General features: G+C 41.3%; 5 protein-coding genes across 8 annotated transcripts; 3 read left to right on the top strand and 2 right to left on the bottom strand.

Annotated features, from left to right (window-relative positions):
- Nucleotides 1–3,558: 3,558 nt before the first annotated feature.
- LOC117250682 (tubulin alpha-1A chain-like) lies at nt 3,559–6,288 on the top strand. Its single transcript, XM_033616683.2, has 4 exons — nt 3,559–3,696; nt 3,849–4,071; nt 4,158–4,306; nt 4,746–6,288. The coding sequence occupies exons 1-4, from the start codon at nt 3,694–3,696 to the stop codon at nt 5,724–5,726; spliced, it is 1,356 nt and encodes a 451-aa protein (XP_033472574.2). The 5' UTR covers nt 3,559–3,693; the 3' UTR covers nt 5,727–6,288.
- A 3,814-nt stretch (nt 6,289–10,102) lies between these two features.
- Nucleotides 10,103–14,888, top strand: LOC117249888 (tubulin alpha-1A chain-like). The gene is made up of 4 exons (XM_078165903.1): nt 10,103–10,255; nt 11,761–11,983; nt 12,087–12,235; nt 12,925–14,888. The coding sequence occupies exons 1-4, from the start codon at nt 10,253–10,255 to the stop codon at nt 13,903–13,905; spliced, it is 1,356 nt and encodes a 451-aa protein (XP_078022029.1). The 5' UTR covers nt 10,103–10,252; the 3' UTR covers nt 13,906–14,888.
- Nucleotides 14,889–17,300: 2,412 nt separating this feature from the next.
- Nucleotides 17,301–21,736, top strand: LOC117249889 (tubulin alpha chain). Its single transcript, XM_078165902.1, has 4 exons — nt 17,301–17,399; nt 20,142–20,364; nt 20,451–20,599; nt 20,686–21,736. The coding sequence occupies exons 1-4, from the start codon at nt 17,397–17,399 to the stop codon at nt 21,658–21,660; spliced, it is 1,350 nt and encodes a 449-aa protein (XP_078022028.1). The 5' UTR covers nt 17,301–17,396; the 3' UTR covers nt 21,661–21,736.
- A 2,196-nt stretch (nt 21,737–23,932) lies between these two features.
- On the bottom strand, nt 23,933–86,880 carry ptprnb (protein tyrosine phosphatase receptor type Nb). Of its 3 annotated transcripts, none has more exons than XM_078165900.1 (23): nt 86,667–86,880; nt 60,607–60,657; nt 54,194–54,304; nt 53,987–54,092; nt 53,749–53,911; nt 53,199–53,652; nt 51,731–51,874; nt 50,007–50,041; nt 49,675–49,844; nt 47,595–47,681; nt 45,741–45,820; nt 45,556–45,620; nt 42,735–42,947; nt 40,190–40,495; nt 39,924–40,071; nt 39,703–39,776; nt 36,199–36,276; nt 29,177–29,296; nt 28,884–29,050; nt 27,151–27,204; nt 26,929–26,993; nt 25,480–25,553; nt 23,933–25,382 (listed from the first exon to the last, which is right to left on the bottom strand). In XM_078165900.1, exons 1-23 carry the CDS (start codon nt 86,743–86,745, stop codon nt 25,311–25,313), a joined length of 2,916 nt encoding a protein of 971 aa, XP_078022026.1. In that variant the 5' UTR covers nt 86,746–86,880; the 3' UTR covers nt 23,933–25,310. The 3 variants fall into 3 exon arrangements, with proteins under 3 accessions (XP_078022026.1, XP_078022027.1, XP_033471580.2); XM_078165901.1 differs by having other exon boundaries at nt 53,199–53,649; XM_033615689.2 differs by lacking the exon at nt 47,595–47,681.
- Nucleotides 86,881–88,970: 2,090 nt separating this feature from the next.
- On the bottom strand, nt 88,971–103,111 carry dnpep (aspartyl aminopeptidase). Of its 2 annotated transcripts, none has more exons than XM_078165962.1 (15): nt 103,001–103,111; nt 102,500–102,590; nt 97,464–97,552; nt 97,261–97,374; nt 96,849–96,974; nt 96,403–96,527; nt 96,168–96,252; nt 94,915–95,022; nt 93,493–93,570; nt 93,222–93,302; nt 92,954–93,114; nt 92,809–92,848; nt 92,630–92,731; nt 91,973–92,140; nt 88,971–89,291 (listed from the first exon to the last, which is right to left on the bottom strand). In XM_078165962.1, exons 1-15 carry the CDS (start codon nt 103,004–103,006, stop codon nt 89,241–89,243), a joined length of 1,425 nt encoding a protein of 474 aa, XP_078022088.1. In that variant the 5' UTR covers nt 103,007–103,111; the 3' UTR covers nt 88,971–89,240. The 2 variants fall into 2 exon arrangements, with proteins under 2 accessions (XP_078022088.1, XP_078022087.1); XM_078165961.1 differs by lacking the exon at nt 103,001–103,111 and adding an exon at nt 102,864–102,994.
- Nucleotides 103,112–105,384: the final 2,273 nt, after the last annotated feature.

The raw sequence follows: 105,384 nt of genomic DNA, 5'->3' as shown, positions 1-105,384 counted from the left end.
TAAAAACAACCACTTTTCGTGGCAGTATCCCAACAAGAACTGCACCAATGTCTCTGTAAAAAACAACTGCTTTTTGTGACACTATCCTGGCAGGAAACACAGCGATGTCTTGGTAAAACATACCTACTTTTTGTGGCAGTATCCCAACAACCAACGCAACGATGTCTCGGTAAAAAACAACAGTTTTTCATGCCACTATCCTGGCAAGAAACGTAGTGATGTCTTGGTAAAAAACAACTGTTTTTTGCGACACTAGCCTGGCAGGAAATGCAGCGATGTCTCGGTAAAAAGAAAAAACATTTTTCGTGGCATAATCCCAACAGGAAAGGCAGGGATGTCTCGTTATAAAAACAACCACTTTCCATGGCAGTATCCCAACAAGAAATGCAGCGATTTCTTGGTAAAAAACAACCCAACAAACCCAGTAATGTCTCTGTAAAAAAACAACTGGTTTTCATAGCTCTATTTCTGCAGGAAATGCAACAATGTCTCTGTAAAAAACAATTGCTTTTTGTGGCACTATCCAAACAAGAAATGCAGCGATGTCTCTGTAAAAACAACTGTTTTTCATGCCACTATCCTGGCAGGAAATGTAGTGATGTCTCATTGAAGAAAAAAACATTCTTCCTGTCACTATTTCTGCAGGAACTGCAGCGATGTCTTGGTAAAAAAGCAACAGTTTTTCAAGGCATTATCGTGACATGAAACGAAGCAATGTCTCGGTACAAAACAACCATTTTCCATGGCACCATCTCGGCAGGAAACGCAGTGATGTCTTCGTGAATCCCAGTAGTCTTAAACAGTGGTCTGTAGCTTGGCAGGCGTCTCGTCAAGGTGACACTACATCACCCCCTCCTCCTCCCTGTGATAAAATCAGCTCATATTACACCACTTCAGAACTGTTTACGATTCGTATGAAACATGCAAATGCAGCATATTTGTGGTTTGCAGAAACTTCCAATACCAACATTATCTGTCCTCATCCTTTCAAACCCTGCTGTTGGTCCCTTGTACAACACCAGGTGGCGTGTTGGACTCAGTTTCTCACCTCTGCATGTCTGTTGTATCTCCAGGAAAAGTACAGTACAGAACATTTCTAATAAATACTCTGAGAAATCTGCAACAGCAAACTTTAAGAGGCTCCCAGCTTTACGAAGTTGAAGTGTTTTATGTAACCCAGTTTTAGTGGCCTTCATATTACATAATCTTTGCTGAAGTTTATGTTATTTTCGTATCAGTTATCAAGCCATGCTGACAAACTGCACATCAGGCCATGGCTGTTGTGCTGATCTGCATTACTGCTGACATTTCCAGCCTCAAACCAGCAACAGCAGCGTGACCTTCGATGTTTCTATAACAACAGGACATCCAATCATGTGGAAAACACAACAGAGCAGCCCGGCCGGGCCTCATGGAGCAGGCAGCGAGGGGGGAGGCGGTGAGAGGCTTCCCCTACTACAACAATAGATCAAACAGCAGCGAGGGAGCTGGCCTGCAGAATCTGAGAGATCATATTTCACTCAGTCGTCTATCTATTGAAGTTCATAGAGATGCTACATACTAATAAGGCCCGTTGCTGCAAATCACATAGACTTGACAGAACTATTTTGCTACCCAGGCTGCTGTGATTTAGAAATATGCACTTCGTTCCGCAAATGACTTCCATTCAGTTTTGCACAGACTTTAAAAACTTGAAAAGAAACAGTTACAAGTATCGTGAGACTGAGGTGTTCCCTGTGGTAGCTAACACAACTCAAGCAAGTTTTAAGGGTAGGCTAAGTTGTTAAAAGGGAAGTTCAGAACAGACGGGAACAAGTGAAAGGTTTAATTTGTTTATGTCCCTTCTATAATGTTGTCAGACACTCATCTTGTTTCCACTTACGTATGTGCACAGAGATCCGGAGGTCCATTTATTCCTATGGGAATCTCCGTGACATCCGATGTGCCTACGAAACTCTTCCCCTCTGTAATATTTCGGTCCAGAATTTGCCTTGAGTACGTTAAAAAAGTGTAACTTTTGCAGTGTAATTTAGAGAGACTGTATGACAGTGTGCTAGCTTAGCTAACAGGCTATTTCCTTCGGTTCAGTTGCTTGTTGATCGTCACGTGAGTCTGTCTGATTAAGAAGAACTCGTTTATCTCGATTTAACAAACTGTGAATCTGAGTAATGTTATTCTGCTAAAATATGGTTACACATTATGATTCGTTCAGCCGTTCATACGTCTTTTTGATTTCTATTTCACAAAACATGTCACGCACCTGGCAGGCCAACATATTCATGTATTTGTTGGATCTGGAAAGAAATGTACTTCCTTGCACTGAACACTCGATGCATTATCCGTATATTTATGGATCTACGAAATGAGGCGTCATGATAATAATCTGAGCCCGTCAGTGGCAAAAACAAGAACTTTTAGTAGACGTACATTGGCGGGGCTAACATGTCCCGAGTTGTTACATTGCAGCCTGTTTCCTGTAGCGGATTCTCTGAATACTGGACCAGTTTTAAAAGACTGGTATTTCCATTATCACTTTAGCCCTGTTTCCACTGAGCAGGACGGTTCAGTTCAGTTCGGTACACTTTTTTTTTGGCGCCTCCACAGTGTAAAGTTGTGGATGGTACCAACAGAAGCGTTCCTTAGCGTCTCCATGTTTGGTCCCCCCTCTGTTGGGGTACCTAGCACACAGATCTGGTACTAAAAGGTGGAGCTGTGAACACTGCAGTCTGATTGGTCAGTAGAGGACGGTCACTCTGCTCAGGGCTGAGTTGTGTCTGGTTTTGAGGCTCATGTAACCACTGTTCATACTGTGGAGAGTTTTATTAGTAAACTGTAACTATAAAATGAAAGGATGTTTTGATAAAACATGATGATGTCACAGTCAAGATGACCTTTGACCTTTTGGATATAAAATGTCATCACTTCATTCTTTTATCCTGGTAAAAAAAAAAAAAAAACTATCCCTGCAGGTAAACGATAACTTTTTCCGTGAGTTTTGCTTGTTAAGGTCCGTATTGTACAGTGGCCCAACATTTGTGGTTTGTGGAAATGTTGTTGTGTTTTGCCTCTCAGGGCCACCGTAGTTTTGTATCCTAGTCTCGCTAATGAAATATCTCATTCGAAACAAGAGGTGACTTGTTGCAGGAAGACAAGTGTAAGTTGGAGTGAGGAGTTTTCATAACAGTTTGTGTTGAAGTGCAGACATGTGACTGTTATCTGAAAGATTACGCAAAAACAAAATGATTCTTGTTTCTGAACTGGACTTGTGACTTCTCCAAATGGCCACACAGGCTCATCAGCTATGAGAGGGATTTAGGCTCGTCCTGAATCTCCATGGAGTCGCCCCCACAGAGTCTTGAGTTATTTCATCTCAGAGTTCTCCACAAATACTGAAACAATGCACTGTTTGATCTGTGACCAAAATGAGCTCTACGTGCCTGACATATGTGGGAGTCAGGGTTATCCATTATCTCGGTGCAGGACGAAGGGTTATTGATGTGTGGCGGAGCATGTTTGCATAATGTGCTCCACAGATGAATTATTGACTCAACCCAGTCAACCCCGCCATTTATGGACAACAAAGCTTGTTACCATAGAGTCTGGAGGAGCTATAAGTACCAGACAAGTCTTAACATTAACAGATAGTAGATTTTCCCTGCAGATCCTCAACGTCAGCAGCAGGAATTTACGATCATGGTAAGCGTCTGCAGCCTCACACCTTTCAAACTCTGTCTTCTGTCCTGCCTGAGTAAATAAAAGACGTGTTGCAGCTCATTCTGCAACAGCAGATTTTATCCTGGCAATTCAAGACCTTCCTACCTTGACCTCTCCTTGTTGTGCACCTGTAGCGTGAATGCCTTTCAATCCATGTCGGCCAGGCCGGCGTCCAAATGGGCAATGCATGCTGGGAGCTGTACTGCCTGGAGCATGGCATCCAGCCGGATGGTCAGATGCCCAGCGACAAGACCATCGGAGGAGGAGACGACTCCTTCAACACCTTCTTCAGTGAGACCGGAGCTGGCAAACATGTTCCCAGGGCCGTCTTTGTGGACCTGGAGCCAACAGTCATCGGTGAGGTTGTTATTTCCTGAAGCAAACTTGGACGGTAGGTTGTTCTAGGAACTTTGACTAATATTCTTACTATATTCTGATTTCAGATGAGGTCCGCACAGGAACCTATCGCCAGCTCTTCCATCCCGAGCAGCTGATCACCGGAAAGGAAGATGCAGCAAACAACTACGCCCGCGGTCACTACACCATCGGCAAGGAGCTCATCGACTTGGTTCTTGACAGGATTCGGAAACTGGTGAGTTAGCCTGCAGTTACTTCATATTCCAGTTAGCCCTTTTTAGGTCCCGCACCTTCTCTTTCCGGGGTGGCAGTAGCTCAGTCCATAGAAACTAGTAGCTGGAGAGGTATCAATTCCCCTCTAGACCTCCTCTAGACTTTCCAAATGTCATTGGACTGAATGGATCAAGTCCTGGTAGTGGAGTGGGGGTTGTGACGCTCAAAGAAGTGTTTCGACTGATTTAAGTCTCAGGGAAAAAGTCTTTTTGGGCCCAATGGCATCACATGACAGGTTCAGAAGTTGTAATCCCACTGTTTGCCACTTTCTGAGGGCCTGGTTTGTGATTCTGCCCCTTCCGATATGTAGGCAACATGGTGACCATTAAGGGTAAGATTGAGGGTATCTAACTTTCCATGCTCTACTTCTTCACCGTTAAAGACTGTTTGTGTTCCTGCAGGCCGACCAGTGCACGGGGCTCCAGGGTTTCCTCATCTTCCATTCCTTTGGAGGAGGAACCGGCTCTGGCTTCACCTCTCTGCTGATGGAGCGTCTCTCTGTCGACTATGGCAAAAAGTCCAAGCTGGAGTTTGCGGTTTACCCCGCCCCCCAGGTGTCCACCGCTGTGGTAGAGCCGTACAACTCCATCCTGACCACGCACACCACCCTGGAGCACTCCGACTGCGCCTTCATGGTGGACAACGAGGCCATCTACGACATCTGCCGCAGGAACCTGGACATCGAGCGCCCCACCTACACCAACCTCAACAGGCTGATCGGACAGATCGTCTCCTCCATCACCGCCTCCCTGCGCTTCGACGGTGCCTTGAACGTTGACCTGACGGAGTTCCAGACCAACCTGGTGCCCTACCCTCGTATCCACTTCCCTCTGGCCACCTACGCCCCAGTGATCTCCGCAGAGAAGGCCTATCATGAGCAGCTGTCAGTAGCTGAGATCACCAACACCTGCTTTGAACCAGCCAATCAGATGGTGAAATGCGACCCCCGCCACGGCAAGTACATGGCCTGCTGTCTGTTATTTCGTGGCGACGTGGTGCCCAAAGACGTGAACTCCGCCATCGCCACCATCAAAACCAAACGCACCATCCAGTTTGTGGACTGGTGTCCCACAGGCTTCAAGGTGGGCATCAACTACCAGCCTCCCACTGTGGTTCCTGGAGGAGACCTGGCCAAGGTGCAGAGAGCCGTGTGCATGCTGAGCAACACCACCGCCATCGCCGAGGCCTGGGCGCGACTCAACCACAAGTTCGACCTGATGTACGCCAAGAGGGCCTTCGTCCACTGGTACGTCGGAGAGGGGATGGAGGAGGGAGAGTTCTCAGAGGCCAGAGAGGACATGGCCGCCCTGGAGAAGGATTACGAGGAGGTGGGCACCGACAGCGTCGGGGACGAAGGAGAGGAAGAAGGAGAGGAATACTAAGAGCTTAACGCAAGGTGTTAACTGGGGGGCTTCCCCTTGTTTTGACGGCCCAAATTCTGAAGCCCCATTAGTCCACAAAATATCCCAATGAATTGAAGCCAACCCGATCTCACTCTGAAGTCGTCAAAATCCAGCGCTTGGGCAGTGACTTGCAGCGTCAGATACTGACGAAAAAAGACGTTTTAATGTTGGCATGATATATAATTTAACAGCGCTCGGCAGCATCGGGGAAAACATGACTGGACAAGAACGAAAGTGCAAAAGTCGTCGGGTGGGTGGGATGGGTGGTGTATGGGTCCAAAAAACGCAGACTTTCACGTCCCATAAGATTCTTAAGCCAAAACCTGTCAAGCCCTGTTCTTTTTTCCTAAACCTAACCACATGTTTTTGTTGTTGAAGGACATTTTTTGGACTAATGGGGCTTTGGATTTTTGGGTTGCAGGAACAATGGTGTGGAACTGTTAAATGTATTCCAGTTGTGACAAAATTACAACAATATTATGTTCTGATGTTACACTTCAAAACAAGGATACTACATATAAAATAAATCAAAACTGTTAAGCGTTAGTGTTTTTTATTTCACTAAAAGCTGTTAGAAAAGGTCCCTAAATTCTGTCTTGTCACAGTGCGAGGCCGAGCAGGAGTGTTGCAGTCATCACCTCCTAGTAAGTTTCTCCCACTATCTGAGATCAAACAAAACCTGAGAAAAGAGTAACTAGGGAAACTAAACGGGAGCGTGTTCTGGCACTCCTGACTTGGCAGTTGGAAGCAGTTTGTTGTTGCGTCTCTTGGGTTACCTTCAGGCGCAGAGCTGAAGCAGCCATTTGAGCTCAAACAATAGAGTACATTGATACACACAGTAGTTTTTGTCTCTAAGTAGGATTTCCGAACAAGAGTTTTTAGTTTGAGTTTCTGTCTTGATAGGAAGGAAACAGCATCAAGATTGGACACCAAATGTTCCCAGTAAAGGTTCCAAAAATCCTTTTTATTAGGGACCCCTCTGGACCATCAGCCAAAACAGTGACAAACAGATAGAATGTTGGAGCACTTTAAGTGGACAGGAGTACTCGCCTTGACAGACACTCCTTCAGCCTATCAGTGTAACAGAACACCGGGGAACATCTTCTCCGACCTCGTCACATGTCCACGTTTGGTCATGGACTTTCCACGTCCACATATGACGTCCAAGGTACCCTGGGTGTGTTGGTTGTTGACGTTCTGGGACGCCGTGTCAACTTCAGCCTGTTACATGCATTGTCTGTTTTCAAAATACACTTCTGTTTTCACAGGAAATGTACAGTTTGCATACAATCTCTTTCAAAATAAAAACACTACATCGGTACAACATCGCAAATTGGCGTTTTTTTCCTTCAACAACACACACACATGGTTGGGTTTAGGAAAGAAGGACAGGGTTTGGCTTTACAGTCTTACAGGGAGAGACGGTGGTTGTTAAACGTTACTTCATGTGGTTGTTAGAACATTTTGAAAATGTTACGCTGAACAAAAACATTTGCATAACATTTTTAGAATGTTGTAGGAGGGTTACCGAAAAGGCTATTGACAGGGCACCTCAGGGGAACGCAAAAAATGTGACTTCCTGTGCTTATTAGAACATTTCGGGGATGTTATGTTGAACAAAAATATTTGAGCAATGTTCTCATGACATTGTTGGAGGGTTTTCTAAAAGGCCAGCAGGGAACGTTACAAAAATTAGCCCCAAACATGCTACTTGATGTGGTTATTACAATATTTTTTTTTTACCATTGGCAAAAAAAGAGATCTATACTGGAAATTATTCTAGCGTTAGCAGCGTTCTAAAGCACTTTGATCAACCAATACCCATTTAGTATTAGGAAAAGGACTGTCAGTATCAATACTAGTCTCAATCTCTTGGAGGAAATTCTTCTTGGAAACAATCATGATCCTTTTTTAATCTCTATCTTCACTTTTTTATGTATCTATCTTATTTCCTCTCCATCTGATGTGATAAAACTCAGCTGAAGTACTTATCAGAACTCACATCGATGTCCTGTAACAAGCTGCAGAATAAACACAGATCTCACATGTCTCCTGCCTTTGAGAGAAGTGTGCTCTCATGCTTGTCCCCAGGCACTCTGCTACCTTTGCATTGCAAATGAATCTCAACCAAAGTGGTGATGCAACGGTGATCTGTAACAGAAGCCTATTCAGGTCACTCTGGGGACGTATCTGATTTCTTCCCTCTGCAAGATAAGAAAACTCCAAATGAGCCGTGAGCAGGAGTTTTTAAGTTTTAAAACAAACAGTGCTACATTAGAACACTGTCGTTTTCCATGTGCACAAACTATTACACAAGTTAAATCTAACAGCAGGCAAAGTTCTTAAAATGTTGTGGGAGGGTTAAATAAAAGGCTACCAGCAGGGAGCATGTGGGGAACGTCACAAATTACCCACACAAATGTTACCTGATGTGGTTATTAGAACGTTTTGAAATGCTACATTGAAAAAAAAACATTTGCATAACATTCTTTGACAGTTGTGCGTAGGTTACCTACAAGGCTACCAGCATGAAACCTCAGGGGAACGTTTCAAAAAATGTCCCTAAAAAAAATGTTATTAGAACATTTTGGGAATGCTACATTGAACAAAAACATTTGCATGACGTTCTTGGAATGTTGTTGGAGGGTTAAATAAAAGGCTACCACCAGGGAACATATTTGGAACGTTACGAGAATGACTCCAAAAAAACGTGACTTCATGTGGTTATTAGAACGTTTTTGGAATGTTATGATAAAAGCTGAACATTTGTACAATATTCTCATAACGTTGTGGGAGGATTACCAAAAAAACGCTACCTGCAGGGAACATAAGGAGAACGTTACAAAAATTACCCCCAAAAATGTTACTTCATATAGTTATTAGAGTATTTTGGTTACACTTAACAAAACCATTTGCACTATGTTCTCAGAACGTTGTGGGAGGATTACCAAAAAAACGCTACCTGCAGGGAACCACAGGGGAACGTAACCAAAATTACTCCCCAAAAAACGTGACTTAATGTGGTTATTAGAACATTTTCGGAATGTTATAATAAAAAGTAAACATTTTCACAACATTCTTTGAATATTGTGAAAGGGTTACCTAAAAACCCTACCATCAGGGAACAAAAGGAGGACATTACAAAAATGATCCCCATACCTCCTACCTTCCTAAAAGGCCACCAGCAGGGAACCTTTAGGGAATGTAACAAAAATGACCCCCCAAAAAACGTAACTTCATGTGGTTATGAGAACATTAACATTATATTGCATAACATTCTTAGAACATTTTGGGAATGTTATCTTGAACAAAAACATTTGCGTAACATTTTTAGAATGTTGTGGGAGGGTTATCTAAAAGGCTACAGAAATTACCTCTAAAAAATGCGACTTTATATGGTTATTAGAACGTTTATGATATGTTCCTTTTAACATAACCATTTGCTCAATGTTCTCAGAACGTTGTGGGAAGGTTTCCCAAAAGGCAGGGAACCTCAGGGGAACATAACAAAAATGTTATTTAATGTGGTTATTAGAACCTTTTGGGAATGTTATGGTAAAAACAAAACATTTGCACAACTTTCTTAGAATATTTTTGGAAGGTTACCTAAAAACGAGGTGTTTTTTTGTGGGAAGGTTACCTACAAGCCTACCAGCAGGGAACCTCAGGGGAACATTACAAAAACTACCCCCAAACGATGTGACTTCATGTGGTTATTAGAACATTTTGAGAATGCTACGTTCAATAAAACCATTTGCACAATGTTCTCAGAATGTTGTGGGAATGTTACCCAAAAAACATTATTTCATATGGCTATTGGAAATTTTTGGGGATGTTCTGATAAAACTTAACATTAGCACAACATAATTAGAACATTGTGGGAGGGTTATCAGAAAGGTTTCCAGCAGGGAACATCAGGCAAACGTCACAAAAATTAACCCCAGAAATTGTTGGTGGTTAATAGAACATTTTGGGAATGTTACGTTTAACAAAACCATTTGCAGAACGTTGTTAGAATGTTGTGGGAGCGTTACCAAGATAGAAACCTGGAAGAAATGTTCCAGGAGGGTTATCAGAACGTTCTGTTTTAGCTGGGGAATAACTGTTACAGCAAGTTTGAACACCCACCTGTTCACTGCTCAACAACAACTAACATGCCTTAAATCTAAAATGTGAAATCTGAGGAGAGGGCGGACAGTTATGGGTCATATTTCACCGCCACTCTGGTCATTGTTGTAGGTTACTCATCTATGTAACAATAGTCATTGTTCCTTCGATCTGAGCGCAGGAGCGTAGCAGTTGATTTTCTTTTTTGTGCTCTTCCTTCTCATCTTTCATCAGAGGAGATGGTGTTTGCTCGTCCAGCTCCTCTAGTTACCACAACATGCCAGGCTGTTGCCTAGCGATGCTGTGTTTATAAAGCGGCTCCACTGCACTTGTAACTCACACAACATCCCCAGCCACTCATCTCAGGTGAACGAGGGACCGCTGCGAGCAAAGAAAACATGGTGAGGACCTCTTTATTCTATGTTTAAGGCTTCCTGCAACCAGTTGTGAGCATGCTGCTTTATGTTGAATGGTGGGATCACTGTTCTTTGGTTACAAGGTGTCAAAAGCCCTGTTTCCACACAGCAGTATGGTTCACTTCAGTTCGCTTTCTTTTCTGTTTCCACTGTAAAAAGTTGTGGATGGTACCAACAGAACCGTTCCTTAGGGTCCCCATGTTTGGTCCCCCCTCTGTTGGGGTACCTAGCACACAGATCTGGTACTAAAAGGTGGAGCTGTGAACACTGCAGTCTGATTGGTCAGTAGAGGACGGTCACTCTGCTCAGGGCTGAGTTGTGTCTGGTTTTGAGGCTCATGTAACCACTGTTCATACTGTGGAGAGTTTTATTAGTAAACTGTAACTATAAAATGAAAGGATGTTTCGTTAAAACATGATGATGTCACAGTCAAGCTGACCTTTGACCTTTTGGATATAAAATGTCATCACTTCATTCTTTTATCCTGGTAGACATTTGTGTGAAATTTTGACATAATTAGCTTAAGATTTCCCAAGTTATCGCCAAAAACATGTTTTTTGAGGTCACAGTGACCTTAACTTTTGACTTTTGCCCACCAAATTCTAATCAGTTCATATTTGACATTTGTGCCAAATTTGATGAAATTCCCCTTAAGGCCTTCTTGAGATCTTGACTTTTGAACACCAAATTCTAATCAGGTCATCCTTGCGTTAAAGTTGATGTTTGTGCCAAATTTGAAGAAATTATTCAGATATCGTATTCATAAGATTATTCAACAGATGCAAGGTCACAGTGACCTTGGCTTTGACCACCAAACTCTTATCAGTTTATCTTTGACTCCAAGTGAAAGTTTGTGCCAAATTTGCAAAAAATTCCCCCAAAGCATTCTTGAGATACCACATTCACAAGAATGAGACTTCTGTAAGGTCAAAATGAGCTTGACCTTGAACACCAAATTCTAATCAGTTCATCTTTGAGTCCAAGTGAACGTTTGTGCCAAATTTGGAAAAATTCCCTCAAGGTGTTCTAGAGATAAAGTGTTCACGAGAATGCAATTTATGTCAGGTCAAAGTGACCTAAACGTTTGAACCAAAATCTGATGAGTTCATCCTTGAGTCCAAAAAACGTTTGTGCCAAATTTGAAAAAAAAAATAAAATCCCTCAAGATGTTTTTTATATATGATGTTCATGTCTCAACTGGTTACTGTACAAGCGGTGAATATGTTCCAAATATAGTGTACACTTAAAACGGACACTGATTTTTATAAGTGGCTAAAATATGCTTTGGTGTGGCTCCTGTCCTCAGCAGTACATTGCTTAGCTTCCATGCTGGTAGATTTGGTTTATTAGATTTGTTGGTAGCTCGATGTCAGGGTTATCTGGTCTATAGCTGGTTATTGGTTGCTTTAATTTTAAGGGTGCTAGGTAAATTTGTTCTTTAAAAAATGTATTTGAGAAGTTCTTGACATGTGGATTACTTGTTCCAACAGCGTGAATGTATCTCTGTCCACGTTGGCCAAGCTGGAGCTCAGATAGGCAATGCATGCTGGGAGCTCTACTGCCTTGAGCACGGCATCCAGCCCGACGGTCAGATGCCCAGCGACAAGACCATCGGAGGAGGAGACGACTCCTTCAACACCTTCTTCAGTGAGACTGGAGCTGGCAAACATGTTCCCAGAGCCGTCTTTGTGGACCTGGAGCCGACAGTCATCGGTGAGGTCATAAGAGACTTTTTGGAAAGAATTGGAATGGATCTTTCAACAATGAATAAGATTTGTGAATGTTTGATTTTATTGTCAGCATTTTCCAATTTCAGATGAGGTCCGCACAGGAACCTACCGCCAGCTCTTCCATCCTGAGCAGCTGATCACTGGAAAGGAAGATGCAGCCAACAACTACGCCCGCGGTCACTACACCATCGGCAAGGAGATTATCGACCTGGTTCTTGACAGGATTCGAAAACTGGTGAGTATTTGACTAAGTCCTTCCTAAGTCCCGCCCCTTACCCCCTCTTCCCTTTCTGGGGTGGCAGTAGCTCAGTCCATAGGTACTTGGGTGGGGAACCGGAGGGTCGCTGGTTCAGGTTCACATCCAGACCAAGTATGGAGCATAGACTGGTAGCTGGAGAATTGCGGGTTCGCCTCCTGGGCACTGCCAAGTCACTCTTGAGCAAGATACTGAACCCCCAACTGCTCGGGCACCTGTCCAAAGCAGGCTGCAGGGACGACGTGCTGTCGTAGGCCATCCTGGAAGTTAGCGTCACCCTGGTTGCCTCGACAAAAAGCCAATGGGATTTAAGTTAGTGCTCCACTAACTTAAATATGGGTAGAAAGATTTAATGTTGCGGCTCCTCTCAATTTTCCAAATGTTATTGGACTGAACGGATCAAGTCCTGGTAGTGGAGCAAATCATTCTGTGGGGGTTGTGATGTTAAAGTGTAAGTCTAAGGGAAAAAAGTATTTTTGGGCCAATGGCATCACATGACAGGTTCAGTAGTTTTTAATCCCACTGTTTGGCACCTCCTGGGGGCTGGGTTTGTGATTCTGCCTCTTTCACTATGTAGGCAACATGGTGACCATTAAGGGTAAGATTGAGGGTATCTAACTTTCCATGCTCTACTTCTTGACCGTTAAAGACTGTTTGTGTTCCTGCAGGCCGACCAGTGCACGGGGCTCCAGGGTTTCCTCATCTTCCATTCCTTTGGAGGAGGAACCGGCTCTGGCTTCACCTCCCTGCTGATGGAGCGTCTCTCTGTCGACTATGGCAAGAAGTCCAAGCTGGAGTTTGCCATCTACCCAGCTCCGCAAGTGTCCACCGCTGTGGTGGAGCCGTACAACTCCATCCTGACCACCCACACCACCCTGGAGCACTCCGACTGCGCCTTCATGGTGGACAACGAGGCCATCTACGACATCTGCCGCAGGAACCTGGACATCGAGCGCCCCACCTACACCAACCTCAACAGGCTGATCGGACAGATCGTCTCCTCCATCACCGCCTCCCTGCGCTTCGACGGCGCCTTGAACGTGGACTTGACGGAGTTCCAGACCAACCTGGTGCCCTACCCTCGTATCCACTTCCCTCTGGCCACCTACGCCCCAGTGATCTCCGCAGAGAAGGCCTATCATGAGCAGCTGTCAGTAGCTGAGATCACCAACGCCTGCTTTGAACCAGCCAATCAGATGGTGAAATGCGACCCCCGCCACGGCAAGTACATGGCCTGCTGTCTGTTATTCCGTGGCGACGTGGTGCCCAAAGACGTGAACTCCGCCATCGCCACCATCAAAACCAAACGCACCATCCAGTTTGTGGACTGGTGTCCCACAGGCTTCAAGGTGGGCATCAACTACCAGCCTCCCACTGTGGTTCCTGGAGGAGACCTGGCCAAGGTGCAGAGAGCCGTGTGCATGCTGAGCAACACCACCGCCATCGCCGAGGCCTGGGCGCGACTCGACCACAAGTTCGACCTGATGTACGCCAAGAGGGCCTTCGTCCACTGGTATGTCGGAGAGGGGATGGAGGAGGGAGAGTTCTCAGAGGCCAGAGAGGACATGGCCGCCCTGGAGAAGGATTACGAGGAGGTGGGCACCGACAGCATCGGGGACGAAGGAGAGGAAGAGGGGGAGGAATACTAAGTTAAAAATGATCAAACAAAACCAACAATGCTTCAGGTTATTTTTAGGTGTCGGTATGCTTTGAACAATCATTTTCTAATGCCATTCAGTTAGTGAAAAAGTACATATTCTGAACTTTTAAAGGTTATCTAACATATAGAAATCACAAATGTTGGCATTGTATGTTTCTGCAGACCACAGATATGTTACATTTACACCATCATCGTTTGGCGGATATGTTTAAACTTAACATTTCAAAAACACTGGTTAAGATGTGGTTACGTTAAGACACGAAATCCTACATAGTTATGGTTAGGAACAGATAATATTTTGGCTTAAGAAAAACGGTTTTGATGTCACAATACCCACAGGAAACGCAGTGATGTCTTGGTGAAAAACAACTATTTTGGGGGGCTAAAAGGTGCTGGAAACACAGCCACGACTTGCTCGTCACAATCAGCTATCCGATACAAAATGCAACTTTTTTGTGGCAGCATCTTGGCAGGAAACACAGCAATGTCTTGGTAAAAAACAACCGTTTGTCGAGGCCCTAAAAATGTAACGTATTCTTGATTTGTCAGAAACGTGCAATGCCAAATTTTCTCCTGGCAACTTTGCTGAAGTAACTGTGACATTTAGCTACAAATTCATGGCTGGGTGCTAAAATTCCTCTGAATCTGCTTCTTTCTAACAACAGATCTGTGATTTACCTTCGTATGGCCACTGTAGAACAAAACAAGTGCCTCATCTATTGAATAGTATGGAAAAACCCTACTGTTTACAAATTCCTCACCTCCAGGGGAAGGAAGTAAGAACTATAGAGTTTTGTTGAGGATGTTTATTGTTCACATAAGACTTGTCATCTGTTTAACAGACGGTTTCACCAGGCCCTGAATGATCTGCAAAGTTCATGTATCTATAGAGCGATTACGAGGAATTGAGTGTCAAGATGTTGTCCTTCCTTTGTGTCTTTTTCTTTAAACAATAAACTGAGACGTGTTTCCCTTGGTGTTCTTCGTTGTCAGTGTCTAACACAACACAGCCCTGGATCACACGCTGCATTAAACCGCCTTGATAAGCCTAATTCCTCCACACAGCATGTGCATCGCCTTACATAACACAAATACCTCAGGATTTAAACAGGATTCTTTAGAGGAGCTCAGATTCAGCGTCAGAGTCCATATTCTCTACAGCTTTTCATTATTTCATGTGGAAGTCAAACATTATGGATGACAAAAGCATTACTATTCTTCTTTATTCATAGCTTTTGGCACAAACATGTCAGTGATATACTTAATTCAACAATAAATGAATGTGCAAGTTGAAGTGAAAGCCTGTACTTCCTTATTTCAGTCATGCTACCTTCAGGTGCAACTCCTACATTCTCACTTCAAGTAAAGAGATCTCGAATAACACTGAATTTTAGTGCCTTTCAGGGTGAAATTACAATAAATATATATATATATATATATATATATATATATATATATATATATATATGCAGACCAACTGATGATTCTGTGGTGTTATTTAGAATTGTTTTTAAAAGACAATTTTTCGGACAAAGTTTTCAAGTCTTAATTTGTCATATGTTGTTGCGTGTTTGCGTCGAGTCTCAGAAGATTCTGTTTTCAGGAGTTAGATAGAGGTCTGACATATGTAGAATAATTTCCTCTAGTTGAACAACAATCAAAACAATACAGATGTCTCAAATGTGAAAATTATGTTTATATAGAGGCACAAATTGGGACTAAGAACCTCCAATAAAATATATATCTCGTTCTTTTTGATATAAACATCAAATACAGAAGACATATGAGAATGCCAGGGGACAGTACACACCGAGGAAATTATTTTTTATTATAAATACATTTAAGGATGTGGGCAAATTTATTGCCTTTAAGGCTCTTTTGAGCTCTTTTGAGGAGAAAATAGTTTTTATGTATTGCTTGGTTTTATTTTCAAATATAACAAACAAGGGTTTGGGGTTACTAAATTTGGATTTATGACATTTTGCTGAAAAAGAAAAAGGATTTGGTTAGTAATGTAATATTATTTTATTTTAATACAACATTACATTATCAATATTACTACTACTGCTACTACTACTACTACTAATAATAATAATAACATTATTTATTTATTTTTACCGTGCAATAATTATTGCAATAATTCTTTCAATTTCTACATTATTTATCTCTGATTTTATGAATGATTACTTAGCCTGTTTTTTTGTTTGTTTGCAAAAAAAATCCAAACACTTTTATCTTTTTTAATACTGTTATTCAATTTATATAAACATATTTATATCTTTATAATTAAGTTACTGTTTCTTTCTTACGTACGCTGTTATTTAATTTATATGAATATATTTATTGTTATATAGTTAAGTTATCTTTTTTATTTGATGTGCTTTGTATGTTAAGACGTGTTTTAAAACACTGTTATTTAATTTATATAAATATATTTATAGAATTAACTTATATTTCTTGCTTGATTTTTTTTGTATGTTATTTGATTTATATAAATATATTTTTATCTTTATAATTAAGTTACCTTTTTTATTTGATGTGCCTTGTATGTTAAGACATGTTTTTTAACACTGACATTTCATTAATATAAATATATTTATAGAATTAAGTTATCTTTCTTATTTGATTCTTTTGTATGCTGTTATTTAATTAATATAAATATATTTATTGTTACATAATTAAGTTATCTTTCTTATTTGATTCTTTTGTATGCTGTTATTTAATTTATATAAATATATTTATTGTTACATAATTAAGTTATCTTTCTTATTTGATGTGCTCTGTATGTTAAGCCATGTTTATTTTGTACACTGTCATTTAATTTCTATAAATATTATTATATAATGAAGTTATCGTTTTGCTGGATATTAAGATGTGTCCTGTTTTTGTATGCTGTTATTTAATTTCTATAAATATATTTATATAGTTAATTTAGCTTTGTGCCCTGTATGTTAAGACATTTTTTTTTATTATTATTATTATTTTGTGGTGATGTATTTTATGTCTTGTGTTGTTTGTGATTGAAAAATCTTCAATTAAACAATTGGTTCTATTCTAGGTGCATTTATGGAGACGTGTTTTTTCTAACAGCTTGCATAAACCTGCGGGACCGGCCTCAACCACATATCTAAATTCTCTGAAAGTCACAGGAGGAACTTTCTACTTTAAAAAGCTTCATGGCTCAATAACTGTCCACATATATCAAATATATCAAGATTATATTCTTTAGAATCCAATAAAACATAAACTATTCACATTTCCTTCAGGCGACGCCGCTGAGATTTAGGACACGGAATATTTCGAGCCGCACCTGAACGCAGCCTAACGTTCGCTCCCGCCGAGAGGAGATTCAAACTGACGCTTTGGCCCCGCCCCCTCGGAAGCGTATATATAGCAGCGGCGCCGCTTCCGCTCGTCAGTTCTGCCTTCAGCAACCGATTCTTCACCGTCGGCGAGAAGGAGCAAAAAACAGTCAGAAAAATGGTGAGTAACGACACGAATACATTTAAATAAACATACTCGGATTTTATAACGCTAGCGTGACGCGGAGTGTCGCTTTGGTTAGAAGTAAATCACAAGTTAACCGCTGTTTTTATTTAAAACAAAACAAAAAACTTTTTTTCGTGTGGTTTAACATTTTAAATTCACTGGTTGTAACAGCGGAAACGCAGCCGCGACATTAAAAATGTAGCTTTTAAATTACCGTAAATGTGATTGTTCACGGTGATAATCCCGCGTGCGTGCGCTCTTCTGTGACGTGGATTGAGGCCAAACTCCTGGCGCAGTTTCAGCTGCAGTGATCGAGGTGTTGCCTCTAAATGTGTCCGCTTTGATTACAGTTGCTTAATAAATCATATTAAAACAGAAAGTAGAAACCGGTGTGGCCATGTGACTCATTGTCGTGTTGATCTGAGTGCACGCGCCGAGGCAGAAACCCCATAGCGGCGTTTTTTACATCCTCCAAAGGCGCCATCGATAACGCCCTGTCCGTGAATGCAACACAAAGGTAGGCCTCTGCAGCAGCGTGGGGGCGGGTGGGGAGCCGCTTCCGGCCTCTATGGATTTTTTGTGCCCCCCCCTCCTCTCTCTGCTGGGTGGTGATTGTCTCGATGCACCAGTCTGATGCTGCTGGTCTCAGTCAGGGAGGGGCCCGCCACAGTCTGCAGTCAGCCGCCATGTGACTCATCAGTCTACACAAAGTATCACCTGAGGGCACGGACTGTGGAGGGATCCCACCTAAATGCCGGGCTATAAGTTCACTACAAAACACTGGGTACGCACTGATGTCACAATACAACATTACAGTGAGTTTAAATGTTTTGCAGTGACGCACATTGTGACTTATTCCCTTAATTCAGCTGCAAATGTTATATCATTAGGGACTGTTCACTATTTATGGGGCATGTCGAATAGAGTCTGAAACTGAAAATAAAAATCTGACTCTCGGACACGTTAAATGGGACCAGTGTTTCTATCAGAAAAGGATTAAAAGATTGTATTTTATACTTATTAATTATACTGTCGACTTTCTAAGATAATATATGAAATTAGCTACATTGGGCATCGTTTTCGGTATATGACATAAGAAAAAGACACAGAATGTGTCAGAATAGTTGTGTAAGGGACTGTTCTGTATTTGTCAGGGCAGAGGGGTGGCTGGGCGGCTTAATTTATCTACACGTTTTTCCCAAATGTTTTTCCTCAAGTAATGGAGGAAAATACTTCCCGACCCTCCCATCTTAAATTTATTTTTTTTAACTTACCGTTTTGATCTGCGGAAGTTAAAAGTTGAAGATAAAATTCTGGTGTTGAAAAAAATACTATATTTTCGTCCGATTTTGAAATAAGACGCAGAATAAAGTGATTTTTGATTAAACATACTCGGGTTTTAAAACACTAGCGTGAGGCGGAGTGACACTTTGTTTTGAAGTGAATCACAAGTTAACTTTATTTATATATATATATATATATATATATATATATATATATATATATATATATATATATATATATATATATATATATATATATATACACACAAATTTTGAAAGAATACATATTTCATTATACAAATACAAAATAAATTCATAAATAAAACAAAATTAAGCTAAAGCTAATATATAGCTAATATATATATATATATAAATAAAAAAAAATAAATAAATAAATAATAAAAATTTTTTTTTTCTCCCCCTCTCGTGTGGCTAAACTTTGATGGCTGTAACAGTAGAAACTTGGCCGCGACATTCAAAACATAGTTTTTAAATTAACGTAAATGTGATTGTTCACGGTGATGATTCCGCATGTCGGAATAATTTTTAGGGACTGTTTATGTATCACGGCAGGGGCGTGTCTGGGCAACTTGATTTATACATATAAACTTTATATACCGATTTTGAAATAAGCCGCAGAATAAAGTGCTTTTTGATGGAATGGGTCTGTTTTAAGTTTAAGATGATTTTTAGCTTAATTTTGTTTTATTTATGAATTTATTTTGTATTTGTATAATGAAATATGTATTCTTTCAAAATTTGTGGTTAAATAAACACAAAATAGGCCTATTTAAATTTGAACGCCCCTTAAGTCCCTCTCAAGTCCTTATAATATTATTTGGCACGCCTCCTACCTTTTTGCACCTCCCTCTCCCCCCTCATCATAAATAATGAACGGTCCCTTAGTGTAAGTGATCGCCATAGATATTCAAATGCTGTTAAATGTAAATCAGTTTCCACAGTGTGACTTGTTGTGTGACCTCTTAGAGCGACAAAATAAAAATTATTTGAGAGTAAACAGTTGTTTTATTCAGGAGTAAAATTGCTTTAAAGTTTATTAACGAATTAGTGGTGTCAGTTCACAGATGTGTGTACTCACTGATATTGATGAGTCATTTCAGGCAGCGTGGGAGCATTTCTCTTAAATCTGTGCTAAATCCCTGTGCTTACCTGTCGCCAAAATGTAGATTAACCTAACTCGCCTATGTCTGCACGGGACTACATACAAATAAATGTCTTAAATTTAGTTAAAATTCACCTTTTTAAAAAGCATTAAATGTAAGTGTGTGATACCTGCAGACGCTCTGGTGCTGTGTCTTCTAATAAAACTAAAACCAGGTCACATGGTGACGTGTGATCTGGGCCACTGAGCTCTGCAGACGAGCTCCAAAGGATATTTTATTCACACATGATGGATAAGTTACCAACTGATCTTTGTCTCCTCTCTCCGCAGCGTGAGTGTATTTCTATGCATGTCGGCCAGGCCGGAGCCCAGATGGGCAATGCATGCTGGGAGCTGTACTGCCTGGAGCATGGCATCCAGCCGGACGGGCAGATGCCCAGCGACAAGACCATCGGAGGAGGAGACGACTCCTTCAACACCTTCTTCAGTGAGACCGGAGCCGGCAAACATGTTCCCAGAGCCGTGTTCGTGGATCTGGAGCCGACAGTCATCGGTGAGAGAAACAGATTTTAATATCCAGAGAACAAACTTCTGCAGATCATTAGTTTTATTCAACCTGTGGTGCTTGTTGCTCCTCAGATGAGGTCCGCACAGGAACCTACCGCCAGCTCTTCCACCCCGAGCAGCTGATCACAGGCAAGGAGGACGCAGCCAACAACTACGCCCGCGGTCACTACACAGTCGGCAAGGAGATCATCGACCTGGTCCTGGACCGAACCCGCAAACTGGTGAGCTCTGACCCTCGACGCATTTTATATTTAGATTCTTTGTTGATCCGTGACGCCATTTTGAACACGTGTTTGTGTTCCTGCAGGCCGACCAGTGCACGGGGCTCCAGGGTTTCCTCATCTTCCATTCCTTCGGAGGAGGAACCGGCTCTGGTTTCACCTCCTTGCTGATGGAGCGTCTCTCTGTCGACTACGGCAAGAAGTCCAAGCTGGAGTTTGCGGTTTACCCCGCCCCCCAGGTGTCCACCGCTGTGGTGGAGCCGTACAACTCCATCCTGACCACCCACACCACCCTGGAGCACTCCGACTGCGCCTTCATGGTGGACAACGAGGCCATCTACGACATCTGCCGCAGGAACCTGGACATCGAGCGCCCCACCTACACCAACCTCAACAGGCTGATCGGACAGATCGTCTCCTCCATCACCGCCTCCCTGCGCTTCGACGGCGCCTTGAATGTTGACCTGACGGAGTTCCAGACCAACCTGGTGCCCTACCCTCGTATCCACTTCCCTCTGGCCACCTACGCCCCAGTGATCTCCGCAGAGAAGGCCTATCATGAGCAGCTGTCCGTCGCCGACATCACCAACGCCTGCTTCGAGCCAGCCAATCAGATGGTGAAATGCGACCCCCGCCACGGCAAGTACATGGCCTGCTGCCTGCTGTACCGTGGTGACGTGGTGCCCAAAGACGTGAACTCTGCGATCGCCACCATCAAAACCAAACGCACCATCCAGTTTGTGGACTGGTGTCCCACAGGCTTCAAGGTGGGCATCAACTACCAGCCTCCCACTGTGGTTCCTGGAGGAGACCTGGCCAAGGTGCAGAGAGCCGTGTGCATGCTGAGCAACACCACCGCCATCGCCGAGGCCTGGGCGCGACTTGACCACAAGTTCGACCTGATGTACGCCAAGAGGGCCTTCGTCCACTGGTACGTCGGAGAGGGGATGGAGGAGGGAGAGTTCTCAGAGGCCAGAGAGGACATGGCTGCCCTGGAGAAGGATTACGAGGAGGTGGGCACCGACAGCGTCGGGGAGGAGGACGAAGGCGAGGAGTATTAGGTCATCTGTCACTTCCTGTGTCGTCCAAATGAGAATCATTTTAAAACAAGCAAACCAATAAAGAAACTTAAACTTATTGATTTGTCCTGTGGTTGATTCAAACAGCAGCAGCAGAGTTCATGAATGATTTGGGTCCTCAGAGTGAAACTCACATCCTGACATGTCTTAAACCGCCAAGTACGAACACCTCTGACCTCTGAGAATTGTCGATCAATTATCCTCAAAACATGCAGTCAGTTAAACGGTAACTTGCGTGAATCAAACGTAAAGACGAGGTTAGACACACTCACAAAATCAAATTTAAAACCAGCAATGACTCAAATTATTTCACGTAGTCCGATCTGAATTCAAAATGGCCGCCTGGTCTGTGTGTTAGCATCTCGTCAGTGTGAGCAGACTCAGCCTCGTGTGTTTGGGATTAACAGTCTTAATCTGCTGTGAGGAGCCGATTTATCGTTTCTGAGGTGATAGTGAGTTAATCCTGGAGCAGCAGCAGCAGCAGCTCAGGCGGTGAGATGTTTCTGGGGGTGAATCCACTGAGAGCAGAGTGTTGTGCCTCTGGGTTAGGACGATTCACACAGAATGAGACGGCACAAAGATCAGTTCTGTCCGTGTGGGGAGAACTATGGCAAGCCATTTAAGTCAATTTTAAATAAATGAGGCAAATACATTATCATACATAAACAAGTCAATATAGTGCAATAAATATGGCTGTAAAAACAAAGATTTTGAAAAGTAAAAGTTGATTTGAACAAATGAGGCAATGAAGGTGTAAATATTTATGGCTATGGAATTAATATTGAAATAAAAATAAATTTTGAGATGTAAATATAAACATTAGTTGATATACTTCAATAAATAAATATGGCTGTAAAAAACTTGATTTGAACAAATGAGGCAAAAAAATACGTAAATATTTATGTCTATGGAATTAATATTGAAATAAATATTTGATAAATACATAAATTGGCTGTAAATTTAACCCTGGAATAAATAAATGAGGCAATAAATATATAAATAAGTCTAGATATACTTATAAAAAATAGTCAGTGTAGATCAATAATTAAATTAATAAATATGGCTAAAAATAAACTGAAATAAATATATATTAATATAGAAATTAAAATGAGTAAGTATAGTTCAATAAATATATTAATAAATATGGCTATGAAATCAATATTGAAATAAATGAGGCGATAAATTTATTTAAAAAAGTATATATTATATAGGCATATAGTCCAAAAATGAGATGAATATGACTACAAACAAACCCTGAAAGAAAATAATGAGGCAATAAATATAGATAAATAAAAATAGAGTCAGTGTAGTGCAACAAATCAATAAAAACTATGGCTAAAAAAATAAACCCTGAAATAAATATAAAAAGAAATGTAAACATAGATATAACACTGAGTCAGTATAGAGCAGTAAATAAATAAAACACATTTCTATTTAACAAAAGGACGACTTTTATTAATTTCAGGGGACTTTTTAGATTATAATTTATTATTTATATTGTTTTATTTATTTATATATTTATTGCCTCATTTATCTATTTCAGGATTTATTTCACGGCTGTATTTATTTTGTATTGACTTAAATGGTCTTCCATAGACGCATCACCACTTAAGATCCACTTATCCCAGTGGTGGAGTTTATAAATATAAATATAAATAAAGAATAAAACCAGAAGCTGACGTGACATGTTGGATGTCAAAGGACAGAAAGTCACAGAAGTCATGAGCGATTGCAGCACTTGAACACGAAAAGATTTATTTAGGTCTCACAGATACAAAATAGCTTTTCTTGATATCAGCGTTTCTTTTTTTATTTCTTTTTCTGACTTGCATGAGGTAAACAACGATACATCCAGTGATCTGATGGCACACACAGAGAGGAGGACGCCATGTTGGTATGTTGTGCGTGAGGAGAGGAGGGGGAGCTACAGACCGAGCAGGCAAACATCCACAGCTCATCTTCATCATCATCAGGGGTCATCTTCTTCTTCAGATCTGCTCTGATCAGTGAAGCTTCTTGGAGCCTTGTGGTGCCTTCAAATACACTTTTTAAAATAATTCAGCAGCACGAGCTCAACAAACTTCACCACATGTGAAATAAAATTAAAGTTTTTGCTTCAGTTTAAATCAGAGCTTCAGATCTGATGTTTAAAGATGCTTCAGAGGATGCGTTCAGGGCAACAGTTTAATATATGAATTAAAATAAACCCTCTGCAGTCTCTCTGTTCATCTGCAACTCCACTGAACATCTTTTATTTATAGTGACGTAACTTTATTTGTATGTCCTGTAGTGACAAAGTTTAACATTCAGAAATTAGCTTGGATGTTATGGAGGTAGATTAGTGTTAATATTATTCGTGCAAACACAACAACAATCTACGTGGAGATGTGTAATCTTCAAATGTAAAACAATATTTGTAAACTGACATAATATTTAAGGAAATATAAAACCAACCTGCAAATACACAAATTCTGCAAAAAAAAAAAAAAACTGCCGATACATTACCAAAAAAAAGAGATGATAATATTGGAGAAAAGAAAAATATTTTGCAAATATATATTAGATCTGCAAATACACAAATTCTGCTCAAATAAAATAAAATAAAACAGAAAAATATGTAAAACGTGGAATTGTGTAATTTGCAAATTTGAAACTGATCTGCAAAAAGTTTGGGAAAAAATAGAATAAAATAAAAATGAAATAAAATAAAAAAAATCTGTTCATACATTACCAAAAAAACAATAACTATTGGAGAAAAAAAGAGTTGCAAATATGAAAGCGCCACAAAAAAATAAAATAATAATAATGAAAAAAAATATCTGCAAATTGCACAACATAAAAATCTGTGAATACATTGTGAAAAAAAGATAAAACAATATTAAAAAAAGAAAAAATAGTTTGCAAATTATAAACCAATCTGCAAATACACAAATTCATCAGATAAAATTTCTTGAAAAAATCTGTGACTACATTAAATTAATGACCAAACAAATGAAATTTTCTAAAAGAAAAATTTTAATAAAATTTAGAAATATCTTTCTAATGTTTTGAACATTCCAACAGATATTTGTGAATCTTAATTCTACGCTTGCAGATTTGCATTTTACTCACACTCAGGTTTTTGTTTGTTTGTTTGTGTATTTGCATCTCCTCACACAAACAACACTGGCACAGATCGACCTCCATTTTTGTGTATTTGCAGCTCGGTTTCATGTCTGTAAAATATTTTTGTGACTTTACAAATCTTTTTTTTAATTACAGATACACATTAACACACGGATTATCAGTACTGACACAAATCAGCCTCCATATAAACTGCAAACCTTCCTGGTTTAATTCTAAATCAGATGAGCTGTGAATGCAACACTTGGTACCGTCTGAACGTCCCTGGACGCATCACACCTGTGGCACAAACACTTAAACATCAGACCCCAGCCTGACCTTACAGTTGTCTGTTGTTTTTCAATTCTGTGACGTCTTTTATGTTTTAAGGACTCAGCCGAGAAGCACAGCGTCATTCTTCATCATCATCATCATCAGAGAGAGAGAAAAGGCAAAAGGTAAGACAGGAGGGAGGGGGAGGGGGAGGGGGAAGTCCGTCAGACAGGAGGCCGGTCCGGGTCGTACTGGTTTCACTGGGGCAGAGCTTTGAGGATGGCGTTGACCTCCTCGGCGACGGCGGTCAGGGCGAACTCAAACTGGTCCTGGAACAGAAACACGTGTGTTTGTCATGACGCCACTAACTGCTGTTTGTTATTCCCTCAGGGACGTTTCATGACCTTCACGCTCAGAGGGACTGACCTTGGTGCGGACCATCCCGGGCCTCTGGTCTCGGACGTGCTCCAGCGTCGCAGCGATGTCAATCTCTTTCACACCTGCAGGAGAACAGGTAACACACACGCACACACACAGTCACTGCACCTGTGACATCCACAGCATCCATCGCTGCGTTTCCTGCCGGGATAGTGGCGCAAAAAACATTTTTTACCAAGATGTCACTGCGTTTCATGTCAGGAAAGTGGGGCGCAAAAAGCGGTGTTTTTTTACTGATCCAACATTTCTTGCAGGGATGGTGGTGCAAAAAGTGGTCGCCTTGTAACCATGACGTCACGTAATTTCCTGCCAGGATAATAGCGCAAAAAGCGGTTGTTTTTTACTGAGACATCGCTACGTTTCTTGCCAGGCTAGTGGTGCAAAATTCAGTTGTTGTTTTTTACCAAGACATTGCTGCACTTTCTGCCTGGATGGTGGCGCAAAAGTGGTTGTTTTTTTTACTGAAACATCGCTACATTTCCTGGCAGGATAGTGGCGCAAAAAGCAGTTGTTTTTTACCAAGATGTCGTTGCGTTTTCTGCTGGGATAATGGTGCAAAAAGCATTGTTTTTTTGCCCAGATCCACTGCACTTTCTGCCTGGATAGTGGTGCAAAAAGCAGTTGCTTTTCATCAAGACATCGCTGCATTTGGCGCAAAACCAGGTGTTTTTACCAAGACATTGCTACGTTTTCTACCGGGACAGTGGCCCAATAAATGTTTCTTCTGACCAGGATAATGGTGCAAAAGTGGTTGCCTTGTAACCATGACATCACCTAATTTCCTGCCAGGATAATGGCGCAAAAAGCAGTTGTTTTTTACCAAGATGTCGTTGCCTTTTCTGCTGGGATAATGGTGCAAAAAGCATTGTTTTTTTGCCCAGATCCACTGCACTTTCTGCCTGGATCGTGGTGCAAAAAGCGGTTGCTTTTCATCAAGACATCGCTGCATTTGGCCCAAAACCAGCTGTTTTTACCAAGACATTGCTACGTTTTCTACCGGGACAGTGGCCCAATAAATGTTTCTTCCGACCAGGATAATGGTGCAAAAAGTGGTCGTTTTCCCCCGAAGTATTGCTTTGTATTCTGCTGGAACAGTGGCGCAAAAAGCTGTTGTTCTTTACAGTGACATCACTGCGTTTGCTGCTGGGATAGAGGCACAAAAAGCCGTTGATTTTAGTGGTTGTTTTTATGCCTCTGGCCGCAGCTATCACCGGTGCAGAGGCTTAAAAACCTGGAAAATTGGGGTCCAGGTTAAAAAATATCGGAGTTCCCCTTTAACGCAGCGTCGTGGGGCGTCTTTAACACATAATCATCCCAAATCCAGATTCTGCAGACCAACATGTGACCCCTCACTGATGGTTCACGTCTGTGTCGATAACAGCAGCTGTGTTTAAACTTAGAAACACACACACACACTCACACACAGGTGAGCCTCACCTTTAGCCATACGGTTGAGAACCATGTCGATGAGGATGTAAGTCCCAGTCCGGCCCGTCCCGTCACTATGGAAACACAGATGAACTTGAGTGAAAGGAATCAACAGCTCCTGCTGCTCTCTGTGCGCTGCCACAATGTTGCTGCCACCAGGTGGATCCATGCGGTACTACAACATGTTGGTCTAAATCAAACGTCTTTAAAAGTTTGTGTATTTGATTGTACCTGCAGTGCACGATGATGGGGCAGGACCGTCCTCTGTAGCACTTATTCACCTTCCTGAAGACAAAACAGACCAGAAGCAATATTAAACATATTATCTGCAGTGTGGATGTCAGAGACAGATTGATAGGGTATTGATAGACTGATAGATGAGGGGGGGTGAGGGGGGGTGAGGAGGGGTATCGGCGATGGACCTCCTGCTGCAGCCACATCAGTCCATGATCATTTTTGTGACTATGCAACTGGACCCAGACCACTAGCTGCAAACCACAAGAATGACACAGACAGATATGTTCAAAATTAAATCAAGGGCCCCGCTGACCTCCATCGCACAGGGAGGAGAGGAGGAGGAGAGAGAAGAGGAGGAGGAGGAGTCACAATATTATTTCTTCATCGTGTTACAGCTCGGGAAATTTAAAAAATGTTCTCAACACCAGTGTCAACATAATGATTTCCTCCTCTGGCCCTAGTTTAAAAAATATAATATTTTTTTTAATTTCGAATTTATTATTATTATTATTATTATTATTATTATTAGTTATTATTATTATTATTATTATGAACAACCAAACAAAAAAAAAAAACGCTTCATTTTTCTCGCCCTCTGTCTGATGCTGACATTTAAAAGTGTTTAACATTTTATCAACATTTCTTTGCCCTGTAAACTTCACTTATATTTATTGAACATTTTATTAATATTTTTCAGGCACTTGATTAACAGTTTTCTCAAAAACTTTAATTATAAGTTTTAGGACATTTTCTTAAAATACATACATATTTAAGACATATTTCAACATTTTTCAGACACTTTATTCACATTTTTGAAGATTTTAGCAACATTTTTTTGGACATTTTATCAAAAAAAGTTTGGACACCTAAATTATATTTTTCAGACACTTTATATATTTTTAAAAAATTTAATAATTTTTTTTTGACATTTTATCAACATTTCTTTGAAAGTTTTATTAATATTTTTTGGGCAATTATTAATATAATTATCCGATATAATAATTATTGATATTTTTCGGACATTTTTAAAATATTTTTCAGGTACTTTATTAACTTTTTTCCAAAAACTGTAATTCTATGTTTTCAGACATTTTCTTAATTTTTTTTTTTTGGTGGGGGGGGGGGGGACTTTTATCAACATTTTTTGGACATTTTATCAAAAAAAGTTTGGACACCTAATTTATATTTTTCAGACACTTTACATATATTTCTGAAAACTTAATTAATATTTTTCGTTCATTTGATCAACTTTTTCTCTGACATTTTATTCATAGTTTTTGGATGAATTGTCAACATTTTTTTCGGACACTTTAACAACTTTTTTTTTCTTAGAAAAATGTATTAATATTTCTCAGACATTTTATAAATAGTTTTAAGTCTAACGTGAGGGGCCTCTCGATCATGTGTGTGACTACGAGCTTTCCTGTTCAAACCAAAACTTCCTGGGGACAAGTTAATACACAGATACAGTTTATGTTATGGATTATACTGATGCTGAATTAACAAGAACACTGTCGACATGTGACGCCTTTAATCTGGTGTTTCTGGAGTTATGGAAAAGTTATAATATCATATGTCTTAAAGGGAGTTTGGTTTAATATTTTCCACCAGGAGCAGGATGGGAAATCGTCTCAGAGGGACTCTGGATGTAGTGTTGAAAGATCTCCAGTCCTCTAAAGTCCTCTGCTGTGTGTCTTTGTGTGTGTTCACTCAGGTAGCAGCGGTACCTGCGGAAGTCCAGCAGGGGGCGCGTGGAGGTGGGGATGCCCTGAGCCGGCCAGCTGAGGAAGTGGAACTGAGTGAGCGTCCTGGTCTCCTGCGTCTGCACGTTCTTCAGGTAGAAGCTTCGCACCAGGAAGTCGTTGCACCAGATGTGCTCTGACACCAGGTTCACCTGGCGAGCACAACACAGCTGGATCAGACATGTGCTCCCTCTCTGGGCCTCACACACACACACACACACTCACACACACACACACACACACACACACACACACACACACACTCACTGTGCCCTCACCTCATAGATGTGGTAGAGGGACGAGCCTTCATCAGGCCAGTAGCGGTCACACTGTTTCTCTCCATCCTCCACCAGAGCGCTCATCATCACGATCACAGTGCAGCCGTTCTCCCAAACCATCTGACAACACACACACACACACACACACACACAAGTTCAGCTAAGCTCTTTGGAATTTTGCAGAGTACAAGTAGAAATACTCGAGTAAAACACTGTAAAATCCTCCAAATTTAAATGAAAGCAGTTGCAACGCATTCTGTTTCTACTCAGTACAAATCACTGACATGTTTCTGACGTCACAATTCATAATTTATCTAGAAAATAAAATGTAAAAACAAAGATTTATAAAAGCGTCAAATAGAGCTTGTTCATAAAAAATGTCCCACGTGAGGACCCCCCCCCCCCCCCCCCCCCTTCAGAGGTCCAGGCTTTATATGATATTTTATAATTATTTTATCCGGACACTTTATTAATATTTATTTTATCAACATTTTTTCGGATATTTTATTAATATTTTTTTCTGACATTTTACCAACATTTTTTCATACATTATATTAACATTTTTTTCTGACATTTTATTAATATTTTTTCGTGAATTTTATCCACATTTTGTCAGACATTTTGTCAAAATTTTTCGGACATTATATTAATATTTTTTCAGTCATTTTATCAACATTTTTCGGGCATTTTATTAATATTTTTTGAACATTTTATTAACATTTTTTCTAACATTTTATCCACATTTTTTCATACATTGTATTAACATTTTTTCAGACATTTTATCAACATTTTTTCGGGCATTTTATTAATATTTTTCGGATGTTTTATTAATATTTTTCAGACATTTTATTAACATTTTTTTCTAACATTTTATCCACATTTTTTCATACATCATATTAACATTTTTTCGGACATTTTATCAACATTTTTTCATACATTATGTTAACTTTTTTTTTCCTGACCTTTTGTTAATATTTTTTCGTGAATTGTATCCACATTTTGTCAGACATTTTGTCAACATTTTTCGGACATTATATTAACATATTTAAAACATTTTATTAATATTTTTCAGACATTTTGATAATATTTTTTGGATATTACCAACATTTTTTTCAGGCACTTTATTAAAATGTTTTCCAAAAAAAGTCATTAATATTTTTCACACATTTCATAAACATTAATTTATGCGGAGCCCCCGGTGTCCTCAAATCCTAGAAGCACCCCTGACTTCTTTCGCCCATGGTGCCCTATTAAAACTTCGCTCGGGTCGGCGAACTGACCGGAAGACGCGTCTGCTCGCTATAGCGGAGCAGCTTCATGAGGAGGACAGACAGTCTGGGGACAGGAGGGGACAAAAGAGACACTGGAGCAGGACAGGGGGAGCAGGAGTCTCCATGAGGTCAGTCACAGGCTCAACGGAACAAACAAACAAACAAACAAACAAACAAACACCGAGTCCGCCGCTAGTTCGCTCAGCTAAGCTAACATCGGTGCAGTTGGTACATTAGCAGCGACACGCCAAAGTCCGCCGGAAATACAAAGATTTGTAACATGAAGCTGCATTATTCGGTATTTTACCACTTTAAATGCCGGGTCTGTTTGTTTTGGGGAGGAAGACACCTTTGTGAATATTTCGGCTTTAGGTGAAAACCTTCTGAACGTCTCGATCTCATGTTATTAGAGAAATAATGTGACTACACATAATCATGTGTGCAATAGCCGACTGCAGCGAAACCCCAAAGTCCGTCGGAAATACGCAGATTTATAACATTTAACTATTTTCTTCGGTGTTTTACCAGCTCAAACCACGGGGTCTATTTGTTTTGTGAAGCTAGAGACCTCTGTGGATAATTCGGCTAATGTTAGAAACCTCCTGAACATCTGAATCAGAAAAGACGAGCACACATAAGCTCATGAGAGAAAACGGGTGAGCCGCAGCAGCGTGTTGTGGGTGAGCCCCGAGCTGCCGAATAGCGCCGGAGAAACACTGATTTTAAGCGTGAACCTGATTTATTCAGTGTTTTAGTGATTCTTACCGCCTGGTCTGTTAACTTCAGAGAAGAAGAGACCTCTGTGGATAATTCGGCTCCCGATAAAAACTTCCTGAACAATAAACACTTAAGGAATTCAGCAGTTTTTAGCTGGTTGCAATCTGTAATTCAACCGCTAGACGGCACTAAATTCCGCTAACGTCACCTTCAGCAACACAATTACTGTTTCCTAAAAACACGTTCATACAAGCTGAAGTGTATTAAATATGTCTTCTTCTTCTTCACTTGGTTGTGCAGCAGCATCAGTTGTTTTGTTGGCTGGAAATTCTTAAAATTATTAATCATAGGTTTGATATAAAATGTCACTGTTCCTGTATTTTATTTTTTACAATTTAAAAATGTAATATTAATCCTAGATCAGTCAGATACTTTGATTACTCAGGTTAGTTCAGATTAAAAAATAATAATATTGACAAATAAAACATAAAACAAATGAAAAGTAAAGACAAGTAAAAATTGTTTTTTTTAATCATGATAAAATGGTTGACCTATCATGTAAAAAACAATATGTCAGAATATGAGGAAATAAAGTTAAATTTTTGTGCAAATAATCATTTTTTTCCTGTATATAATCCAGTTTATTTTCTTTAAATGTTTAAGTAACATTTCCTCTCTGAATGCCTTCAGTCTTTGAGTGTTTGTTGGTGGCTGGAATTGGATTGAGTTGGATGTTTGAAATGGACCAGCGGCTTCTTGAAGTTAATTTTAAAGCTCATTAAATATTAATAACATATATGAATATTTAATCATGCATTTATTTGTGACTGACTTTGTGTCAGCTGGAGCGCTGCAGCTGCAGGGTGAGCGCTCACTTTAGATACTCATCTTTATGAGAAAATGGGAATAAATAAATAAATAAATACAAAGATAAACAAATGTATGTTTAAATATACATGACGAGATAATTAAACACATAAATAAATACATAAAGGTTGGTAATGAACCAGATCTTAAATGAATATATGTCGGTGAACAGAAGCGCAGAAATAGATTTTGTTATCAGTTTATGTCCTGTTTAGTTAACAACCTTTATATATTTATGCATTTATTTATTTTTCGTATTTATTCTTCATAAGGAATTAATTTATTAATTCATAAATACAGAAATAAATAAATAACTAGGTAAATACAAAAATAAACAATTAATAAAATAGTGAAAAAAATGAATAAAGTGATTAAATATACAGATACATGTTGAAATAAATAAAACACATATAATATCAAAAACAATAATATATAAAAAATATAATACATAATGATTATTTATTTTTGTATTTATTTAATTCATGTATTTCTTAATGTATTGAAAGTTAAATCTTTCTTTAACGTCGCTGCCAACAAAACGCCGCTCAGCTCTCAGCACACGTTGCTTTACTTTCTCTCTGTGCTTTTTATTTTCCTTAGAAAAATAAAAGTCAACGTGTTTTAATTAAATCAGAATGAACCAATCAGCTCTAATCTCTCTCTTCTTCTCTCCCCAGATGAGAGCAGAGTTTATGGACTGAAACTGAGACCTTCTTCACTTCATCCACATCTTCATTCTTTCTGCTTTCTTACATGTCTCTTAGTGGTTCTGTGTCCTTTGATGTATTTATTCTTTTAGTTCCTTTGTTTGGTTTCTTTTTTTTATCTCTTATTTAGTTTATCTAAATTTAGTAATCTAGTAAGTAAGTAATTTACGCAATTATTTCTGTATGCATTTGCACATCAATTTCTGTATTTAAAAGAAACACAGAAAAAAAGAGTGTAAATAAATGCAGGAGTAAACAAAAAAAGGTTAACAAAATTTTTGAAATTGTAAAAATAAATAAATAAATAAATAAATTATAGAAGAACAAAATTGACCTTACAGTCAAAAATGTACCCCCCCGTTAAAAAAAAAAAAAAAAAAAAAATTCACCCTACGGTCAAAAATGTGGCTCCCCCCCTCTTAAAAAAAACCCAAAATTTGTCTTATGGTCAAAAATGTGCCCCCCCCCCCCCCTTAAAAAAACAAAACAAAATTACGGTCAAAAATGTGGCCCCCCCCCCTTAAAAAAAAAAAAAATTCACCTTACAGTCCCCCAAGAAAAAAACAACCAAAATTTGTCTTATGGTCAAAAATGTGCCCCCCCCCTAAAAAAAAAACAACCAAAATTTGTCTTACGGTCAAAAATGTGCCCCCCCCCCCCCCCCCCCCCTTAAAAGAAAAAACAAACAAAATTTGTCTCAAAATTTTTTTTCCTGATCTAGAAAATTTTTTTTCATTTAGTTGAAGCAACTATTTTGTTTGCTGTATGGTGTTGACTTGTCTTTGTTCATTGGTGTCTCTGTCTTAGTTCAGCTCTGTATTGGCCCTTCCTCTATTTATCTGTGTGCTACTTTGTATTTGTCCACCTATTTATCTGTGTCTTTAGCAATGCACTGCTGTGGCTGTTTATTCACACATCTATGTATTTGTCAGACTATGTTTGTATTTATTCCAGCCTTACTTTATCTATTTATACTAATTCTTTTGTTTACGCAACTACTTATTTCCGCAGCTATTTATCGGTTTGTCTATTTTAGGATTTGGTTTTTAACTACTGTTGTTTGTGCATCCCCTGGTAGCGAGCAGGTCTTGAACCCGACACGGGCGCCTTTCGTGTCGAGAACAAACCTGCCGCGCCATCAGTGCAAGCACACTGAGAGTTGCTCTCTTTTTCTTTTTGACTAAGTTATTTTGGGTGTTCGACTAAAAGACTAACAGCAACTTGTGAGATTTGAACCCAAAACCTTTGGTTTCCGAAACAGTCTTTTATCTCACTGAGCTATCTGATCTGACACAGTACTTGTTTCTTCGTTTATTTGACTTCTTCATTTTGAATACTGGAACTTAAAATTATGTCTCGTAAGTTTTGAACCCACAACCCTCTGGTCTGCTGTGTAGCATCTTAACACACTGAGCTATCTGACCTGAGATAACAAAATGTTCTTCGTGTATTTGTGGGTGTTGGACCTAAATACTAAGGTAAACATATGTGATGCAAAATGCACCAATACATCCACAACTAAAGGTATAATTATATATACAGGAGTAAATGAATAAATCTAAGTTAACTGCACCACATAAGATTTGAACCCTCAACCTTCGGTATTCTGGAAAAGTTTTTATCTCCCTGAGCTATTTGATCTGTTGAACCTCACACTGGTTTCTTCACGTGTTTGACTCTCATTTTGTGGCAGTTGAAGACATACATGTAGAAGTTGTAAGAGTTGCAGCTGTATGTGATGCAAACATTGAGACATGCATGTCACACACAGAAATAAATGAGTAGAGACGTAAATAAATCTAAATTAATTGTATCTATTAAGATTTGAACCATCACTGTCTGGTTATCAGGTCAGACACTTAACTCCTTGAGCTACTTGACCTGACAGACTAAACATAGTTTCTTGGCATATTTGACTTCTTCATTTTGGGTGTCATACTTCAAAACTAACTTCCCTTCATGAGATTTGAACCTACAACCTTCAGTTCCCCAAACAGTCAGCCATCACACTGAGCTATGTGACATTCATTTGTTTTTTCTTCTGTCCTCCCAAGATGAGTGCAGAGTCTCTGGACCAACAGAGAACCACTGACTTTCTTAACCTTGCCCACATCTTCTTCTTCTACTACTGTATGAATGTACTTTCAGAAGTCAGACGGCTGCTGCGTTTTTAAGCAAGAGCCATTAAGACATTTGTATTTGCTGCTCATTGTCTCCTGTTTCCAAGCCCCCTGCGTGCAGGAGGAGTAACTGCTGTCATTCATACAGGGAGCAAACCTCACCATGCCGCCAATCCCACCAGAATAAAGAGCTATTCTCCTAATGTATCTGACTTCCTCAATTCTGGGTGTTAGAACTTTTAAATTCAATGCACCCTACAAGGTTCGAACCCACGACCTTCAGCCTTCTAAGCAACCTTTTATCTCATTGATCTATCTGAGCTGATACAGTTTGTCTTTCGTAGCATCTTTGACTTCTTCTTTTGCCGTGTTAGACCATAAAATTCTCTGCACCTTTCCAGTCGTCGATCACCCTGAGCTATCTGATCTAACACTTTAAAATTCATTGAGTTGTCCAAGCATTGAACCCACATTCTCTGAACACCTGATGAGCAGCTTAACACCTTGAGCTAATGGACCAGAGACATAGAGTCAATAGATTTTACAGCTTTTCCGTCTATTATCTGGGTGGTGGACATCAAAACTCATGACACCAAAGGATCGAACCTGGAACCACAAAACTTCTAATCTGTCGTCTAACCCCCTGAGCTATTTAGCCTGAGACACAAGTCGATAGTGTCTTAGAGCCTCTGACTGATCACTTTGGGTGTTGGACTTTTGAAATTCATGGTCAATCAAGACTCGAACACAACCTGGAACGTTCTGATTAGTCCTCTATCAACCAGAGCTACCTGGTCTGACGAACTCAATGTCTCAGTGTTTCATGTTTTTCCTTTGGGTACCCAAATATCTGAGCAAGTCAATGAATTTTGCAGCCCAACACCCAAAAGTGAAGATTCGAAAGGGTGAAAGAAGACTGTTCTGAAAACAACAGGCTCAATCCTTAGAAAAGGTGCGGTGAATTTTAAGGTCTAACGTCCAAAGTACAAAGTCAAATATGCTAGTTAGATCAGAGAGCTTAGGGCGATCGAAGGCTTGAGATAGAGGCAGGGTGTTACGGAGGAGGAAACCACAAGCAGCTGAAATTTGAATGTCTTTATTGAAACTGCAGCAAACGACAAAATCATTAGACCTCCTAAGAAGGTACAGTATGTGTGGATGAAGGTAAAAAACTGATCCCCTGTTTTGGTCCGACAACTCAGCACTCATCTGGGGAGAGAAGAAGTTTTTGCATCTATAACACACAATATCACACTTCTACATCCCAGTAGTAGCGTAATATGGACAGAAACCTAAAACGTAACCTAAAAAACTGTGGTTTTATTTTGCGTCTCACTGACCTGCCAGAAGTCAGAGATGGTGTGCGACAGGGGGCCTTGGGTGGCGATGTAAGCCGGCATCCGGGGGTCGTGCTCAATCTAGAGAAAGGTGAGAGAAAAGGGTTATACAGGGGCAAAGGTCACCTTGGAGCTCAGGACAAAGCCTCAGTTACCATGGAGACCAGCTGTGATGATAAGAGCTTGACTAGAGTGACTGCATTCCTCCAGGAAACTTTCTTTGACTCACAGGTCTCAAAATGTTGTGGTCAGTTTGTTGACCAGCAGCGAAAGATTGTTTGTGGAGATTCTCATCTATAACTGATTGTTGGGAACTCATTAAAGTGGATTAATTACAAGACACTTTTGTTGTACAGAGCTGAAGGTGTTAATATTCCTCCCACCTATACCCAGAAAATGTATTCAACATTATACTATGACATTTTTGGGAACATGTTATGTCATGGTACACCAAAACTTCTGAATGACAATATTGTGAAATACCATACTATGACTTTTTCTCATTAAAAAATGAATTTGTATTATATTATGACTTTTTTGATGACAAATTGATGACATACTATACTATGACTTTTTTTTTCATGATTTTGGACCACATGCTATACTATGACTTTTTTTTTCATGATTTTGGACCACATGCTAAACTATGACTTTTTTTCATGATTTTGGACGACATGCTATACTATGACTTTTTTTTTCATGATTTTGGACCACATGCTATACTATGACTTTTTTTTTCATGATTTTGGACCACATGCTAAACTATGACTTTTTTTCATGATTTTGGACCACATGCTATACTATGACTTTTTTTCATGATTTTGGACCACATGCTATACTATGACTTTTTTTCATGATTTTGGACCACATGCTATACTATGACTTTTTTTCATGATTTTGGACCATATACTATACTGTGACTTTTTTTTTCATGATTTTGGACCACATGCTAAACTATGACTTTTTTTCATGATTTTGGACCACATGCTAAACTATGACTTTTTTTCATGATTTTGGACCACATGCTATACTATGACTTTTTTTCATGATTTTGGACCACATGCTAAACTATGACTTTTTTTCATGATTTTGGACCACATGCTATACTATGACTTTTTTTTTCATGATTTTGGACCACATGCTAAACTATGACTTTTTTTCATGATTTTGGACCACATGCTATACTGTGACTTTTTTTCATGGTTTTGGACCACATACTATACTATGACTTTTTTTTTCATGATTTTGGACCACATGCTATACTATGACTTTTTTTCATGATTTTGGACCACATGCTATACTATGACTTTTTTTCATGATTTTGGACCACATACTATACTATGACTTTTTTTTCATGATTTTGGACCACATGCTAAACTATGACTATTTTTCATGATTTTGGACCACATGCTATACTATGACTTTTTTTCATGATTTTGGACCACATACTATACTATGACTTTTTTTCATGATTTTGGACCACATGCTATACTATGACTTTTTTTCATGATTTTGGACCACATGCTATACTATGACTTTTTTTTCATGATTTTGGACCACATGCTAAACTATGACTATTTTTCATGATTTTGGACGACATGCTATACTATGACTTTTTTTCATGATTTTGGACCACATGCTAAACTATGACTTTTTTTCATGATTTTGGACCACATGCTAAACTATGACTTTTTTTCATGATTTTGGACCACATGCTATACTATGACTTTTTTTCATGATTTTGGACCACATGCTATACTATGACTTTTTTTTCATAGTTTTGGACCACATGCTATACTATGACCTTTTTTTCATTAATTTTGACGACATACTAAACTGTGACTTTTTTTCATGATTTTGGACCACATGCTATACTATGACCTTTTTTTCATTAATTTTGACGACATACTAAACTGTGACTTTTTTTCATGATTTTGGACCACATGCTATACTATGACTTTTTTTTCATGATTTTGGACCACATGCTATACTGTGACTTTTTTTTTCATAATTTTGGACGACATGCTATACTATGACGTTTTTTTCATTAATTTTGACGACATACTAAACTGTGACTTTTTTTTCATGATTTTGGACCACATGCTATACTATGACTTTTTTTCATGATTTTGGACCACATACTATACTATGACCTTTTTTTCATGGTTTTGGATGACATGCTATACTATGACTTTTTTTTCATGGTTTTGGACCACATACTATACTATGACTTTTTTTCATGGTTTTGGACCACATACTATACTATGACGTTTTTTTCATTAATTTTGACGACATGCTATACTATGACGTTTTTTTCATTAATTTTGACGACATACTAAACTATGACTATTTTTCATGATTTTGGACCACATGCTAAACTATGACTTTTTTTCATGATTTTCGACGACATACTATCCTATGACTTTTTGATGAAAAAATGACGACATACTACACTATGACTTTTTTTCATTATTTTTGGACCACATGCTAAACTATGACTATTTTTCATGATTTTGGACGACATACTATACTATGACTTTTTTGATGAAAAAATGACGACATGCTATACTATGACTTTTTTTCATAATTTTGGACCACATACTATATGATGACTTTTTGATGAAAAAATGACGACATACTACACTATGACTTTTTTTCATTATTTTTGGACGACATACTATACTATGACTTTTTTGATGAAAAAATGACGACATGCTATACTATGACTTTTTTTCATGATTTTGGACGACATACTATACTATGACTTTTTTGATGAAAAAATGACGACATGCTATACTATGACTTTTTTTCATAATTTTGGACCACATACTATATGATGACTTTTTGATGAAAAAATGACGACATACTACACTATGACTTTTTTTCATTATTTTTGGACGACATACTATACTATGACTTTTTTGATGAAAAAATGACGACATGCTATACTATGACTTTTTTTCATGATTTTGGACGACATACTATACTATGACTTTTTTGATGAAAAAATGACGACATGCTATACTATGACTTTTTTTCATGATTTTCGACGACATACTATACTATGACTTTTTTTCATGATTTTCGACGACATACTATACTATGACTTTTTTGATGAAAAAATGACGACATACTATACTATGACTTTTTTTCATGATTTTGGACCACATACTACACTATGACTTTTTTTCATGATTTTGGACCACATGCTATACTGTGACTTTTTTTCATGATTTTGGACCACATGCTAAACTATGACTTTTTTTCATGATTTTGGACCACATACTATACAATGACTTTTTGTCATGATTTTGGACGACATGCTAAACTATGACTGTTTTGATGAAAAAATGACGATATACTATACGATGACTTTTTTTAATGACATAATGATTGCATATGATACTGTGTCTTTTGTTTGAGAACATTATGGCATGCTATACTATGGCTTTTTTAAAATTAGTTTTTCATGTTTCCATGTCGACCATTGGTGAGTTGCATACTTACTATAGTGCTGGCGTTGATGTAGTCCGAACGTGAAGGGTTGATCTCCGCTTTCAGCTTCACCCTGGAGTGGTCATCTGAGGGAGAGCAGTGTCAATTAACGTCTCAACATCTACGTTTCCCCATTTATCCACTGATACTAATATTCCATAGCTGTCTTTTGAATCATTTCAGAGACATTTCTTCCCAGTTCAGGCTGACATGTTAGGTATCTTTACACTCACAGGGCACAGAGTCGGGGCAGCGGTTCTTCTTGGTGTTGGCGTCGCTCTGAGCCACAGAGACAGCGCTGGGCTCGGCCTGGTAGGAACACAGAGCCTCCCACTCTTTCATCAGACGGTCCTTGTTCCTCAGGTGGTCCTCCATGTAGGCCTGAGGGACGTTAGCAACACAGTCAATCTTTGAGTAAATCATTACATGCAAAGTAAATGTCTATATTTGTTGCCTGATTCATTTGACATCAATGTAAATGCTTGTGGAGGCAGCTGACCAGGATCATGTGACCAGTGGAGATGTCCATGTTGGCCTGGGCTGGCTCCTCGCACCATGACGGCGTGCTGCTGTGGGAGCTTGGACTGGGCTGGGCTCCGTCGCTGAACTGAGACGACACGCTGCTCACCCTGGAGTCGGCGCCTCCGCCTCCTGCTGCTCCTGCTCCACCACCTCCGACACCAGCACCGCCTGCTCCTCCCCCTCCAGCACCTACTCCTCCGCTTGCTCCTCCCACGGCACCGAGGGCAGCAGCTTCCAGGCGTCCGAAGGGGCCTTTAGAGGCCATGTGCTGGCGACACAGGTCCTGGTGAGCCAGTTATGCTTGCATCACTGCTTTATCACCTTTATACTGTTATTTTAATAAATATTTTAAATCTATTAAATGAGCTTTTGTTGAGTTTATTTGGTAACTGTGTGCTGCACAATGTGCAGATATGCCAATATACAGCAGCTCATTTGGCTAATAAGCTTTACCAGTATTGATATATCCACTTTTATCCCAGCCTGATTTTAGTGACCATAATTCTCTTCTGCAGTGGATAAATCATCATGTTGTGCAGTGTTAATTCCATTGAGAAAAACTATGATGAAAATCTAACAACCTTTATTCCATGACAAATACGAGAGGATGATGAGCTAAAACACATCTTGATCATAAAAACTGATACAAAATCTATGGTTAATTTTCGTTGATGAGACAAACAATATTTTGAATTTTCATTGACAAAAATATTTTGAAATTTTGTTGACATAACTTTGTGAATTTTCATCAACTTAAACTTTCTGAATTTTGCAGACTAAAATGTTTTGAATTTTCATCAAGTAAAACTTTTTGAATTTTCATCTATCAAAATGTTTTGAATTTTTGTTGACTAAAATGTTTTAAATGTTTGTCAACTACAAGTTCTGAATATTTGTCAACCTAACCATTTTGAAGTTTTGTTGAATAAATGTTTTGATATTTAATCAACTAAAACATTTTAAATTCTTGTCAACAAATTTTTTTTAAATTTTCTTTGAATAAAACGTTTTGAGTTCTTGTCGACTGAAATACTTTGAATTTTTGTTGACATAACTTTTTGAATTTTCATCAACTTAAACTTTTTGAATTTTGCTGACTAAAATGTTTTGAATTTTCGTCGACAAACATTTGAATTTTCATCTACCAAAATGTTTTGAATTTTTGTTGACTAAAATGTTTTAAATTTTTGTCGCATAAACATTCTGAATATTTGTCAACCTAAAAGTTTTGAATTTTTGTTGAATAAAAAGTTTTGAATTTTCATCAACTGTAATGTTTTGAATTTTTGTTGACTAAAACATTTTGATTTTTCGTCAATTAAAATGTTATGAATTTTCGTAGACTAAAAATGTTTTGGAATTTTCGTGGACTAAGATGTTTTGAATTGTCATTGACTAAAATATTTTGCATTTTTGATGACTAAAACATTTTGAATTCTTTTCAACAATTTTTAAATTTTCTTTGAATAAAACATTTTGAGTTTTTGTCGACTAAAATACTTTGAATTTTTGTTGATGTAAATTTTTGAATTTTGCTGACTAAAATGTTTTGAATTTTCGTCGACAAACATTTGAATTTTCATCTACCAAAATGTTTTGAATTTTCGTTGACTAAAATGTTTTAAATTTTTGTCGCATAAATGTTCTGAATATTTGTCAACCTAAAAGTTTTGAATTTTTGTTGAATAAAAAGTTTTGAATTTTCATCAACTGTAATGTTTTGAATTTTCGTTGTCTAAAACATTTTGAATTCTTTTCAACAATTTTTTAAATTTTCTTTGAATAAAACATTTCTGAGGTTTTGCTGACTAAAATGTTTTAAATTTTCATTGACTAAAATGTTTTAATTTTTTGTTGCATAAATGTTCTGAATATTTGTCAACCTAAAAGTTCTGAATTTTTGTTGAATAAAAAGTTTTGAATTTTCATCAACTGTAATGTTTTGAATTTTTGTTGACTAAAAATATTTTGAATTTTCGCTGACATAACTGTGAATTTTCATCGACTTAAACTTTTTGAATTTTGCTGATTAAAACATTTTGAGTGTTCGGCAACTAAAAGGTTTTGAATTTATGTTGAACACATCTCGAATTTTCATTGAAAAAATATTTTGAATTTTTGTCAACCAAAATGTTTTAACTTTCAGAAACTAAAATGTGTTGAATCTTCTTCTAATAAAATGTTTTGAGTTTCTGTCAGCTAAACCTCGCCTAAAAATGTGAAGGATCAAAATGACTTTAACGTGACCAAAACAAATAACCATTTTCATCTCAAGACGCTAAATCTGAAAAAGTTGTCATAATTAATACTGCATGCTCGTTATCGTGTCGGCCCACCAGCAGATGGAGACATGAAATAGAAAACTTGTCAATATGCAAAATAAGACAGAACATGTTCCATTTTAAAGCCGATACCGATGACGTGCTGATATTATCGTGCATCCCTAGTTTATAGGACATATTTGTAGTTTATAGGCCATATTTGTAGTTTATAGGACATATTTGTAGTCTTTCTCTCCTCACCTGATACTCCTGGTGGGTGAAGGTGCCCCCCTCTGGTCCCAGACCCAGCTTCTTTGCTGCCAGTCGGTGGGCGTGGTGACGCAGGCAGGCGATGGTCATGGCCGCCACCAGGATGCTGCCGATGCAGGCCATGGCCACCAGCGTGGCGAACACCCAGCGGGAGCCACTGGGCTGGACTCGGGTTGCCAGGGGCAACGCCTTCCCATCATTCCTCTGTGGGAGGAAGAACAAGAACAAACAGAAAGGATAAATAATCAGACATTAGCTAACGAGGTGGGGGAGGCGTCTCTGACCCAGCGGCACAAAAACATCCCTCAGTCCTGCTACATGTCCTCTCTGCATCGTGTCCTTTGTCCCCCTCTGCTCCTCGTCACCCCCAACTCTCCCCCCTCCACTTCATCCCTCCTCTCCTTGGATGAATTGTCTCTGCTGACCTCTCTGACCTCCTCCTTCCTCTCCGTGGGCCTCAGGAATGTGAGGCGCTCTCTGAAACACATTAAGTCGGAGCTGGGGGGCTGAAAGGCGACTTCACCTGCTATTATAAAGGGGCCACGGTGGGGCTCAGAGCGCAGCAGAGACACTCCAGGCTGCACGTGGCTGAAGGTGCTTCACTGCTCCACGTTTATACAACAACCTAAAACATGATTCAGTCACCACAAAGTCAAGATGTCCTCTCTTATCTTTAATCTGTGGAGCTAAGAGACAGTTCATTCATCACTGCTCACATTACAAGAAATAAATCCTTAAGAAAGCCTTTAAAAACTCTCCTTAAATATGTGACAGAGTCAGAGCTGCAGAAACACTGTGTCAGTGCTCAGATAATAAAACACCTGCAGTTAAACTCACCAACAAAAGCTCCACATACATTACAAACATCATAAATATGATGATGCAGATGTCACTAAATGACCTCGACAGTGTCACAACATTTTTAATATATGAACATAACTGTCACTATAAAATGATTGAGTCATCTTCATGAGCATCAACGATCAGAATTAACTGATTAATAATTAAACTCTGTGTTAACAATAACAATAACGTGTTAATGAGCTGGTTTTTCATGTGTTCACTCACCAAACACACGATGCAGAGAAACTTTCCTGCCGTCCTGCTGCACTCACACGGACCAGAAACTCCCACAGTGTCAAGTTAGACTGAAAATAAAGTAACTGCTCCCAGGACTGACTTTCACAATAAAAGTGTTACTTTTTTTTATATATATATATAAAATTATTATTATCATCATTTTGGTACAAGTTTGAATGAAGGATGTGTTTCCAGATCATGATCTTGTTGCATTTAAACATTTAACAATGATGGAAGTAGATTGACTCAAGTCCTGCATTTATTTTGAAGCAGTCTACTTCTACTTTAAACTAAAATAAATAAATTAAAAAAAATAAAAAATTAAACTCCCAAACAGTTTATGCAGCTGAAACCATTAGATTATTACTAAAATAAAATAAATAATAAAATCTGATGTTTTGTTATAAATTGAAATCCCCAACATTTTATACAACTAAATACATTATTATTATTAGATTACTACTTAAATAAAATCCGGTGTTTTGTTAAAAATTTAAATACCTCAGAAATCTATACTGCTGGAACCATTAGATTACTATCAAAATAAAATAAAATTAAATAAAATTAAATTAAATTAAATTTGATGTTTAATTATAAATTAAACTCCCGAACAGTTTATGGAGCTGAAACCATTAGATTATTACTAAAATAAAATAAAATAGCATAAAGTGAAATAGAATAAAATAACATAAAATAAAATAAAACAAAATACAATAAAATACAATAAAATAAGATGAAATACACTAAAATAAAATAGAATGAAATAAAATGAAATAAAATAGAAAAAATGAAATAGAATAAAATTAAATAATATAGAATAAAATAAAATAAGATGAAATACAATAAAATAAAATAAAATAGAATGAAATAAAATATAATAAAATATAATAAAATAAGATGAAATACAATGAAATAAGATGAAATAAAATGAAATAGAATAAAATAAAATCAAATGAAATAAAATAGAATAAAATGAAATAGAATAAAATTAAATAATATAGAATAAAATAAAATAAGATGAAATACAATAAAATCAAATGAAATAAAATGAAATACAATAAAATAAAATAAAATGAAATAAAATAGAATAAAATGAAATAGAATAAAATTAAATAATATAGAATAAAATAAAATAAAATAAAATAAAATAAAATTTGATGATTAATTATAAATTAAGCTCCTGAACAGTTTATGCAGCTGAAACCATTAAAATTATTACTAAAATAAAATAAAATAGGATAAAAAATAAATAAAATAAAATAAAATAAAATAAAATCTGAAGTAACATTTTCAACTCAGCTATTTATCAAAACAGTTGTCAAGTCATTTTCTGTCAGTCAACTAGTTGATTTACTGCTTCAGTTGTATCAACTGTTGGGGAGTTGAATTCATAACGAAACATCAGATTTTATAAACTTTTCTGATATTTTATGCAAAATGAACTAAAAGTAAAGTTGACAGATAAATGATGATGAATGTCCTGCACTGTGCTCTGAGCAGCTCAGCAGCATCAAGAGAAAAATACTAAAGTTGTACTGATGTACTTGAGTCAATGTTTAGTTATGCTGCACCACTGCATATGTTCATATGACTGTGTCATACGTATGGACTTTTACTGAAGTAAAGATTTGGATGCATCTAATCTGGTCTTCCTCCAGCTGTCACGTGCAACCCTCTGTGCTGCCTCTTCTTCTTCTTCTTCTTCTCTGAACACTTGTCAGGTGTCACTCACCTCTCCGACGCCGCTCTGCAGCACCTTCAGACCCGTCTCTGCCTCCAGGAAGTTCTTCTCTGCAACTGCAGCGAGCAGACAATGAAACAATCACTATGTGAGGAGCTGTTCACAGCAGCACTGTAGAGTACGACACCGCAGCTCTCAGCCATCACTGGTAGAGTAATCTGTACTCAGTAACGTACCAGCTTTCTCCGCCACCTCTCCAGCCGTCAGGTTCTTGCTGTTGGGTCTGATCCTGAAGGTGATGGAAGGTCCCACGACGCTGCAGGAAACACACAACAGCACATACACACACCAGTTACACACACATGTGCTTTACTGGAGCATTGTCTCAACATGCTACTTCACACTGTTCCTCCACTGATGTCAGAGCTGTAGCTGCTGCACACATGAGAGTTCCAGCACAGGAAGGCTTCAGTAATCACGTAAAATATTTGACACAGTTAATGGAATTATTCACATTACTTAAAGTGTATTTTCATAACTCTCACGTTACTCTTACTGAAATGAACAACTGTGTTTAAATGATGTTTTATTCTTATTTCTTCTTTTCTTCAAACCTAAAAACAAATATTGAGTTCATCTTGATTCAGGTGCAGCGACTTGCTGTTTCTGTTCTCGTGTCACGTTACAGGATTTCACCTGCATGTTGTTTGCTTTCAACTCTTTAGGACCTCGTCAGCTTTTATTTTATTTTCATTGTATTTTCTTTCTGCTGTAAATGTTTTTATTTTTTACCTTCACTTTTGCGTCTTTTTTTTTCTTGTATTATTGATAAGCTTTTAAAATTGTGAGTAAACAGTTTGTGTTTCTGATGCATTTTATTTATTTATTTATTTCAGTGTTTTTATACTGTTTTGTTTTTCTCATTGCATTCTACTATTACTGCTAAAACTAATAATAATAATAATTATTATTATCATTAGTAATAATAATAATAATTATTATTATTATTATTATTACTAATAATAATACTAACTAACTAAATAAATATTTTAAAAAAATAACCCATGATATAACAATAATAATAATAATTATAATAATAATAATTAGTAATAATAATAATTATTATTATAATATCATGGGTTATTTTTTTAATTATTTATTTATTTAGTTAGTATTATTATTATTATTATTATTACTAATAATAATTATTATTAGTAATGATAATAATTATTAGTAATAATAATAATTATTATTACAATATCATGGATTATTTTTTTAATTATTTATTTAGTTAGTTAGTATTATTATTATTATTATTATTATTATTATTATTATTATATCATGGATTATTTTTTTTAATTATTTATTTATTTAGTTAGTATTATTATTATTATTATAATATCATGGATTATTTTTTTTAATTATTTATTTAGTTAGTTAGTATTATTATTATTATTACTAATAATAATTATTATTATTAGTAATGATAATAATTATTAGTAATAATAATAATTATTATTATAATATCATGGATTATTTTTTTAATTATTTATTTAGTTAGTTAGTATTATTATTATTATTATTATTATAATATCATGGATTTTTTTAAATTATTTATTTATTTAGTTAGTATTCAGTTATTTAATATTTTTGTTTTGTTGTGTTGTTGTTGTTCTTTGTAAAACGTCTTTGAGTATCCACAAAAGTGCTTTATAAATCTAATCTATTATTATTTATTTATTTATTTATTTAATCATTTATTTTTACCAGCAAAATTCTTTTACTTTTTTCTGATTTTTATTTTGGTTTGATTATTTTCTTTCAATACTTGTGCAAAGTCATTTTTTATTTTTAGATTTTTAGATTTTTTATTTTTATTTATGTTTGTGAATGAATTATTTGTGTCATTTTTCAGTTTGCGACCAGCTCAATAAAATCTTTTTAAATTAACTGCAGGTTATTTTTCATCATCATAATATGAGTTTTTATTATTTCATGTCGACTCCAGGAAGTCACTGAGACCTGAATATAGATCTGCAGCGGTAAGTTCTGGCTGTAAGGTCAAAGGTCAAAGGTGCTCTGGCTCCTACCTGATGTTGATGATGGAGGCGGTGGAGAGGCCCGCCCTCTCTGACAGCAGCTCCAACAGACGCACCCCGTCGTTCAGACTGAGGGGGCTGCAGCGACAAAACGCACACATTCATACACACAGACACACACTGATACACACACACACACACACACTGATACACACACATTCATACACACAGACACACACTGATACACACACACACACTGATACACACACACACACACACACTGATACACACACATTCATACACACAGACACACACTGATACACACACACACACTGATACACACACACACACACACACTGATACACACACATTCATACACACAGACACACACAGACACACACTGATACACACACACACACACACACTGATACACACACATTCATACACACAGACACACACTGATACACACACACACTGATACACACACATTCATACACACAGACACACACTGATACACACACATTCATACACACAGACACACACTGATACACACACATTCATACACACACACACATACACACACACACACACACACACACACACTGATACACACACATTCATACACACACACACACACACACACACACACATACACACACACACACACACACACACACACACACTGATACACACACATTCATACACACACACACACACACACACACACACACACACACACACACTGATGCACACACACACACTGATACACACACACACACTGATACACACACATTCATACACACAGACACACACTGATACACACACATTCATACACACAGACACACACTGATACACACACTGCTCTCCACCAGCATCCTCTATCCTTCCTTCCTTCCTTCCTTCCTTCCTTCCTTCATTTCTGTCCTCATGTCCTTTCCTTGCTCTCACCCTTCCCTCCTTCCCTTCCCTCTGCTTTCTTTCTTTCCTCCTCTCCCTCCTTTTGCTCTCATTCTTGTCACCTTCCAGATTTTCCTTCCTTTTGCTCTCTTCCTCCCTTCCCCTCTTTCCTGTCTTCCTTCCCTTCGTCCTGTCTTTCTTTCTTTCTTTCTTTCTTTCTTTCCTTTTCCTTCCTTCCTTTCCTTCTTTCTTCCCACCTTTTTCCTTCATTCCTTTCTTTCTTCCTTCCTCCCCTTCTTTACTTCCTTCCATTCTTCCTATTTTCCTTCCTTTCTTTATCCTTCCTTGATTTCTTTCTTTCTTTCTTTCTTTTTCTTTTCTTTTCTTTATTCCCTCCTTCCTCCCTTCCTTCCTCCCTTTCTTCCTTTCTTTCTTTCTTTTTCTTTTCTTTATTCCCTCCTTCCTTCCTTCCTGTCTTTCTTCCTTTCTTCCTTTCCCCTTCTTTCCTCTCCTTCCTTCCTTTCTTCCCTTTGTCCTTTCTGTCTTTCTTTCTTTCTTTCTTTCTTTCTTTCTTCTGTCCTTCCTTTCTTTGTCTTCCTGTCTTTCTTCCTTTATTCCTTTCCTCTTTCTTTCTTTCTTTCTTTCTTTCTTTCCTTTTCCTTCCTTCCTTCCTTCCTTTTGTCCTTTCTTTCTTTCTTTCTTTCTTTCTTCTGCCCTTCCTTTCTTTGTCTTCCTTTCTTTCTTTCCTTTTCCTTCCTTCTTTCCTTCCTTTCTTCCTTCCCTACTTCCATTCTTCCTTTCTTTCTTTCTTTCTTTCTTCCTTCCTTCCTTCCTTCCTTCTTTTTAATTTTATGCCTTCTTCGCAACTTTCCCTTCCTCTTTTCCTTTCCTCTGCTTTCTTCCTTTCCTTCTTTCCTTCTATCCTTTCACCTCGCTCTCTTTCTTTAATCGTCCCCCTACTTTCCCTCCTTTTGGTCTCAATCTTTCCTCCTTCCCTTTTTTTAATTTCTTTCCTTCTTCACAAATTTGTCTTCATCATTTCCTGTAACTCTTTTCTTCTCCTCCTTCGCTTCCCTTTACTTGATTTTCTTTTTCTTTTTTCTTTTTTTTGAGGCCTCCTCCCACCTCCACGTCTCCTCCACTCACACAAACAAACTCAACAACATGAAGACGCCACGCTCACTCACATGCGTTACATCACTTCCTGGTTGGTGGAGGAGGCGAGCGTTCGTACCTCTGATTGGTGACGATGTAGCCGAACTCCTCAGCTTTGGTCGCTGGTTCATCTTTGGCTGCCGCAGCGGGAGTCAGATCCTTCTGAGCTGCTTCTAGTTTGGGTGGTTTGTTGGTGGAGGGCGGAGCCTCAATGGCGGCCATCTTGTACGCCATTGAACCCTCTGAGATCTGATGATACAGAGAATAAAACACTCACGTTTTCACATCGTTGAGTACGGCCATTTTCTGCTGCTTCAAACTTTTATATTGTACTTTTTCTACAGCTGTTACTTTGAAAATGTTTTTATGAATGTATTTTAACACCAAAATAAAACAAAGACACGTGCTCACCTTCTTTCCTGCCGCAGCGTCGTTCCCATATTTATCTAAATAGGAAACAAAAATAATCATCAATAATGCAGCACAAGTTATATTTAGACGTACTGAGACTATTTTAACCCACTTCCTGGTTATATAAGATGAGCATCCATCCATCTTAAGATCCAGATATCACTGTGACAACAGTTTCATCAGGACTGCATCCAATTTAGAGGCGAAAACTAAACACATCTTACATTTTAACCACGTTTGTGCCTCAGTAGAATCTGATCAGATAATAAACTGTTTCCTTTCAGGAGAGACCAGGATGATGACTGTGTCTAAGTTCATTCTTCAGAATGAGATGGATGCAAGCTCACAGTGACCTTTAGCCTTCAACCACCAAATATTCAGTTCATTCCTGAGTCCAACTGGATGTTTGTGCCAAATTTGTGGAAATTCTCTGAAGGCCTTCTTGAGATATTGCGTTCAAGAGAATGACACGGACGCAAGATCACAGTGACCTTTAGCCTTCAACCACCAAATTCTACTCAGTTCATTCTTGAGTCCAAGTGGATGTTTGTGTCAAATCTGGAGAAATTCCTTTAAGGCGTTCTTGACATATTGTGTTTATGAGAATGAGAAAGACGCAAGATCACAGTGACCTTTGGTCTTCAACCACCGAATTGTAATCAGTTCATTCCTGAGTCCAACTGGATGTTTGTGCCAAATTTGTGAAAATTCTCTGAAGGCCTTCTTGAGATATTGCGTTCAAGAGAATGCCATGGACACAAGATCACAGTGACCTTTAGCCTTCAACCATCAAATTCTATTCAGTTCATTCTTGAGTCCAAGAGGATGTTTGTGTCAAATCTGGAGAAATTCCTTTAAGGCGTTCTTGACATATCGTGTTTACGAGAATGAGAAAGATGCTAGGTCACAGTGACTTTTGGTCGTCAACCACCGAATTGTAATCAGTTCATTCCTGAGTCCAAGTGGACGTTTGTGCCAAATTTGTGGAAATTCCCCTGAAGAACTTATTGAGATATTTCGCTCAAGAGAATGCCACGGACACAAGATCACAGTGACCTTTGGTCATCAACCAACGAATTCTACTCAGTTCATTCTTGAGTCCAAGTGGATGTTTGTGCCAAATCTAGAGAAATTCCCTTAAGGTGTTCTTGACATATCGTGTTTATTAGAATGAGAAAGATGCTAGGTCACAGTGACTTTTGGTCGTCAACCACCGAATTGTAATCAGTTCATTCCTGAGTCCAAGTGGACATTTGTGCCAAATTTGTGGAAATTCCCCTGAAGAACTTATTGAGATATTGCGCTCAAGAGAATGACACGGACACAAGATCACAGTGACCTTTAGCCTTCAACCACCAAATTCTAATCAGTTCATCCTTTAGTCCAAGTGGACTGAAGGACATAATGCCTGTTGTCCTGCCTATTGCCAGCGCGAAGGTGAAAAAAACACATGAAAGTAGCACTTTTATTTTGACAATTAAAGACATTTACACCAAAAATTAATGCAGAAAATGCAGAGGATCCCAAACCCCTCATTTCAGTCGTCCCCAGCGTTGAAACAAACCCTACAGTCCTGGCCTTAACACAACTTTTGTCCCATTCTCAGAACCATCAGACAGAAACGACAGCAGTTTTTAAGCCCTTGTATTCCCTTCAGTTATCTCCTCTTTATGAATGAGTGTGTGCAGCTTTAACAGCAGCAGTTAAATGAAGAGCAGATGGACCTTTGGTTTGTTTGTGGGCGTAAGAGCTCTCCATCTGCAGCTGCTTCAGAGCCGCCGGCAGGTTGTCTCTCTGCTCGGGGGACAAATCCTTCACGTCGAGGCCGTAGTGGTCGAGCAGCAGAGCCAGCCTCTGCAGAGAGCGCTCTGGAAAACACAGCGAAACACACACATGGTAGAGCTCAGACATACTGAGTGTACTTTACTGTACTTTATAAAACAACAGTCAATATTTTGGGAGATTTGATGGAGCAAACAAATATTTAGGCCAAGACTAATCGACTAATGAATATCCATCCATCATTTTCTTCCGCTTATCCAGGGTCAGGTCTCAGGGGCAGCAGGCCAAGCAAAGCACCCCAGACGTCCCTCTCCCCAACGACACTTTCCAGCTCCTCCTGGAGGACCCGAGGTGTTCCCAGACCAGATGAGATATATAATCCCTCCAGCGTCTTCTGGGTCTGCCCCGGGGCCTCCTACCAGTGGGACGTGCCCAGAACACCTCTAACAGGAGGCGCCCAGGAGGATCCTGATCAGATGTTGAACCACCTCAACTGACCCCTTTGGACGTAAAGGAGCAGCAGCTCTACTCTGAGCTCCTCCCCCTATCTCTAAGCCTGAGCCCAGACACCCTACAGAGGAAACTCATTTCGGCCGCTTGGATCCGCGATCTCATTTTTTCAGTCACTACCCAGAGCTCATGACCATAGGTGAGGGTTGGGACATAGATGGACCAGGAAATCAAAAACTTTGCCTTCCATCTCACGCTCCATTCTACTCTCACTCCTGAACAAGACCCTGAGATACTTGAACTCCCACGCTTGTGGCAGTAACTCTCCCCCAACCTGTAGGGGGAAATCCACCAGTTCTCGACACCCCCCTTGGTGCTGACTCTCATCCCAGCAGCTTCACACAAATGCATGCTGGAGGTCATGGAGTGACGAAGCCAACAGAACCACATCATCTGCAAAAAGCAGAGATGCAATTTTGAGGTCACCAAACCGGACCCCTTCCTCCCCCCAGCTGCACCTCCAGATCCTGTCCATGAATATCACAATCAGGATTGGTAACAAGGCACAACCCTGGCGGAGGCCAACACCCACTGAGAACGCGTTTGACTGTACGCCGAGTATGCAGACGCAGCTTTCACTTTGGTCATACAGGGACTGGATGACTCGTAGCAGCGAGCCCGGTATCCCCTAGTCCTGCAGTAAGTCTCACCCTTCAAGAGACGTGGTCGTAAGCCTTCTTCAAGTCCACAAAGCACATGTAGACTGGATGGGCAAACTCCCACGACCCCTCCAACTGCCTCGCAAGGGTAAAGAGCCTAAAACATATGGCTGTGAATTGTAGTGAAGTAGAAGTTACATAAAAAGGAAATACTTAATTACAAGTACCTCAAAATCGTAATAAACTTCCTGTTTGAAAAATATCAACTTTGACGACATCTTTATATCCTCGCCTGTCTCACCGTCCAGTCCTGACAGGGCGTCGTACTCCTCCTGCGCCTTCTTCTCCGCCTGCTCCTGCTGCTGCTCCTGCTGCTGCTGCTGCTGCTGCTGCTTGCTGAGCTGAGCCACCTGGGAAACGTAGTCCTCACCGTAATCCAGCGGGAAGTCCAGCTCTGGGAAAAAGGAGGAGGACGAGGAGGAAGATGACGAGGAGGGAAATCCTGCTGCTGCTGCTGCTACTGCCCCTCTGTGGTGTGAGAGGGACTGCACAGGAGAGGAAGAGGAGGAAGAGGAAGAAGAGGAAGAAGGAGAGGTGAGGTAAAAGGACACCAGGTCCTGGAGGAGCTGCCGGTCTCTGTCCAGAGGGGTTCCTCGGGATCCGGAGCGAGAGGGGGAGCCGAGGAGCGGGAAGGCTTGGTTATCGTCCAGAGAGTTGAGGGAACGCTCTTCTTCCTCCTGGTAGCCATACTGCTGCTGCAACGACACATCAGCAACACACAGGTGGGTTTGATGGCCACTAGGGGGCAGAGTAACTCTACAACACAATCTGTGCCTGGGTATTTTCCCCACCTGGTGGTAGGTGTAAGGGTCCAGCAGGGGCGTCTGCATGTGGACGGAGGACCTGGAGGGGTCGAGGATCATGTAGTCTACGTACTGCTGCATCATCTCGGGGTCAGCTGGATCCTCGGGCCCCGGAACCCTCCGCTGACTGGGGCCCGACAGTCTCGACAACCTGGGAGACAAATCTTCATTCAGATTTTTCTTCCCTGGTTTATCAACATTTTCCTTCCTTCTGTTAGTTTCTTACTGTTTCGGCGACTTCTCACGAAGGTTCGAGGCCAAGCTGACCGTGGGGATGTGACTCAACTCTCGGCCGATGATCGCCTGGGTCATGTCGTCCTTCCAGGTCAGACCTGCACAGCCACGAGACGACATAAATGTCAGCTATACTGTCTTTTCTGTCTGACCTTAACTCCAACTTCCTGCTTCGAATATTAGTGTGACAGAGACTCACCTTGCACCATGAGGTCTTTGAGGACTTCCTGCAGTTTGTGCAGGACGGGGACAGACACCTGGTACTGGACGGGCTCCTGGTGGGGGGCCTGGCACTGACCGAACAAACCGTCTGCATGGGAAGAGAACAAGTCAGTTTTTCAGTCTCCATTTTCACAAACTCTCTGTTTCTGAAAATCATCTGAGGCGAGAAATAAGTAATAAACTAACATAATCTTGGTTTATATTTGATCAGCTCTGCCCGGTTTTACCTTCTGACTTCAGTTTTTCAGCCTCCGTTTTCACGAAATCTCTTATTACAGCTAAACAGTGCACTTAAACATGTTTCTAAAAATAAAAAAAAATGTAATTTGCGGGGCGCAACTTTGTAGGATATTGTATGAACTGTTGTGCGTGCATTTTTTGTAGGATATCATACAAACTGTTCTACAAGAAAAGGTTGTGTTATGATACAGAGCTGGTTGAAAATTGCCCAAATATCCCTTTAAACCTCCAGTTTACATGGACGCAAGACAAAATGATGTGGACGCATCGCACTAGAGGTGAGGTTTGCGTAAACTGACCCTTTAACTTCGATTAAAACTCAAAACAGCTACGAGCAGCAGGAGAAAACAAGCTGACATCAGTCCACCTACGTCTGAAACCGCCGCACAAATGTGATGTAGACCCACATGTAAACAAAAGCAAACAAATAAACCAACCGATATTTATATATAAACATACATATATACAAATAATCGACCAAAAAAGCAACTCGATTATTTAACTCGACACAGAGCTGACGTTCATACGGAGAGAGTAAAGCTAGAAAAACACAATAGATATGGACACAATGTACAGATGTGCACGTGCACACACCACATACACAAAGGCACAAATATACACAACGCAAAGGATATGAACGTGCAAAACCACATGTACTCACATGTACATAAACATATACACAGATATGTACAAGCCTGCAACTACACACACACACACACACACACACACACACAGAAGCACAATGTGTGTGTTTGTGTGCATGTGGGCCGTGGTGAGTCATCACCTCTGCCTCCCTCCATCTCTCATCAAACTAACACACACACACACACACACACACACACGAGGGAGACACACGGTCGTCAGGCAAGTGATGTCACTGTTGTCATAGAGACGGCCGGGCCGAGCAGGGATTGGCAGAGAGCGGCTGCGGAGGAAGACCTTGTTTACGTTGCACTCGGGCTCTTTTTTTTTCTTCCTCTCTTTTGTGTCGTTCACTCCGTTTCCTTCTCTTCACGTCGCTCTTTCCACCTTTCTGACAATGTGATGAACCTCATAGAGAAGCTCACACACTTCACACACTCACATTTCAGTGCCGGTGCACTCGACGTCACCGTCACACACACACACACACACACACACACACACCAGAGCTCAAGTGATGACTCAGAGTTAACACACACTGAAATGCAGCCGTTGTCTCTGCTGAGTTTAAATTCCCTCTGAACCAACAGATCACAGATCACACAAGTTAGAAGAAACAAAACGAGCTGTTGTTTGAGTTGTTGAGTATATTTTACTCAAATATTCCAGGTTCAACACTGATTAAAGACGTTTTCATGCACGAACGACATCATCCTGAACAAAATGTACTCAAATATTCTGAAAGGTTTCACCCGGGGACGTCAGTGTTACAGCGTTTGAGCACAGTTGTTGCAGATGTTGCAGACTGTAAAATGTCATGTTTTAAAAACACAGTCTGGAACTAAGTTTATCCTTCTTTAACACTCCAGGGGTTGGACACAGATTACAGATGTTCAAGGACACAAAATGGGCTGCCTTTGAATGCAGTCTTGAATTTAACAGACTTTTCTACAATTTTCAAGCAGCAAATGTTTCAGGACAAAAACTGGGCATTTTCTTAACCTCTCTAACTCCGCCAGGACGTCCTCGCTCCCCTCCTCCTCTGTTAAATGGTATCTCCCAGGCGCACTACGTCATCAAACCATGTGATGTTTGGTATTGACAGATTCAGGAAGCTCTCGACTTTTCAAAAATAACATCGTTTTTCTTTTATTTATTATGTATTTCGCACCAGAGCAGCCTAAACACACAAAGTCCAAAATCATGATGAGTGGTGACAAGTCATGTCATGCTGTTTTTCGACGGGAAAAGTTAAAGGATTACTCGTGATCTTATGTGCAGCTGTTAGCGGGGACTTAGCTGGTTTATAAAAGGTAAGAGTCTCACTCCTACCACTGTTTTTGGCTGAGATACACCGTCTAGAAAGTGGGATCATAACTTTCACGTTTCATATGGCTTTATTTGGTGATATTTTATGGTGTTTCTGTGTCATAAACAACATCAGCTATCATAATCACACCTGATTTCAATAAGGTACAATGTTTGAAGCTGGCTGAGTGTTGTTTGATCACTGATAGGACTGTTTTGAAGCCGAATGAGCGCTCTTGTCATTTGGAGCTCCGCCTGGATCTTTTCATGGATAAAACACTGTAGAATGGTCATACTTTGAGCAATCTTCTTCAAATTTGAAACAAGTGTTCATTGATAGTGTGCCTACAGCCCCACAGTGTCATTTACCTGCTCAGATGAAGCCACAGACAGTTATTCATCCTGAAACCATTTTTTATTTTTTTTAGGCAAAATCTTCAATTTGTTACTGACTTCATAGGCCCATTACTCTGTCTCTGTATCACCTAGAGTGTTTCTGACACTTTCACAAGAAACTTCAGGGAGTTTTCTTTCTGGCAAGACCTCATGCATGCATGTAGTCAGAGCGGTTCAGAAGCTACAGTCATTTTAATTTGGGTATGTCATTTTAGGCATTTTTGCTACAAAATGGGGTGGAGTGCAAGATTAATACAGTCTGGAATTAAAAACATTTTACTAGAATATATAAGGTTAGAGACAACTGATGTTTACAAACACAAAATGGTCTGGCTTTTTATGCAGACGGGCTTTAAAGAGTTTTTATTAAAATACAAGATTACTGGTGTTTAAGGGATAAAAAATGGGCAGATTTTTTAATACAGCCTCGAATTGAATAGATTTTACTCAAAATAAATATATTTTAACAAAAATATATTCAAGATTACTGATGTTTAAGGGGGAAAAAGGACATTTTTTCATGCAGTCTGGAATTACTGAGACAAGATTATAGATGTTTAAGGACACAAAACTGGCTGCTTTTTAATGCAGTCTGGAATTCAAGTTATTTTGCCAAAATATTAAAGATTATATATCTTTAAGGACACAAAAGAGTCAGGTTTTTTCTGTAGACGAGTTTTTATTAAAATACAATATTACAGGTGTTTAAGGGAAAAAAATGGGCAGATTTTTTTAATACAGTCTGGAATTGAATAGATTTTACTCAAATATTTGAAATTACAGATGTTAAAGGACACAAAATGGGCTGTTTTTTTAAAATTCAGTTTTGAATTAAAAATATTTTTACTAAAATATTTAAGATCACAGATGTTCCAGGACACAAAATGAGCAGTTTTTTTTTTTTAATTCAGTCTGGAATTAAGTTTATTTTATTAAAAAAGGACACAAAATGGGCCATTTATTTGAATGCTACAGACTTTACTAAAATTTTCAAGTAGCAAATGTAGGAAACAAAATGGGCAAATGTTTTAAATTCATTTTGGAAATGAACTGATTTTACTAAACTATTCAAAATTACAGATGTTTACGGACAAAGAAATAGGCAGTTTATTATTGTGGTCTGGAATTAAACCGATTTAACTCAAATATTTGAAATTACAGATGTTCAAGGTCACAAAATGGGCTGTTTTTTTAATTAAGTTTGGAATTAAAAATAGTTTTACTAAAATATTTAAGATCGCAGGTGTTTCGGGACACAAGATTAAATTTAATTAAAAGATGGGCAGTTTTTTTTAATTCAGTCTGGAATTAAGTTTATTTTACTAAAATATTCAAGATTACTGATGTTTAAGGGGGGAAAAAGGGACGTTTTTCACACAGTCTAGAATGATTCAGACTTCGCTAAAATAGTTTATAGTATAGATAGTTTATAGATGCTTAAGGACACAAAATTGGCTGCTTTTTAATGCAGTCTGGAATTCAAGTTATTTTGCCAAAATATTAAAGATTATATCTTTAAGGACACAAAATGGGCAGTTTTTTGAATGTGGTTTCGAATGCTATAGACTTTACTAAAATTTACAAGTAGCAAATGTAGGAAACAAAATGGGCAGGTTTTTTCTGTAGACAACTTTTTAATAAAATACAAGATTAAAGTTGTTTAAGGGGAAAAAAATGGGCATTTTTTAATGCAGTCTAGAATTAAATACATTTTACTAGAATATTCAAGGTTACAGATAACCGATGTTTAAGGACAGAAAATGGTCAGGCTTTTTCTGTAGACGAGTTTTTACGAAAATACAAGATTACAGGTGTTTAAGGGTTAAAAAATGGGCAGTTATTTTTTAATGCCGTCTTGAATGCTATAGACTTTACTAACATTTTCAAGCAGCAGATGTCAGACACAAATTGGGCAGTTTGGAAATGAACTATTCAAAATTACAGATGTTTAACGACACAAAAGGCAGTTCATTATTGTAGTCTGGAATTACACAGATGACTACAATACTCAAAGTTATACATGTTAAAGGGCACAAATGGGCAGTTTTTTCCATTCAGTTTGGTATTAAATATAAACTAAAATAAAAGCTGTTTGGTAGATTATTTCGTTGTTGTAACAATACTTCTTGGCAATACATCCCATTCTGTTGGAAAGCCTGTTTATTTCCCTTTTAAATGGTGCCACATTTGTAAGGAACATATGTTTGTGGGATGAGCAGCAGAGCTGAGCATGAAGGGTTGCGACCATTTATTTTTACTAAGATATTCAAGATAATGGTTGTTAAAGGACAAACAATAGACAGTTTTTAATGCAGCCTGGAATGAAGCAGATTTTACTAAAATATTTGAGCATACAGATGTTTCAGAATAAAAAATGGGCTGTTTTTCAAATGCAGTCGGAAATTGGTATTAATTGGATTTTACTGAAATATACAAGCTAACAGATGTTAAAGGACACAAACATGGCAGATTTTCAATGCAGTCTGGTATTAAATGTATTCTACACCGTCATTCCAGAGGTCCATCACAGATTCCAGATGTTTGTTTGCAGTGCAGTCTGTAATGCAACCTGTTACTCTCTCTATCACACACTCTCATTCTTACATTTCAGCACATGCTCTTCCTCCGAGCATCATCCAACTCTCACATCAGGACACTGAACAATGAACGCTGCTCATGTTCCCTAAATGTTCCCGTCTCTGCAAACACAGAACATCTTCAAGACGCAGAAACACACCGCCATCAATAATTCAGCTGCCTCTGAAGGCTGAGACACACAGGTGCACGCTCACGCACGTGCACGCTCCTGTAATGACATCCTAACCACGTTTGAACAGGCAGGAAGGAAGCAGGAAACCCACTGAGGGATTATAGACGGCCCCGTTAACGGCAGGCTGAGCCGTGACGGCTCGTCGGCTCCTGACTGTGTTGATGGACAGAAGACACGTCACGGCTTTCTGAAGCGTGTCGCTGCGACTGGAGCCCGCTGGGAACGCTCACTATTGGCTGGCTTACTATTCTCGTCACGCTGCATTCAGGGTACCGTAAATACAAGCTTCCCACTGGGGAAGAAAGTGTTCACATCAGCCTCCCAGAGGAGGACATCTAAGTTTTACTTTGGCTGCATGAATGTGCTGCAAGAGTGAATAAATTATAACAGATAGAAAAGACATTTTTAAAGGGTCAGTCCGTCTAAATCACACAAAATCTTATTTCTTAGACAGTCAACTGCTGGACTGTAATGATGATGACTACAATTTTGCAACCTGCAACACTTTGTGTGTGATCGGGGCCAAAGTTACTTTCATTCCTAATTAAGCATTCAGCTCAAGGCTCCGCTGCACCTCATGCTGTGTTGTTTCTGACATCTATCAAAGCTTTGTGTTTAATTAGCAGAATCCTTGTAAACAGCAGCGTCTCAGCTGTGAGGACTCATTTAAAATGTTGATGAAGATGCTCCATCAAAGCTGAGCGCTAATGTGGAAGAAACAAACACCCCCCAGCCAATCTAAATGGCTGATGTGCAACACTGTCACGCTTTTCATTTCTCCTGGACTATTATTGTAAGGCAGCAATACTTGAGTCCAAAATGAATTTCGCTACGTGGACAATTAAGTATATTGCATCGTATCACATCGTACCGCATTGCATCATGTCGTATCGTATCATGAAATAGAATTTAGTATCACCATAACGTCATAAATATGAGCCTGTGTGTGACGGCTCCAATGAACCCAACATGTGAACGTGACTTCATGTTCACATGCTGGAATAAAACTGGCAAAGTAAAAGTGGAAGACTCACCATTGTTGCACAGCTGATCTCTCAGACAGAGCTTCTTTTCAAACAAACAACCTGCGGACACAAAAACAACAACAGTCAGTTAGAAAGAAGCTGCAAACTCAACAAAGAAACAACCAGTGTTCTTAGAAATGTGTTGATCTGTCCAAACTCCTTTAACATCAAACTCCTGCAGGTGTTCCGCCTGAATTTAACCCTAAATGTCTCATTATTGGACTGGAAACAAAAACTATTTGTCAGATTATGAGCAGAAACAGATGTGAATCATATGGCTGCTAGTGGCGATGCCAGAATGGACCTTTAAAACTCTGTCACTTCCTATTGGTCGGTTGCAGAAACATTGCTTTTGAAAGAAAACGTAGTGCTTTTTTTTTTTTGCAGTTGTGGTGCTACCTAGTGGTCGATTTAAATGAAACTTTTAGAATATGTTCCAGGTACTTGTTTGGACATTTCCTGCAAGTTTTGTGATGATTGGCTCAATGATTGTCAAGTTAGGTCCATTTTTGTGCTAAGCCACGCCCCCTCTAAAGTTCATTGGTCAATATCTTCAAAACGGAAAGTTATGATGAGCTTGGACTAGTGATGACCGCAAGTTTTGTGATGATTGGTTCAATGGCAACGGCATAAGGTCCATTTTTTGTGCTAAGCCCTCCCCCTCCAAAGTTCATTGGTGAATATCTTCCAAACGCAATGAGATATCAAAAACCTTTTGATAAGTTTTGATGAGGTTTATCAAGTGATGATCCACAGAAAATTTGGTACAAATCAGACCTAAGGTTTAGGAGGAGATGTTGAAAATGTGCTTTTCACAAAACTCAAAATGGCATCGTGGCATTATGTTGTGCCAAATTCTTTTTTTTTCTTTCTTTCTTTTTTGCAATTTTTTTGATTTCAAAGAAAATGTTAGGGTACATTGCTGGTAACTCTTACACATTCCCTGCAAGTTTTGTGATGACTGGTTCAATGGCAATGGAGTAAGGTTCATTTTTTGTGCTAAGCCACGCCCCCTCTAAAGTTCATTGGTCATTATCTTCAAAACGCAATGAGATATCAAAAACTTTTTCATAAGTTTTGATGAGGTTTATCAAGTGGTGATCCACAGAAAATTTGGTAAAAATCAGACATAAGGTTCAGAAGGCGATGTTGAAAATGTGCTTTTAATCGTGTCGTGCCAAATTCTTTTTTTTTTTTTTCTTCTTTTTTTTTGCAATTTTTTTGCAATTTTGGCGCTACCTAGTGGTCGATTTGAATGGAACTTTCAGGTTGATTTCAATGAAAATTTTAGGGTACGTTGCTGGTACCTCTGTAGACATTCCCTGCAGGTTATGTGATGATTGGCTCAACAGTAGTGGAGTTAGGCCTATTTTGTAAGCCACGCCCCCTCTAAAGTTCATTGGTCATTATCTTCAAAACGCAATGAGATGTCAAAAACCTTTTGATAAGTGTTGATGAGGTTTATCCAGTGATGAACCACATAAAATTTGGTAAAAATTGGACCTAAGATTTAGGAGGAAATGTGCTTTCCATAAAAATCTAAATGGCATTGCGGCATTGTGTTGTGCCAAATTATTTCTTTGTGTGTGTTGTGTGTGTGCAATGTTTTTGTTGTTGCAATTTTGGTGCTACCTAGTGGTCGAGTTGAATGAAACTTTCAGGATATGTTCCTGGTCCCTCTTTAGATATTTCCTGCAGGTTTTGTGATGACTGGCTCAATGATTGTGAAGTTAGGTCCATTTTTGTGCTAAGCCACGCCCCCTCTAAAGTTCATTGGTCAATATCTTCAAAACGGAAAGTTATGATGAGCTTGGTCTAGTGATGATCCACAGAAAATTTGGTATGAATCAAACCTACCATTTAGGACGAATTGTCAAAAATGTGTTTCTCAAACTATTCAAAATGGCGGACATTTTTACAGTGGTCCTTTCACAGTTGTGTATGTGTTTTTGTAGAGCACACTGAGCAGCACTCGTGTGTCAAATTTCAAGTCAATAGGACTTTAGGTATGAGGGGAATGGCCTTTCAGAACTGTTTTCCTGGGCCTTGATTATAGCGCCCCCATCTAGCTGATTGGTGTCATATTTCTTGAGCAGTATTTGCACACAACTTCCAATCACTGGTGAAAATTTCATGTGTCTATAATGCACCATCTCACGGGAATTTGGGAAAACATTTCTAAGGAAGAAAAAGAAGCCAAAGCAAAAACAACAGGGTTTCAGCCCTTTGGAAAATTTAACCCTTTAATGCTGTAAAACTCTGTAACGTCAGTCGTTAAAGTTAAGTTTACAACAGGACACAGGAATAAAGCCCAGCAGCCACACAGCATGTCAGTGTTGTGTTGCTTAGTGATGAGAATATGATCGTGTGTGTGTGTGTTACAGTCGACCTTTTCCCAGCACTGGTCCTAATCTGTTACAAGGCCGTAAACAGCAGCAGATGTGAAGCCGCTCGCTCCGTTCTGTGTATTTGCGCCTGTTTGCATTGCGTTTTCATTAAAGATTTATGTCATCCCTGTGTGAAATTCATCTGTCCTGTGATAACTTCAGAGCGTACGCCTCGGCCTGCACAAACACACTGTTTAAACACACTTTGTTTCCCATTTTAAGCATCGTTTCCACTCTGTCCTGAGGTAAAGAGCATCACTGATGCTCAGAGCCCTCTACAGACGCACTGTGACATCACTGATATGGGGGGGACAAAGGGAGCACTGGAACCAACAAGTCCATTATTGATCAAAGAAAAAAACACTAAAATTTCAAGATTTGATTGCTAATAAAACTATTCAAATCAGGGGTTGTTCCAGCTGAGAGGAAACAAAACCACCAACAAGAACAAAAGCAAAACTTGAATAGTTATGAGCTGGACCAGTGATTTTCTATTCAGAAACATCCACCTGCAGAGCCAGAGAGCCGAGTACCAGGACGGAGATTGCTTAATATATAGTTAAGAAGGTACCTCAGTTTTATCACTGCTCAACTTGAGGAAATTGAAGGAGGACCAGGATGAAGGTAGTCAGAGAGGGTGGAGGTAGGTTTGGTGGACAGATAGAGCTGAGTGTCATCTGCATAGCAATGGAAGTGGATGTTAAATTTACGGAAGATGTAGCTCAGAGGAGGTGAGTAGATGATAAACAGAAGGGGACCCAAGACAGAACCTTGAGGAACACCGTCAGTAACTGGAAATGGCCGGGATTCAAATGTTTTGAGCTGGATAACTTGAGTACAGAGAGTTAGGATTTAAACCAGTCAAGGGGTATGCCTGGGATTCCAATGGAGACTTTTCCACCAGCTAGCGCACCAGCTCACTAGCTAACGCGGTCTGCTCATCAGCTCTTCAATCATGGATCATTACAGAATACAGCAACTTTCACCACTGTTCATTTTAGGAGGACCACTGCAAGGAGACGTGCTCTTTATTTAGATTATCAAACAAACAATGGGTCACAGATTCGTGTTTCTGGCTGCCAGTGTTAGCTAGCTGAAAGGTTGTCTATTTCCACTTTAAAATGTTGATTAAAAATGTTGCTGTCTGTTTATACTTTGAATTGAATCAGTGCTAAAATGGATGGTCCAGAGGAATAAGCGCACCCGTCCAGAGGTCGGGGGGGGCAGCAAACCACACTGACCCAGGCTGCTACTCCACTAGAAGAACCAGACGGAGGGCTGGACGTCCACACACCCCTGGATGAAGAGCCATGGACTTTGTCATTTTTTTTTCCCTGGGGGTTTCCTACCCCTACCCTCCGGACCAACCATTCTAGCACTATCCATCCATCCATCCATCCATTTTCATCCACTCATCCAGGGCCAGGTCACGGGGAGAGCAGGCTTTCCAGCTCCTCCTGGAGGACCCCGAGGTGTTTTCCCAGGCAAGAGAGATTTATAATCCCGCCAGTGTGTTCTGGGTCTGCCCCGGGGCCTCCTTTGAAGCAAATTTTACAGAGTGGCCAAATCTGGAATTAAGATTTCAGGGTCTGTCACATGATGAGGCCCAAAGATACTTTTCACACTGAACCTCCACAGAGAGCTGTGGTCACGCGGACACGGATGTTCTATTCATAGTACAATAAAAATAGAGATAAAAGAAAAAGGACAAGAAAAAACAGAAGATCAGTTTTTGTTGGTGGGATTTGTCTCTACGACAGCTCCGCCTGCGCCCAGTGTTATTTCCCCTGTCACCTGAAATCTATAAAACACCAGGAGGAGTATCGGCTACATGACGACACAAACAAACTGCCTGAGCAGCAGCTCTCACAGAGGGAATCTCCATTAAAGGAGGGAAGAGAAGACGCTGCTAAACATAGAACCCAAGAGATTCTCCATCCATCCATCCATCCGTCGCCCCCTCCGTCCAAACTCCACTGGATGACTAATCTCTGCTCCGTCCGCTCTTCTCCTCCGCCCACACATCCTTCCCATCTTATCTGTCCGTCCCTGTCCTCCCTCCTCCTCCTCCTCCTCCTCCTCTCCTCTGTCTTCGGTTGTTTCATCATCTTGTTAGACTCTTCCTGCAGTCTGCCCGTCACTGTCGCTCAGTCACCTCTTTAATACACAACATTACCGACTAATTACAACTCTAATGAGCAGACTAATGGATGCACTGTGGAAAAATAGATGAATCCTCAACCGTTAGTTCAACTATCAACCCAAAAATTGCTGCAACAACTTCTGAGACATCATTTAAAACAGGAAGTTTATCACGTATCTATGACTAAAACACAGCGCTGAGCTGCATCTTAAATTCATCTCCAAGTTCTCAGCTTTCAAACAATGAAACCAAAAGAGGTGATAAACCTCCTGTGTGTGGCACATTACTGTTCTCGTCAACAGAGTCTGGTGGCTTTAAAGAGAGCAATATAACGGCTCCAGCTCCCCGTCCAAAGGGCTGTCTGAGGGTTAGGTAATGCAGTGAAAATACGACACTGACTGTGGATAAGTACCTCATGAAACCCCGCTTCACAAAGCAAACAAACATGGGAGGTTTTCAGCAAACTGGATAGTGCCACAAAAAGCGGATGCTTTTACCAAAGTGTGGACGGTGTCTCCAGTCTTAGTTAGTAGTAGTTAGCAAATCTCATTCATGGCGCCCTATTTAAACTGCTCTGGCCTGCCTACTGTTGCTGCTTCCTCTGCAAGCTGCTTTGCAACCTGCCTCCACCCCAGCTCCTCCTTTTGCTGTGTCTAACTTATCAATGTCATTTCTGTTTGTCACTGATGCTGCTCTGTTCTTTGCTGCTGCTCTCCCTGCCTTAAAGCTTTCCATGTAGGCACATGGAAGGGCAGGAAGGTGTGTTCACCTCAAATTCACTGTTTTCAAAGTAGATGCACAACAGTTACGTTCAAACTCCAGAGCGACACCCTCGCACTGCGCACATGTTCCCCAGTGGCTATTTTTCAGGGTGTGATGGCTGCACCTTGTCTCTGACGCATATCTTGTGACGAGGAACAACCAATCACAGCCGACTGACAACTTTCCCTTCATCCATAAATATCAGTCTGTGATAAATACAGAAATGTTGATCACGTTTGTGCAGGGCTACCCGGAGCTTTACATCTGTCCCACGGACGATAGGCCTACACACTTATAAACAGCTCCTGGAAGAAGATCAGCTCTGCTCTCAGGATTTCAGGTGGACAGGTTCCATTACAGTGCTTGTTAAGGTTGCCACGCTCTTGAAAGCTGGCACGAAAAAAGCACAAGAGTACCACTTAGTGCATGACCTCGCATTTTCCAGGTGGTAAGAGAGGCGGCATGTGTACGGTCCCTTAGGCTTTCCATGTACGCACGTGGAAGGGCAGAGACATATGCTCTCTCTACCTTTGGCTTTCACATAGGCACGTGGAAGGGCAGAGATGCCCAGAACGGAGCCATACCGCCAAATATAAAACTGCAAATGTAAATAAAGTTTTCTTCTGACTGAACTACTATTTTTGAGTTTGGTGGCTTTACAGAGAGCCGATTTAACGGCTTCAGTTTCCCGTCTGACAGCGAGGTAAAGAAATAAATATATTACACTGCCAACGGATGAGTGCCTCATACCCACAATCCCACTTCAAAAAAACATCCAAACTGTCTCTTTAAAGTATCAAAAGTAAAAGTACTTGTGTAAGTTGTTTTTACTGCTGTTGATGAAAAACTGAAAAACAACAAGTTGAATATTCGTCCTGTTCTGGCCACTCATTAAAGGACAAAACCGACTCAGTAACAGAGAGATTTTTGCGGTGGAGCTGATTTAGCAGGCGTGAGGAGGATCCAGGGAGTGATAGAAACACACTCAGCAATAAGCTCCTGTGTTTGATTCAATTGCACCAGAAAAACAACAACATGAAAATGACTCAGCTCAGAGTCGGTGCTTAGTGGTTCCAGCTGGCAGAAGGTCTTTACGTTACTCAGGGGAAACTCCTCCAGATATTCCCTCCCTGCTTCACTCACAAACTTCTTTCTCCGGCAAAAACTCATCACTGACAGAGAGACAGAGGCAGTGACCGAGGTTACAGCTCCAGCTCCATTTTGTTCCCTGAGAAGGTGTGGTTCTGTCTGAGCAGGACCCACGTTGTTTCCTCACATCATGACTAAAGGGAGATGTTACGAGACATTTAAAATGAATTCATCCTCATCATCACGTTCTGTTTGGAGTTCAGTATCTCAAGGCCGCAGCTCAAATAAGTGGAACACCCAGGTGAGACACTTGCAAAGCTGCACAGGCAACAAAAAAGGCTGTTTTTCTACAGAGACATCTCTGCATTTCCTGCCATGACAGAACCACAAAAGCGTCGTTTTTTTACCAAGTTATCGCTGCATTTCTAGCGGCCTTTTAGGCACCAAATGTGTGTGTTTTGTAGTGACACTTTACTGTTTCCAGCAGTGTTTAAAGCATGAAAATCAGTTGTTTTTTATCGAGACATCTTTGCATTTCCTGTCAAAATAGTGCCACAAAAAATGATTGTTTGTAATCAAGACATTGCTGTGTTTCTTGCCGGAATAGTTCCAAGAAAAGCAGTTGTTTTTTTTACTGTGACGACGCTGCGTTTCCTGAAAGGATACTGCCACAAAAAATGGTTGTGTTTTTACTGAGACATTGCTGCAACTCCAGCTGCATTTTAGGCATGAAAATCAGTTGTTTTTTGTCAAGACATCTTTGCATTTCCTGACAAGATAGCACCACAAAAATTTGTTCTTTATCACCCAGTCATCGTTGCGTTTCCTGGCGGAACAGTGCCACAAAAAGTGGTTGTTTTGCACAGAGACATTGCTGCAATTCCAGCCACTTTTTAAGCACTAAATGTGTCTGTTTTGGGACACGTTGCTGTTTACAGTGACTTTTTAGGCACGAAAATCAGTTGTTTTTAATCGAGACATTGCTGTGTTTCCTGCCATGATAATGCCATGAAAAGTGGCTGTTTTTACTGAGACATTGCTGCAATTCCAGCGGCCTTTTAGGCACCAAATTTGCGTGTTTTGTAGTGACACGTCGCTGTTTCCAGCAGCGCTTAAGGCATGAAAATCAGTTGTTTTTTATCGAGACATCCTTGTGTTTCCTGTCATGATGATGCCATAAAAAGCGGTTGCTTTGCACACAGACATCACTGCGTTTCCTGCCATCCTTTTGCCAGAAGCATGTTTCCAGCGGCGTTCAAGGCACCAAACATTCATGCTTTGTAGCAAACTGTCACCGTTTTTCCAGCTGCGTTTTTAGCAGAGACATTGTTGCGTCCCCTGCTGAGATAGTGCCACAAACAGCAGTTGTATTTCACAGAGACGTCGCTGCATTTCCTGCAGTGATTTTGCCCCCAAACCGGGTTTTTTCAGCCAAATCATGATGTTTGTCAAACCACAACAAAGTGGTGTTTGTGCCTTAACACATGACACATTAACCACATAACGTTTTAACATATCTGCTACACAATAAAGTGAACTCAGTCGTGGTTTACAGAAACGTACAATGCCAATATATTTCCTGGCGACTGAGTTGAGTAGTTTCAGTTGTCTAAAGGAAACCTAAACATTCAGCTGATGAGATGGTCTTTCATGAGGGCTGCTGTTGCTGAAAAAAAGAAGTGTATCTTTAATGTTCGCAGGATGACTCATAACAACTCAGTAGCAGATGTAACGGGGGACAGATTTGGCTTTAAGATGAAGATCTGAAGATATTAAGAACAACGACTGAGCCAGTGAACAGTTTGGAAAGAATCCACGTGCACTCTCAGACTCTTTCTCTTTCGCTGTTTGCTGCTGATATTCAGCATTAAAAAAAGAAAAACATGTTGTACATGGAAAAGGCAATATTAAGAAAATCACGCTGAGTCATCTTTAACTCCAGCCTCCCATCACCATCATCACCATCATCATCATCATCAGTGTCTCTCTTCCTTTTATTGTCCATTAACCGCCTGCCAGATTCAGTCCAGTGTCATTTCCATAATGGTGCTGCTGGCATTTGTGGCTGCTGCTGTGTGAGTGTGAGCTCGTCCTCTGCTCTGCAGCCTGACAGAGGATATTTAAGGTGGAATGAGTCAGCCAGGACGGAACCTGCGCCGTGTGCTGCTGAGTGGCAGCAGAGGCAGCGAGGTTGTGACCCGGCTCTGCTCAGATAACCTTTAAACTTTTATCTTTATACCGGCTCACGATAATCAGTCTGACTGCAGCTCACTGCACGCAGCATTTAAATACAAGTCTGCTGGTATTTCACATTTTCCTTGCTCTCAACAAATCACATGAAAACAACACCGTCCAGTCACCAGTAGAAAATATTGCCATTGCACCAATGAGAGATGGCTGCCAAGCTGCAGAACAAACAACAAAACCGTTTGCTTTTAGCAAAACACTGCTGTGTTTCCAGCGGCGTTTAAGGCATCAAACATTGCTGTTGCGTAGCCACCTGTCACTATTTTTTCTGCAGCTTTTTTAAGCAACCTGTCACTTTGTTTCCAGCAGTTTTAAAGCATCCAACATGGACGTGATGTAGCTTCCTGTTGCAATGTTTCCAGCAGCTTTTGAGGCCCTTAACGTGGGTGTTTTGTAGCAACTGTCACCATTTTCATGCAGATTTTTAAGCAACCTGTTGCTTTCTTCTAAGTGTTACTGAAGCCCACATCATGGGTGTTTTGTAGCAACCTGTCACCCTTTTTTCTAGTAGCTTTTTAGCAACCCATTGCTGTGTTTCCAGTGGCTTTCAGGCCCCAAATGTGGGTGTTTAGTAGCAACCTGTCACCTTTTTTCCAGCGGCTTCCTTAGCAACCTGTCATCATGATTCCGGCGGTGTTTAAGGCAGTCACCATTGGTGTTTTGTAGCCACCTGTCACAGTTTTTCCAGTGGCCTTCTTAGCAACCTATCATCATGTTTCTAGCAGCGTTTAAGGAATCAAACATTGCTGTTGCGTAGCCACCTGTGACTATTTTTCCTGCACCTTTTTTAAGCAACCTGTCGCGTTGTTTTCAGCAGTTTTAAAGCATCTAACATGGAAGTGATGTAGCAACCTGTCAGCATTTTTCCAGTGGCTTTTAAGACCCAAGCTTGGGTGCTTTGTAGCGACTTGTTATCCTGAGTCCAACAACTTTCTTAGCAACCTATATCATCATGTTTCCAGCAGCGTTTAAGGCATCAAACATTGGTGTTTTCAGATTGGTCTCTGTCTGTGAAACACTCAGACTGGTCTCTGTCTGTGAAACACTCAGGCTGGTCTCTGTCTGTGGTGCTGAAACACTCAGGCTGGTCTCTGTCTGTGGTGCTGAAACACTCAGGCTGGTCTCTGTCTGTGGTGCTGAAACACTCAGACTGGTCTCTGTCTGTGAAACACTCAGGCTGGTCTCTGTCTGTGGTGCTGAAACACTCAGGCTGGTCTCTGTCTGTGGTGCTGAAACACTCAGACTGGTCTCTGTCTGTGAAACACTCAGGCTGGTCTCTGTCTGTGAAACACTCAGACTGGTCTCTGTCTGTGAAACACTCAGGCTGGTCTCTGTCTGTGGTGCTGAAACACTCAGACTGGTCTCTGTCTGTGGTGCTGAAACACTCAGACTGGTCTCTGTCTGTGAAACACTCAGACTGGTCTCTGTCTGTGAAACACTCAGACTGGTCTCTGTCTGTGGTGCTGAAACACTCAGACTGGTCTCTGTCTGTGAAACACTCAGACTGGTCTCTGTCTGTGGTGCTGAAACACTCAGACTGGTCTCTGTCTGTGGTGCTGAAACACTCAGACTGGTCTCTGTCTGTGAAACACTCAGACTGGTCTCTGTCTGTGGTGCTGAAACACTCAGACTGGTCTCTGTCTGTGGTGCTGAAACACTCAGACTGGTCTCTGTCTGTGGTGCTGAAACACTCAGACTGGTCTCTGTCTGTGAAACACTCAGACTGGTCTCTGTCTGTGAAACACTCAGACTGGTCTCTGTCTGTGAAACACTCAGACTGGTCTCTGTCTGTGGTGCTGAAACACTCAGACTGGTCTCTGTCTGTGAAACACTCAGACTGGTCTCTGTCTGTGGTGCTGAAACACTCAGACTGGTCTCTGTCTGTGAAACACTCAGACTGGTCTCTGTCTGTGGTGCTGAAACACTCAGACTGGTCTCTGTCTGTGAAACACTCAGACTGGTCTCTGTCTGTGAAACACTCAGACTGGTCTCTGTCTGTGAAACACTCAGACTGGTCTCTGTCTGTGAAACACTCAGACTGGTCTCTGTCTGTGGTGCTGAAACACTCAGACTGGTCTCTGTCTGTGAAACACTCAGACTGGTCTCTGTCTGTGAAACACTCAGACTGGTCTCTGTCTGTGAAACACTCAGGCTGGTCTCTGTCTGTGGTGCTGAAACACTCAGACTGGTCTCTGTCTGTGGTGCTGAAACACTCAGACTGGTCTCTGTCTGTGAAACACTCAGGCTGGTCTCTGTCTGTGGTGCTGAAACACTCAGACTGGTCTCTGTCTGTGGTGCTGAAACACTCAGGCTGGTCTCTGTCTGTGGTGCTGAAACACTCAGACTGGTCTCTGTCTGTGAAACACTCAGGCTGGTCTCTGTCTGTGAAACACTCAGGCTGGTCTCTGTCTGTGAAACACTCAGACTGGTCTCTGTCTGTGGTGCTGAAACACTCAGACTGGTCTCTGTCTGTGGTGCTGAAACACTCAGGCTGGTCTCTGTCTGTGAAACACTCAGACTGGTCTCTGTCTGTGAAACACTCAGGCTGGTCTCTGTCTGTGGTGCTGAAACACTCAGACTGGTCTCTGTCTGTGAAACACTCAGACTGGTCTCTGTCTGTGAAACACTCAGGCTGGTCTCTGTCTGTGGTGCTGAAACACTCAGGCTGGTCTCTGTCTGTGAAACACTCAGACTGGTCTCTGTCTGTGAAACACTCAGACTGATCTCTGTCTGTGAAACACTCAGACTGGTCTCTGTCTGTGAAACACTCAGACTGGTCTCTGTCTGTGAAACACTCAGACTGGTCTCTGTCTGTGAAACACTCAGGCTGGTCTCTGTCTGTGGTGCTGAAACACTCAGACTGGTCTCTGTCTGTGAAACACTCAGACTGGTCTCTGTCTGTGGTGCTGAAACACTCAGACTGGTCTCTGTCTGTGAAACACTCAGACTGGTCTCTGTCTGTGAAACACTCAGGCTGGTCTCTGTCTGTGGTGCTGAAACACTCAGACTGGTCTCTGTCTGTGAAACACTCAGGCTGGTCTCTGTCTGTGGTGCTGAAACACTCAGGCTGGTCTCTGTCTGTGGTGCTGAAACACTCAGGCTGGTCTCTGTCTGTGAAACACTCAGGCTGGTCTCTGTCTGTGGTGCTGAAACACTCAGACTGGTCTCTGTCTGTGGTGCTGAAACACTCAGACTGGTCTCTGTCTGTGGTGCTGAAACACTCAGACTGGTCTCTGTCTGTGAAACACTCAGACTGGTCTCTGTCTGTGGTGCTGAAACACTCAGACTGGTCTCTGTCTGTGGTGCTGAAACACTCAGACTGGTCTCTGTCTGTGGTGCTGAAACACTCAGGCTGGTCTCTGTCTGTGGTGCTGAAACACTCAGACTGGTCTCTGTCTGTGGTGCTGAAACACTCAGACTGGTCTCTGTCTGTGAAACACTCAGGCTGGTCTCTGTCTGTGGTGCTGAAACACTCAGACTGGTCTCTGTCTGTGGTGCTGAAACACTCAGGCTGGTCTCTGTCTGTGGTGCTGAAACACTCAGACTGGTCTCTGTCTGTGGTGCTGAAACACTCAGACTGGTCTCTGTCTGTGGTGCTGAAACACTCAGGCTGGTCTCTGTCTGTGGTGCTGAAACACTCAGACTGGTCTCTGTCTGTGGTGCTGAAACACTCAGGCTGGTCTCTGTCTGTGGTGCTGAAACACTCAGACTGGTCTCTGTCTGTGAAACACTCAGACTGGTCTCTGTCTGTGAAACACTCAGACTGGTCTCTGTCTGTGGTGCTGAAACACTCAGACTGGTCTCTGTCTGTGGTGCTGAAACACTCAGACTGGTCTCTGTCTGTGGTGCTGAAACACTCAGACTGGTCTCTGTCTGTGGTGCTGAAACACTCAGACTGGTCTCTGTCTGTGGTGCTGAAACACTCAGGCTGGTCTCTGTCTGTGGTGCTGAAACACTCAGACTGGTCTCTGTCTGTGAAACACTCAGACTGGTCTCTGTCTGTGGTGCTGAAACACTCAGACTGGTCTCTGTCTGTGGTGCTGAAACACTCAGACTGGTCTCTGTCTGTGAAACACTCAGGCTGGTCTCTGTCTGTGAAACACTCAGGCTGGTCTCTGTCTGTGAAACACTCAGACTGGTCTCTGTCTGTGAAACACTCAGACTGGTCTCTGTCTGTGAAACACTCAGGCTGGTCTCTGTCTGTGGTGCTGAAACACTCAGACTGGTCTCTGTCTGTGGTGCTGAAACACTCAGGCTGGTCTCTGTCTGTGAAACACTCAGACTGGTCTCTGTCTGTGAAACACTCAGACTGGTCTCTGTCTGTGGTGCTGAAACACTCAGACTGGTCTCTGTCTGTGAAACACTCAGGCTGGTCTCTGTCTGTGAAACACTCAGGCTGGTCTCTGTCTGTGGTGCTGAAACACTCAGACTGGTCTCTGTCTGTGGTGCTGAAACACTCAGGCTGGTCTCTGTCTGTGAAAAACTCAGGCTGGTCTCTGTCTGTGAAACACTCAGGCTGGTCTCTGTCTGTGAAACACTCAGACTGGTCTCTGTCTGTGAAACACTCAGACTGGTCTCTGTCTGTGGTGCTGAAACACTCAGACTGGTCTCTGTCTGTGGTGCTGAAACACTCAGACTGGTCTCTGTCTGTGAAACACTCAGGCTGGTCTCTGTCTGTGAAACACTCAGGCTGGTCTCTGTCTGTGAAACACTCAGGCTGGTCTCTGTCTGTGGTGCTGAAACACTCAGACTGGTCTCTGTCTGTGGTGCTGAAACACTCAGGCTGGTCTCTGTCTGTGAAACACTCAGACTGGTCTCTGTCTGTGAAACACTCAGACTGGTCTCTGTCTGTGAAACACTCAGACTGGTCTCTGTCTGTGAAACACTCAGACTGGTCTCTGTCTGTGGTGCTGAAACACTCAGACTGGTCTCTGTCTGTGAAACACTCAGGCTGGTCTCTGTCTGTGAAACACTCAGGCTGGTCTCTGTCTGTGGTGCTGAAACACTCAGACTGGTCTCTGTCTGTGAAACACTCAGACTGGTCTCTGTCTGTGAAACACTCAGGCTGGTCTCTGTCTGTGAAACACTCAGACTGGTCTCTGTCTGTGAAACACTCAGACTGGTCTCTGTCTGTGAAACACTCAGGCTGGTCTCTGTCTGTGAAACACTCAGACTGGTCTCTGTCTGTGAAACACTCAGACTGGTCTCTGTCTGTGAAACACTCAGGCTGGTCTCTGTCTGTGAAACACTCAGACTGGTCTCTGTCTGTGAAACACTCAGGCTGGTCTCTGTCTGTGGTGCTGAAACACTCAGACTGGTCTCTGTCTGTGGTGCTGAAACACTCAGGCTGGTCTCTGTCTGTGGTGCTGAAACACTCAGGCTGGTCTCTGTCTGTGAAACACTCAGACTGGTCTCTGTCTGTGAAACACTCAGGCTGGTCTCTGTCTGTGGTGCTGAAACACTCAGACTGGTCTCTGTCTGTGGTGCTGAAACACTCAGGCTGGTCTCTGTCTGTGGTGCTGAAACACTCAGACTGGTCTCTGTCTGTGAAACACTCAGACTGGTCTCTGTCTGTGGTGCTGAAACACTCAGACTGGTCTCTGTCTGTGGTGCTGAAACACTCAGACTGGTCTCTGTCTGTGAAACACTCAGACTGGTCTCTGTCTGTGGTGCTGAAACACTCAGACTGGTCTCTGTCTGTGGTGCTGAAACACTCAGACTGGTCTCTGTCTGTGGTGCTGAAACACTCAGACTGGTCTCTGTCTGTGAAACACTCAGACTGGTCTCTGTCTGTGAAACACTCAGACTGGTCTCTGTCTGTGGTGCTGAAACACTCAGACTGGTCTCTGTCTGTGGTGCTGAAACACTCAGACTGGTCTCTGTCTGTGAAACACTCAGACTGGTCTCTGTCTGTGAAACACTCAGACTGGTCTCTGTCTGTGGTGCTGAAACACTCAGACTGGTCTCTGTCTGTGGTGCTGAAACACTCAGACTGGTCTCTGTCTGTGAAACACTCAGACTGGTCTCTGTCTGTGGTGCTGAAACACTCAGACTGGTCTCTGTCTGTGAAACACTCAGACTGGTCTCTGTCTGTGGTGCTGAAACACTCAGACTGGTCTCTGTCTGTGAAACACTCAGACTGGTCTCTGTCTGTGGTGCTGAAACACTCAGACGGGTCTCTGTCTGTGGTGCTGAAACACTCAGGCTGGTCTCTGTCTGTGAAACACTCAGACTGGTCTCTGTCTGTGGTGCTGAAACACTCAGACTGGTCTCTGTCTGTGAAACACTCAGACTGGTCTCTGTCTGTGGTGCTGAAACACTCAGACTGGTCTCTGTCTGTGGTGCTGAAACACTCAGACTGGTCTCTGTCTGTGAAACACTCAGACTGGTCTCTGTCTGTGAAACACTCAGACTGGTCTCTGTCTGTGGTGCTGAAACACTCAGACTGGTCTCTGTCTGTGAAACACTCAGACTGGTCTCTGTCTGTGGTGCTGAAACACTCAGACTGGTCTCTGTCTGTGAAACACTCAGACTGGTCTCTGTCTGTGGTGCTGAAACACTCAGACTGGTTTCTGTCTGTGAAACACTCAGACTGGTCTCTGTCTGTGGTGCTGAAACACTCAGGCTGGTCTCTGTCTGTGAAACACTCAGACTGGTCTCTGTCTGTGAAACACTCAGACTGGTCTCTGTCTGTGGTGCTGAAACACTCAGACTGGTCTCTGTCTGTGGTGCTGAAACACTCAGACTGGTCTCTGTCTGTGGTGCTGAAACACTCAGGCTGGTCTCTGTCTGTGGTGCTGAAACACTCAGGCTGGTCTCTGTCTGTGAAACACTCAGACTGGTCTCTGTCTGTGAAACACTCAGACTGGTCTCTGTCTGTGGTGCTGAAACACTCAGGCTGGTCTCTGTCTGTGAAACACTCAGACTGGTCTCTGTCTGTGAAACACTCAGACTGGTCTCTGTCTGTGGTGCTGAAACACTCAGACTGGTCTCTGTCTGTGGTGCTGAAACACTCAGACTGGTCTCTGTCTGTGGTGCTGAAACACTCAGACTGGTCTCTGTCTGTGGTGCTGAAACACTCAGGCTGGTCTCTGTCTGTGGTGCTGAAACACTCAGACTGGTCTCTGTCTGTGAAACACTCAGACTGGTCTCTGTCTGTGAAACACTCAGACTGGTCTCTGTCTGTGAAACACTCAGACTGGTCTCTGTCTGTGGTGCTGAAACACTCAGGCTGGTCTCTGTCTGTGGTGCTGAAACACTCAGACTGGTCTCTGTCTGTGGTGCTGAAACACTCAGACTGGTCTCTGTCTGTGAAACACTCAGACTGGTCTCTGTCTGTGAAACACTCAGACTGGTCTCTGTCTGTGGTGCTGAAACACTCAGACTGGTCTCTGTCTGTGGTGCTGAAACACTCAGGCTGGTCTCTGTCTGTGGTGCTGAAACACTCAGACTGGTCTCTGTCTGTGAAACACTCAGACTGGTCTCTGTCTGTGGTGCTGAAACACTCAGACTGGTCTCTGTCTGTGGTGCTGAAACACTCAGACTGGTCTCTGTCTGTGGTGCTGAAACACTCAGGCTGGTCTCTGTCTGTGGTGCTGAAACACTCAGGCTGGTCTCTGTCTGTGGTGCTGAAACACTCAGGCTGGTCTCTGTCTGTGGTGCTGAAACACTCAGACTGGTCTCTGTCTGTGAAACACTCAGGCTGGTCTCTGTCTGTGAAACACTCAGACTGGTCTCTGTCTGTGGTGCTGAAACACTCAGACTGGTCTCTGTCTGTGAAACACTCAGGCTGGTCTCTGTCTGTGAAACACTCAGACTGGTCTCTGTCTGTGGTGCTGAAACACTCAGACTGGTCTCTGTCTGTGAAACACTCAGACTGGTCTCTGTCTGTGAAACACTCAGGCTGGTCTCTGTCTGTGGTGCTGAAACACTCAGGCTGGTCTCTGTCTGTGAAACACTCAGGCTGGTCTCTGTCTGTGAAACACTCAGACTGGTCTCTGTCTGTGAAACACTCAGACTGGTCTCTGTCTGTGGTGCTGAAACACTCAGACTGGTCTCTGTCTGTGGTGCTGAAACACTCAGACTGGTCTCTGTCTGTGAAACACTCAGACTGGTCTCTGTCTGTGGTGCTGAAACACTCAGACTGGTCTCTGTCTGTGAAACACTCAGACTGGTCTCTGTCTGTGGTGCTGAAACACTCAGACTGGTCTCTGTCTGTGAAACACTCAGACTGGTCTCTGTCTGTGAAACACTCAGACTGGTCTCTGTCTGTGAAACACTCAGACTGGTCTCTGTCTGTGAAACACTCAGGCTGGTCTCTGTCTGTGAAACACTCAGACTGGTCTCTGTCTGTGGTGCTGAAACACTCAGACTGGTCTCTGTCTGTGAAACACTCAGACTGGTCTCTGTCTGTGGTGCTGAAACACTCAGACTGGTCTCTGTCTGTGAAACACTCAGACTGGTCTCTGTCTGTGGTGCTGAAACACTCAGACTGGTCTCTGTCTGTGAAACACTCAGACTGGTCTCTGTCTGTGAAACACTCAGACTGGTCTCTGTCTGTGAAACACTCAGACTGGTCTCTGTCTGTGAAACACTCAGACTGGTCTCTGTCTGTGGTGCTGAAACACTCAGACTGGTCTCTGTCTGTGAAACACTCAGACTGGTCTCTGTCTGTGAAACACTCAGACTGGTCTCTGTCTGTGAAACACTCAGGCTGGTCTCTGTCTGTGGTGCTGAAACACTCAGACTGGTCTCTGTCTGTGGTGCTGAAACACTCAGACTGGTCTCTGTCTGTGAAACACTCAGGCTGGTCTCTGTCTGTGGTGCTGAAACACTCAGACTGGTCTCTGTCTGTGGTGCTGAAACACTCAGGCTGGTCTCTGTCTGTGGTGCTGAAACACTCAGACTGGTCTCTGTCTGTGAAACACTCAGGCTGGTCTCTGTCTGTGAAACACTCAGGCTGGTCTCTGTCTGTGAAACACTCAGACTGGTCTCTGTCTGTGGTGCTGAAACACTCAGACTGGTCTCTGTCTGTGGTGCTGAAACACTCAGGCTGGTCTCTGTCTGTGAAACACTCAGACTGGTCTCTGTCTGTGAAACACTCAGGCTGGTCTCTGTCTGTGGTGCTGAAACACTCAGACTGGTCTCTGTCTGTGAAACACTCAGACTGGTCTCTGTCTGTGAAACACTCAGGCTGGTCTCTGTCTGTGGTGCTGAAACACTCAGGCTGGTCTCTGTCTGTGAAACACTCAGACTGGTCTCTGTCTGTGAAACACTCAGACTGATCTCTGTCTGTGAAACACTCAGACTGGTCTCTGTCTGTGAAACACTCAGACTGGTCTCTGTCTGTGAAACACTCAGACTGGTCTCTGTCTGTGAAACACTCAGGCTGGTCTCTGTCTGTGGTGCTGAAACACTCAGACTGGTCTCTGTCTGTGAAACACTCAGACTGGTCTCTGTCTGTGGTGCTGAAACACTCAGACTGGTCTCTGTCTGTGAAACACTCAGACTGGTCTCTGTCTGTGAAACACTCAGGCTGGTCTCTGTCTGTGGTGCTGAAACACTCAGACTGGTCTCTGTCTGTGAAACACTCAGGCTGGTCTCTGTCTGTGGTGCTGAAACACTCAGGCTGGTCTCTGTCTGTGGTGCTGAAACACTCAGGCTGGTCTCTGTCTGTGAAACACTCAGGCTGGTCTCTGTCTGTGGTGCTGAAACACTCAGACTGGTCTCTGTCTGTGGTGCTGAAACACTCAGACTGGTCTCTGTCTGTGGTGCTGAAACACTCAGACTGGTCTCTGTCTGTGAAACACTCAGACTGGTCTCTGTCTGTGGTGCTGAAACACTCAGACTGGTCTCTGTCTGTGGTGCTGAAACACTCAGACTGGTCTCTGTCTGTGGTGCTGAAACACTCAGGCTGGTCTCTGTCTGTGGTGCTGAAACACTCAGACTGGTCTCTGTCTGTGGTGCTGAAACACTCAGACTGGTCTCTGTCTGTGAAACACTCAGGCTGGTCTCTGTCTGTGGTGCTGAAACACTCAGACTGGTCTCTGTCTGTGGTGCTGAAACACTCAGGCTGGTCTCTGTCTGTGGTGCTGAAACACTCAGACTGGTCTCTGTCTGTGGTGCTGAAACACTCAGACTGGTCTCTGTCTGTGGTGCTGAAACACTCAGACTGGTCTCTGTCTGTGGTGCTGAAACACTCAGACTGGTCTCTGTCTGTGGTGCTGAAACACTCAGGCTGGTCTCTGTCTGTGGTGCTGAAACACTCAGACTGGTCTCTGTCTGTGAAACACTCAGACTGGTCTCTGTCTGTGAAACACTCAGACTGGTCTCTGTCTGTGGTGCTGAAACACTCAGACTGGTCTCTGTCTGTGGTGCTGAAACACTCAGACTGGTCTCTGTCTGTGGTGCTGAAACACTCAGACTGGTCTCTGTCTGTGGTGCTGAAACACTCAGACTGGTCTCTGTCTGTGGTGCTGAAACACTCAGGCTGGTCTCTGTCTGTGGTGCTGAAACACTCAGACTGGTCTCTGTCTGTGAAACACTCAGACTGGTCTCTGTCTGTGGTGCTGAAACACTCAGACTGGTCTCTGTCTGTGGTGCTGAAACACTCAGACTGGTCTCTGTCTGTGAAACACTCAGGCTGGTCTCTGTCTGTGAAACACTCAGGCTGGTCTCTGTCTGTGAAACACTCAGACTGGTCTCTGTCTGTGAAACACTCAGACTGGTCTCTGTCTGTGAAACACTCAGGCTGGTCTCTGTCTGTGGTGCTGAAACACTCAGACTGGTCTCTGTCTGTGGTGCTGAAACACTCAGGCTGGTCTCTGTCTGTGAAACACTCAGACTGGTCTCTGTCTGTGAAACACTCAGACTGGTCTCTGTCTGTGGTGCTGAAACACTCAGACTGGTCTCTGTCTGTGAAACACTCAGGCTGGTCTCTGTCTGTGAAACACTCAGGCTGGTCTCTGTCTGTGGTGCTGAAACACTCAGACTGGTCTCTGTCTGTGGTGCTGAAACACTCAGGCTGGTCTCTGTCTGTGAAAAACTCAGGCTGGTCTCTGTCTGTGAAACACTCAGGCTGGTCTCTGTCTGTGAAACACTCAGACTGGTCTCTGTCTGTGAAACACTCAGACTGGTCTCTGTCTGTGGTGCTGAAACACTCAGACTGGTCTCTGTCTGTGGTGCTGAAACACTCAGACTGGTCTCTGTCTGTGAAACACTCAGGCTGGTCTCTGTCTGTGAAACACTCAGGCTGGTCTCTGTCTGTGAAACACTCAGGCTGGTCTCTGTCTGTGGTGCTGAAACACTCAGACTGGTCTCTGTCTGTGGTGCTGAAACACTCAGGCTGGTCTCTGTCTGTGAAACACTCAGACTGGTCTCTGTCTGTGAAACACTCAGACTGGTCTCTGTCTGTGAAACACTCAGACTGGTCTCTGTCTGTGAAACACTCAGACTGGTCTCTGTCTGTGGTGCTGAAACACTCAGACTGGTCTCTGTCTGTGAAACACTCAGGCTGGTCTCTGTCTGTGAAACACTCAGGCTGGTCTCTGTCTGTGGTGCTGAAACACTCAGACTGGTCTCTGTCTGTGAAACACTCAGACTGGTCTCTGTCTGTGAAACACTCAGGCTGGTCTCTGTCTGTGAAACACTCAGACTGGTCTCTGTCTGTGAAACACTCAGACTGGTCTCTGTCTGTGAAACACTCAGGCTGGTCTCTGTCTGTGAAACACTCAGACTGGTCTCTGTCTGTGAAACACTCAGACTGGTCTCTGTCTGTGAAACACTCAGGCTGGTCTCTGTCTGTGAAACACTCAGACTGGTCTCTGTCTGTGAAACACTCAGGCTGGTCTCTGTCTGTGGTGCTGAAACACTCAGACTGGTCTCTGTCTGTGGTGCTGAAACACTCAGGCTGGTCTCTGTCTGTGGTGCTGAAACACTCAGGCTGGTCTCTGTCTGTGAAACACTCAGACTGGTCTCTGTCTGTGAAACACTCAGGCTGGTCTCTGTCTGTGGTGCTGAAACACTCAGACTGGTCTCTGTCTGTGGTGCTGAAACACTCAGGCTGGTCTCTGTCTGTGGTGCTGAAACACTCAGACTGGTCTCTGTCTGTGAAACACTCAGACTGGTCTCTGTCTGTGGTGCTGAAACACTCAGACTGGTCTCTGTCTGTGGTGCTGAAACACTCAGACTGGTCTCTGTCTGTGAAACACTCAGACTGGTCTCTGTCTGTGGTGCTGAAACACTCAGACTGGTCTCTGTCTGTGGTGCTGAAACACTCAGACTGGTCTCTGTCTGTGGTGCTGAAACACTCAGACTGGTCTCTGTCTGTGAAACACTCAGACTGGTCTCTGTCTGTGAAACACTCAGACTGGTCTCTGTCTGTGGTGCTGAAACACTCAGACTGGTCTCTGTCTGTGGTGCTGAAACACTCAGACTGGTCTCTGTCTGTGAAACACTCAGACTGGTCTCTGTCTGTGAAACACTCAGACTGGTCTCTGTCTGTGGTGCTGAAACACTCAGACTGGTCTCTGTCTGTGGTGCTGAAACACTCAGACTGGTCTCTGTCTGTGAAACACTCAGACTGGTCTCTGTCTGTGGTGCTGAAACACTCAGACTGGTCTCTGTCTGTGAAACACTCAGACTGGTCTCTGTCTGTGGTGCTGAAACACTCAGACTGGTCTCTGTCTGTGAAACACTCAGACTGGTCTCTGTCTGTGGTGCTGAAACACTCAGACGGGTCTCTGTCTGTGGTGCTGAAACACTCAGGCTGGTCTCTGTCTGTGAAACACTCAGACTGGTCTCTGTCTGTGGTGCTGAAACACTCAGACTGGTCTCTGTCTGTGAAACACTCAGACTGGTCTCTGTCTGTGGTGCTGAAACACTCAGACTGGTCTCTGTCTGTGGTGCTGAAACACTCAGACTGGTCTCTGTCTGTGAAACACTCAGACTGGTCTCTGTCTGTGAAACACTCAGACTGGTCTCTGTCTGTGGTGCTGAAACACTCAGACTGGTCTCTGTCTGTGAAACACTCAGACTGGTCTCTGTCTGTGGTGCTGAAACACTCAGACTGGTCTCTGTCTGTGAAACACTCAGACTGGTCTCTGTCTGTGGTGCTGAAACACTCAGACTGGTTTCTGTCTGTGAAACACTCAGACTGGTCTCTGTCTGTGGTGCTGAAACACTCAGGCTGGTCTCTGTCTGTGAAACACTCAGACTGGTCTCTGTCTGTGAAACACTCAGACTGGTCTCTGTCTGTGGTGCTGAAACACTCAGACTGGTCTCTGTCTGTGGTGCTGAAACACTCAGACTGGTCTCTGTCTGTGGTGCTGAAACACTCAGGCTGGTCTCTGTCTGTGGTGCTGAAACACTCAGGCTGGTCTCTGTCTGTGAAACACTCAGACTGGTCTCTGTCTGTGAAACACTCAGACTGGTCTCTGTCTGTGGTGCTGAAACACTCAGGCTGGTCTCTGTCTGTGAAACACTCAGACTGGTCTCTGTCTGTGAAACACTCAGACTGGTCTCTGTCTGTGGTGCTGAAACACTCAGACTGGTCTCTGTCTGTGGTGCTGAAACACTCAGACTGGTCTCTGTCTGTGGTGCTGAAACACTCAGACTGGTCTCTGTCTGTGGTGCTGAAACACTCAGGCTGGTCTCTGTCTGTGGTGCTGAAACACTCAGACTGGTCTCTGTCTGTGAAACACTCAGACTGGTCTCTGTCTGTGGTGCTGAAACACTCAGACTGGTCTCTGTCTGTGGTGCTGAAACACTCAGGCTGGTCTCTGTCTGTGGTGCTGAAACACTCAGACTGGTCTCTGTCTGTGAAACACTCAGACTGGTCTCTGTCTGTGAAACACTCAGACTGGTCTCTGTCTGTGAAACACTCAGACTGGTCTCTGTCTGTGGTGCTGAAACACTCAGGCTGGTCTCTGTCTGTGGTGCTGAAACACTCAGACTGGTCTCTGTCTGTGGTGCTGAAACACTCAGACTGGTCTCTGTCTGTGAAACACTCAGACTGGTCTCTGTCTGTGAAACACTCAGACTGGTCTCTGTCTGTGGTGCTGAAACACTCAGACTGGTCTCTGTCTGTGGTGCTGAAACACTCAGGCTGGTCTCTGTCTGTGGTGCTGAAACACTCAGACTGGTCTCTGTCTGTGAAACACTCAGACTGGTCTCTGTCTGTGGTGCTGAAACACTCAGACTGGTCTCTGTCTGTGGTGCTGAAACACTCAGACTGGTCTCTGTCTGTGGTGCTGAAACACTCAGGCTGGTCTCTGTCTGTGGTGCTGAAACACTCAGGCTGGTCTCTGTCTGTGGTGCTGAAACACTCAGGCTGGTCTCTGTCTGTGGTGCTGAAACACTCAGGCTGGTCTCTGTCTGTGGTGCTGAAACACTCAGACTGGTCTCTGTCTGTGAAACACTCAGGCTGGTCTCTGTCTGTGAAACACTCAGACTGGTCTCTGTCTGTGGTGCTGAAACACTCAGACTGGTCTCTGTCTGTGAAACACTCAGGCTGGTCTCTGTCTGTGAAACACTCAGACTGGTCTCTGTCTGTGGTGCTGAAACACTCAGACTGGTCTCTGTCTGTGAAACACTCAGACTGGTCTCTGTCTGTGAAACACTCAGGCTGGTCTCTGTCTGTGGTGCTGAAACACTCAGGCTGGTCTCTGTCTGTGAAACACTCAGGCTGGTCTCTGTCTGTGAAACACTCAGACTGGTCTCTGTCTGTGAAACACTCAGACTGGTCTCTGTCTGTGGTGCTGAAACACTCAGACTGGTCTCTGTCTGTGGTGCTGAAACACTCAGACTGGTCTCTGTCTGTGAAACACTCAGACTGGTCTCTGTCTGTGGTGCTGAAACACTCAGACTGGTCTCTGTCTGTGAAACACTCAGACTGGTCTCTGTCTGTGAAACACTCAGACTGGTCTCTGTCTGTGAAACACTCAGACTGGTCTCTGTCTGTGGTGCTGAAACACTCAGACTGGTCTCTGTCTGTGGTGCTGTTTTTCTTTGTAGTACTTTTGTGTCTTTTTGTTTCTCTTTGTGGTACTTTTGTGTCTTTTGTGGTACTTTTGTGTCTTTTGTGTCTTTTGTTTCTCTTTGTGGTACTTTTGTGTCTTTTTGTTTCTCTTTGTGGTACTTTTGTGTCTTTTGTGGTACTTTTGTGTCTTTTGTGTCTTTTGTGTCTTTTGTTTCTCTTTGTGGTACTTTTGTGTCTTTTGTATCTTTTTCTTTCTCTTTGTGGTACTTTTGTGTCTTTTTCTCTCTCTTTGTGGTACTTTTGTGTCTTTCGTGTCTTTTGTTTCTCTTTGTGGTACTTTTGTGTCTTTTGTGGTACTTTTGTGTCTTTTGTGTCTTTTGTTTCTCTTTGTGGTACTTTTGTGTCTTTTGTGGTACTTTTGTGTCTTTCGTGTCTTTTGTTTCTCTTTGTGGTACTTTTGTGTCTTTTTGTTTCTCTTTGTGGTACTTTTGTGTCTTTTGTGGTACTTTTGTGTCTTTTGTGTCTTTTGTTTCTCTTTGTGGTACTTTTGTGTCTTTTGTATCTTTTTCTTTCTCTTTGTGGTACTTTTGTGTCTTTTTCTCTCTCTTTGTGGTACTTTTGTGTCTTTTGTGTCTTTTTCTTTCTCTTTGTGGTACTTTTGTGTCTTTTGTATCTTTTTCTTTCTCTTTGTGGTACTTTTGTGTCTTTTTCTCTCTCTTTGTGGTACTTTTGTGTCTTTTGTGTCTTTTTCTTTCTCTTTGTGGTACTTTTGTGTCTTTTTCTCTCTCTTTGTGGTACTTTTGTGTCTTTTGTGTCTTTTTGTTTCTCTTTGTGGTACTTTTGTGTCTTTTTCTTTCTCTTTGTGGTACTTTTGTGTCTTTTTGTTTCTCTTTGTGGTACTTTTGTGTCTTTTGTGTCTTTTTGTTTCTCTTTGTGGTACTTTTGTGTCTTTTGTGTCTTTTTCTTTCTCTTTGTGGTACTTTTGCGTCTTTTGTGTCTTTTTGTGGTACTTTTGTGTCTTTGAGTTCATCTTGTGTCTTTACGACGTATTTTGTGTCCCTTTGAAAAATTTTGTGTCTCTTTAAGTTATTTTTTTTGTCTTCATGGTACTTGTGTGTCTTTTTGTGTCTGTTTGTGTTAAATTTCAGTTGTGCCTATTTGCGGTACTTGTGTCTGTTTGTGTCTCCTTGTGGTAACTTTTTGTGTTTTTGGCCATTTTGTTTCTCTTTGTGTTGATTTGTGTCTCTTTAAGGTATTTTATGTCACTTTGTGGTAATTGTGTGTCTTTTTGTGTCTTTTTGTGTCTCTGAGTTCATCTTGTGTCTTTATGACGTATTTTTTGTCTCTTGGTGTCTCTTTGAGGTCATGTTTTGTCTCTTTCAGTTCCCTCCAGCAGCTAACAGGTGACAAAACAAAACCACAATCGCAGCACTTGAACACTGATGAAGACGCTGATCGCCATGGGAACCATTAAAGCTCAGCCCGACTGGGGAGGTGAGTAATGAAGTTACAGCAGTAATCTAACACCTGAGATGATCCTCGTGATGTTCTTACAGGGGCGCAGCAGGTGTTGACTGTGCAGCAGGTGAACACTCATCAGCTGATCATACTTTCACTGGAGTAAATTCAATTTCTGAATGGATTTAATACGGGCAGAATATTCTAGAGACTCATCTCAACAGTGTGTGACTGTGTCTACATCATAGTGTTAGTGCTGCTGTTGCCATCAACAGTGTGTATACAGGAACTGTAACTACACTGACTTTAGTGCTGCTTCATGGTGCATTCACCTGCTCTGTGTGTCCTCTACCTTTCTCTTCTTGTTGTTGTTTTCTGTCTCTTTTTGGTCAATTATTAGTTATATTATAGATCAAACATCCTGTCTGTCCCTCTGTCCCTGTGTCCCTGTGTCCCTGTGTCCCTCTGTCCCTGTGTCTCTCTCCGTGTTGTCGTTACAGGCTGAGCAACAGAATGAATCACTCGTGCAGCCAGACACATCCGAGCTGACCCACGGTCACAGCGTTTGCGTCAGTGACGCAATTTAGCGGCGGTGTAAACAGATGTGAGGCAGGAAATGCAGCACACATGAAGCTCACACACACACACACACACACACACACACACACACACACACATATATATAATGTATCAGAGAGGCTGAGTGAATCATGCAAACAGTAGAAACAAATGGTTAACAGCCGAGTTTCCTGCACAGATGAACTCACACACACATCACACACACACGCATCACACACACACGCATCACACACTAACCCTGGCAGGAGACAGGAGCAGCTCCACAGCTCGTGACACTCACAGCTGTGACACGCAGAGTGACACAAAGTGCTCGGAGCTCGCTCCAAACTCGCTGCTGAGTCCCACAGTTACTATAGGAACACCGTGTCACCGGGGAAGTCGTGATTCACGCCGCCCATCAAAGCCTCTGATGCCGGCCGGGGCTTACCGTGTCGGGCGGCCGCGCAGAGCCGGCACGAGGCGGTGAGGAGGAGGCACAGAGCTGCCCAGAGCCGCGGAGACCTCATGGTACATCCAACATCCACCGGAGCGACGCTGCTGCTGCGCTTCTTCTACCAGCTCTCCATCTCTGAGAGGCTGCTGCTGCTGATGATGATGATGCTGCTGCTCAGGAAGTGTGTGTGTGTGTGTGTGTGTGTGTGAGAGAGAGAGAGGTGGTTGGTTAGAACAGGTCCACAGGAGGCGCCACACTGTAAGAAGTGTAACAGACTGAAGCTGAGCAAATCAAAAGCTGCTCACACACACACACACACACACACACACACTTCACACAACTATCATCAGTGAGACCCTGTGACCTCATGTGATGACGTCACATTCTGGGTTTACTCGACCTCACACTTCATCCTACTGAACTCAGACCTGTTGTCCTCGTTCGTGGACGCGCGCGCGCGTGTGTGTCATCTAGTGGCAGTGAGCGCACACTACACTGAGCCATGTGAAAACAAGATGGCGGCCATCTCTGCCGAGTCAGTCTGCAGCTGATCCCGACACACAAGTGCACAAGGTCCAAACCTGATCACATGGTGTGGTTGGAACTTGTTGATGGCAACAAAGTTGACCAGTTTTAGCAACAGGAACAAGATGAGATGCTGTTACCATGTGGTTTGATTTTGTGTCTTGTTTTGCAGTGATTATGACATTCTGTCCTTTCAGCTGCACGTTCCAGTAGTTTGGTTTGAATGTCATAACTACTGTTTGCTTTTATTGTATTTTTTTTAATATCTTATCTTATTTCATCATATTCTATATTATATTATATTAAATTATGTTCATATGTTTATATCATATAATTTTATTTTGAATTTAATTTTATTTAATCTTATTTTATTTTATCTAAATTTCTATTTAATGTTTTTTATTTTATTTTATCTAATCTTATTTTATTTAATTTAATCTCATTTTATTTTATTTTATCTTACTTTATTTTCACTTAATCTTATTTTATTTAATCTTATTTTATCTTACTTTATTTTTATTTTCTTATTTTATTTTCACTTAATCTCATTTTATTTTATTTTATCTTACTTTATTTTTATTTTCTTATTTTATTTTTATTTTTATTTAATCTTATTTTATTTTCTTACTTTATTTTATCTAATCTTATTTTATCTTACTTTATTTTTTTTAATCTTATTTCATTTTATCCTATTTCATTTTTATTTAATCTTATTTTATTTTATTTAATCTTAATCTATTTTTATCTAATCTTATTTTATTTTATCTAATCTTATTTTATTTTATCTAATCTTAAATCTTATTTTATTTTTATTTAATCTTATTTTATTTTCTTACTTTATTTTATCTAATCTTATTTTATTTTATTTAATCTTATTTTATCTTTATTTTTTTAATCTTATTTTATTTTATTTAATCTTAATCTATTTTTATTTAATCTTATTTTATTTTATTTAATCTTAATCTATTTTTATTTAATCTTATTTCATTTTATCTTACTTTATTTAATCTTATTTAACTTTATCCTATTTTATTTTTATTTAATCTTATTTTATTGTTTTTTATTTAACGTAATTTGATTCAATTTTACTGTTATTGGTTTACCTTTTCAGTCTATCTTATTTTATCCAGTTTTTAGTTATTTTATGAATCTTAATTCTTATGTATGATCCTTTTTTAATGCTATACTTTTAGCATTATCATTTTATTCAACTTTAACAAAATCTTTTTCTCAGTTCTGAGTCACATCTTTGTGTCTTTCACTGCTTTATTCTTCATTTTATTATTTCATGAGGTTTAATTCTTAGTTTTAATGGATCTGTTTCTTAACGGTCAGTTACTGGCTTTGCTTTGTGTCTGTGGCTGCTGCCTCACACTTTGAGCATCACGCTGTGTTTCCACCTGGAAGGAAATGTGCGATAAAATAAAGTATTGCTTGCTTTTTGTTTGTACACTTTGTGCTGCACTTCTTGTATCAGAAGTGTTTTATGTGTTCTGATGAATCAGCTGATAAAGCTCAGAGTCTGCTGGACTGTGTGGACGCTGCACTTCTTGCAGTGTGGAGGAGTTCCCGTGTCCGGCCTCCTGGCTCGCTCGCTGCATCATGACGTGGATCAGAGGTCCGTCTCTCTGCCAAATACCCGTCCAGACACTTGGCAGCGCCGCACATCTGACTGTGTTTCACTAAGACTGAGGAGGTGGAATTAAATTACAGCAGCTTCTCCTGCAGGAGGAAACGGTCACTTATCAACAGAGGAGAAAGAGGAGACACAGCTGGGAGAGATTTAAATGTTTTATTATTTTCTAAAGAATTTCATACAAAGATCAACAAGTGCTTGTTTATGTGATTCTGTTTATTGGGAGGAGGATCACAGCGTCCTGCGGCCCGTCAGTGCAATGTCATCAAGATCAGTTTGTCATTCTCAACATGAGTGTGTGTCCGAACTGACACATGTTCTGATGTTGTCTCTGTGTCATGTGTGTGAGGTCATCACATGTTGACAGTGACGCCCTTTGTTTCCATCAATTCTGCTTCCTCACGGCTCTAGTCGACGACCAGCGCGCTCCTCACTGTGGGGAACAACTCGAAGAAGCCCTGCAGGAGGAAGCAGACAGGAAGCAGGAGCAGCGTTTAAATACACACACACACACACACACACACACACACACACACACACGAGTGAAAGGGAAAGAAAATAGAAAATAACTTCAGGGGCGAGAGAATGAAACCATTTAAATAAAATCAAAAACCAAAGAAGTTGAGTGTCATCAGGAGAAATTCACACTCAGTATTTAATCTGTGAATCACTCACAGAGACCTGATGAGATGTGACAACAATTTCCATCTGCAGAAAACGTGTGATGCAAAAGTGTCAGGAAACACGCTGATCATTTCCTTCCTCAAACATCTGCAGGAACCATTTAAAGAAATATGTTTGAGTCTAGCAGTCGCTGTCGATCAGCAAACGCTGTGGTGAACGTGCGGTTCAGTTTAGGAACAAAAACATTTGATAATGGTTTGAAAAAAGATGTTGTTTGGGCTTTAAATATCCAGCTTTGGGGGCACAACCTCCGGTGGAAATGCAGTGATGTCTCAGTAAAAAAACAATCGCTTGATGTTTGTACGGTGCCGAATAAACTGCTGGAAAAACAGTGACCATTCCCTACAAATTACCCAAGTTTAGGGGCTGAAAAGCTGCTGGAAACACAGTGACCGGTCCATAAAAATTATCCAATTTTAGGGTCCGAAAAGCCGCTTGAAAAACTGCCATGGGTTGCTATAAAAAAAACTAATGTAAGGGCTACAAAGCTGCAGGAAAACCAGTGGCTGTTGCCTACAAATTGCCCAATTTTAGGGGCTGAAAAGCCGCTGGAAACACAGCCTTGGTTTGCAAAAAAAAAAAAAACCTAATGTAAGGGATTAGAAGCTGCTGGAAAAACAGTGTCAGGTAACTAAAAAACACATTGGGGGCTGAAAAGCCGCAGGAAAAACAGCGACTGGTCCCTAAAAATGACCTGGGTTTGAGGGCTGAAAAACTGCTGGACTAACAGCCGTGGGTTGCAAAAACCCCCAATGTTTAAGGGATAAAAATCTGCTGAAAAAACAATGGCAGAAAAATGACAGGAAAAACAGCAACTGGTCCCTAAATGTACCTGGGTTTGGGGGCTAGAAAGCTGCATGAAAAACAGCTATGAGTTGCTAAAAAAACAACAACAACCCTATGTTAAAGGGGTAAAAAGACGCCGGAAGAAAAGTGACAGTTCCCTAAAAATTACCCACATTTAGGGGGCTGAAAAATCCCTGGAAAACTGCCAGGGGTTAATAAGAAACCCCCGTGTTTAAAGGGTAAAAATATGCTGGAAAAACAGTGATAGTTTCCTAAAAAATTACCCAGGTTTGGGGGCTGAAAAGCCGCCTGAAAAATAGCCTCCGGTTGCAAAAATAACTCCTCATGTAAGGGCTAAAAAGCTGCTGCAAAAACATCAACTAGTCCCTAAAAATGACCTAATTTTAGGAACTTTAAAGTCGCTGGAAAAACTGCCATGTGTTGCTAAAACACCCAACGTCTAAGGGATAAAAACCTGCTAGAAAAACAATGAAAGGTTACTAAAAATGTTTGGGGGCTGAAAAGCTGCTGGAAAAACGGCTGTTGGTTGCTATGATGCTAAGATGCTTAAGGGGTAAAAAGACGCTGGAAAACCAGTTAAAGTTCCCTAAAAATTAACCCACGTTAGGGGGCTGGATAAACTGCCAAGGGTTCCTACAAAAAAGGCTCATTAAGGGCTAACAAGCTGCTGGAAATAGAGCAACCAGTCCCTAAAGATGACCTGGGTTTGGAGGCTGGAAAGCTGCAGGAAAAACAGCAACTGGTCCCTAAAATGTTTAGAGGCTGGAAAAACAGCTATGGGTTGCTAAAAAAAAAAACTGAATGCTAAAAGGCTTCAGGAAAAACAGCGAGTTCCCTAAAAAATTACCCATGTTTAGGGGCTACAAAGCCGTGGGAAAAACTGCCATGGGTTGCTAAATCCCCCGTTGTTTAAGGGATAGAAATCTGCTGGAAAACCAATGAAAGGTTACTTAAACATGCACACGTTAGGGGGCTGAAAAGCCGCTGGATAAACGACTGTTGGTTGCTAAAAATAAACATGTTGAAGGAGTAAAAAGACGCTGGAAAAATAGCAACAGTTCCCTAAAAATTACACACGTTTGGAGTTTGTAAAGTCGCTGGAAAAACTGCCATAGGTTGCGGGAAAAAACAACAATGTTTAAGTGGTGAAAAGCTGCTGGAAATACAGCGACCGGTCCCTAAAAATTACCCACGTTGAGAGGCTGGAAAAACAGCCATGGGTTGCTAAAAACAACAACGTCTCAGGGGTAAAAAGAAGCTGGAAGAATAGTGACAGGTCACCTAAAAACACCCACGTTTAGGAGCTGAAAATCTGCTGGAATAACAGCGACAGTATCTTTAAAATGACCCATGTTTACCTGCGAATGTCTTAAATGATTAACATAGAAAATATTAAAAGATACAAAAAAATGTCCGTCACAAGCTCCCGGAGCCACGGTGATGAATAGTTTTGGAACGAAAGTCAAAATATATTCAGTTTATGATGAAATCAAACAGGAGAAACAGCAAATCCTGTCGTTACAGAGACTTTAAAATCAAAAATGTGGTTATTGTGTCAGACGCTCTGTCAGAGGTGTTGATTCAACTCTTTGGTCGATTCGGAGTTTTGTTTTCATTCGACTGAACACAGACGAGACGTGTGCGTTACCTTGAAGAGGGTGGTGCTCTGCAGGACGCTGGAGGTGCAGCACATCTCTCTGATGGAGTGCATGGACAGCTGCGGAGCGCCGATGTCCACCACGGGGACGCCGAGGCGGGCGGCCAGGATGGGGCCGATGGTGGTTCCACAGGGGCTGTCGTTACGCACCATCACGTCCTGCAGGGAGAGGGGTCACAGGTCAGTGTGTCTGCCTCCTAGTGGCCATTAGGAGGAACATGCGAGCACATGAACTTTAATCTGCCGCCACATGACTGAGAGTATTAAACTCTACAGTAACTTGCTGGAGCTGCTCCGTTATTAAACCTCAGCTGAGCTTATCAGCGGCGGCGAGGCAATCTGTGTCGTGACTCCTCCGCAGCCGTGGAGACAGAAATGTATTTCCACCTCTGTTTATAATCACACTTGATTGACTGCTCTTGTTTTCGTCCCTGTGTCTTTATTTCACACATGGATTCTTCCCTCTCCCTCTCGCCGTCGTCCTGGAGCGGCTCGCCACGTTGCTAGGAGATCTGTGCTCGCTGCCGAGTGACACACACACACACGCACACACAGACATGAGGAGCTGCTGAGCCTCCGTCTGCAAACAATGCATCCATAACAACCCACACACACACACACACACACACACACACACACACACTGTACCTGCAGAGGCACGCCGACCCTGCTGGCGACCTCTCTGACCACGGAGGCGGTGACAGCTGTGGTGGCGTAGCGCTGGTTGCTGTTGAACTTTAACACCGGGCCCTGAAAGACAAACAATGTATTGTGTGTTTGTGTTTTGTCGTTTGTAAACGAGTGAATAAATGAACTCATGTTTTCACCTTGTGGAAAGAAGGACGGTGGTTCTCCTCGTGCTTCTCCCTGAGAGAAGGGAAATCAATACGTTTGATTGGAAAATTGGAAAACACACAAAACAGATACTGTGTGTGTGTGTGTGTGTGTGTGTGTGTGTGTGTGGGCACTGACTGGTAGTTTGGGTGCACGGCGTGCGCCATGTCAGCGCTGATCATGAAGGACAGCGGCGCAGCCTGCTGGAAGGCGGTGAGGTTGGAGGGGGAGGAGGCGAGGCGGCTGAGGATGAGCTCCGTCAGGTTGGACTGAGCTCCCTGAGCGCTCTCTGACCCCACCTACAGGACACACACACACACACACACACACACACACACACACACACACGATGTCACAGGAGCTCAGACAAAGAACATACAGGTGTTTATTTCCAGTGTGTCGTCACCTCTTCGTTGTCGTACAGTGTGATCATGCGCACGTTGGGATCTTTGGCCAGAGAGTCTCCAGAGCACGACTCCATCAGCCCCTGAGAGACGACAGAGCGCGACAGGAAGGAGGAAGTGAGGGTGTGAGAAGAACCTCACTCTGAAACGTCAAGCTAGGAGCGACTACAAACTACAAACGTTTCAGATGTGTAACACTGCTGCTGAGAGTTTCAATAAAAACAAGAAAACAGACGAAAGCTCTGATGAACAAAGAGAAAGGTGCAGTGTGACCTGCAGGGCGCAGTAGCAGCTGTGGAGGTTGTCCAGACGAGGGGAGTAAATGAACTCCTCATACACACCTCCCAACGCCTGCAGAGGAAGAGGAGAAGAAGAACAGGATGCAGCGTTAAAGTCTTTGTCTGAGAGGGATATATATTTACTTTAAACTTCACATTTTACAGTAAAATATTGTGATTTGATTTTTTTTTATTTTACAAGGAAATATTGTGATTTCAACTTTACATATCAGAGGAAACACTGTGCATTTGATTTCACATTTAAAAAAGAAATATCATGCATTTAAGTTAACTTTTAAAAAAGAAATATTGTGTATTAAATTTTACATTTAAGAGGGGAATATCATGCATTTAAGTTAACATTTAGAGTGAAATATTGTGCTTTACACTTATTAGAGGGAAATACTGTGCATTTAATTTTACATTTTAGAGGGAAATATTGTGCATTTAATTTTACATTTAAAAAATAAATATTGTGCATTTAATTTCACATTTTAGAGGGAAATAATGTGCATTTAATTTTACATTTAAAAAATAAATATTGTGCATTTAATTTTACAAATAAATATTGTGCATTTAATTTCACATTTTAGAGGGAAATAATGTGCATTTAATCTTACATTTAAAAAATAAATATTGTGCATTTAATTTCACATTTTAGAGGGAAATAATGTGCATTTAATTTTACATTTAAAAAATAAATATTGTGCATTTAATTTCACATTTTAGAGGGAAATAATGTGCATTTAATTTTACATTTAAAAAATAAATATTGTGCATTTAATTTCACATTTAAAAAAAGAAATATTGTGTATTAAATTTCACGTTTTAAAAAGAAATATTGTGCATTTAATTTTACATTTTAGAAATAAATATTGTGCATTTAATTTTACATTTTAGAGGGAAATATTGGGCTTTGAATTTCATATTTTAAATTGTAATATTGTGCATTAAATGTCACATTAAGGGGGAAATATTGTGCTTTACAGTGAAATATTCCATATTAAATTTCATACTACACAGTGAAATATTGTGCTTTACAGTGAAATATTCCATATTAAATTTCATACTACACAGTGAAATATTGTGCTTTAAATGTCACTGATTAGAGGGAAATATTTTGCATTAAATTTAATATTTTAGAGTGAAACATTTTGCTTTAAACCCACAATGGAGAAAAAATGTGCTTTAAACATCACGCTTTACAGGAAAATATGGTACTTTGAACTTCACATTTTAAATCTAATCCTCCACAGTTATTCATTAAATAAATGATTAAAACACAAGTGGACTCTGTGTTTTTGCATCATTCATTAATATACGACACTCTGCTGGTCGAGACAGATCGCTGCTGCTTCAGGGGCTGCAGTGGATTATCACAGGTGACAGGAAGTCAATGGTTTACTTGCAGACTCACCGCAGGCTGAGTGTCGGCCAGACAGAGCTCAAAGTCCAGCAGGTCTTCAGGCTTGACGCCCAGCTCTGTACACAGCACCTTCACCAGAGCTGGGTGGTGTTTCTCCGCCTGAAACATTTGGTTTGGTTTATGGACATTTTCAGGGAACACATCAATCACTTAGTTTAATGCCCTTCTCCAGACAAGTACACTACACACATGTAAATAAATACCTCTATAAATGGAGAGATGGAGATAGTGACAATAAAAATTAAGACTTCTAAATAAAAACAAAAATAAATAAAAATAATAAGATAAAATTTAATAAAAAGGGAAATTGTAATAGTGATAAAAAATTTAATAAAAAAGGCTGAATTAAAAAAGAATTAAAATAAAAATAATTATAATAATAATAATATTTACAATAAATAAAGATAAAATAAAGATAAAAATGAAAATATAGAGAAAGTAATTTTGATAATAGAAATTAAGAATTTGAAATAAAAACAAAAATAAATAAAAATAATAAAATACAATATAAATAATAAGATAAAATTTATTAAAGAGAAATTGTAATAGTGATAAAAAATTTAATAAAAAAGGCTGAATTAAAAAAGAATTTAAAAATTAATAAAAACAATAAAGATAAAATAAAGATAAAAATGAAAATATAGAGAAAGTAATTGTGATAATAGAAATTAAGTGACTTAGTGATTTAAATAAATCAAAATTAAAATAAAAAATAACAATAAATGTATAAATAATGTAAATAACAAATAAGATAAAAAAAAAATAATTAAAATAATAAATATCAAAATAATTGTAAATAATATTTACAATAAATAAAGATAAAAATGAAAAATAGAGACATGGTAACTGTGATAATAAAAAAATTAAGTGACGTAAATAGTGATTTAAATAAATAAAAACTAAAATAAAAATAATAATAATAAATAATGTAAATAATAAATAAGATAAAAAAAATTTTAAAAAAAGTTTTAATAGTGACAACAAAAAATAAATTAAAATAAAAAAATAAAAAATAAAAAGGCTGAATTAAAATAATAAATATTAAAATAATTGTAAAAAATATTTACAATAAATAAAGATAAAAATTAAAAAATAGAGAAATGGTAATAGTGATAAAAAAATGTAGTAAAGCCTTTAAAAATAAATAAATAAAAACAATAAAAATATACAAATGTGACAATAAATACATTTACAATTTAAAAAAAAAGATAAAAATGATAAAATGATAGATGATAAAAAAATACCGTGTTGGCAGCAGCGGCAGCGTCTCCGGAGGACGCACAGCCCGTCTCCAGCTCCTCCTGGACCACGGTGGCGATGATGGGCACGCTGACACACAAACACACATTTAACTGAGCTGACACAAACTCCACAGTCACACTGAGCTACAACACGTATCCAGGCAGACACAGATGAGTTCACTGAAAAACATTTCATGTCTAACACATGTGAAATAAACTGCAGTGTGTTGTCACTGACAGGTGGTTCTCCTTGTTGGGGCCGAAGGAGTCGTTGACGTCTCTCTGCAGGTGGATGGCCAGGTGAGGGATCCTGAGCAGAGGCCTGGACACGTGGAACAGCCTCTGGACCAGCCGGCCTTCGTTCTGGAGGAGGACAACATTCAGTAAGAGAGGATGTTTTGGTCCTCAGATTTAGCTGCAGAGTGAGCGCTCCTTGCCGCAGACGCAGACCCAGGATGAGTCGGAGTGACACGGAGGCAGCTGCCTGGAGAATGCCGTCGAGATAACGTTATATTCTGGCGTCTGTTTGATATCGAGCATTGAATGAGCGTCACCGTCACCCTGAGCGTCCTGATCAGGGGTTGTTGCTTTGCAGAACAGTCTTGCACGATGTGAAAGCAGCATACTCGTGGTCAAACTACAGAAATACTCCTGATAATAAAATACTGATAACAACCCCGGTACCTTGACCATGACGCGGCCAGCGAGGGTCAGGTCCCGGTCGAACCAGGTGTTCCAGATGCCACCGCCGTAGCACTCCACCCCGACCTGCAGACAGCCCTGCTTCGTCCTCTTAGACCTCGGCTTCACCTGGAACACAAACACATCATCTCATCACAGCGCTCCTTGTGCTTGATGCTGAACTCTCTTCTCTCAGATTTCACAACATTTACTTCTATTTTTCCTTTGTTGCATCACACACAATCACTTCCCGCCGTTCTTCAGCGACTAATGTAACAAACAGGACGCGGCGTGCTGCGACGGGAAGATTAACACTGACTGTAAATATGTGTCTTCTCTCCTATCCCGACTGCTTTCTGGGGCTGTGAGGAAGGTGAAGATGAGGATTGACAGGTGGAGGTGTGCGAGCTCTCACCCGGAGGCAGGGGCTGTCTGTGTGGGCGCCGATCATGGAGAAGCCGTTTCCTGGCAGGTAGCGTCCGCCTACAGCGAAGGCGATGAGGCTGGAGAAGTTCCTGGTCACAAAGTACTGAAGGGAGCAGAGAACAGGAGTTATACATCATGACTTCAGCTCACGTGACCGTTCTCGCCCCTCGACGACCGTTGACCTCCACTGACCTTGCTGGACGGCTTGATGTCCCACTGCTCCGTCTCCTTCAGCTCGATGAAGCCCGCCTGCAGCAGACGCCGCTTGCATTCTTCCACCACTACAGGGACGAAGAGGAGAGGAAACGTTTGTGCTCACTGGAGCTGGCTGAGTGGTGATAAAATGAATTTAACCTCGTTACCGTTTCTCATGACTTTCATCTTTTCAACAGCGACTGGAGGACTGAGTCTGTGAGGCTTCAACACTAGACTGGGGCGCCACCTGACACCAGAGGATGCTCACTTTGCACTATATTCACAATCTTCAAACTCCCCCGCAATTTATTTGCAACGTGCATCGCAATGTTTTTGAAAAGCTGATGTGAACTCGGACATTTCAGGCTGCAACAATCCCAAACAAATAAATAAAATAAAGATGGACGACATGACCGCTCCCTGAAAGTGAAGCCGAAACATCTGGATCGCCCCCTGGTGGCCGGCTGCAGTACCGGCTGTACACTCAAAGTACATGTCAAAGAAATTTTTCCAAAAGGTGGTTTCTGTTGTTTTAGGTTGTTGAAGGTTTTTCTGACATCATGATTGACAGTTGCGTGTCAGTTGGTGTGCCGTATTCAGTGACGCTGCTCGGTATTGGTCGGACAAACTATGGCGATCGCGACTGCGCAGACTCCGCCTTCAAATGACAAGCTCTTATTTTCGCCTGTGTGCAGCTGCAACACTCGGGACAGTGTCTCACAGGCTGCAGCTGCACCCACAGCAGCACGACAGCTCCTCAAAGGTGGAGGCTGCTGTTAGTTTAGGAAGCGCTGGATGTGATGTGTAGCAGAGTTTTCTATGAGCACAGCATTTTAATCGCTGATATTAATATAAATTAATTACGCAGCGCACTGACAGTAAATCTGAAGAAGACAAATGTTGTAAATGTTGAAAATAATCCCTAGAAATTCAACCTAAAACAACACATCAGGGTTTGTCTTCCATCCCTGACCTGATGTTCCTGCACACTAACAGTTTCCTTCGTGCTGCTGTCATGCTCGTTAAAGACGCGCTCTGTGGGGCGGCGGAGGTCAAAGTGCAAAGGTAGCAGACATTATGAAACATCTGTTCCATCTGCACACACTTTATCTTATCTGGAGCTCAAAGTTGTCTGTTAACATGAACAGCGCCTTCTTAACGCTGACACACACACATCTCTTTGTTCTCACACTTGATGATGAACTTCATATCAAATCTCTCTCTTATCGAACACGAGCTGCTGAAGTGCTAATTTCAGATTGTATAAACTGAGCAGGGTGTGATGATGTCAGCAGAAGTTTAAACCGTGGAAAGTTGTGGTGATGCGTTTATGTCCAAGCATTTTGTTGGAACAACTGATAAGACACTACGAGCACAAACTGTGACAGGAGTCAACATCAGACGGAGACACTGGATCCCTGAAATAAAGCACCACATATTAAATACCAAACTGAGGCACAGACTCGATGCTTCGCACACGCTCACAGTTGATTTCCAGTCTTGCTCCTGACATGCAGAGACTTCTCTGAATCTCTTGATGATGTTTTGGATTGTAGATGGTGAAATCTCTGAATTCTGCGCCTTGAGAAACATGTTCTTCAACTGACTGTTTGCTCGCACAGTTTTCACAACGCGGTGAACAACCAAGTCTTTCCAGGATCCTTTCACACCTGATCATCTAATCTGTTACCTATTAACCCGTTTATGTGTCAAATGTTCCAAACTGGTCCAGGTCTGAGTGAGACCGCTGCAGCCCGCTTCAACCACTTGGGGCAATTGTGCATCGTCACTTTACATCCACAAAAAAAATGTTTTTGTCACTGACAGGCTCAGGTTGTTACTCTAAGTGTCTGACAACATTATGAAAGGATCCCTACAGAGATAGAGCTGTTTGTTTAACCAGAAACAGCCCCAAAATCACCATCACCAAACCCACCAGACTCCAGTTAAAGAGGCAACAGACAGCGTCTTTTCCTAAATATATCATGATGAAAATAATGTGCGTTGCACAGGGTAGTGTCCACAGTAAAATCACACTATCAGCGTTTCCATAGGTTACTTAGTGGCTGTGTAAACTCTGCAATAAGCTTCTGACACCGGGGTGAAATTTCGCGGAAAAAATTTGCTTTACAGCAGGAAACGCTTCAGACAAGACAAGTAAAGGCACAACACAACAAGACACAACAAGACAAGACGAGATGAAGTGAGACCAGACAAGACAAGTAAAGACACAACAAGATAAGGCGAGACAAGACACGTCAAGACATGACATGACACGACAAGACGAGATGAGATGAAATGAGACCAGACCAGACCAGACCAGACAAGACAAGACAAGTAAAGACACAACACAACAAGACACGTCAAAACACGACATGACACGACATGACACGACATGAAACGACAAGACGAGACAAGATGAAATGAGACCAGACAAGACAAGTAAAGACACAACAAGACAAGGCGAGACAAGACACATCAAGACAGGACACGACATGACATGACGAGACGAGACGAAACCAGACAAAACAAGTAAAAGACACAACAAGATAAGGTGAGACAAGACACGTCAAGACACGACATGACACAACAAGACAAGATGAGATGAAATGAGACCAGACCAGACAAGACAAGACAAGTAAAGACACAACACAACAAGACACGTCAAGACACGACATGACATGACCAGACCAGACAAGACAAGAAAAGTAAGGACACAACACAACAAGACACGTCAAGACACGACATGACGTGACCAGACCAGACCAGACAAGACAAGTAAGGACACAACACAACAAGACACGTCAAGACACGACATGACATGACCAGACCAGACCAGACCAGACAAGACAAGTAAAGACACAACACAACAAGACACGTCAAGACACGACACGACATGAAACGACATGAAACGATGAGACAAGACAAGACGAGATGAAATGAGACCAGACAAGACAAGACAAGTAAAGACACAACAAGATAAGGCGAGACAAGACACGTCAAGACAGGACATGACATGACATGACGAGACGAGACGAAACCAGACAAGACAAGACCAGACCAGACAAGACAAGTAAAGACACAACACGACATGACGAGACGATACGAGACGAAACGAGAGCAGACAAGACAAGTAAAAACACAACACAACAAGACATGTCAAGACACGACATGACAAGACCAGACAAGACAAGCAAAGACACAACACAACAAGACACGTCAAGACACGACACGACATGACACAACGAGATGAGATGAAATGAGACAAGTAAAGACACAACACAATAAGATAAGGCGAGACAAGACACGTCAAGACACGACATGACATGACGAGACGAAACCAGACAAGTAAAGACACAACACAATAAGATAAGGCGAGACAAGACACGTCAAGACACGACATGACATGACGAGACGAAACCAGACAAGACAAGTAAAGACACAACACGACATGACGAGACCATACGAGACGAAACGAGAGCAGACAAGACAAGTAAAAACACAACACAACAAGACATGTCAAGACACGACATGACATGACAAGACAAGACCAGACCAGACCAGACAAGACAAGTAAAGACACAACACAACAAGACACGTCAAGACACGACACGACACGACACGACGAGACGAGATGAGACAAAATGAGACCAGACAAGACAAGACAAGACAAGTAAAGACACGTCAAGACAGGACACGACAGGACATGACGAGACGAGACGAGACGAGACGAAACCAGACAAGACAAGACCAGACAAGTAAAGACACAACACGACATGACGAGACGATACGAAACGAGACCAGACCAGACAAGACAAGACAAGACCAGACAAGTAAAGACACAACACGACATGACGAGACAATACGAGACGAAACGAGACCAGACCAGACAAGACAAGACAAGTAAAGACACAACACAACAAGACATGTCAAGACACAACACGACATGATGAGACGAGATGAGATGAGACCAGACCAGACAAGACAAGTAAAGACACAACACAACAAGATAAGGCGAGACAAGACACGTCAAGACATGAGAAGACAAGACGAGACGAGACGAGACGGAAAAAATCTGCTTTACGGCAGGAAACGCGTCATGTATTGCGAAACTGGTCGGTCAGCCAATCAGGGACTGGAGCTGGTCCTTATGAGGAGTTGGGCATGAGATAGTTGAGTCACGAGCACAATGGCAGACGGACAAAGTTTGGAGACAAGTGAAAAACGGCCTAGCAAAAGAAAAGGAGCTCCTCTGTGTGAGGAGGCAAAGAAGAGCAAAAAGGAGAGTGATAAAAGAAGAGGAAAAACAAGAGTAAACCTCAGTCAGGCGTTCAAGAGATGGAGGGAGCTCCGTGACCAAAGAGGCTTCAAAACCCATGTCCAGCTAGCTTTCTTTCTAATGGATCAGTAAGTAACACGGCTAAATGTTAGCTAGACCAGAGAGGACTGTACTGTACTGGCTGCTAGTTCATTCCTAGCTGGCCAGCATCGCAAATCGCCGCAACCAGGGAGCGGGTAGCGAGTGTTGGTCGGCTGACATCCTGGTTGCCATTCTACGGCAGCCTGATAATCTGATAATTGTTGCTCTCGGTGTCTTTACTCATTTATTTAGTAGAGTGTCCACACACCTTCTCATTCTACATATACATAGAGGTATACTGGTGGCTTTACAGCCTACATTTTATTCATTATCTCTGATCCCTACGCTCAATTTGGTCGTTGCCACAGTGCGACGCAACACCACTGACGCTAGGTGGCGCCAAGCTAAAAAACAAATCCTACGTGTTGCCTCTTTAAATAAACAGTGATTTGGTGATGGTGACTAGAAAAACAACTTCCTGCGCCATACTGTGAGTACACGTTACTGATTACATACTTTTACTTAAGTATATCTAAACGCAGGACTTTAACTTGTAGTTGAGTACTGTCACAGAGTGGTGTCAGTACTTTTACTGCAGGAAAGTATGCGAGTACTTCTTCCACAGGACAGCCCATATTTATGCTGTAATAGAGTACTAAGGCACAAACGTTACCGTGATACGGAGACACTCCTCTGTTGACAAACTGCAGGAACTCTTTGGCTGCGGACTGCACGGCCTCTTTGGAGCTCTTCATCCTCAAACACTGGAGAAAGAAAAGAGAAACAGCTGAGGAAAGCTAACAGCTAGCAGCTAGCAGCTACTACTTCGGGCACTAATCGCGAGATTTCAGCCTGTCTCGCTCTGCTGCTCCATAACTCAAACATATAAACAACTTAATACCGACCAGCACGGTTAAAGCAGTAAAGTAACAAATATCTCGCCGCCTAAATGTGTCATTAAATGACATTATTTGGCAAAATCCAGAGCGTGTCCGATAACGGACGCACCGGCGCTTAGCTAACGGCTGCTAGCTAACCTGCAGGGGACAGCTCGAGCTCTGCGCCTCTCCTTCTTCGCTCCTCTTCCTCTGCTGGCCAAAGTCAAAGCAGCTCTCAGAGAGGGAGCAGCACCTCCACATGCCGCGGACACAATAATCATTTTTATGGCTCTCACCTGCATTAATTGCACTTTCAAACTCTGGACTCCGGAGCGGCGGCTCGTTGGTGACAGGCAGACACGGACCAGCAGGGACAGAAGGAGTCAGTGTCTGAACGGACACAGCGCCACAGCGACACCCAGCGGACAGGCGGTGCAATTACAGCTGTTAGATTCCTCACAGGCCCACACAGAGAGTTCAGAAAGTGTTTCTTTTGTTTTAATCTGCTTATTATGTTTATTAATGTCGTTATTGTTTCTGATGACTCATGGCCATGGGTATCAAATGTGTTTTCCAGGATCAACAGAGTCTATAACATGTTGAAGAGACGGGGTATGGCTGTAACAACACCGTGTTCACACATGTGGACATGGATTTGGTCACAGTATTATTTATTTGAGTAGTTTGACAACACTGGTGTTCATGTGTGATCTGTACATATAAAACAACTTACACATTAAAGGCAAGACACAACACAACGAGACGAAGACGAAACGAGACGAACGAGACGGAGACGAGACGAGACAAGTAAAGACACAACAAGACAAGTTGAGATAAGTCAAGTTAATGTGTAATCCGTACATATAAAACAACTTACACATTAAAGGAAAGGCAAGACATGACGAGACCAGACCAGACCAAACGAGATGAGACAGATGAGACAAGACGAGACAAATGAGACAAAACGAGACGAGACAAACAAGACGAGACAAGACCAGATGAGACAAACCAGATAAGACGAAAATGAGACAAACGAGACGAGACGGAGACGAGATGAGACCAAACGAGACGAGACTGATGAGACGAGACGAGACAAACAAGAAGAGACAAGACAAAAACAAGATGAGACGAGACGAGACAAACAAGAAGAGACAAGACAAAAACAAGATGAGACGAGACAAGACAAACAAGAGGAGATGAGAAAATCGAGACGAGACAAGACGAGATGAGACAAACGAGACGAAATGAGACCAGACAAACGAGACAAGACGAGACCAGACAAACGAGACAAGATGAGACGAGACAAACGAGACAAGATGAGACCAGACCAACAAGACGAGACGAGACAAACGAGAAGAGACAAACGAGACAAGATGAGATAAGACAAACGAGACGAGACCAGACAAATGACACGAGACCAGACAAACGAGAGAAACAAGACGAGACAAACGAGACAAGACGAGACCAGACAAACGAGACGAGACAAGATGAGATGAGACAAACGAGAAGAGACAAATGAGACAAGACGAGACCAGACAAACGAGACGAGACCAGACAAACGAGACAAGATGAGACCAGACCAACGAGATGAGACGAGACAAGAGAAACGAGACGAGACGAGACAAACGAGACGGGACCAGACAAACGAGACGAGACAAATGAGACAAGATGAGATCAGACCGACAAGACGAGACGAGACGAGACAAACGAGAAGAGACAAACGAGACAAGACGAGACGAGACAAACGAGACGAGACCAGACAAACAAGATGAGACGAGACAAACGAGACAAGATGAGACCAGACCAACGAGACGAGACAAGAGAAACGAGACGAGACCAGACAAACGAGACGAGACGAGACAAACGAGACAAGATGAGACCAGACCGACAAGACGAGACGAGAGAAACGAGACGAGACCAGACAAACGAGACAAGATGAGACCAGACCGACAAGACGAGAGAAACGAGAAGAGACAAACGAGACAAGACGAGACGAGACAAACGACACGAGACCAGACAAACGAGATGAGACAAGTAAAGACACAACACAACAAGACAAGTCAAGTTAAGAAACGATGAGACAAGTTGTGACAAGATAGAAAAGATAATTTTCTAAATCACCTTTTTTTTGTTTTTTGTTTTTTTGTTGTTTTGTTTGTTTTTTACAATTTGTGGGACATTTCTTACCAAGTTGCTCGTTGCCTTCTTTCCAGTGTTTTTGAAAGAAATTGCACCAATCCGCTCAAAGTTTCAAATCCACAGAGACATGCAAAAAGGCCACAAAGAAATGACCCCAAAGATTAGCAAGAAATGAGTAAAAGGAGCAAATTAAAAACAAGAAAATTAGCTAAAAAATATTAAAAATTCTCATAATTCTGTAACATGATTTTAAATTGTAATAAACATGATAATAATATGATTAAAAATGTAGTTTTCTCTTGCTTTTTTCTTTTTTCCTAGTTTTTTAAATTTTTTTTCCTTTTAAAAAATTATTTTAAAAATATATTAAATTCTAATAATTCAGTGACATGATTCTAAAGTGTAATAATAATTATTATAGTATTGTTTGTCCATAGATTTTTTCTTTTTTCCTTATTTTTTTAAAATAATTTTCTTAATCTTTTTTTAGTTGTTACAATTTGCGGGACATTTCTTATCAAGTTTTGTGGTACCAGTGATG

The sequence above is a fragment of the Epinephelus lanceolatus genome, chromosome 24, assembly GCF_041903045.1.
Source record: "Epinephelus lanceolatus isolate andai-2023 chromosome 24, ASM4190304v1, whole genome shotgun sequence".
Taxonomy (NCBI): domain Eukaryota; kingdom Metazoa; phylum Chordata; class Actinopteri; order Perciformes; family Serranidae; genus Epinephelus; species Epinephelus lanceolatus.
Note: the sequence above shows the minus strand (reverse complement) of the source record. Positions and strands in the feature narration are given on the sequence as shown.

What these genes read in the sequence shown, in the direction of transcription:
- LOC117250682 (XM_033616683.2), top strand. An exon ending in CCTGGAGCCAACAGTCATCG is followed by an intron (nt 4,072 to 4,157) that starts GTGAGGTTGTTA and finishes TTCTGATTTCAG; the next exon opens with ATGAGGTCCGCACAGGAACC. An exon ending in TTGACAGGATTCGGAAACTG is followed by an intron (nt 4,307 to 4,745) that starts GTGAGTTAGCCT and finishes GTGTTCCTGCAG; the next exon opens with GCCGACCAGTGCACGGGGCT.
- LOC117249888 (XM_078165903.1), top strand. An exon ending in CCTGGAGCCGACAGTCATCG is followed by an intron (nt 11,984 to 12,086) that starts GTGAGGTCATAA and finishes TTCCAATTTCAG; the next exon opens with ATGAGGTCCGCACAGGAACC. An exon ending in TTGACAGGATTCGAAAACTG is followed by an intron (nt 12,236 to 12,924) that starts GTGAGTATTTGA and finishes GTGTTCCTGCAG; the next exon opens with GCCGACCAGTGCACGGGGCT.
- LOC117249889 (XM_078165902.1), top strand. An exon ending in TCTGGAGCCGACAGTCATCG is followed by an intron (nt 20,365 to 20,450) that starts GTGAGAGAAACA and finishes GTTGCTCCTCAG; the next exon opens with ATGAGGTCCGCACAGGAACC. An exon ending in TGGACCGAACCCGCAAACTG is followed by an intron (nt 20,600 to 20,685) that starts GTGAGCTCTGAC and finishes GTGTTCCTGCAG; the next exon opens with GCCGACCAGTGCACGGGGCT.
- ptprnb (XM_078165900.1), bottom strand. Translation starts at nt 86,745, where the DNA reads ATGAGGTCTCCGCGGCTCTGGGCAGCTCTGTGCCTCCTCCTCACCGCC. An exon ending in CAAAGACCTCATGGTGCAAG is followed by an intron (nt 54,093 to 54,193) that starts GTGAGTCTCTGT and finishes GTGGCTGTGCAG; the next exon opens with GTCTGACCTGGAAGGACGAC. An exon ending in ACCCTTACACCTACCACCAG is followed by an intron (nt 53,653 to 53,748) that starts GTGGGGAAAATA and finishes GTGTCGTTGCAG; the next exon opens with CAGCAGTATGGCTACCAGGA.
- dnpep (XM_078165961.1), bottom strand. Translation starts at nt 102,965, where the DNA reads ATGTGGAGGTGCTGCTCCCTCTCTGAGAGCTGCTTTGACTTTGGCCAG. An exon ending in ACATCAAGCCGTCCAGCAAG is followed by an intron (nt 97,375 to 97,463) that starts GTCAGTGGAGGT and finishes TGCTCCCTTCAG; the next exon opens with TACTTTGTGACCAGGAACTT. An exon ending in ACCGTCCTTCTTTCCACAAG is followed by an intron (nt 92,732 to 92,808) that starts GTGAAAACATGA and finishes TTTGTCTTTCAG; the next exon opens with GGCCCGGTGTTAAAGTTCAA.